This window comes from Heterocephalus glaber, unplaced genomic scaffold (genome assembly GCF_053883595.1).
Source record: "Heterocephalus glaber isolate CG9 unplaced genomic scaffold, H.glaber_assembly_v1.0 deba00000676, whole genome shotgun sequence".
Taxonomy (NCBI): domain Eukaryota; kingdom Metazoa; phylum Chordata; class Mammalia; order Rodentia; family Bathyergidae; genus Heterocephalus; species Heterocephalus glaber.
Genome location: NW_028258156.1, coordinates 22,818,673 through 22,962,851, shown reverse-complemented (window position 1 = coordinate 22,962,851; position 144,179 = coordinate 22,818,673). Strand labels below are relative to the sequence as shown.

The 144,179-nt window shown below is 41.9% G+C and overlaps 1 protein-coding gene and 4 long non-coding RNA genes across 8 annotated transcripts; 2 read left to right on the top strand and 3 right to left on the bottom strand.

Moving 5' to 3' along the window:
• Positions 1-36,503: 36,503 nt before the first annotated feature.
• LOC110348028 (uncharacterized) lies at positions 36,504-61,276 on the bottom strand. 3 transcript variants are annotated; one of them, XR_015449390.1, is made up of 5 exons: positions 60,951-61,276; positions 59,213-59,393; positions 57,911-58,158; positions 53,102-55,596; positions 36,504-37,154 (listed from the first exon to the last, which is right to left on the bottom strand). It is a non-coding gene; the product is annotated as an uncharacterized LOC110348028 (long non-coding RNA). The 3 variants fall into 3 exon arrangements; XR_015449389.1 differs by lacking the exon at positions 60,951-61,276 and having other exon boundaries at positions 36,505-37,154; positions 59,213-59,779; XR_002392983.2 differs by lacking the exons at positions 59,213-59,393; positions 60,951-61,276 and having other exon boundaries at positions 36,506-37,154; positions 57,911-59,183.
• Positions 61,277-65,250: 3,974 nt separating this feature from the next.
• On the top strand, positions 65,251-106,674 carry LOC147829292 (uncharacterized). 2 transcript variants are annotated; one of them, XR_015449392.1, is made up of 4 exons: positions 65,251-68,040; positions 75,632-75,769; positions 76,956-77,061; positions 104,702-106,674. It is a non-coding gene; the product is annotated as an uncharacterized LOC147829292 (long non-coding RNA). The 2 variants fall into 2 exon arrangements; XR_015449391.1 differs by lacking the exon at positions 65,251-68,040 and adding an exon at positions 73,438-73,571.
• Positions 68,586-73,592, bottom strand: LOC101709086 (uncharacterized). Its single transcript, XR_205005.3, has 2 exons — positions 73,481-73,592; positions 68,586-69,595 (listed from the first exon to the last, which is right to left on the bottom strand). It is a non-coding gene; the product is annotated as an uncharacterized LOC101709086 (long non-coding RNA).
• Nampt (nicotinamide phosphoribosyltransferase) lies at positions 90,449-123,532 on the bottom strand. Its single transcript, XM_004839676.4, has 11 exons — positions 123,259-123,532; positions 114,523-114,679; positions 112,808-112,911; positions 111,176-111,304; positions 107,357-107,515; positions 106,668-106,804; positions 102,360-102,585; positions 100,522-100,641; positions 96,257-96,397; positions 95,510-95,644; positions 90,449-93,341 (listed from the first exon to the last, which is right to left on the bottom strand). Exons 1-11 carry the CDS (start codon positions 123,313-123,315, stop codon positions 93,231-93,233), a joined length of 1,476 nt encoding a protein of 491 aa, XP_004839733.1. The 5' UTR covers positions 123,316-123,532; the 3' UTR covers positions 90,449-93,230.
• Positions 123,533-123,556: 24 nt separating this feature from the next.
• LOC147829291 (uncharacterized) lies at positions 123,557-127,795 on the top strand. The gene is made up of 2 exons (XR_015449393.1): positions 123,557-124,926; positions 126,617-127,795. It is a non-coding gene; the product is annotated as an uncharacterized LOC147829291 (long non-coding RNA).
• Positions 127,796-144,179: the final 16,384 nt, after the last annotated feature.

Sequence of the window (144,179 nt, the reverse complement as noted above, 5' to 3'; positions counted from 1 at the left end):
CAGCACACTTAGCAAACATTATAGCAATACCATATAAGAACAGTTGTGGAATACACACCTTTTTTGGTATTTATAGAATATTAATAAAATTGCTCACAAGCTAGATCACAAATGTAACTCCTAAAAATTTAAATATTTGATGCCAAACAAACCACATTCTTTGACAACAATTCAATTGTAAGATATAAATAGGTAAAACTAAAGAAAAAATTCCTGGATCATGCAGCATTCAGAAACAAAACTCTGGCTATTTTAAGCAGACAGGGACTGAGCCCTTGGAATTGGGTGATTATGAAACTATTGGAAGAGACAGAGATTTAATTTTAGTTGGGGCCTCTAGAGGTGATGCTCAGAACAAAATCCCTGAGGGCAGACATGCTGACATCTTCTCTGCCCAGGCAGCAGGATGGGGACCAGGAGGGCTATGGGGGGTGGGGGTATGGTGGCATTGGGAGCTTCGAAGTTGAAGAACAGACCACCAGGCTGTGATCCAGATGTCTCAGTCCATCCAGGCTGCTGTAATGACAACAAAAAACAACAAAACCACCTTAGAATGGATAATTTGTAAATAACAAAAATTTATTTCTTACAGTCCTGGAGGCAGGGCTTTCCATGATCTAGGAGCCAGCAGATGCACTGTCTGTTGATGGCCTCATCCTCATAGTCTGTACCTCATATCAGGGTCCTCGTGGGATAGAGGGGGTGAACAGACTCCTGAAGGCCTCTTTCCTTTGGGTTCTGTCTTCACTCCCTAATCACCTTGCCAAAGTCCCAAGTTTCAACATATGAATTCTGGGAGTAGGGCATGGACACAGCATGGTACCAGGGGTAGGAAACAGTGACCCAAATATAAGAAGTCTGAATTTGTGCTACCATCATCAATACTAACTCTCACTGGGGATGAGAGGTGGGTAGAGAAGAAAGGAGACACATGAATGCTGCTGAAAAGGTAAACAAACACACCATAACCTCACTTTCTTGCTTGGTAGCAGAAAGATGCTGTTTACTTCTGTCCTACCTTTTCCGTCATGTGAAGGCATGTCTGATGGAAGAATACAAGTGACCTTCAGAATTGTGGCTGCAACAGAGCTTGACAAAGGAGGTATTTAGTATCCCAGGCTCTGAAGTATTTCTTCAGTAGAGAGAGAGGTTTGCCATGGATGATACATGCTAAGTTACCAAATCTATCCCCACTCGTAGGTCAAAGAAAAATTCCTAAGGTAAAAATTTAGCTGGGTGTAGTGGCACACACTTACAATCTCAGCACTCAGGCCGAGGCAGGAGGATCACTGTGAATTTAAAGCCAGCCTGGGCTACATAGTGAGTTCAAGGCCAGCCTGAACTACATAATGAGATCCTGTCTCAAAAAAAAACAAAAAGGAAAAAAAAATTAAAAATTGATTAATAAAGCACTACATGTCAAAACTTGTGAGGCGCAGCTCAAATAACACTCAGAAATTGATAATTTATTTATTTTTTGGTACTGGGGATCGAACTCAGGACCTTGTGCTTGTGAGGCAGGCGGAGGCACCACTGAGCTAAATCCCTGGCCCAGAAATTGATAATTTAAATATTTATTTCAAAAAGAAAGGATCAACATCAGTGAGCTAAGAGTCCAACTTCAAAAATTGAGGAATAAATTTTTGTATCATACCCAAAGAAAAATAGGAGTTTAGAAATAATAAGAGCAGCATTACTGATACGGGAAATAAAGATAAATAGAAAAATAAAAGTGAGAATTGGTTCATAGAAAAAAAGCAACAAAATAGACTTCAGAAAAAAATATCCCATAAAAGAGAAGAAAATATATAAATAATAAGGATGAAAAGGGAACTAGAACTATAGGCTCTGAGCTGGGCCTAGGGGCCCATGCTTGTAATCTCAGGACTCTGGGAGGCTGAAGCAGGAAGGGCTGAGGCAGGAGGATAAAAAGTTTGAGCTCAGCCTGGGCAACTTCTCCAAAAAAAAAAAAAAAAGACTGGACAGTGTATCTATCTCAGTGCAGAGGCCCTGAGTTCAACCCCCAGTACCAAAAACAACAAAGCAAAGCAAAAACAACAAAAATCTGCTCAAAACGGAAGAAAACTACAGGCTCTGAAGACATTGTGATAAAAGGGAGTTACAGCTAACTTTTTACCAATACATTTGAAGGCATAGACTAAATAATTGCATCTTTAGAAAATATAACTTACTTAAATTGACTCAAAAATAAATAGAAAAATGAATGATCTTACAACCCTAAGCAAGTAAGGTCAGTTATTAGTACCATCCTTAAAGGAAACAGCAAATTCAGAGGTTTTATAGGTGGCTTCAACCTTTGCAGAACAGATAATTCTGACTCTAAGCAAACCCTTTCAGGGAACTTATTTCAAGAGCTGAATTTTTAATAGAACTCTCTCTATTTTTAAATGCTGGCAACTTTTAAAACATTTTTGTCAGTGCAGGCAAAACACAATATGTCTGCAGGCTGGGCCTGGCCCACAGTCTGCCAGTTTGTAACCCCTGATCTAAGCTTCACTGAGAAGCACAGGTCTTAGTCACAGTGCAGTTAAACCTGGCATCTTAGGCCAATATTAGCCAAGCTTGCTGACAGGATCCTGAGAGGCTGCCGGCTTTGCCACTCTGAACTCTGCACACCATGGCTGGCTGTGATGTTCTTCAGTAGGCTGGCATGCATGGAGCTTGCAGAGGGGTAGACCAGATGACATTTCTGGGTTGTCCCCTGGACTCTCTGTCTTTCTAATAAGTGCTATTGTCTTATTTTTTGAAAAAAATTTTTGTTTTCCAGCTGTACTGAAGTATAATTGACAAATATAATTGTGCATATTTAAGGTATACATCATGATTTGATAAATGTATGCACAGTAAAATGATGACCACAAGCTAATTAACACATTACCTTCTACGTATAACACCTAAAACTTGTGCATATTTATGGGGCACCATGTGACGTTCTGATACATATGTACATTGTGTAATGTTCGAATAAGGGTAGACATGGCTATCTCCTCAAGCAATTATTACTTCTTTATGGTGAAAACAGTCAAAATCAATTTTTCTGGATTTAAAAACATAAGCTACATCATCATCGTAGTCACCCTGCTGTGCCATAGCACCAGAACTTTTCTTTCCTCTCTGTGTCTCTTTGTATCTACAGATCAACCTATCCCCATCTCTCCCTACCCCTTCCCCTCCCCAGCCTCTTTTAGATTCTTTGTGTGAATGAGTTCACGCAGTACTTGTCTTTCTGTGTCTGGCTTATTTCACTAAACATGACCTCCAGTTCCATCCATGTTGTTGTAAATGATAGGGTTTCATTCTTTTTGAGAGTGATCACATTGCACTGTGCATGTATACTACATTTTCTTTATCTGTTCATCAGTTGATGGACACTTAGGCTGTTTCCCTTGCTTGGCTATTGAGAACAGTGCTGCAGTGAACCTGGGGGTGCAGATGCCCCTCCAATATTCTAATTTTGTTTTCTTTGGACATACACCCAGCAGTGGAATTTCTCGGTCACATGGTGTTATGGCTTATATCAGGATTTCCCCTCAAACCTTCATGTGCTCATAGGTGGGGCTTTTGGGAGGTGGGTGAATTATGGGCGTGTGGTAACTGGATTAGTCTTCTAATTGGATTAATGTAGTTCTGGCTATGATTGGATGGATTTACTGATGACCCACCCTGGATGTGAGTGGCACCAACCAATAGGCTGGTAGCCTGGATGGAATAAAAAGGGAATGAAAGAAGGAAGGCTACTGCTTGCTGCCTCCTGCCTGCCCTGGAGGCAGGAGGACTATTTCTCACCTGCCATGCCGCCATGCCACCTTGTCTTGGAGCCAGCGGACTATGGACTGAAACCTCTACAAACTGTGAGAAACCTTTCCTCCTTTAACTTGCGGGTGATGGGCATTTTGTCCCAGTAACAAGAAAAGTAACTAACACAAATGGTAATTGTATTTTTAACTTTTGAGGAGAATGTATTGTTTTCCACGATGGCTTTACTAGTTTATGTTCCTACCAGCAGTGTGCAGACATTCCCTTTTCTCCACATCTTCACCAGCGCTTGTTGTCATTTTTCTTTTCAACAGTAGCCATTCCAAGTGAAGGGAGGTGACATCTCATTGTGGTTTTGATTTGTGTTACCCTGATGCTAGTGATGGTAAGCATTTTTTAGGCATACTTGTTGCCATTTGCATGTCTTCCTTTGAAAAATGTCTATTTAGATCTGTTGTCCACTTTTAAATTGGATTACTTGAGGCTTTTGCTATTACAGTGGTACCTCTGTTCATGAACTTAATTCTTTTCACGATTCTGGTCACAGAATTCATTCCATGATTCCGGTTCTAATGTGACCAGAATTGTGAGAAGAATTAAGTTTGTGAATGGAGGTACCACTATAGTTGAATTCCTTATATGTTCTAGTTATTAACTGCTTGTCAAGCATACAGTTTGCAAACATCTTCTCTTATTTTCTAGGGTGTCTCTTCACTATGTTGTTTCTTTGGCTGTACAGCTTTTTGGTTTGATGAAATCTCATTTGCCTATTTTTACTTTTATTTTCTGTGCTTTTCTATGCAGTTTTCTGAATGCATCCCTTCTGTGTTACCATCTGATCCAATAATAAACACAGTGATTTTTTTTGCTCTTTCTAGATGTTCTCATTTTGGGAAAAAAGCATTATGATATTTAGGCCCCATTTAGGGCTCAGAATCTTCCACAGCTTCCAAATGACTTGTGCATCTTTGATTAGGAGAGGTAATAGAATGTAGTGATTCATAGACTGGGCTTTGGAGCCACGCTGCCCCAGTTCAGATCTTGCCTCTCCGGCTTTGTAGCTCGGCAACCTCTTCATACCTTCATTTTCTCAGTGGCACAATGGGAATAAGACACTCCCCATTCTACGGGGTTTCACATTCTACTTGTGGGAAACAGACAATTTTACAAAAAAGATGCAGCACACATCAGATAGCGGATTCTATTTCCCCACCCTTGAGTCTGGGCTGGGCCAGGAGGCTGTGTGATGACTCCAGTTCTGAGTCTGGGCCTCTCGGTTGTTTGTGTGTTTCCTCGTGCTTTCTTGCACATTGGCTATTGGTATTAAATTCAGCCTGAGGTTATTCACTCCCTTGCTGCCTGCAGATGGGTGAGTGAGCCCAGCCAAACCCAGCCCAAATCAGCCAACTCCTCAGCTGCCGGGCAGAGGGGTGAGAATTAACAAATGGCTATTATCTCAAGCCACTGAGTGCTGGGTGAGTGACACAGACAGCTGATATTTACTGAGATCACTAGGCGCACACCCATTTAATTCTTACAAGAGTCTTGAGGTAGGTATGAGGCTTGCTTATTTAGTGGAAATCTAACGAATGGAAATTGGATATAGTGGAATGAAAATACTAATAAGATCTTAGTGTGCAAAATTTGAAATAAAGCAAATTTCTACATATCCCTCCCCGCTAAAGCCTGTGAAGAATCATGGAGGGTCAAGGTTATAGGACTGGTTTTTTCCTCAGGTTGACCGGTGGAGTTCATCGCAAACTGTGTTTACTTGCCGACAGGAATGTTTGACCAAAGAATGGTCTGGATTATCCTAACTTACTGAGTTTTACAGAATGTGAAGTCTCTGTTGAATCCTTCGTATAAAAAGCAATGCCATTATGATCACTAATTAACAGATGAGGAAAATGAGAGGTAGCAGGTAAGGATCACACAGGTGGTGAGTGGGTCAGTCAGCAGCGCTGCCTTGTACGGTGGGGCAGAGTGAACGGACTCTCAAAGGCCCAAGGGTTTTTCCTTCAGCCCAGCACACAGCAAGCTCAGGAAGATACAGTCGCTGCACCTGATTCAAATCATTTCTTTTCGGGCTGAGAGGATCAGCCCAGGTTTAGGGAGCCTTGCCCCCTGCTCTCAGATTCTTGACTTGCTAGTGATTTAGGGGCTTGGTTTGGACATTTACCGCAGCCCTCGATATTTTCAACTCTACACACCCAGGAATGCTTATTCTCAGATCTCTATGTCTATGCTCGGTGTTTCTTACTTTATATCTGTTTTCTTTGCTGTTTCGGATATTTTTTTTGTTCATTGTATTACCTAGCTCTGGCTTCCTCAGGTTTTCCAGTGATGGCGAACCTTTAGAGCTTCCTGTGATACAGTCACCCCTCTGGCACACGCCAGCCCTGATCTCTGAGCTTTGTCTGCTACAAACTGGTAGGTCTTCCCAGCCCCTCCTTAGACTTTCTCGGCTCTTCAGTCAATTCCTGGCCTTTTGTCGCCCTCTAGTGGCCACCACATTTATTGCTTCCTCTAGAGACAGATTGCACCCAAGGTGAGCTGGAACCAGTTACCTGTCCAACATTTCAAAGCCTGACGTCAAATGACCCTGTTTAGTCCCTGAACGGTTATCAGCCTCCTTCACAATATTAAATGATGTGTTTGAAGCTTGCTTTGACTTTGAAGTAAACTACCTGAGCCAAGTTAATGACAATTATTACAGAGTTCCCTGGGGAAGGTCTACTTTAACATCTTGACCTCCAGCTGAGCCCTGTTCTAACAGAACTTTTCCTCTCAGCGTGAATGAGAAACCGGTGGGTGTTTCAGTCAACATTTACTGAGAGCCCACCAAGTACTGCACACTGTTCTAGATGCTGGGACCTACGGTAGGTGGGAGAACACACCCAAGCCCTCACAGCACATTTCAAAACCTGTTCTGCTACTTACCAGCCTTATGGGAAGAGGAAGAGCCCTGTTGCCCGCCCTTTCTTTTTGGTTTGGTTTTGTGAGACAGGGAGGGCGTTGCTAGGTACCCCAGGCTGGCCTCAAACTTGCAATGATCCTCCTGCCTCAGCCTCCCAAATGCTGGGATTACAGGTGTGCACCACCCTGCCTGGCTTCTGTTGTCCTTTCTAACCCCAGTGAGTCTACACCACTTTTCATAGCCCCGGCTTTGTTAATTGTAATATGACCAGAGAGGTCATAGACAATGCGTTCACTAATGTGAGGTTTATGGTAACTAAATTTTCTATAATGAATGAACAACGAGTAAATTCAAGTTTTGACAGCAAAATCTAAAACATGTGTCACAATCTTGAGGTTAAAAGTTATATAAATCATTGGAGTTCAACTAGAATTTTACTAGGCAGCTCATGGCAACCGAGTACCTGGCTCTATAATCTGGCTTGAGAGGTCTTTCGCTCCAACTTGGCTTGGATCTGTATATTTGGTGTTTTTCAGACTAACCTTGGCCTTGGTATCCTCCTCAAGGCATCTGTGGTAATAGTATTTTAAAAACTTTTGGAACATGCAGCTTCTAATTTCAACTAGAATCTCCACCAAGACTGAACCCAGGCTCCGAAGTTTGTAATCGTCCATTTTCACACAGGTCACACATGCGGCGGGCGCTGACAGGCCTGAGAACTCACATCCTCAGAGCATCTGGATGAATCAGCCCGGGGAGCTAGGCCCAGGTGAAAGTCACCATAACGCTGGGCTGAGCCTCGGTGCTCTCCTTCCACCCCAGGCCCCGGGCCTTCCAGCGAGAATGATGGAAACACTGGAGGGGCTAGTGGCCTTGCTGACACACAGGTCTGTCCTCCAGGCATCTGTTGACCCTGCTGGTCTCACCTGGCCCTGTGTCCTGCAGAACCAGAAGTGTCTCAGGCTGGTGCTGGTGGGAGGCCACTTCCTCCTGCTCAGCTCAGAGCGCAGAACTCGCAGTGAGGCTGCTCTGGGCTCTCCTCACCCTTCCTTCCACCCTCAAGTCCCCCCCTGGAGGCTGACAGGCCCTGGCAGCATCATCATCCCAGTGGGCCAGGCCCACAGTGAATGACTGAAATTCGACTCTTGCTAGCATTTTAACCCTTGTAAGTGTTCTAGTGGCTATGAGGTAATGCTGTAAACAGGAATCCCCGCTCTGTAAAGCAAAACTAAACATCCTTCCAACAGTGACTGGGAAGTCTGTAGTCCTCGAGGACTAGCAGCATTGGTGTTGTTCGGAGGGCTGTCAAGGCTGGGAAAGCAGGAGGCCAGTTGCAGAACTGGCAGTGGCAGGGAAAGGGGAGAGTCTGGAGCCACGGGACTGAGGGAGGGAGCTTTGGGGTGCTGGTTCCTATGGTGGCAGCAGCACCCCTGGAGTCCTGTTAGAAATGCGTGTTCTGGGCCCTCACCTCAGACCAGCTGAGGCAGAAACTCAGGATGGGGTGAAGGAGCTGCAGAGGATGCAAGTCTGATAGCTCCTGATCTAGAGGAAGATGTAAAATGCTGGTTTATGTGAGGATGTTTTGTTGAAAACATAATTACTGAGAACATTCTTTAAAAATAATGAAGGTGAGATAAAAAATATGGTGTGTTCATATTTTTAAAATTTATTGTAGTAAAAGACACATTGCCATGAATCCCCCTCAAAATATGCACCCTTGTTTGGAACACACTTATCCCATCGTTCTTGCCACTTTCTGAAGCAGCTCTGGAAGTCCTCTTTGGGACTGTCCTTAGTTGTACTTCATGCCTGTCTTGATGTCCTGAATTGATTACAGATGTTTCCCTTTCATGGTCATTTTGAATTTGGGAAGAGCCAGAAGTTGCCCAGTGCCAGATCCAGTGAGTAAGGTGGATGAGGATGCACTGCAGTGTTTTTATGAGCCTGCCTTTATGTTGGATGGCACTCAGCAGCAGCACTCACTGGATTTTGTATCACACCTTGTAAAGACACTCAGGAAAGAGGACTCCAGAACTGCTCCAGAAAGCGACAAGAAGGATGGGATAGTGTGTTCAAAGAGAGGGGAGATTTTAGAGGGGTATCAGTGGCCATGTGTCTTTCACTGTAATAAATTTTAAAAATTTAAACATTCACCATATTTTTCAATCACCCTGGTATGTTTTTGACAGCAAATACATAGATGAACTATTTATAAAGTGTACAACACATCTGGCTTTTCCTGGGCTGAGTATCTGGGAGAACAGCTGTGATTGCATACTGAAGGGAACACATTTTCAGGATGGGTGAAGAAGGGAAAAATTCTTGCCCAGTATCATCCACAGTATAGTTTATTAGTCATGGTATGTGTCTTTCTGGTATTATGTATGGGATTATCAAAAATCCACATATAGATATTATTCTCATTTAATTGGCATTGCAAACAAAGAAATCAAGTTTTGGGTAGAAATTTATCTTATTGTTTGCCACGAACTGAGCTAAATTTATTTTTCTTTTAACTTCCCATTTTCCTTCTGTGTTCATGGTGGGGTGTTAATGGCATGTCTAAGCTAATTGCACTCCTGATGGTCTAATTCTATTCACTGTCATTTTTGGCAGTAAAGCTCTGAGTTTGGCATCCTTTCACACTGACACAGCCATGCTAAATTAGCTGAGAAGAATCTCAGAATGCTGGGTTTTTGTAACCAGGCAGAATAATTCCAAAAATATCATTAAGGGTCATACAGGATATTGAGCATTCAGCTTGGTTTATGTGTCCATTCCTGGACAAGCGTGTTCTGAGGACCTCTCCCCCACCACTCTGGTTTGCCTTCAGTGTGTGTATTAATGTGCCAGGGAAGGGCTCTGGGGGCTGCAGACGCCATGACAGGAACCCAACTCGAACTGATTTTATGGGAGACATAATGTATTACCTCTCACAAGCGAAAAGACCAAGAGGAATCTGACTTCAGGCACAGCTGGTTCTAGGGGCTCAAATTGTGTCACAGGAGGCAGTGGAACTTGGTGACCTTTGCCTCCTGCTACTCACAGCTGTGTGATTTTCTTCTCTAGAGCACAGTTGAACCTAGAGATTTGTTCCTGACAGAATACCAAAGAAATGAAGGAGTATCACTTCCAGGATTAGGCTGCAGGACTGTGACTCCTGCTCTGCCTGCCTGTGCTCACTCTGTCCCACCGAACCGCCATCTCCGGTATCAAGCTGCCTGTGGTGAGTGACCCTGTGGCGAGGCCCAGGTGGCCAGAGCCTGCAGGATTCCGCCGGCCTGACAGTGGACCTGTGAGTGAGTGCTGAGGCTCTGGGAGTGCGGCCCGGAGATGACTTCGGCCTCCACCTGGCCGACAGCCCCGTGAGAGACCCTGTGTCCCTGATCCACCGCAAAGGCGCCATAATAAGCACGCATTGTTTTAAGCTTGTTTGGGGGTAGGTGATTCTTTATACAGCACCAGATATCAAGGACTGATGTCCCCCTCGGAAGACTTTCCTCACCCTGAGGTGCCCTCCTCTCCTGCCCTTGTTCCCTTGTTGCCGGGCAGTCTCCCCTCAGGAGAGCAGAAAGGCAGCAGGTAACTCCAGGCCCGAGGCCCAGCTCCCTCAGAGTCATGGCGCTTTCCTTTGGAAGAGATAAAGAAAAATTTCTGGCATTGAGTCTTGTGAAGCAGCCTTGGGTCTCCTCCTGCTGGAACAGTTGGCTTTAATACTTCTTGTGCGGCTCCCTCTGGTGGTTTGGAAATCTGTGAGAAACTATAACAGGAGAATTCAAGGGCAACCTCCACGGGCTCCCCACTTACAGCCTCGCTGAGTTCCAGCTTGAGCCAAAAGCCAGTCTGGCCTTCCAGTTGCTTTTTTTTCACCAGAGATAAATGTGTCAGTCAGTTTTCTGTCAGTATAACAGGTCTCTGGGACAGTCAGCTTAGAAAGGCTCATCTCGGCTCGAAGTCTTAGAGGTCTCAGTTGCTCTGAGTCTGTGGCAGTGCATCATGGCGGAGCACAAAGCAGAGCCACCCCCTCACCTCACAGCCAAGCGGTGGAAGAAAGAGGAAGAGGCTGGGTCCTCACTGTCCCCTTCATGGTGCAACCCCGATGACCTGAAGACTTCCCACCAGGCCCCGGCTCTGCGAGGTTCAGCCACCTCCCAGGAGTGCCACTCTGGGACCAAGCCTTTAACCTACAGGACCGCGGGGTGTTCAGGTCGAAACTACAGCAGTGGAGCTTGGCTGGGATCCGGACTGGGGAGGGGCGGGGATGCGCAGCTGCCTTAGGTGAGGCAGTGGAGGGGCCAAAGGTCCTGAGAGCGTACCATTGTCCATTTATTAACTATTATTATTATTAATTATTATTATTATTATTGGTACCAGGGATCGAACTTGGGTCCTTGCACTTGCGCAGCAGGCGGAGAAACCACTGAGCTAAATCCCCAGCCCTATTAACTATTATTATTGAATGACTATGAGTAGTTACTAGATGGCTACCAAAGCTTTCATAGCTTTAACTTTTATTTTCTTTCGTCACGATTAAGTTTTATTTTTATCAGCCTCCTGGGCCCCGTGACTGGGACCATACTGGCACGCACCAAGGGTTGGCAGGAGGGTCTGCGGCAGAACTGCTTGTGATGGTCCCCCCGGCTGGAACATTCCCCCCAGCCTGGCCTTTCTCTGGCCATGCTCCTGCCGGGAGTGGCGGAATGTCACAGGCAAAGGCCAGAGGTGGAGCCCTGGCTTGGGTCTTTATGAGCTGTGCCGCCTCAGCCTCTCTGGGCCATGGTTTCTTATTATCTAAAATGGGAATTTTGACATCTGCATCATAAAGCTGTTCTGATTATTAAATGCCACAGAACTTATGCTATTATATAAGCAATTGTATGTATGCATATATATTTTTCTCTGGGTCGTCAACAGAATGTTTCAGTGTCCCTCTGCAAATTTAAAAATCGAATCCCAATGCAGCACTGCAGATAGTGATGGGATTGATTAGCTCACCCTCTCTGGACTCTTCCAATAATGCAGCTCAGTCTGCACTCGATCAGCTTTGGGGGTGCTGAGGAGAGAGGGGTGGGCATAGCCACGCCACCCTGTTGACTACATCGATCTTACAATGAGTCAAACCTTTCCCGTTCTTTTCCCAGGAACCGGTGGGTGTCAGAGCTCCTCTCTCCTGCCGCACACTCGTCCCAGTGAATGTTGGTATCTAAATGCTTGGCTTCTCACTCATGCCTGTGACTCTGTTTTGTTGTTTGTAGACACATTCATTTTCTCTGCCCGGTCTCTTTGAATCTTTTCCTTTTTCTAACAAATCAGCTGGATGCGCACTGGGTTGAGGAATTTGCCCACAGCTGAGCAGGCCCTCAGGATGTAGAAGGAGCCCAGCCAGGGACCGACCTAGGGCCCAGCTTGATCTGTACTCCTCATTTATTTAGCAAGTTCAGGATGATTTTAATTGTTCCAGTATTCAACCTGCACAGCTGCATATTCTCCACTGGCGTGCTCTGGAAGCCTTTTGAGTGCTTTGTTGAAATTCATAGCTTAAATCTGATCTACATTACTATAAGTCTAAAAATGAGAGTTCGTGGCATTTCTATGTCGTTTGCTGTCTCTTGGTTGGGCAGAAGTGCAAAATGCCAGCACTTTTATTTCTTGTGAATGATATTGTTGCTGGTGGTACTGGTTTGTTACACAGCATGGTTACAACAATTCTGACGAATAAAAACCCTCAACTGCAGTAAGTCTCCAACTTTCCAGTGAGTTCTGTTCTGGAAGAATGTTTTTAAATTGGATTTGTTTGTAATCTGGCAAAGTGAATCCTATGTAGTACACCTGTGAAAGTTCACAACTTAAATGTTCATAAGTTAGAGATGTACTGACTTTTAAATACTGTGTATAAAACATATTACTTTACAGAAGTGGAGAGTGTATCTATAATTATTAGTCTTTTATTTTATTGTAATACAAGTAGATATTAATAAAGACAATATTTTTTCAAAGCAACCTTCTTCTATGAAAAAATAAAGCAAAATTTCATAACAAATTAATTAAAGAATAACATTGGTTAATACACTGTGTATCATAATCTTAACAGAATGGCCAAAATGTTAGAGTACAAGTCATAGGCAAAAAACAATCTTACAAAAAAGAAACAAATAGATAAGAGTACAAAACTTTCTTTTCAATGAACTAAGAGGACCTAGCAGTATAAATGAAATGAATTAGTATATATATATTGAAATATTTTTGAAACCATGGAATATACAAGTTGGGGAATTATTAGAACTTCTCCCTACTTCCTGTTTCTCATCTTCTTTTTTTTATGTTTTCTTTACATTTAATAGAAACTATGTACAATAAAGTTTTACTGTACTTTACGTAAGATAGGCACTGCAGAAATTTACATATATTAGAAGGAAGAGTCCTGTGGGGTATTTTCTCAGAGCATGAAAGTCAGAGTTCAGTTGGGGAAAAGGGTTCAGACTGCCATACTAAGTGGATGTTAAAAAAGCTAAAATGTAGGCCTTTGGGTAGATAACCAGACACTGGGACCACTAGTATTTCAAAGGCGCCATACTTTAACACAGGCCCCGTCTAGTCATCTATGTGGATTCTTGCCAGAGACTTGGGAAATACCTTTCCAAAGATGCCTTTCCCATTAGGCAAAGTCTCAAGCATTCATTCAACCCCAGACATAGGGATGACCTCTCCTTCTTGCCCAGACCACGAAGAAACCAATAGCTTTTCGACACTACTGACCCAATCTCCCCAATTTTAGTCCTTATTTCCACTTTCGGTTTCTCACACCAGAGAAACAACAAGGCAATCAAACCTGCGTGTCCTATTTATTTCACTTACTGACTTTTAAATGCTGCGTATATGAAAACATATATGACTTTACAGAAGTGGAGAACATATCTATAATTATACAGTTTTATGTGGCCTTTGATTTTCTTTCCCTTATTGGATTGATTACATCCTCTTTTCTCAACCCTCCTATTCAAAGAACCTCCCTTTCCTTCTCATGTTTTCCATGAGAATGACCTACTATGTACCTGTCTCTATTTTTCTCCATTTTTCTATATATCACATACAGTACATGCACACACTTGCAGAAGTGGCATTCAAAATACATACATAGCAGCTGGGATACACAGTGATAACCAATTATGATGAACACTACTGAAACATCCAGTATGACCTTATCATTGTAGACAGGATGAAGGTCAACCCTGTACACGCACACACACACACACACACACACACACAATTTTTTCAAAATGTAACAATATGAAATTCCATTTGACCTAGCTATTTCCCTCCTAGGTATCTTCCTGAAAGAGTTAAAGACATACTACAGAGATACATGCACACCTATGTTTATAGCAGCATAATTCACCATGGCAGGCTATATGCCCATTGACAGATGAATAGATGAAGAAAATATGGTATTTGCATACAGTGGAGTACTACTCTGCCATAAAGAAAAACTTCAGCCATTTGTAAGAAAAGGGATGCACCTTGAGACCGTAATGTTAAGTGAAATAAGTCAGACTCACAAGTTTAAATAGCACCTGGTTTCTTTTACACGAGAAACCCAAAAATATAAAAAAGGAGCAAAATAAAAGACATATAATAGGACATAGGGAGATAGATCATTCTCATATGGGAAGGAGATCAAGACATGGAGGAAGGGGGAGGTCGGGGAGGGGCAGGGAATGAAAAAGGAGTTAAGATGTGTTAGGTAGATGCCCCAACTCCACACAATGAATGCAAACATGTACTGCCAACACGGGCTAAGGAGCAACAATATTATGATCATTGTTGCGTTATTATTGTATTTTTGCACTGATGAATTATTCTTCTTGTATTTTACCCAGAAATACTTCATCCCTTAAATTCCAACTGTGATATGGCTCTTACGAATTTTTTGCAATTGCTGTATCAAGCCATGTGGATGGGCTACGTGCGTTGACATTTATTTAACAGCACCCTGTCGCTGGCTTTTCCCTCCGTACCAGTGCCTCTGTCACTGTGAACAATACCGTAACTATCTGCACATGTATCCGTGCGCGCTGCTGCTTATCTCTCCAGGGCACTGAGTCCCAGGAATGGAACGGGAAGACTGGCTGGTGAATGGCAAGTTTTGTTAGATGGGGATAGCTTTTCAAACGTCCATGGCAGTTCACGCTTCCATCAACAAGATTCAAAGGAACCTTCGCCCTGCAGCCCACCCAGCAGTGAGTGGCTTGCTGACTTCAGCCAGCAACTTAATAGGAATAAAGTAAGACTCTCACTTCCCAAGCTGCCGGTGAACTTGGGCACCCATTCCTGAGTTAGCTGCTTGGATCTTCTCCTCACATCTTTGCTCATTCTCTATTGTGTTGTTTGCCTCCTTGTCAATATTGAAGACTTTTGCAGTTGTTCATCGTTGTCCACTGGTTTGGTTCAGGTCCCCCCGCCCTGCAGGGTGCTGTCCGGACTGTGAGCGTGTGCCCTGCTCTCATTTTCTCCGTCTCGCTCCGTCCACTCTTCTTTGCTTTGCTGTCTTTCTCTTCTTCTGTCTGTACTTGCGCCTGTGCCTGTCTGCCTGTCCCTCTCCCTGTCTACCCCAGGATCTTTTCTGTTTCTGCTCTGCCCCGCCCCGCCCCCGATTTCTCCAGCTCCACGCGCACGGTGAGCACAGCGCCCACTGCTTTTTCTCCGAGCTAACTTAGAGCCAAGCCAGACCCAACAGGTGACGGGGCGGCCCAGCAAGGGGCTGGAGTGATGTGTCCAGAACAGGGGCTGAGAGTAAGACTGCCCGGGGCCTGAGGCTTCCTTCACCCGGGACCTCAGCGCCCAGGAAGCGCGCCTGCAGTGCGATAAATGGCCACAGGGCGGCAGTGTGACCCCGCGGGGGTCGGTCGCCCCAGACTGCAAGAGGCGGGGTCCAGGCCGCGGGGCTCTCCCAGGGCAATCCAAGACAGGTCTGCAATTCCACCTTACCAAAGAGGAAGCCTCAGCTCAGGGGATTTCCCCGCCATGGGAGAACCGGGATTTAGACCCAAACCTGTCTGACCCCAAGCAAAGTGTTCTCTACAGTCAACAACTGCTACTTTATGCAGTGTTAGGGTTTGGATCAAAAACCTCCCCCGAGGCTTGAGCCAGAGGGAGGCTTTTGGAAGGGGATTATATCGCAGGGAGGAGGGGCCTGGCTGGTGGCAGTGGGTGACCTCGAGGGGGTATTCTTGTCCCTGGACCCTCCCCCTGCATCTCTGTGCTTCCTGGCCACTATGAGGTGAGAAGCTTGCCTCTGTGATAGCGGCCCGCCCACAGGCGCAGGAACAACACAGCTGAGCACCCAGGGACTGTACCTGTGAAGCCGTGAGCCGTGAGCCACCGAGAGCCTTCCCTCCTCTGAGTCGTTCCTCTCAGGATGTTGCCGCAGCCACGGAAAGCTGACACGGACGGGTGTAGGAGTTGGTCATGAACACAGGGATTAGTGCTAACTTGCCTGTTAATTTATTCCTACATGCTGAGTCTCTCTCCCTCCTTTCTCCTTTCCTTAAAAGGCTCGGTAAGACCGAATTAGCTAAGAATGCTCAAAGCCCTTGGTCCTTTGCAGTCACAGGGCACTGAGGAAAGAACGATTGGCTGGTGGTGACACTACCTGTGGCACAAACCAGGCCACCCGGTCACCCCAGTGTGTGGACCAAACACAGGATTTTATTTGGGTAACGTTATTTTAAAATATGCAGGGCCGGGGATTTAGCTCAGTGGTTCTGCCGCCTGCCTTTGATCCCCGGTACCTAAATAAATAAATAAATAAATAAATAAATAAATAAATAAAAAAAATCAATCTACATTTCAACAGCACGTATGGTGGCACACCCCTGTAATCCCAGCCCTCGGGGGGGCTGAGCCAGGAGGATTGCCGTGAGTTTAAGGCCAGCCTGAACTACAGAATGAGACCCTGTCTCAAAAAACAGAAAAAAAAAAAAAATTAAAAACCCACAAAACATAAAATCTGCTTTTCAGTGCTTTCCGGTGGGACATTAGCGCTGCAGTGAGGCGCAGGCCCTGCTGGGCCCGGGCTTTACATCTGCCTGCTCTGCCCCTCCGTGCTGCTGCCTAGTGTTCGATGAGGACGGCTTTGGGCCCCACGGCGCCCTCTCCCTGGCGTTGCTTCCCTCCCAGGTGTCGCCTCTTCCCTGGAGGTAGCCTGTGGCCCTGACACCTGCGGGGCTGCACCGGCCCCTCCCTCTGCTGTGGTGTCCTGCTTTGCAGGGCTAAATTTAACCTGCAGCTGCTTCGGCAGATGCTCGGGTATTTCCAGGCCGGGAGCGAGGGTGGGGGGCTGGGAGTCACCGAGGGCGGCTGGCCAGATGCACACGAGGTGCTGGGGTGAAATCAGCATCCAGGTTGCTCCAAGGTCTTGGTCCTTCTCCCGTCCCTTTTTCTTAGTTGGAGCTGAGGGGAAGCAGGGAGGCGCGAATCGGCCCAGAGCGAGACACCAGGAGCTGGCCCTGGGGCACCGCGCTTGCCCTGCCACTCTGCTCTCCCCGTAGGGCGAGGCTGAGGGTGAGGGCCGGGACCCCTCTGTGCCCTGGCACAGTCGCGGCTGCCACCCGGCCAGCCCCTCTCTGCTGGCCGAGGCCCTGCGCAGCGGAGCCGCCAGCCTCGCCCTGACTCCGGGGAGCTCCGTGTGTGTGTCCCGGACACACGGACAGGCAGTGTTCCCCAGGCATTGGCCCCTGGGGCCCGGGGCTGAGGTGGGCGCAGGGCTGCCCGCCGCGGGAGCCATCCCAGCTGTTGTCCTCGATGTCCTCACCTGTGACTGCGGCTGAGGCAGGACCTGTGGCCCGTACATCCTAGGGGTCCAGGGTAGGAGGAACCCCCAGCACTGCTGATGTCCGGCCCGTCCCTCCTGCCCAGGTGCCTTGGGGTTAGTTCTCTGTCTGGGTCTCCGGCCACCCCTGTGGTCCTCAGGTCCTCCACCTCTGTCACTCATCGTCGATGATAACAATCAGGACGCTGACCACTTTTCACACCTTAACTGGCGTAGACCTTGCACCGACCCTGCAAGAGGTAGGCACTGCTCCCCCCTTTACAGACGAGGACACCGAGCCTCGGAAAGCTTCCCTTTGGCTGAGAGGCGCAGCACGGGGCCCTGGGTCCTGGCCCAGCTGTTCTCTGGGCCCTGCGGGCTCTCCCGGGGCTGCCCTGTTCCCCTCCGGCTCCTGCACCAGACCTTGAAGGACTGCATAGAAAGGGCTCTGTTTTAGTCTGCTTTGGATCTCAGAGTTTACCCCAGAGCCCAGTGCAGTAGATCAAGCAAGTGTTCGTGGGTGAATTGTGAGAAAAGCGCCCGCTGAGCCGAGCGCCTGACCCTGCTGCTTCTTGGTAGTGAAGCCTCCGGGCCGTGCATCGTCCCCGTCACCGCGGAGGTCCCTGCCCGTCTGTGCGCAGGGCTTGAATGGAGCCGTGAGCTGGAGGCTTATGGGCGTCTACACTGGGGGGCCCCGGCCCGAGGACAGCGGCCCAGCTCCCAGGCCCGGCTGGGTGTTTCCAGCCTTCCGAGCTGGCGGTCAGGGCTGGGCCTGCAGCTCCCAGCCAGAGGCGATTCCCGGGGAGACCCGCGGAGGGTCGGCCCGCAGCTGGGGAAGGAGAGGTGGGGAAGGCACCATGGCGCCCACTGCTGGGCACATGCAGCCCGAAGAGGGCCGAAAGGTGAAGGAAGGAGACTCGAGGAGGACAGAAGGAACGGCCGGCCGGCGAAGTGCGACCGGGTCGCTGCTCCCAGCAGCCGCTCCTGGGAACTGGTCAGGACTCACGTTCTCAGCCACCCAGACCTGCGAGCCCTCTGCAGACTGCAAGCTGCGTTTGAGAGCCGCGTTCTCATCATCCCGGTTGCAGGACTAGTTAAAGACTTGGTTGAGGGGCCCTCATGACAGCCACAGGTCAGACTGTCCTGGCTCCCTCTTCGCAGCTCTGACCAGAACTCTGGGCCACGTAAGAGAGCACCCGGCACCAACAACACACCGAGCCCACGATAATAACCAGAAGGGTCCAGCGTCCTGCTTCCTCTAGAGAAGGGAATCACAAGGTATGCTTCTTGTCCAAGGTTTGTCCTATCTGTTGGTCACCAGTGATCAGCAAAATAACGACAGTAAACGAGTACCCTTCCATCTTTTTCCAGATAAGAATATGCTAATATAACCAATGGCATATATTACAAATCACGGTTTACCCCAAAGTCAGTAATTTACACAGTAATTTAGAGGCAACAATTAGCCTCGGGAATTATAGATGAAAATCACCAGGATGCACTGTTGAACTGTGCCCTCCATGCAAGCAGTGGTCTGAAGAACCACCAACAATTTAATTGACTAACAATTTAAAAGTCAGCGTAGGCCCCTCATGGACCATCGTTTTTTATAAAGTCATGTTACTAAGTACCCCAAGTGTTAGCTCCTATCCACGGCAAATGATTCATTTATTAAATTTTAATTTTCTGGGCCAGGAAAGTTTATACATGGTGGATTTCCTTTTCTGTTCCAATTAGCATGCCCTTCTACTGTCCCTTTATTTGCGTTTGCCTGGCATCTCTGCTTACTCCTTTATTTTCAATTTTATCATTTGTTTTACCTCTGTTTTTTTTAAATACTAGTACATATTACCTAACTGGATTTGTTTTAAGCCAACTTGATGTTCTCTATCTTTTAATGGATCAATTCAGTTTATTTATATTTAATGGTAATTGATAATTTTCACTGCTATGTGTGTTTATTGTTTATTTTAATTTTATCCCTTTTCTTACTTTTAGTGGTTTGACCAAGAAGTAATTTGTTCCTTTTCTCTTGTTAATTTTTAACAGTTTCATTGGGGTATAAATGATATACAATACGAGACATATTTTAAAGTGCACTGGTTCATAAGTTCTGACTTATGCATTTGGCCTGGAATTATGACCCAAATCTAGATAATGAACATATCCAGCCATAAAAATTTCCTAATGCACTTTGTAATTTCTTCCACCCCATGCTTCAATTCCCAAGCTACTGGTCAACTTTGTTAATATAGTTTGCACCTTAAAGCATCTTTATAATATAGTTTGTACGTGTGTGTTTGTTTGGCTGCTTTCAGTCAGCATTAGTTGTTTTCTTTTTCAGATTCACCAGCAGCATCATGTGTGACAGCACCCCCTTCCTTTGTATTGCTGTGTAATATTCCATTGCTTGGATATAACCCTGTTGATTTATCCATTCACCAGCTGATGACTGTGTGGGTTGCTGCTTCTTTGTGATGTCATGAGTAAAGCTGCCTGAACACTCATGTGCAGTCCTGTGTGTGGACCTGCACTTTTGTCTCTCTTGACTACGTGCTTAGAGTTGAAATTGCTGGGTCAATGGTAGGAGTACATTTAACATTTTGAGAAATGTTCGTAGTGTTTTCTAATGTAGCATTCCATTTTACATTGGTCTATCAGTGTAGGTGAATTCCAGTTTCTTTATACTCCATCAGTCTCAGTATGTGTAGTCTTTTTAATTTTAGCCATCTAATAGGTGTATAATTATATCTTATTGTGGTTTGAATTTGCATTTCCCTAATGACTGATTCTGTTGAACATGTTTTTGAGCAAGTGTTTACTTGCTGTCTGTGGATCTTGGGTGATATGTGTGTTCAGATCTTCGGCCTGTTTTTACTGTAGTGATTTGTGTGTTTTCTCCTGCAGTGCTGAGATTTGAATCCAGGACCTTGTGTGTACTGGGCAAGTGCTCTACCTCTGAGACATATCTCTTGCTGGTGGTTTGCATTCCTATTATTGAATTTTGAGTGCGCATTATATATTTTGGGATAGAAGTCTTTTATTGGGTATATAATTTCTAAATATTCTCTCTCAATTTGTGGCTTATCTTTTCATTTTTGAGTATCTTTCAAAGCTGGGTGTGGTGGCGGCTGCCTGTAATCCAAGCACTTGGAAGGCTGAGCCTTAAAGGATCACGAATTCAAAGCCAGCCTGGGTTACATAGTGGGGACTTGTCTCAAAAAAAAAAAAAAATCTTTCAAAAAGCAGAAGTTTTTATTTTTAATGAAGTCAAATTTACTAATATTCTCATTATAAATTGTACATTGAGTATTACAGTTAAGAAATCCTCACCTGCCAGGCATGGTGGCGCAGGGCTATAATCCCAACACTCAGGAGGCTGAGGCAGGAGAACTGCTATGAGTTTGAGGACGGCCTGGGCTACATAGTGAGTTCGAGGCCAGCCTGAACTGCCTATCAAGATTCTGTCTCCAAAAAAAAAAAAAAAAAGAAAGAAAAAAAAAAGAAATCTTCACCTAACACAAGGCTACAAAGATTTTCTCCTAGTTTATTTCTAGAAAATACTTTTAGGTTTTACATTTAGAGCCGCGATCAGCTTTGTGTTTTGTCGTTGCCATTCCCATTGGACATCCTTTTCCTTCCTTGCTTTACCTTCCTGAGGAGTTTTCTTGATTTCTTTCTTGCAGTGTGGCCCTCCTGAGGACAAATTATTTCAACTTTATTTCTCAAAGCCCAACTCCTCACTTTTATTTTTGACAGATATTTTCACAGAGTATGGACAATTTCTTTTCTTCGGTACTGCAAAGATGTTTCTTCATTGTTGTCTTATTGTTTCCAACAAAAATCTGTCAAACTGTCTGTCTTTCTTCTGAATGTGAAACGTCCTTTTCCCTCTGGGTTTAGGATTTTTCTCTTTCATACTGATTTTCAGAAATTTACTTATTGTATGCCTCAGTACAGTTTTGTCATGTTTCAGGGTTTATTGAACTTTTTGGTTCTGTTTATAATTTTTATCAAATTTTGATACTTTCTCACTTTGAATATGTATTTTTTCTGTTCTTCTCTCTTCCCTATCTCTTTTGAGATTCTGATTACATGCATATTGGGTTGCCTGATGTTTTCCCACAGTTCAATGATGTTAATTTATTATTATTATTATTTTGGTACCAGAGATTGAACTCAGGACCTTGAGCTTGCAATGCAGGTGCCGGAATCACTGAGCTAAATCCCCGGCCCCAGTGTTAACTTATTTTTGAGTGTATCTTCTCCCTGTGTTTTACTTTGGCTGCTGTGTCTTTGAGTTCACTAATCTTTTTTTAAATGTAGCATCTAATCTAATTTGTAATTTCATCCAGTGTATTTTTAATTCCAAATATTGTCTCATTTCAGGAAATTCAATTTAGGCCTTTTAAACATATCTCCCACATTTCTATTTAACATGTTCAGTACTTCCTCTATCTGTCTGAACATGTAGAATATCATAACTATTTTAATATTCTTTTCTTCTAATTCTAACATCTGGATCTACTCTGGGTTGACTTTAATTGATGCTTTTTCCCCTTTTAATGGATTCTGGTTTTCTGTTCTTTGTATGTCCAGTAATTTTTGGTAGGATACCAGATATTATAAATTTTACTCTGATGAGCTCTGGATATTTTTATTCCTGAGCTTTGTTCTGGGATGCAGTTAATTCCTTGGTACAGTTTGATCCTTTCAGGGCTTGTTTTTAAGATTTGTTAGATGGAGCCAGAACTGTCTTTAATTTAGGGTTAATTATTTATCATTATTGATGTAAGCAAGACACTTTTGTGCCTTTACCCCAAATCCCGTGGACTGTAATGCTTTCTCATCTGGCAGGCAGGAAAAGGTACTCTTCCGATGCCTGTGACGTTTTAGGCATGCTTTCCTTTCACCCTTACAGCGAATTCTTCCACACACCCTCTGATCATGGCTCCAAGAATGCTCAAGAAAAACCCTTTGCAGATCTCTGGCAGCTCTGTATCTTTTTCTGTCTTCCTGGTGTTTTAGCTTCCTGTCTTTAACTCCGAGAATCCTTTAAGTGTCCCTAGCTTCATTAAAAAAAGTTGTCTCTAAGGGATCATTTTTCCTTCTCATTTCTTTTCCTCCCTCCCTCCCCTCCTCCCCTCCTCCCTTCCTCCCTTCCTCCCTTCCTTCTTTTCCTCTTCCTCCTTCTCTTTTGCACTACTGAGGATTGAGCCCAGCACTTTTGCACTGGGCTACACCCCCAGCCTTTTTAGTATTTTTTATTTGAAGACAGGGTCCCGGTAAGTTGCTAAGTTGCCCAGGCTGGGCTCCAACTTGCAGTCCTCCTGCCTCAGCCACCCAGGGTGCTGGGATTATAGGGTGCACCACAGCACCAGGCTATGGATCATTTTCTTTGTTGCCAGATGTCCACTGCCTTAAAAATTATAGTTTCACATATTTCCTGTCTTCATTTTTTCAATTCTGTTTTATGAACGAGGGTAAGTACTTTAAGTCCTTGTTCTCCATCCTGGTTGAAAGCAGACATTCTCAGATTCTGCCTTTAGTGAGGTCTTCGACGAAACGGGTCCTGGCAGATTGAGTACTCCTCACATGTAATCTTAGTTGGAGGGGCTCCCCGACATCTTTCCTTCTGCCGAGTCTCACAGCAGGGCTCTGGCAGCTTCGCAAGGCTGGGGGTATGGACAGCCTGGTCCTTCCTGTGGGAGGAAGAAGGGAGAGCAATGGCCTCAGCTTGGGGTCACGAAGAGCAGATACAGATCTGGTCCTTAGAACGCGTTTCTCAATTCTCTTCGGCAGCCGAAGATTCCTCTCGGCCCTGGCTGTTCTCTTCAGTTCTTGCCAGCGAGATCCTCTCAGGTAGGAAGGAGGTCCAGGGCGGAGGAAAACGCACGGACTGAGGCCTGGGTGATGTGTGCTCCTCAAAGGCGCCAGCCAGAGGAATTGTGGAAAACCAGAAATACGCATCAGCGTGACATCCTGCTCTCTACTAGAAATCATAACACATCTTTGTGAGACCGTGTGGGAGGGGCAGGCTTTGCAACTGGAGCGGCTGAAGGCTCACATGGGAATGCAGTGGGCTGGAAGCCACAGGTTGGATGCAGGGGACTTTGGAACATCGGTTTTCCCTTTGGTAAGAATGTTAAAACACTGTAAAAGTAAACATATATTAATGTATGAAGTAAAACTTTTGCTAATCTTTAAAAACTTTAAAAAATTTTATTAGTGCATGCTTCCAGTACGTAATGATTGCATTCCTTGTGAGGAGCTGGTAATGCACATAGCGGATCTTAAATTCTTTTTTCATCTCCTTTCCCTCTCCTCCCTCCTTCCATTGCTTGATTCCCAAAATATAAGGAGCAAAATAAAAGACATAATAGGAAATAGGGAGATGGATCTTTTGCAAAAGAAAATTTTGCTCCTCATCTTTAAGATGAAATGTTTGACTTAGGGGAAATGCTGAGCCGTGGGGGACCTTATGGTCATGGCTCTGGGTCCTGGGAGAGGTTCTGTCCCTTCTCAGGTGTGGACACAGATGCTTGAGTGGAAAGAGTGAGAAAGCTTGCTCTGGCCATGGTGGCCCTGGAAGGGAAGGAGAGAGGGAGAGTTATGGAAGGCTGTAACTGTGCAACGGACTCAGGGAGAGATGTTGCTAGGCCAAGCCCATGAAGACACCCTCAGGAGCTTCCAAATGGGGACAGGACTGTGTACCCATCCACCCACCCATCCAGCTGTCACTGGGTAGAGGGGGCAGTTGCCTTGTGTGAGATGGAAGCCATACACAAGACTAGCTCTAAAACGGAAGTAAAATGAAACTTTATTATAGGAAAGAAACACGTAGCCAGGCTTGGTGGTGCACGCCAGTAGTCCCAGCATTCTGGGAGACTGAGGCAGGAGGATCCCAAGTTCAAACTCAGCCCAGGCAACTTATCAATTTAGCAACTTAGCAATACCCTGTCTCAAGATAAAAATATAAAAATAGGCCAGGGTTGTAACTCAGTGTGAGGGCTCTGAGTTTAATCCTCAGTACATGAAAGAAAGGAAAGAAGGAAGGACAGAAGGAAGGAAAAAAAGTGAGTGGATGAATGACCGAGCTGGCTGCTCCACAGACAGAGCAGTCTGATGGGGTCCGATCAATGGCCACACATCCTGCTTCCTTATCTCAGGGAGCACAGGGGCTTGCTCCTTGGGTTAACCATTTGCTTTCTTTCCCCTTTTTATCTCCAAAATTTCAGCTGCCCATTTGTGTTTTACCAGGGTGCTTCGAAGTCCCACTGGTGTCCCGTCTCCCGTCCATCCATCCGTCCATCCATCTTATAAATGCCTCCTATCAGAAGTAGTAATAGATGAAGATGATAATGGTGGAAACACCCTGTTCTCAAGGACTCTCGTGTTTTAGTGTAGGAGTCCCTGAAGTTCTTCCTGCCCCAAAATATATAAATGAAAAGCGTTTGCTCTGTCTCGGCAGTGCCAGACGCTGTCCCAAGTGTGTGCATAAAGTGACTCATTCGATCCTCATGGTAGCTCTGTGGATGCAGACACCACTGTTGTCTGCGCTGCCTGGCTGGGGAGCAGGGGAGCATCCCCAGCTGAGTCGTCGTCTGGTGAGACGATGTGTTTATAAAAACCCTGACACAAGGGCGTGTGGGACACAAGCGCCATGGGGCTGATTCTTTCCAAGGAAGTGGAGACCCTGATTCCAGATGCAAGACTGACAGGGGATGGGACCCCAGCGTGGACACTGCTTCCCTTTCCTACTTATTGTCACAGTCACAGAATCTGACCAGTTGTGGACAAGTTCGAGAGGAAGCACTGGCACCGTGAGAGGCAGGGAACTTTTATGTGCCTGAAATGACCTGATAATTTCTGAAAACCAGCCCTGCCTCCGTCTCTCCCACAGTACCCACCCCACCCCAGCTTTATTGACATGTAACTGACAGATAAAAATGATGGGGTGGTGGTTGTAAACCAGTGCAACCACTGGTACAGAGCACAGCGTGTGATTCTGCCTAGCTCTGCTCCTAGGACCTGTGCAGGGGGTGTTACAGGCATTATAGGGGGAAGTTACAGGGGATCCTGGTTCAATGAGTTTGGTCAATGAACTTTAACAAAAGGTTCCTTAGAGGGTTTTCTCAGAATCTTTTTTATGCTCATGTGTTTTGTAAATCTCAGAGGGGAACTGCCTTTCAGTGGTTTCCAAATTTATTTACCCACTCCACCCCTCTACCACCACCCCCATAGCAATCCTCCTGCCTCAGCCTCCCTAGTGCTGGGATTACAGGCATGAGCCGGCCTCCACTAAAGTCTTGCTAGCTGCATTTTAACCCTCCAATGGAAACCTCTGGGAAGGGAGGCCCCAGTGTACAGTTAGAAGAGCCCACTCCTCCTGCTGGGGTGTCTTTTCAAATGCTGTGTCTACCTAGGGATGGGCGTCCCCACCCATACTTTCCTGTCTCTTTTCTTCTTCCCACCTTCCTCTCTGGGGCCCTTCCCTGGGCAGCTCCAGGTTCCCCAGGTCCTCCTACCTTGTGGGCTTCAGAACCAAGAACAGCACCTGCCTCTTTTTTAATTTTGAGACCTGGTCTCGCTATGTTGCCCAGCCTGGCTTTAAATTTGCAGCCCTCCTGCCTCAGCTTCCTGAGTAGCTGGAATTGCAGACACAAACCACCATGCCTGGGAATAAGCACACATTTGAGAGCCTATTATGTGCAAGGTGCGGCAGAGGGCAGGAGAGATGAGCATTTGGGACTTTCACTCAAAGAGCTGATCACTGACTGAGGAAGAGCTCACAGGTACAAGGCAGCATCCAGATCCCGCGCAGTGCGGTGCAGTGCAGTGCACACTCGGAGGACTGACAGGCTTCAGCAGCTTGGCAAGGAACCAAAGGTTGATTGCAGGATGCTTTTCCCAGTGCTGTTTAATGAACTTAGGGACGTGTTTTCTGGAAGAAGGCAGTGTTTGTTCCAAGTCAGAAGTTGCAGCCTGACCTGGAGCCTCGATCTGCAAAAGTCATGTGCTTTGCTGCCAGAAGGGGAGAGAGAATACCGTGGTACATGGTATCACCCAGACTAGGCTAAGAAATACAAATGCTTTGTCCTCAAGCAGCACCCACAATGGAAGTGGGGCAGTGGGGCCGCTGAGGGCACAGTGTGGAGGGACAGCACCTCCTTCCATCCCTGTCCCCCTTGGTGAACTAGAGCCACTGCTGAGCACTTAACTTCTGCGTGCCTTGGTTTTCTCTCTTTCTAATGTGGGGATATGAAGTAGTGCTTGTGTCATAGCTTGGCATGAGTGTTTCGCATGTGAAACACTTAGAATATTTCGAGTTTCTCTTTTGGTTATTTCTTTTTTTATTGCTGTGCAACAAATTACTCCAACAGGGCCTGGGATTTACCTCAGTGGTTTCGCCACCTGCCTCGAAAGTGCAAGGACCCAAGTTCGATCCCCGGTACTGAAAAAAAAACCCCGAACAAACAAAAAACCAAATTACTCCAACACTTAGTGGTCTACAATGAGAATTATTATTTATTGCTGGGCATGGTGGCACACACCTGAAATTCCAGGCCTTGGAAGGCTGAGGCAGGAGGACCACAGGGAGTGTGAAGCCAGCCTAGGCAACATAGTCAGTTCAAGGCCAGCTTTGACTGCAAAATAAGACCCCATGTCAACAAAAAATCATTTATTATCTCTGCTTTCAGAGGGTCTGGAATTTGGAAGCAGCTTAGCTGGGTGACTGGGGCTCAGGATTTCTCATGAAGTTGTGGTCAGATATGTGCTGGTGTGGAGGCTCCTGAGGTGTCACTGTCCCTTGTTTGTCCCACTCTTTGCGGTGTGGGCGGGGACTCCACCAGGGCACGGTCTGAGGAGGTGGCTCCCTGAGGAGGGGATCACACAGGGCTGGCTACATCCAGGCCAGGAAGCGCTATGCCCTGTTTATGACCAGTGTGAGGTGAAGGACACTTAGCTAAGAGCAGTGTGAGCGCCTGCATCCACTCAGACCTCAGCAGGGTTTCCGGAGAGAGTTTGATGATGTGAGTCTTTCTCCGAGTCACACACCAGCCCTCGTGGCCTGGGCTTTCCAGAGGAAAGGGCTGAAAGCAGGACGAGGCCCAGGGAAACAGGAGGAAGGAGGGCACGGGAAGCAGGTTGGAGAAGCCAGCAGGAGGGCACGTGGTGCAGGCTGCTGCTCTGGCCTTGTAGGAAGGGACAGAATGGTCCCAGCTTTGTCTTCCTCCCGAAGGCCGCTCATCTGCCCACTGGCTGAGGTCCCCTGGGGCTGCCACCCTTGGCTCCCCCTGACTCACACAGCTGGGTGGGGCCAGAGGAGGGCTGGGGGCCTGGGGGACACAGTGGCTTGGCGCCTGGGTTTGTAGGAGCTGGGGCTGCTGGCCGTGGAGTCCCTTCCTGCAGAAGCCATGCGGGGTCAGGTGCTGAGGGATGCGTTGGGGAGGGGCTTTGAGGCAGAGGGGTGGGAGCTGCAGGAGGCTGGGAGAGGAGAGGGGGAGAGGATGAGGGGTGAAAGAATCCTAGACTGGGGGTGCAGGTCTAGGCCAGGCTCATGGGGAGACTCAGGCCAAGCCACTCATCACTTGAGTGCTGGGATCCACAGCCTGGGCTCTGTCCAGCCTGAGGGAAGCCTGGCCAAAGTACCCATGTGGCGGGGAGCCTCTGCACCTCAGCCCAGCTACAGGCGGGCGGGAGAGGCTCCTTGCAGTGGGCAGCATGAGGGCGGCCTCAGATGTGTATTTGGGGGAACCAGAGGTCATTCCCCGCGAGGTCCTAAGAAATGTCCTTCCATCTGCCCCATTGTCTGAAATTCCCCCGGGAAAGACTGATCATTTTGTTGAAGCGCTGCTTTAGGAGAAGTTGAGTTACTAACACTTTAATGTGAGCCAGCGATCCAAATTCTTTTATTCTGTAACAGTTAGAAGGATCCCAGCAACAGGAAGGCATGAGGAATCCGGGCAATTAGCACTTAAGGAAAGGGCCCTAAGCTCCAGGACGGGGGCTGGGCAGGATCTCCAGCTCACCTTGCTGGAGATGAACAAAACCCGTGTCCAGCCTCAGCTGTGACACACCTTCCAGGAAGGGTCTTGCTCAGTGCCACTTTTCCCTCCCACCTGGAATTGTGAGGGAGAGTGTATTTTTGCGGGTGATTGGAGAAACGAAGTGAACGTTGTCTAGGCGGCTGGACTATTTGAGTGGAAAATAGATGTGAGAGATACCAAGACTGATCAGAGGGTGACCTATGAGCCACCAGCATCAGGGTCCCAGGAGCTCAAAGATATAAATTTCCTGTCCTCCCTGCCCAATCTAAGTTCCACCTGACTCAGCACTGCCCATCTTTAAAAGCATTTCTGGTGATTTTTGTGTAAACTAAAATTTAAAGACCACAGATCCCAGTTGTCCAAGGACAAGGCATAAAAATCATTGCTGGGAGAGTTTAGCTTCTAACATATAATCAAGGTGTTCCTTAAAGTAGGTTCAATCTGAGTCATTTGTAGGAAAGTGGCTGCACCTTGAGACCATAATGTATGGCTTCTCTTATATGAGAAACCCAAAGAATAAATAAAGAACAAGATAAAAGACAGATGACAGGAAACAGGGAGACAAAGTTTTTGCAAATGGAAAAAGGGAACAAGAGATGCCAGGAGGGGGGAAGGAGGGAAAGGGGACATAAAAAGAATCAATGTGTTATGTACATGTATCAAGTTCCCTTGAGGAATGTCATTATGTAATGCAGAGATGGACTAATAAAAAATGTAAAAATTATTTTAGAAAAGATTCTAGAGGAAAAAGCTGAGCTGAATTAAGATTCAGGGTAGAACTTTTGGACTATGTAATTGAAATGGATTAAATGTGAAAATGACTGGTATTGGAAATAAATTATTTGGGACACACATGCGTGTGCACACATCACACACACACACACGTTCCCACCACTTCTCTCCAGAATTCCAGATGCTGGCTGCCTCCCACTTTCAGTGGTGTCCTTGGTATCTCAGGCTCATCCTGGCCACTGCCAAATAGCCTCGCACTCAGTGGGCTCCTGTGAAGGGGCGGCTCCAACCTTAGCTTGCTTATCCGGGATCTTCACACTGGCTGCTCTTCCTGCCTCAGGTCCGTGAGTAGCTGTCTCCTTCACTCCTCTGCTTGAATATCTCTTTCTGGCTGAGTCCAGCCATGACCACCCTGTGTCAAATTGTAGCCCTACACATCCCTTTCCTTGTGTTGATTTCCCTTTCACAGCACTCAGCACACTCTAATATGCTCCATAATTTATTTATTCATATATTATGTTTCTCTCTTCTCTCTTCCCAGCAGAAGGGGAGCTCTCCCAGGCAGGGATTTCTGTGTGTTTTATTCACGGCCTGATCCCAGGATTGGAATGATGCCCGGCACGTGGGAGATCCTCTGTAATGCCTGCTAGATGAGTGACAATGACATGCCACGTGTCTTTACAAACTGCTTCCTCTTGGAGAGGTTGCCGTGTCCAGATCAGCAGGGCTACTGATGGAGACCACTGACAGAAAAACATGCAAATCATTTAGAAAGGCGAGATAAGAAACTCCTTCAGTGTTACTATGGTGCCAGCAGCTACGCTAAGCATTTTTGCCAGCATCATCTCTTGAAATTATTCCTAGCACCAGCCCTGTGATGAGGGCCTGTTACCATCTTTACTTTACAAATAGGGAAGTTGAGGCCCAGACAAATTAAGAGACATGCTCAGGGACCCAGCTGTGAAGGAGAGGCAGACCCGAAGCCTTTGTGTGTAGCCAGTCCATTGGTGCTTAGCCTCTTTCAAAGGTGGAGGTTAGAGCCTGAAGCTGTGTTCGGCCTCCTGCAAAGGGTTCATTCTGATAGCGCTAACGTTACACACTTACGGGAACTCAGGATCTTGTGTGAGAGTTTAGAACTTGGAGACCTGTCTGAGGCTGGCCCCGGGGTCCGACACTTCAGTGACTCTGCTCTCCTTCCTGGAGGCTGAGAAGGCGTCACTGTCCCTCCTGAGACCTCAGCACAGGCGGCTGCACAGTAATTATTCTGTTTCCTTCAAGGCACAGGTGTTGAGCATCCCGGGAAACTAGGCTGCCAGGCTCTGAGGACAGGGGATGACAGACACATCAGAAGAGTCGGAGTCGGAAACGGCAGGGAACACTGTAAGCCACCAAGAGCGAAATTGCTGTAGGTGGCAGTGTGCTGAGGGGCATGATGGAAATGACTAGAGGAATCTGTAACCTTGGGAGGTGTTTTTTTTGTTTTTCTTTTTTTGAGATGGGAATCTCATTCTGTAGCCCAGGCTGGCCTTGAACTCACAGTGATCCTCCTGCCTCAGCTTCCAAGTACTGGGATTATAGGAGTGGGATTCCACCCCTGACTCCTTGGGAGGATTTTAAGAGGGGAGACCTGGTCTGTCTAATGCTTCCGCCATTATGTGGGAGAGGCAGGAATCATGGCCCACAGGGAGGCCGAACCCCCTTCCTAGAGCAAACCTCTCCGGGAAGACCATTTCCTCCGGCAACTCTCACGGAATTCGCATGGAATAAGTGCACATTTGCCTCTCCCAAACTACATTTCTTGTCGATTTTTCTTTTAACATGGAAGTTTTCTTTTGAGTGGGCAGCTCACCCTGGCTGCATGTGGCTCGTAGTCACGGGCCTCAGACTTTGGTTTCTTGGCACATTCATTGCTTTTCTCACTGTAAGATGAAAAATGCCTTCTCTTCCACTTCAATGGATTTTATCAAAATCTTTGACCGCTTCTAGCTCTCATTGCCCACAGAGGCAAAGGGATGCTGGGGGACAGATAGATCCCATCCGGTATCTCATAATTTGTTCAGCCATCAATCAGTTTGTTGGGAGCAATGCTACATAATTTTAGGGAAAAATCATTTGGTTAGCTTAGTTCTCCTGCCTACAGCCCAGCTATGGAATTCCGAGACATAATTCCATTTTGGCCTCGGGTCACAACTGAGACCTCAATGATCGGGTGATGGTGTTTGTGATTCTCCAGGACAAGAAACATCCTGGGAGCTGAAAACATCCTGGGAGGAACAAACATCTACTCAGTTCCTTGTTGTTCTTGGATTGTTACATCTTGTTTATGCAGGATGTACTGAACTCTCTGCAAGTCATCTGTTACATTTGTTTCTCCCGATGTACTGTCGTCTTTGCTGCCCAGAGCAGCAACCGATCAGACCCAAAGCTCAGCTGCTTCTCAGTCTCATTTTTCTACCTTTCCTGTAATTCGCCGTGTGCTGCCGTGGCTCACAGGAGACTGGGACTCACTGCAGAGGTTCTGGTAACATCCCCTTTCCCTGTTCCCTACATCAGTTCATAAGTGCAAATGGAAAAGATGGATACTCTTTAAAGAACAATGGAAAAAATAAGAAAACAAATCCACCGTTAACAATTTTGAAAAATGGAATTAATTAGGAATTTTTTTGTTGGGTTTAAGTTTTCCTTATCATTGTTACTTTAATTGTACACATTTATAGGGTACAGTGTGATGACACAATATACAATGCCCAAATCAGGGTAGTTAGCATTTCAATGCCTGGCCTAATTACAACTCATTTTTAGTAGAAATTTGAACACTCGCGTACTACATTCTGTTCATATATTTAAGGACTTCTTTCAGGAGAGAAAGTAAAAGTGAAAGCAACAGGGAGGAGAGAGAGACACAAATAGAAATACTCTCAAAAGTTTAGCTCTTTGCATTAGAGTTTATTGAGACATAGAATTAAAATCAGCAAGAAGCAAATGGTGTCCACCAAGTATCAAAGCATACATACTCCTTGGCCCCAAACACTTGGCCTGGCACCTAGGTTAGTCCATTTCCCCTTATGCCGAATGCTAGTCTTTCTCCCTGTTCCCAAACACATTAATTGATCATTATGGATGGAATTCTGTCCTATGTATCCAAGAGTCTCTTAACTAGCTTAAACTTTTCCAGAAATAAAAGTCCACTCAACTCCGTAGGTCTATGTTGTACTCTATTTGTGTTTATTCTGGGAGTCCTATTTTTCTTGGGAAAATGATGAAGTCTTACATTTTTGCACTGTTTTATAATTTATAAAGCACCTTTCATCCATTAATCCACAGCAATCTTACTACCCTGTGAGGGCAGATATTTTTATCCCACTTCATGGCTAAGAAACCTGAGCTTCTGATGTTTTTCTGCAGTTTCTTGCCTAACACTTGGCTGAGTCACATCCAATAGCTCTGCACACTGATGCTTAGACCAGGCTTTGTTCCTGAAAATGCCCTGATTACAAAGCTGCAGCAAACCTGCATAGTAGGGAAATCAATTATGTTCTAATTTCTGACCATTTGATTCAAGCATAAATTAAAATGAATAGTACAACATTTTTAAAAAGCAGTAACATTTATTGAACATGTACCATGTTTTAGGAATTAAAAGTACATGCATGATCTCATTTAATCTTCTTGACAGTCCTAAAGGGAGCCCTATGGTTGCTCCCATTTTTATAGATGACCAAAGAGCTTGTGGGAGTTAAGAAAAGCATCACAGACTACACAGGTAGTGAATAGTAGAACTGTATTTGCACCCAAGTCAGTTAGATGTCAGAGCTAGTGGGCTTACCAACCCCTTTGAGTCTCCAGGAAAGCCCAGCAATGATGGATTTTACACAACACAGGACAACAGTGATGGATGTATATCAAATGCTTCCTCTATGCACACAGAGCGCTACATGTTTTACATGCAATTTCTTACTTTCTCCTTACAATAAACCTATGAAATCTGCTTTTATAGATAATGTAACTTAAATATTTTCCCCAAGTTCATGTAGCTAGGAAGTGACAAAGCTGGGATCTGAGCCCAAATAATAGTTCTCCCAGAATCTGGGTGCTTCCCATCTGGCTAATGCTTCAGTGGGAAGCATTCTGTTCTGTCCCAACAGAACAGCCTTGGGAGTGTGGGGTGGCTCAGAGTGTTCAGGGCTCCTTGGGCCAGTCAAGGGAGTACTGCCAAGTCTTCCTGGACAATTTGTTTATAAGCAAAATTTTCCTACAATGAAAAGATGAATTTTGCTTTTTTTGAGATGAAGTCTCAACCGTGTACTCCCTAGCTGGCCTCCAGCTAGCTCTGCAGCCCAGCCTGGTTTTGAATTCACCATTCTTCTGCCTCAGCCTCCCGAGTGCTGGGACTGCAGGTGTGTGCCACCATGTCTGGCTTGGAAAGGAGAGTTTAATAGGGCCTTTCTGTGAGGGAAGGGTTATGGGAAGGGTCTGTCTGGAAATACCATGTTAAGCAATAAAGATGTGTCAAGAGTTTTCACTCTAAGGGAGGAGTTTGGAGAAGTTATTTGGCTCCCATGAGTCTGAAGAAAGAACAAAACAGCTTGAGTAGCTATTAATAACCGTTGATGATAAGGAAGAATAAAGACAGCTCTGGGACTGTGGCGTCTTTATCTCTTAAACAGATTATCGGGCTAGAACTCACTACTTGTTTGGTTTATGTTCTTACTATTACTTCTGGTGCACAGAATAGGATCTGTCCCATCCTTGGCATGGGACCTACTGTCCACATTGTCCTTGCAACTTGTTTATCCTGATTGTTGTTCTAACTAATCCTATGGCAAGGTGAAATGGGAAGACACCCTAATACACACTCCTGGAGCTCCAGCTGGGGTGCATGTGTCATCTGGGGAGTCTCTGCCCACATTCTGGACAGGTAGCTCAGCAGGAATGGCTGGGGAGTCAGCCCCGCACCCTGAGCAAAGGGGCTCTGGGTGACTCTGGCTTTGCGTGGCTGGAAGCATCTCTGCTTCCCACTGGGGGTTAGGGCCTCAGGGCAGAGTCAGTCACAGGCTTGGCGAGAACATCATTTTCATGACCACCTCTCCAAATTCCAAGGAGGTAAAACAAACAAGTGACATCTTCCAGGAAACCTGAGGCCATGTTTCCAGGGCCCAAATCTCCTTGTCATCCTGCCTCTGCTGGCTGCGGACATCGCTCACACTCAACCCCTTCAGTGGGGCCACTGCAGAGATGCCCAGGGGGCGCTCTGGGGACCTGGCCCTTGGCCCTGTGGTCTTTGGAGGAATCCTGCCCACAGGCCAGGGCCTCACTTGCGGGAGGAGCTGAGGTTGCCACAGAGAGGAAGCTCTTCCCACACCAAATCTGCCAGAGGCGTTCATGTTCATCACCACTTCCTTCTGCTTCTGTGGAAAACAGTTGTTCCAACTTCCCTATGCCTTGTCAAAGTGTGTTTAATCTTGTAACCAAAGTGAGACTGAGAATGTCATGTCACTAATGGTTAAGGTCATTGTAGAAGCTATTCCTCTCTCAAGGGCAGTTGGATTCATGTTGTTTTCTTTTTCCCTAATTTGGTAAAAGTGTAAGCTGTGTAGATTCCAGCTCCAACATTGACTAGCACGTGTTCTTAAAACCTTGGGCACCACATGTAACTTTGCTAAATTTTCATCTTCGTCTATGAGCTAATGGTAAGTACCTCATACAGGTATGAGGATTGAGTCAGACGTCCTTCGAAAGGCCTGCACCACAGCACTTGGTATATTTAGTTCTCCTGTGTGGATGGGATGCCCAGAAGTAGGCCTTGTGGGCCTAGGAGTGTGTGTTACGAACTTTAACAATGTGCCAGTTTATTTCAATAGTTCAAAGTCCAGCTATTAGTGAACAGTGTAGGTGTATCTCTCAACCTTACCAATAGTAGCAATTAAGAATTGCATCAGCTCTAGCCAATGTGATGGAAGGAATGGTTTCTCCTCACTTCTGTGTGCTTGTTCCTTGGTATCTAAGGAGACTGAGCTCGAACACAGAGGCTATTGGCCATTACCAGATTCTCTTGTGTTTCTGATCAAGCCGTGTTTGTGCATAGCCTTTATCTACAGGATTTTGTAAAGATTGATCATCTAAAGATATTTTTAGTAAATACTGTATGGCCAATTTATCAGAGCTCACTGTGAGTTCGGGATATTGTCTATGTTATTTCAATTTCCTACTTGTCTTCCCTGTCTGTTGTGGTCTTTGGCTCTATCTCCATTTGCGTTTTCCTATGTAACCATTCTTGCTTAATGTCCTTTGAGTGTCCTGTTATTTATCAGACACTTTTGGCTGCCAGGTGTGTGCTGGAACCTGTGCCAGAGACGAGGTGACCGGGTCACGTCCTGGCTCTTGCTCCATCACACCCTTAGCCCTCCTTTTCCTGCAGGACCATAATCCCTTGTGAAACTGAGAAAAAGTGATGTTTTCTTGGGCCTGACCACAGAATTTCTAGAAGTGGGGCTTAGACCTGTATACTCGGAAAAGGAGAGTCTTAGTCTGAGAAAAGAGCTAACGGAGCTTACCTGGGCAGCACACTGCCAGCTGTCCAACAGAGTGATGCCACTTGCGGTCTATGTTGTCCACACTGTGCTCTGGCCTTTTGAATACATTTGACAATTGCCACAGGCAGCTAGAGAAAGCTCTGATCGCAGGCAAAGCAAGTCAAGGGTGCTGCTCAGAAGCACAGTTGGCTGAGAAGCAAAGGTGTTGCGTGTTAAGTGGATGAGAGGTCGGCTAGTAAGGGAGGAGCCTCACGCTGGTGGCACTGAGCACTAAAGGGCCACCCACTACAGTTAGCATGGACTCTGGACACAGCCTTCACCAGTCATCCTCAGCTCTTTCAAAATGCTGCTCACACCATTACTCAGGGAAGCCAGGGCAAAGGGCTCCTGCCTCTGTCAGCCTCAAAGCACAAAGATAAGCAGGCAGCTAAGGAAAATCACCTACGCAACGAGGAGTGGAACCATGAACAAGCAGATTGCTATGTGGATAAGTAATGTACCTTACTTAAAATAAGTAACTCCATCTTGAAATGAGCAAGTGTGAGGCCCAGCCAGTCTGGGAGTACAGTATCCAAACCCGGTAACTCCAGGCAGTCCCAGCTCCCTTATGACTGAGACCCCTGAAGTCAGGTTGCAGTATCCTGCCCAGTATACGATGCAGGCCTGAGAAGAAAAATACACTAAGGGACAGAACTAAGAGAGAGAAAGTGGGGTGCAGGACGACCAATGCCAGTGCAACTGACAAAGGCTCTGGCCCATCCCAGGCACTGACTTTTATTGGCAAGCCATTGGGGTAAAGGCAAGCTACGTGCAAGGGCAGAACTACATGTGGTTTCTATGGAAATTAATGTAAACAAGGCTCATAAAGGACAAGACAAAGCATTCTCAAATTAGGAACAGAATAGACAAAATATATGGTTGTAATTAGAACATTGTCCTTCAAGTAGGAAGGTTTTAATTGTGGGAATGGAATTTGAGTATGAGTTACTCTGACCTTGGCATGTAGGCTTTGGCTGGACTCACTTCTCAAAATAAGTCAGTTGTGGGGTTAACTCTTCACAGCCTGCTTTGAGCACAATCAATATTACAGTCCTCTGCATGTCCCCACTTCTCTGGAAATAGCAGCTGCATCAGGCTGAGCTGCGATTGTCTTTGAGCCCTGTTTGCTCCTGGGTCTCATCGGCAAGCAGTGATTCAGGTCCAGTGATCTTTGCAGGTCCAAGGGCCATCACAGGTGAGGAGAGTAGCTCAGATGCAGCCTTTTCATGGCTCTCAGCAGGGGTGTCACATCGTGCTGCTTGCAGTGAATCCATCATCTGAGTCCATGGTTGTTCATTCTGCAACGATGGTCACAGCATCTTTTTATTTTCTGTTGAAAAATAAGCATATCCTGGCCCCATGTTATTAATTGTATTGAGCCTTTTAGTTAGGACACCCTTTGACAATATGAGTGTCTAGGACATGTCTATAGATCTATCTTTGTATCAGTGGAGTTTTGATGGAGCATATTTACCTTCCATAAGTGGACTTAAAAAAATTTAAAGTAACAAGAGAAAGTAACAAAATCTGAGCTTGTGGAGGTAGCTGTACTCCTCCTCTTTTGTTCATTTAATTGTGCTTTTTTTTGGCACTGGGGATCGAACTTGGAATCTTGTGCTTGTGAGGCAGGCAGCAAAACCACTGAGCTAAATCCCTGGCCCTATGGTCAGTGTTTTTATTTTAATTCTGAAAGTGATTTTCCATCTTTATAGTATGTTTTTCTTTAAAGATTAGCGTTTCCCTTATAATCTTTGAATAACTATTCAAATAACAAATATTGGTGTAAAGTTTTGTTTTCATTTTTATTCTCTTTCTCTCTCAAAGAAGAAAAAAAGGAAAACCACTTTTTGTTGTTTTTTAACATTGTGACTTTTGATTTTGATTAAATAGTCATGTAAGGCCCAGTATATGGAAGCTTGAACTTTCATTTTCTGTGGATTGGTTTTTGTTTTGAGACAAGGTTTCACTATGTAGTTCTGCCTGGCCTTGAACTCACTGTGTAGCCCAAACTGGTCTTGAACTTGTGGCGATCCTCCTGCCTCAGTCTCCCAAATGCTGGGGTTGCAGGTGTGAGCTACCATGCCTGGCTGGAAGCCTCAACTTTCATACAACGTGAAGCATAAACTAAAGTGTATTCATTACCTTCAGCCTCAAAGCTTCATATTTTTGTAGCTTGAAGAGTACCAATAGTTCTCACTTTGAAGAAATATATTTTAAAACTTCAGTAATTCTTTCAGTATTATTTCACTTTTTTCCCTGTCAAACATTGACAGAATTTATCTATGGGTGGTAGAATTGGGATGACTTGAATATACTCATGTGTATCATATATATGTATTATATAACCTCATTTTCTCCCAATAATATGTGCTGCTTTTATAATTGTAAAAATCCATGTAATTTAAGAAGAAAAAAATATTTTACTAAATTACCTTTCCAGGAAGTCCTTCGTAATGCTCCCACCTTCCATTAATTTTGTTCCCCTAATGCTTGCAAACTCATGTTTTAAAGAAACCCACCCTTTCTCTGACAGCTGGCATGGCTTTGCCTTGTAGGCCACTCCTACCTACGAGGTGTTTCATTTCTCTAAGATAAGGCTGCTATCTCCTCAGTTTCACTCTCCTGGCCCAGCTCAGCTTGGCCTCCAGCTGCCCCTGCAGCACAGGTGAGGGTGGGGTGTCCAGAGCAGTTGCAGGGCCCTCTGCTCTCCAAGATGAAGGTGAAATCCTCTCACAGTTGCCCTGTGTGGGAGAGGGGCAAGGGAGAGGGGCAAGGGAGAGGAGCAGGTAAGAACTTGGGTGAGCAGAACCCACGCTGGAGGATCTTTTCTGTTTCTGTACTGAGAATTGGACCTTGGGCTTTCTAAGCTACACACTCAGCCATTCATTCATTCGTTTATATATTAACTTAATTTAATTTAATTTTGAGATAGCTTCTCACTAAGTTGTCCAGACTGGGTTTGAACTTTCTATCCTCCTGCCTCAGCCTCTCAGAGTGCTGGGATTACAGGTGATCAACATCACACCTGGTTTTGGAACTGGAAGTTGTCTACACCAACTATTAGATTTTTGAAGTGGCATCAAGTGGAAATGAAAGGCCTGAGTACATTATTGAATCAGTACACTCTACACACTACTCAAACAGCAGGAATAGACTAAACTCAGAGTCTCTTCCCAAGAGTAGTGCTTGCGGGGAACAAAGCAGGTTCTGGAGAAGTGGACCTAATAATTTCTTTGTAGAGGTTTGGGGCTTTGTCACAGGGTCTGAAAGGGTAATGAATACTAGGATCTCTCAGAGGTTGACATTGTCTGGAAAAAGCCCTTCATTGAAAGGAGAGCTGCTCCTAGTTTGTTTCCTCTTGCATGAAATACAGACCCTTCTTTCTGCCAAGCTCTTCAGCAGAGAAGGAGAAGCTCTAGGTGAGGGAGTGAGGCAGCGCAGTAGTTTGAATGTTGAATGCTCAGAGGCCTGTGTGCTAAAGGCTTGGCCCCTGGGGTGGAACTGTCATGGAAGGTGTGCCCTTAAGGGAGTGGCAGGAGCACCTTCCTCCTTCCCTTCTTCTTCCTGGGGGAAGAGGTTGCGTGCAGCCTTGCCATGGGCCCAAAGCAGTGGGGCCTTGAATCATGGACTGGAACCTCCAAAACCGTGAGCCGAAATAAACCTTTCCTCCTCCCAGTTGATCATCTCAGGGATTTTGTCATAGTGACACGACGCGGGCTGACAGAAGTAGAAAGGGGGGAAGTAGAAAATGGAGGAAGGGCCCAGTTGTTTTTAATGAAGATGAAATCCAGAGAGGCAGGAAATGCTTCAGATTGTCCTGTGAGTCTTGCAGAGGGATCAGGTCTGTACTCTGTCTCCTTTCTTTGGCCCCGAATCTTGACATTATCTTTTTGTCTCCAGATTTTGCTTATAGCATCTTTATTCCAAAGAGGCAAAGCTGTTTTCAAATCTTTATAACTCTTAGCACATTTACTGCAAGAAGGTAAATACATTAGAATGCACCTATATCCCAAATTAAACAGAAGTTTTTGGTAAATATATGTATATTCTTTCTGGTACCAGGGATTGAACTTAGGACCTTGCACTTGCCAGGCAGGCGAGGTGCCACTGAGCTACATCCCTGGCCTTTGGTAAATACTTTAAAAATTTTTTTTTAAATTTTCATTATATCTTTTTTATTTTATTTTTTTTTGTTAAATTATTTTATTGGTACATTGTAGGTATACAACACAATTACATTTCTCATTGGGAATTGTACCTTTACATAAAGCATCTTGGTTCTTATTTTTTCCCCATTCCTAGCCCTCCCTTCACCCCCTGGTAAATATTTTTGATGAGATGTCATGTTAATCTTGAAATTGCCATTTAAAACAGTCAAATATGGTCAGGTAATATTTAGCAGTTTCTTCCTATTCAGTCTAATGGCTTTGCTTTTGAAAATGGCTGTAAGTACTGCATTTAATTGACAACTTACTATGATTTCTATGCAATCACTCCAGTGCTTACTTGACAGGAGCAATTCTAATCTACCCTTGTGATTAGAGGTGATGACACTGTGGATGTTCATAGATACTGACTGAACAATGGCATCGATGTGACACAGCATCTGTAAACAGCCCATGAAACGTTTATCTGCCAGAACTTCTGAGCTGTTTTCACTTTGGGACTGGTGCACTTGGTTCCTCATGGAGTGGTCTCTGAGAGACAGATTTGTGTGCAGGAGAGTCTTAAGGGAGTGTGCTGGGTTGGCACCTGTGGGGTGGGAATGAACCTTGCTGGATGAGGAGGGGCTGGGCCACCTGATCCCTGGGCTGCAGGACGTCACAGAGAGCTCAGAGTAGTAAGGGGGGCTTTGTAGGCACTGGGTGTGGGATGCCCTGGGAAGCGTTGGGGGTCACCTTGCCAAGGTGGTGTCCACAGGTGAGGGCGATGCCAGACAGGGCTGGCAGCCCACAGCACTGTACCTACACTGTCCCAGGGATCAGGTGGCTCTGCAGGGAGCAGGGGGCTTTTAAATCGGCTGGGGAGGGGACAGGAGGGGTTGGGTGGGGTGAGACTCATCAATAGATCCCAAGGGAGAGCTACACAGGAGCCAGGAATCCTGCCTGTTCTCTCCTCCTACCTAGAGACCAGGTTTGTGCTCCTCGGGCCTCAGATGAGGAGGAGGCAGGACCTGCAGATGCCTTCTCTTCCCAGCCCTAGAGCTCCCTAAAACCTCAGTGATTCCAGAATGGAGCAAATCACAGTTGCCAACTCGCCATGGACAAAGCTAAGCTACTTCAAAATGAATCTAATTCCAAGTAGGCAGGCTGAGAACTTTCTCCTGAATCTTTGCTCCGACTTCTGGGTATTGATGGAGGCAGAGAGCTGAGATAAGATCCAAGCCAGGCTGTTTAATAAAGACTCAGGCCTACTTCTCCTTCCGATTGTCACAGCCCTGGGCAGGCCTGGCTATGACAAAGACGCCCCATTTCATTCCTGAGCTGCAGGCAACCAGTCAGTAACAGAAGGAGAGAAAGCCAGTGTCTTAACACTGCTGGCTTTGCATGCGCTGGCTTTGCAGCATGTATACTAAAATTGGAACTTTGTAAGGCTAGATGGCCCCTGAGGAAAAGATGACATGGAAATTTGAGAGGACTTTTTTATTATTAAAAAAAAAAAAGCAATAAGCCAGGCATGGTGGTGCACACCTGTACCCCTAGCTACTCAGGAGGATCACAAGTTTGAGGCCAGCCTGGGCAACTTAGGAACTTAGCAAGACACCATGTCAAAATAAAAAATAAAAAAGGGCTGGGAATGTAGCTTAGTAGTAGGGAGCCCCTGTGTTCAATCTGCAGTACCACAAAACAAACAAACAAACAAAAAAAGGCCTGAGGGATGGCAGGTCAGATAAAGAGCAGTGAGCTATGAAGTAAAAGTCACACAATTACATTAAGAAATCTCCAACTCTGTCACTTGCTAACTGTGTGACCATGGGGAAGACACTTAGCCTTTCTGAACCCACTTCCTTTTGGTTAAAATGAAAACAAGGACAGCAGAGCCACAGATGTATTGGAGGAACTAAACAAAATATTATAGCCTAGGCACAGGCTCCTGGGAGGAGTTCACCTTGTGTGTTTCTCTTTCTGCCAGTGAAAGGTCAAAAATACAGCACTGTGTGGGACACAGAAACTGACTTGAAAAGCAAAAAGAATAAAATAAAAACCCAAAATGTATGAAGGCAGTTTTGGCATAGTAGTTTCAGGAGAAGTACATTGGGTAGAATAAAAATACTCTGTTGAAAAAGACAAAAAATGTAGTGATCAAAGCGTTCTGGGCTATTGGTTGTAATTAAGAAATCCTCAAATATCATGACTCAAACAAGGTGGAAATCAATTGTTCTGACCATAACAGTTCAGAAGTAAACTGCCCAGAGCCAGCCAGGCAGATCTACTGCCCTCAATACATGATTTCCTTCTCTGAGTCCAAAGGTTTCTATCTGGATGTTCTCCGGGCAAGGGAGAAGGGGGACAAGGCCTGGGGAGGTTATGTACACTTTTGTCAAGGGCTTGACTCAGACACAGTGCGCCCGGTCCCTCTATGTTCCATTGGCCAGATCCATGCCACAAAGCAAGCCAGGAAAGCCAAACTCCAGTTGAGTGGGCACATACTCAGGAGTTCCATTATCACAGATGGGAGAAAGGATGTTGTTGGAACCCTAGCCGTCTCAGATGCAACTCACCTTTGTGCATTTTCTCTAGTCTACAATCATAGGCTTTCAGCAAGAGCACAGCAGACATAATTCCCCAAAGGAATCTCAAGTTCTTGTTAATTAAAGCATTCAATGAATATACTCAGATACTATGTGCTATGTGCCAGGCACCATTTAAAACACTGCAGATAGAGCAGGCTGTAAAGCCAAGAGGTTCTTGACAGCAAGAAGCTGATTCAATAAAGGGAGAAAACACAGACCAGGAAAGGCATTTGATAGCGATACATGCAAAGATGATGACTGAGGTGATGAAGGAACAGGTGGCTAGGAGGTTCCTCTGATCAATGTCCGGGCCCCCCTCTCTGAGGAGAGGGTTGAGACCTGAATGAGCAACCAACTGGCCACTGGAGATCAGGAAGCAGGAAATGCCCAACAAGGGGCACTGCGTGGTCCAAGCCCTTAAGGGAAAGATCCTGCAGGCTTTTTGCTATGAAGTGACCAGTGGGATTCAGCAGGACCCAGCAGGAGATGGGATGAGGAGGTCAGGATCAGAAGGGCAGCCAGGAGCAGGTCCACAGAGGGCAGTTTGGATAATGGGCAGTTTGTTCCATAGCTTTTCCCGTCTCTGAGAACACTGTGTACAAGGTAGGTACCCAGTGAGCATCTGATGAATGAATAAAGGAAAAGATAGAGACCTGAGGCTACTGACAGTCACAGACCTCTGCTTTCTGGCCAAAGATTGGGATTACCCTGCTCATCCTGTACACAGGTGCACTCCTGTTCTCAGAAGCTCTTGCCCCTGGGGGTTGCTCTCAGTGTCCTTGGTAGGCCAAGGTCCTCTCACTAAAAACAATTTTAGGGAAGGAACTTGGGAAGGGGGCAGATATCGGGGTAAAATGATCACATCTCCTCTCTGGATTTCTCTGCTCTGCTAAGCAGCTCCAGCCCTCTTGATTTCTCTCCCTGTGCTTCCCCGGATCCGGGACCAGCCTGCTACCCTTTCTTAGCATCAAGTTTGAAGAGGCACCATAACCACGAGTGACAGGATGGTGTGGTAGTTAAGGCTGTAGCCTTTACAGCTAGACTGCTTGTGTGTGAGAAAGGATTTAAAATGTCACAAAAATGAGGTCATAAAAGTGTTTAGCCTGGGAGGAACAAGAGAGCACTCTGACCTAGCAAGGCAAGTTTCTGCACACTCCTCAACACCAAAGAGAGTAAATAACCCTGGTTCATAGAAGCCTTTTCCTGCTTGTGGCATTTCTTAACTGGACTCTATAGCATAAGTGACCAGTGACCAATCAATGTCCTGTGCCATTCTAGTTGACAGATGCAATTACAACAACAGTTTTCCTGTAACCTCCTCCCCATTCTTTTCTTGATCCATACAAACTCAGTGGTGAAGATACTAAATCGGGAGCACTGATCCCGGGCAGCTAGAACTTGTGTCTTTTCCTGAGTGCCCATCCTAATTTTGGCTCAAGTAAACTCTTTGTCCCTGTCAGGTTTGAGTCCCAGGGTGGCCAGTGATCATCTGGGTCACCCTGAGGGAGGCACCTACCTGCTTTACGAAGCCACCAGTTTTCGTGTCTGTGAAGTAGAGGGCACTCAGGGTCCATGGCCACAGGACTGAAAGCTCTGAAAGGAGGATTCTTAGTGATTCACTGAGGGCAAAGCCTGGTCTGAGCTGATCTGAAGTTATTTGATTGGCAGGAAAACTTGGCGTGAAACTATATTTTTATTTATCCTAGTTTTTGTTATTACTGCATTTTGCTGCAGAAATATTAATATATTTGATTAGGGGACAGACCTAGACCCTGCTGGGGGAGTTATGCAATTTATAATGTATGGATCATAATTTTTTTGTTGGTTTTTTGGTACCGGGGATCGAACTCAGGTCCTTGCGCTTACACAGCAGGCGGTGAAACCACTGAGCTAAATCCCCGGCCCTATCGTAATTTTGATTTTGTTAGTGCATGTTTATGGTACCCAATGATCACACTCCTTGTGGGGAGTTAGTACACACACGTAAAACATCTTAATTCTTTTTTTTAATCTTCTGTATCCCCTCCTCTCTTCCTTCCCTCCATCTCTCTTCCTGTCCATGGTCCCCTTCCCAATTCCAAAAGATTTATCTCCATGTTTCCCATCATCTATCCTTTATTTTGTTCTTAATTTATATTTTGGGTTTGTCATATAAGAGACGCCACACATTATTTAAGTTTATGTGCTTTGAGATTGTACTCTTATGTGCAGTAATCAGGCAAACACCTTAAATATTGCATGGTGATAACAGACATCCTTGACTTGTTGATTTTAGAGGGGAAGCTTCCAGCTTCTCCACATTTAATATGATATTGGTTATTGGTTGGTCCTAAATGGATTTTATCAGGTTGAGATAAAATCCTTCATACCTATTTTCTTCAAGGTTTTTTCATGAACTGGATTTTGTCAAAGGTTTTTCTGCATCTATTGAGATGATCGTGTGATTTTTGTCCTTGCTTCTGTTTATGTGACGTATTGCATTTATTGATTTGTGCGTGTTGAATTATCCTTACATCCCTGGGATGAATACTACTTGGTCATGATGTATGAGCTTTTGGATGATTTGTTGCATTCTGTTTGCCAGTATCCTATTGAGGACTTTTGTGTCTATGTTCATTAAAGAGATTGGCCTGTAGTTCTCTTTTTTGGATAAGTCCTTTTCTGATTTTGGAATCAGGGTAATGCTAGCTTCCAAGAATGACTTTGAGAGTACTCCTTCCCTGTGGATTTCATTAAAGAGCTCGAGGAATATTTGTGTTAGATCTTCCCTAAAGTTCTTGTAGAATTGGGAATGAATCCATTGGGATCTGGACTTTTCTTAGTTGGTACATTGTTGTTGTTTTTTTTAAATTACTTTTTCAGTCTCATTGCCTGATATTGGGTTATTCAGACTTTTATGTCTTCTTGGTTCAGCTTTGGTAGTTTATATGTATGTAGGAATCTATTTCTTCTAAATTCTCTGTATTATTACAGTACAGATTCTCAAAGCAGTTATTAATAATCTTCTCGATTTTGGCCGAGTCCATTGTAATTTTGCCTTTTTCATTTCTAATTGCATTGATTTGGGTCTTTTCTTTCCTTTTTTGGTAAGATTGGCTAGGGTTTGTGTATTTCCTTCATTCTTTCAAAGAACCAGCTCTTCATTGATTCTTTGTATTATTTGCTTAGTTTCAATTTCATTGATTTCCATTCTGACCTTTATAATTTCTAATTATAAAATTCTTTATAATTTCATTATAATTTCTTGTACTAGATTTGGATTTAGATTTCTCTTGCTTTTCTAGGGCCTTGAGTTGCATCATTAGGTTATTTATTTGGACTCACTCTTTTTATTTCTGATGTGGGCATTCACGGCTATAAACTTTACACTTAAAACTGCTTACATTGTGTCTCATAGGTTTTGGTATATTGTACTGGCATTGTTTAATTCTAGAAACTCTAATTTCTTCCTTGATTTCTTCTGTGATCCATTGATTATTTGAGAAGATGTGTTTGCATAATTTCTGTGGTTTTTTTGCCCTTGATTTCTAGTTTCAACGTATGGTGTGATAATATGTATGGGGTAATTTTAATTTTTTTTACTGAAGCATGCTTTATTGGCTAGCATATGGTCTCTTTTTGGAGAAAGTCCCATGTACTGCTGAGAAGAATGTGTATTCTGCTGTTGTTGGGTGGAACATTCTGTAGATATCTATTGAATCCATTTGTTCAAATGTTTGGCTCAATTTGATATTTCTTTGTTAATTTTTCTGTCTAGTCTAGTTGATCTGTCTATTTGTGATAATGAGGTATTGAGCTCCCTCATTATACTTGTGTCGATGTCTATGTGATTTTTATGCCCAGTATGTTTGTTTTATGAAGTTGGGTGTGCACGTATTTGGTGTATATGGTATATGTTTATAATTTTTATCTCTTCCTGTTGAATTGTTCCCTTAACAAATATGTAATGACTTTCTTGGCCTCTTCTGATCAGTTTTGGGTTGAAATCCACTTTGTGTGAAAATAGGATAGCTGCTCCTTTTTTCCAAGTTCCCATTGCATGGAATATTATTTTCCAATCTTTGATTCTCTTTAACCTGTATATGTCTTTGTGGACTAAATGTGTTTTTTATATACTGGATATCATTGGGTTTTGTTTCTTGATCCATTTTGCAAATTTGGGTCTTTTAATTGGGGAATTGAGATCGTTCATGCTGAGAGTTATTACTGAGAGGTACTGACTTATTCCTGTCATTGCACTATTTTCCTTTTAGTGATTTCATTTTTTTCCCCTCCTTTCTGCTTAACTACTCAACCTGCCTGGTGTATTTATTCTATTAGATTTTTTTGGCATTGTTGGCTTCATTGTCCCTTTCTAGGATAGCCTTCAAAATTTTTCATAGTACTGGTTTGGTGATTGTGTTGGTTGCTTTTCTCTCAGAATACCCGACACCCAAAGTTAAAGGGAGGAAAGGTTTATTTAGCTCACAATTTGTAGAAGTTTCAGTTCATAATTGGTTGGCTCCAAAGCAGGGTAGCATATGGCAGAGGGGCAACAGTTCACAGTGGCAGAAAGCATCAAAAGCAACAAGGGAATTTAACAGTGTCTTTCTGCCCCTTCAGACTACTTGGGGTGGGTAGCACTCACACCCTTAATCCTAGTGCCCTCGGCCTGGTATTGCACTCAATCAATTCCAGTGTCACATGTTTTCTGAGCCCCCAAGTGGCTTGTGTTGCTCTCTCTCTGTCTGTCTCTCTATCTCTCTGTCTTTGTCTCTGTCTCTCTCGACTGGGAATTGAACTTGGGGGCTTTTCACTGAGCTACATCCCCAGTGCTTTTTGTTTTTTTGTGACAGTTTTGCTAATTTGCTAAGTTGCCCAGGCTGAGCTTGAACTAATGCTCCTCCTGCCTCATCCTCCCAGAGTGCTGGGATTACAGGTGTGTGCCGCCATGCTTGATACTAAGGTCTCTTACACAACTGTTTACTGCATCTTTGGGCATTTCTGCATGACTCTCCCTCCACTTCTGAGGTACGTATTGATGACTGTAAGTGTCAGGTGGATCTATTAGGTGCAGTCCTTTCCCTACTCTGTCGCTCTGAGCTCAGGAAACAAGACAGAGAAGAGCCATTCCATGTTCCATGGGGCAGCCCTGGAAGCAACTCCAGCAACTCAGGCCTGGACCCCTACTAATGCTCCAGACATAGATGCCTCTGGTTCTGTATGCTAGTTAGCCAGTCAACCTCAGGGTCTTTAACTACCTAGTTGGGATAACCTGGGAAGGTGATATAACCTTCCTGAATGTCAGAGTACACATCTTGGAATTGAGTTATAGCCAAAGGACTGGACTTCCAAGTGCCTGCCCCCTCCATTACTAGCTGAGCTTTACTGAATTTTCGGCTGTTGGTATGCAGAATGAGGATCACAGCATGCATGCTTCATTCTTCACAGGGTTTCTGTGAGGGTGAATGTGATGATGTTTGTAACAGTGGCTTGCCACCTGTTACTGCTGTAATGTTATTAAGGGACCCAGTAGGAGGTTCTCTATAGACCAGATGAAGATAAATGCATATGAAAATTTTGCTACAAATCACCCGTGCATCTAGGAAGCTGTTGGGAATTGAATGTATGGGAAAACCAGGGATAGTTATTCAAATAATTATTTTCCTAATTTATGACTCAAGTTCAGATTTTTCGCCAGATTCTAGTAGCCAAGTTCAGCTCATAGGAGGTCAAATCAGGGAGAAGCACGTGTAGTGTTCTGGAGTAAATTAAGCAAAACATGGGATGATAGCCAACCTTTGGATCCCCCCATTTACCCAGAGCAAGAACAGGCTTCTCTTTGATTGCAGAGATTTAAAGAAAAAATGGACAGAGAATCATTTTCTTGTAAAGAATCCTGAGCAAATCAGGTGCCAGGGCTTGCCCCTTCCTGGCCATCTCCTGCCAACTCTCTCTCTCCCTCAGAACCTGTGCGGTGATCATGAGTGGAATCACTGGCAGACAGGGTCCTGTCCAGGTGGCTGGAGCAGGGCTCCTTCTCAGTGGCACCAACGTCCGGTTGACTCCCCACAGCTATTTGTGCAGTCCCTGGAGGGTACAAGTTGAGTTTCTGGTCCTCCTGGGTCTCTCACTATCCTCTTCTGGACTAAGGGAGAATTTGGTGGCCTTTCAGCCATCCTAATGCAGGAGATGAGGCTGCTGTCAGAGCCTGAGGGTCTGGCATCTGTGGCGCTTATACACGAGTGGCTTTGTTGTCCAAAGAATCACATCAGGAGCTAATTAAAGCCAATACTAAATTATTTATCTGGGTCAGGTTTCTGATCATTCTCTTATTCAAGATAAAGATACTGTTTCTCTGTTATTATCATAAATCACCTTAATGAACCAGAAATGTTTGCTTCTGGGCCTTTCTGGTATACTAGTCATTGTTAATTTTTGTTTGGGATCTGACCTTAGGATAAAAGAGCTACACTGTTTCTCCAAGTTCTTGATACTACTAGGTGTAATCAGTTGAAAAAAATATTTTTTATAGCATTGGTCAAACCTTCTGGTGATGGCATGAATGTATATATTTAGAAACAATAGAATAAGGACACCGAAGCTTTATCACTGAAAAATACCCCAAGGTAAGCAAGATGTGAAATACACGTAATTTTTGAAAGGTTAAAGTATGCATTTTAGAGTAGTGGTTCTCAAGCTTTTATATTTATCAGGGTTGTCCTGTGCAGACCCTTGGGGCCATATTTTGAAAAAAAGAAATTCCATCAATGATTCTGGCAGACTCCACTCCATGCCCACGGTGACCTACACTTTTCTCAAACTCTACCAGCCCTAGCCCATAAAAATGTAATGCTATTTATTCTCACCAACCCAATCACTTCCTTTCCTTTTACTTACAAACCACGTTAAACTTATTTCGTGCATTGCTTTTTTTTTTAAAGACTAATTAAAAATGTTTTAGCTAAAATTTTCTCTTGCTCAGAGGCAAAGTAATTTCTCTTACATTTCCTACTGTGTTTTTTCTTTTTTAGTCTTTATCCTCTTAAAGATGAAAAAAAGCCCTACTAGGGAGTCATTTGAGAAATGGCTAGGTACATGCATTTTCATGTTTACAATCATGTGTTACTCTGATTTTTGGGATTGCAATGTCAGAATCCACCTCAAACGAGCTCAAGTGAAAATTGAATTCATTGCCTCATGCGGGGCCAAGTCCAAGGATGCAGCTGCTTCAGCCAGATGCTGAGGTTTCATTCATCATCCTGGCTTCTTTTTAACCCAAGCCCCCTTTCGCCCATTGCAAATAGACTTTGTCCAGTGCCTAGGAGAATGGCAATCCATGCCTACGCAACCCCAATAGAAAGACTATTTCAACTGCAGGAAAAGCTCCAGTTATTATATCACCCCTTAGTATATCATCAGGTGACATTGAAGGCACCGTCCAGACCCCATGGAAGTGGGCGGGCTTTTCGGGGAGGGTGGCAGTGTTTCTCGAACAGGGCTGGCTTTGGCTTTATGAGCTGCACAGTACCTCGTCTACACGTGCTTCTCCTACTAAGCCTTATGGCTGCACTGAGGAAAAAGTGCTGGGAGTCAAACTGAGCAGAAAGGGACCAAGGGACAAAGGAAGAGGAAATGAGGGCACATAGGAATATGTTTCAGAAATCACGAAGGACCTATTTTTTCTTATCACAAAACAACAAAACAGAGGGAACTCTAAAAGGTGAAGCCCGAAAAAGCTATCCTTGGTCATCTATTCTTTGGAAAAATACAAGGAAAGTTTATTTTATTTAAACATGAGCAACAGAAAAAAGCCCATGGTCAAGGTTCTTACAATATTCTTAACAGAAAAAAAAAATATAAGGAGTAGAGTAACATTTTCTCAGATGGTGAAAGTACAGGAGAAGGACATGCTGGAAAAGATGAAAATTGCAGCCTAATATTTTAAAACAAGCCAAAATAATGCCAGGAAGTAATAAAAGCTATGAAAAACACATAAAGAGGGAAGAAAGAAAGGAAGTGGTTGAAAAATAGGAATATTTGAAATATTGGTAATAGGGTTACCTCAGAAAAGAATTAGACATTTAAAAAAATCATTTCGTGGAAAAAATGGAAATAAAGTCTTTGTAAATAGGGAAGGGTGGAGGGGGTGAAGGGAGGGCTAGGAATGGGGAAAAAATAAGAACCAAGATGCATCATGTAAAGGTACAATTCCCAATGAGAAATGTAATTGTGTTGTATACCTCCAATGTACCAATAAAAGAATTTAATTGAAAAAATCATTTCAGAAACTAAGATTAAAGTGTATGGAATACAAGCCGGGGATTTAGCTCAGTGGCTCTGTCGCCTGCCTCGCAAGCACAAGGTCCCGAGTTTGATCTCTGGTAACAACTCTCCCCACCCAAAACCAAAAAAACAAAAAAACAAAAAAACCTATATGGAATACAAGAGCAAACAAAGGCATTTTTTTATTGTGCAGGGGATCAAACCCAGGACCTTGTATGAGCTAAGCATGCGATTTACCACTGGGCTACACCTCCAGGCCCATGTATTCATTTAAAAAAGGAAATTAAAAGGAGGAAAATTTAAAAATAAAAAAGAAATAAAGAGATAAGATATGAGAGAAAATTATAGTTTTAGAAGGTATGCAATGAAGTTCAAATATATGTATAATAGAAGTTCCTGAAAGAGAAAACCAATCAATGGAAAAGAGCAAATGCTAAAAGCTAAATTCAAGAAAACTTATCTTAAAAAGGAAACTTCAAAATTTCATCTTGAAGTCAAACATTGTCTACCTGAGGGAAACTTAGAACAGGCTTCACTGAGACATATTTTTATAAAATTTTTGAAATTTAAAGAAAATCCTTGGATATTTAGACAAAATTTCTTAGAGAAAAAATTAAATTACTTTTAAAACATGGCAGTGGTTAAAAAGAATTAAGATGTGATATGCATATGTATCAATTCCCCATGATAAATATATTTATTACGTATTGCAAACATATACTACTAATAAAATGGCAATGGTTTATGCCAAGAGAGAAAATAAATTGTGAATCAAAGGCTTTATGTCTAAACAAACTGACCTTCAATTATAAAGGCTTCAGGAAAATTATTTTGGAGATATTCAGGAACTGTTTCAAAGAAAGACCTTTATTATGGAGCCTACTAATGAACATCTTTTGCCAACAAAATGACCAGAGAGACATTGAAATAAAGACAAGTGGTGAATGTTAGATACCTGTTTGTCCGTAGAACTAACACACAGAAGATTACAAAGGCAGGACTGTAAGTGTGGAGTGTGAGGCCTGCTTGTTAGGGCAATAGAGAGCAACCATCAAAAACCGGGGAAGAACGGACAGGGCCAGTAGAGGAAAACATTAATCTCATCCATTGGCCTTTCAATATAAACTGGAAATAGAATGCTGTTCAAATGAAATACTGAAAGGAAAGAAAGGAGGCAAGGAATAGGTTCCTGGTTAACTTCAGTTTCACTCTTGGTAAAACCAACACATAATGCTAGTAAAAAAAAAAAAAAAAAGAGAGAGAAAGCTGTAAAGGTATTAAGTAAACAATATAAAGGTAATGATTAAAATATAAATACAAACCTTGAATGCCAAAAAGTATAAACATTTGCTTATATTAATGATTCAATGTAACAGTGTGGGAATAAGCAAAATATTTGAAAAATGGCTCTGCTGGGAGGAGGAGGAGAAAGAGGAGGAGAGGAGAGGAGGAGAAAAAAGAGCAGAGGGAATAGGCAGAGTAGTTGTAGTGCTTGGAATATACTTGGTTTTGTAAATTAGACTTTGAGATTGTGTAAATATTTACTTAATTCTAAAGCAAAATTAAATTTAAGGGTCAATTCCTAAAAACAAAAGTAACATTAAACGAATAAACCTCCTTGTCTGGTCACATGCAAGCAAACCCACCTAGAAAGAGAAACGTCTTTTTTAAAGCCTTGTGCATGCTAGGCAAATGTTTCACCTCTGACTACCTCCCTAGCCCAAGGAGAAACCTTCTGAATCGACTCTAATCCACATCAGTTTGACTCTATACTCCCAGTGCAATCGACTGTACGATAAAACAAATTGCAAAATATTATAAACTATTTCTAGTAACATATGGTCAGTAGTAAAACTGGTATTGTCACTCTCAATCTGTTGTGGCTGTAAGGAGAGATAAAGCAAAATAATTATTTTGATGGTATCATTGCAGACAGGATTTTTGACAAGGAAGAAATGAGATTAAGCAAAATGAATGAGGATGGTATCAGCATGGTTAGACAAAAATTGTGTACTTTAGGTGCCAGCACCTTCCTCGCAAGCACAAGGTCCTGAGTTCTATCCCCAGTACCAAAAAAAAAAAAAAAAATTGGGTATTTTATGTATTAACATGAATTCATGATATATTTTATGATTAAAAAATTTTCAAGATCCCAATTTTTGGAATGGTGGAGAACAATAGCAAACACTATCAAAGTACATGTTCTCAAAATTTTGGAAATTAAAGGTGTAAGACTGAGGGCCTTACCAAATGGTCCGAGGAGCTGACTGCAACGAAGAACACCCAGGAAGGAACACACTGGACAAGTTGGAAAGTAAAACAGACCTTTATTAGTCTGGCCAGACGGCACTCCCAAAGCAAAGTAGCTTAGAGAGGCAACTGGGTCAGAGTCCGAGGCTGTTTTTATAGGGGGTCTCAGGGGAAGTTGGCAAGCAGAAATACAAAAGCGAAGGAGAGAGATAAAACAGACCTTTTACAGATTGTCCTTAAAATAACATATTCAGATATGGAGTTGGGCAAGCATGACAGAATACTACTCACACAACAGACCTTCCTGGCACAACAACAATCACATCCCTGGAACTTGATGTCTACCTGGTGATCCGTAACAGAAGCAGAAAGTTGGGGCCCTATTACAGAGCTGGAGTAACTGTTGTTCAGTCTTACATTCCCCACTGATTTTTCCTGTAGCTGTGTAATCTTATACAGCATTATCTTGGTATTCTTGCCTCCATCTTTGTTCTTTTTCATCTAGCTCACTTAAAGGATGATATTTGGCCTGTTGATTCAAAATCATTAGGTGAACAGATCCTATCTAGGCCCTTACATAGGCCATAAGCTTATTAATAATGCAAGGGGTTAAAGTAAAAGCTAGTAACAAGATTAACAGGGGTCCAGCAAGGGCAGAAACAAGGGTAGTCAACCAGGGAGACCAGTTGAACATTGACTGGAACCATCCTTCCTGTTTTATCAATCTATTATAATTTTCTTGTAGCTGTTTATTTACAATGGCCAGAGTTTCTCTTATTATTCCAGATTTGTTAGCATAATAGCAACATTGCTCTCCTAGGGCTGCACATAGTCCTCCCTCTTTCATAAACTTGAGGTCGAGTCCTCAGCAGTTTTGAAGGACCATTTCAGCCAGAGAATCAACCTATTTTTCCAAATGAGACACTGACTCAGTAAGTAGGCCTAAGTCTATTTTTACCTGTTGGGCAAGGGTCTTGAAATTAGAGTCTTGCAGTCCTATTGCAGTCACACCCAGAGCTGCTGATCCCGCAATGCCTGCTGCAGTTAACACAGGAATCAGTGCTGGGTGGCACTTCTCTCGGGTGTGTGCTTTCTTAGCTAGGTATTCCCAACCCTGGTCTTCTCCATATATAGTGACTTGGGGTAAAATGTGGACCATTACACATACCTCAAGTTCCTGATTGAGGACTGTCATGGATAAACAGGGAGTTATACCATTTGTACATGCACACCATGCATTGTTTCCAGCTTTTAAATATTTTTCATTACTGATGGTGGGTGTCTGATAAGAACATATACTGTCCAGATAAGATGATGTAACACTTGGATTTTTAACACATAACCCTTTTCCTTTTATATCCCCAATTGACAACCTCGGTTGTTTCCAATCACACTCATTCTGGTCAGCTTCTGAGAAGGTGCCGTTTACTGGCAATCATACATAATATGGGGGAAGTGGACTCAAACACAGCCAACATCCTTGAGTAAGATTGGAGCTAGACTCATTTAACAGGGTGTACATGGCATCCAGGGTTTTTAGGTATGGTTGGATTGGAGATTCAGGAGCAACTAATGACACATTATAGGTTCCTTTTGCCTTTTCTTTTTCTTGGGGGCCCGAGACCCTATAAATATTGCCTACTGGTTTAGGCGGTACTATTACTGGGCTACGCTGGATGAGGAGGTCAGTCATAGGGTCCTTTCCACCCACATAGAGTGCCACCATCCAGGATTTTCCTTTTTCCCAATCTTTATATGGATTTTGCCATTGTTTTAAGGTTAGCTTGATGAGATTACATTTTCCTTTGGAACATGAACCACTTGGTGTTTGTCGTTCCAAGGCCAAATACACATCATCATTTTCCCACAGGGCAATAGATTCGAAAGCCCAATGATGACAGTGGTTTCCTGGTCCCCCATCGCACCTTTTATTTTTCCCTATGGGGCAGGCATAAATATCTATATCTTGGAGGGTTTTTTCCAACTTATCATCTATTCCACACCTCCCTCCGCGGCCCCCTTTACCCATCTTTCCGGATGAAACTTTACCCATTTGATCCAGCCCCTCCACCACTAATGATTGGAAGCCCCAGAGAACACAGGTCTATAATAAAATGGGGCTGTCTATCAGTAGTAATGGTGGCAATGTGAGCTCCCATTAAGTTATTTTTCAAGGACCAAGTCCAGTTCTGGGGAGTGTGGCTGGGCAACACCAGCTGGCATCCAGATCCCCCTTCCATTGGGGCTGGTAAGAACAGTAGCCCCAAGAACCCCCATATTGTCCAAACTAGTCTTTGATCAATCTTATCTTGAGGGGGTCCTTTGTGTTCTGATCAATCCACCATGTTGACATCGTTTCCTCTGGGGGTGCTGCCTTTAAATGGCTGTGGTGGATCCAGGCAGAGTGTCCAGCTACCTTCACTGCTGAGGGAGTCACCAAGATGACGGGAAATGGTCCCTTCCAGCGGGGTTCAAGGGTCTTGGAGTCAAACCTGTGAATGAAAACCAAATCCCCTGGCTTATAGGGTAAGGGTTGCAAAGGTTTTTCACTGGGACCAGGCATAGTTTTTCTCAGCTTATCATGTAGCTCTGATTGAAGCTGATGGACTGCTTTTAGGGACTTAAGGAGTTGGAGGTGGGAAAGTCTTTCCTTTAACTCCAAATCAACCAGAGGGATGATTGGGGATTGCCCATAAATGATCTGGAAGGGTGACAGATTTAGGGGTGGCTTAGGGGTACACCGGGTATGAAGGAGGGCAAAGGGGAGAAGTTCTACCCAACCTTGTTCAGTCTCCATTCATAATTTAGTTAGAACCTCTTTTAAGGTTTGATTTGCTCTTTCTACTTGTCCTGAACTCTGAGGCCTATAAGCACAATGCAAATTCCATTTTATCCCTAAAGCTTTACTGATGAATCGAGATAATTTAGCCGTAAAGGCTGGGCCATTGTTGGACTCCAGAGCTAAGGGCAAGCCAAAATGAGGAATTATTTCTGTCAAGAGCCTTTTGATGATTACCTCGGCTGTCTCTCTCTTAGTGGGAAAGGCTTTTATCTATCCTGAAAAAGTATCTACAAAGACTGATAAGTACTTGTACCCATACATGTCAGGTTTTATTTCAGTAAAATCCAATTCCCAATGTTCTCCTGGAGTTAATCCTCTATATCGGACCCCTGGGGGTCCGGTCATCCAGTTTGTGTTTACCTTGATACAGGTGGGGCATCGTCTCACTAGGTCTTTGGCCTTTTGTGCCATTCCCTTGCTGATGAAATGGGGTCGCAGAGTGGCCATCATTCTTTTCTCACCAAGGTGGGTGGACCCATGCAGTTCTTGTAGCAGTGTGTCTGCTACACCGGCTGGGAGCACTTTTTCATCCTCAGTCATCCACCATCCATGTTTACCTTGGGTCTACCACTTTTTGGTCATTTCCACCATTTCTTCATCTGTGTATTCTGGTTTCTCTGGCAGCACTGGTGTGGGGAGCAGAACCATCTGTTTCCCCACTGATTTTTGGGCAGCCTGTTTTGCTGCCAGATCAGCTATATTATTACAATCACTTTGGGGCTAGCTCCCTTTTGATGCCCATGGACATGGATGATAGCAACCTCTTGTGGTAGCCAAATAGCTTGTAACAATGTCAATATCTCAGTTTTATTTTTAATTGTTTTTCCTTTAGAGGTCAGTAGCCCTCAGTTTTGATAAATCTCCCTGTGCACATGGGCAATGGCAAAGGCATAACAGTTGTCAGTGAAAATATTTATTTTTTTACCTTTACCTAGTTCTAGAGCCTTGGTCAGAGCAATCAACTCAGCCTTTTGTGCTGACGTCCCTTGGGGTAGCCCTTGCTCCCATTCCACCTGTTGGTCCTGGTTGACCACCTCTGCCCCGGCATATTGCACTCCATTACGCACGAAGCTGCACACATCAGTATAGAATGTGACCTCCACCTGGGGGAGGGCCTGGTCCGTTAAATCTGGATGCCCTCCCCATAAATTTTCAAGAGTCTCAAGGCAATCATGGATGGGCATCTGTTCGTTGGACTCTGGGAGTAAGGTAGCTGGGTTGAGGCTAGCGGTGGTGGCAAACTTGATGTATGGCTGCTCCAATAGGAGTCCTTGGTATTGCAACAATCTGGCATTAGATAGCCACTTGCTAGGGGAGCTGTTTAATAAGGGCTCAATGGCATGGGGAGTGACTAAAGTCAAATCCTGTCTGAATGTCAGTTTGTCAGCCTCTCGGGTTAGAGCAGCTGCTGCTGCTGCAATCCTCAGACAGGTGGGCCACCCTCGAGCCACTGGGTCTAGCCTTTTCCTAGATTCACAGTCCATCTAGTGGTCCAAGGGTAGGAGGCCACTTTCCCAGTGGCTCCAGTAATGGAGGTTTTTGAGGAAGTGAGGGGTCCAAGGGGGGGGATCTTCAAGACAGAGTGGGCCACACCAGTGTCCACAAGGAACTGAACATCTGTTTCCCCTATCTCCAAAGTCACTATAGGCTCACTAGGGTTGAGCAGCCATGAGCCTTGGCCCCGTCAATCTTCTTCATCTACTAAGAGGATTCCACCTTTTTCCTTTTGGGCTTCCTTTTTTCTTTTTCTTTTTCAACTTTTTTCTATTCTCTCCCTCAAATCCTTCTAGTCTTTGCAGCTTCTTTCTAATGTCTGGGGCCGACTGGGTAACAAATGCCAAATTTATTGCCTGCCAATTTGCAGGGGCATCTGGATTGATTGGAGTATATGTATGGTATGCTTCCAACAGATGCTCCAGAAAGGCAGAAGGGGATTTCTCTGGTCCTTGAAGGACCTTGCTTACCTTGTTCAAATTGGTAGGCTTCTGAGCGGCTCTCCTCAGGCTGGCCAGGAGATGCTGACGATAGTTCTGGAGAGCTTCTCTCCTGCCCAAGGTATTAGTTTGCCAGTGAGGTTGGGTGGATGGGAGCTGTGCTTCCAGATGGGCTCACTGTTGGTCATCTAGGGGCCTTCCAGTCCACCTAGTACCAACCTCACAGCTTGTCCCCGGATCCTTTTCCTCTCCTCTGAGGTAAAAAGGGCCTGGAGGAGCTGTTGGCAATCATCCCAAGTAAGACCATGGGTATGGAAGATAGACTCTAGGAGAGATATTAGGGCTTGGGGCTTCTCTGAGAAGGGAGGATTTTGATGTTTCCAATTACATAAGTCACTGGTAGTGAAAGGGATATAAACATAGTGACCTTGTTCTGTCTCCTGAAGGGCAAGAGGGGGGCCGAACTAATTTCCCCAGTGGGGACCTTGCAAGGCCCATACTCAGCCCCAGCTCGTGTGTGGGGGGGGAGAAGTCACAGAGTCCAGGGACTGAGGCCCCTCAGAGAGAGAAGGATAGAGAGGAGTAAGAGCCAAAGGTTGAGCAGATGGAGGAAGGGAAGGATTGCGGGGTCTAGAGCAGGAGTCATCTGAGGGGGTGGAGGATTCCACATAGGGCGGAGACCCTCCTAAAGGATCCAGGGGGTCAGGTTCCTGTGAGAGAACCAGCTTAGGAGCCCAGGGCTTAAGTTCCTGGGGCCCTTTTGGGGCAGCGACTAAGATGCAAGTGTCTGTTCGGAGGGAACAGCACTGCAGCCAAGCCAGAGGTTCCTCACAAGCCTGAACCCAGATGTCTATGTAGGGAAATTGGTCTGGGTGGCCAGGGCAACCAATGTCTTTGCCCCAAACTGCCTGGCAAACACTGGGGTCAAAAGTCCCTTCGGCTGGCCATCCCACCCCGAAGGCTGGCCATTCCAGTTGGCACAGGGAGTGGAGTCTTCTGCTAGAAACTTTTACCCCATATTCATCTTCTTGTTCTGGAGAAAAAGCCAATTTAAAATTAGTGAGAAAGCAGTCAAGCAGAGTGGACCCGGTAGAACAGGTTCCTCCCATTACTCTGCTCCTGATGAAGATTGGAAAGAAAAAAATGTAAAATCAAACACACAACAGACACAACATTAACATACAAAAGACAAGATGAATGGGCACCATGACAAACTGAAACTAAATCTTCCCTTGTTCCTCGTCAGGAACCTTGGGGTCAGGGGAGGCTTCCCAGCTCGTCAGCCACCTCACTCCTGACTTAACAAGTGGTTGCAACTGGCCAAAAGCTTACCTCCAGAGGTTTTCTGAGGTCTGTGCCTGAGAGTCTCCTGCTGGATCCCGCCATGGAGTCTCGGCTGAACTGGGGGGTTCCTACCCAGGGATCTCGCTGGGGCCTCCAGAATGTAAGACCGAGGGCCTTACCAAATGCTCGAGGAGCTGACTGCAGCGAAGAACACCCAGGAAGGAACACACTGGACAAGTTGGAAAGTAAAACAGACCTTTATTAGTCTGGCCAGACAGCACTCCCAAAGCAAAGTAGCTTAGAGAGGCAACTGGGTCAGAGTCCGAGGCTGTTTTTATAGGGGGTCTCAGGGGAAGTTGGCAAGCAGAAATACAAAAGCGGAGGAGAGAGATAAAACAGACCTTTTACAGATTGTCCTTAAAATAACATATTCAGATATGGAGTTGGGCAAGCATGACAGAATACTACACACACAACAGACCTTCCTGGCACAACAACAAGCGCATCCCTGGAACTTGATGTCTACCTGGTGATCCGTAACAGAAGCAGAAAGTTGGGGCCCTATTACAGAGCTGGAGTAACTGTTGTTCAGTCTTACAAAGGCTTGAACAATTTGAAGAGTGTTTATTTTATTTTTAAAAAATGACTTAGTAAGAACAACAAGATATCCTGGCATGGTAATTCCATACCCTAGGAAGATGAGACAGGAGGATTACAAGTTTAAATCCAGCCTGAGCAATTTAGCAATCTATTGAGACCCTGTCTCAAAAAAGGTGAGGCTGGGCCGGGGATTTAGCTCAGTGTTTCGCCGCCTACTGTGCAAGCGCGAGGACCCAAGTTTGATCCCCAGTACCAAAAAAAAAAAAAAAAAAAAAAAGCTGAGGCTGAGGATGTAGCTAAATGTCCTAGGTTCAGTCCCCATGTAGCAACCAAAAACAAAACCCAGCAAGCTCTGTGGTGGGTTACCTTGTGTTAATTCTACCCACCCTTCCCCTCTTTCCATGTGGGAGCCTGCAGCAGACTCACAACTGCACTGGCTGTGAACGCTGGCAGCTTGGCAGGTGCTGGAGGAGTCAGGGTGTTTGGAGTTGTCTGGAGACTCATTCTTAGAGTGAAGTCATTCTGTGCCTTATCTGGGAAACTGCTGAGCAGCTCAGTTCTCAGAGCTGAGATCTCCCTCTGTGTGCACAGCCCTGCCTGCAGGAAGCTTGTCGAAGAGGATCAGTAGCAGTGCAGCTACAAGGTGGCATTACCCAAGGCAGAGAAGGAGCTACTGACACATAGGAGGAAGAACTGCGCCATGAGATTAACACTAGGAGCTTTGCAAAAAAGGTCACTGAACAGTCATATAGCAGCAATAATGACAATAAACAGTAAGGATGGGGTGGCACCCTCTGTAATCCCAGTATTTAGGAGGCTGAGGCTGGAAGATCTTGACTTTGAGGCCAGCCTACACTACTAGGAAACCCTGTCTCAAAAAGCCAGCATAACAAAACCAGCAACAAAACCCTTGGGTGAGGAGGATCTTATTTCTAGATATGCCAAATTATATTATTTAAGATGTCTATCAGAAAAATTATAAGATAAACAAACAAGAAAGCTTCTGAATGTATGTGCTTCACAGGCCTAGAAATAATGATCAATTCAGCAGCATTAAGCATCCCTACAGCCAAGACTGTGGTCTCTAAATAATACTTCCTATCAAGAGAAAAACAAAAATGAAGAATGCTTTTTAGAAATGCTTTATCCTACGTTTGGGGAAGAAAATATACAAGTCAAGACTTACCAAGGCCCTGGCCAAGAGTTTCAATTTCCTGCAAGGCAATGTGATGCAAGGTGAAAGAAAGACAAAACAAGACTTAAACAGAGTGGGGATCTGGGCTGGGCCACACCAAACATGAGGCAGTGAGGCTGGGCATGTGGTGAGGACCACAAGCATCCAGTCCGTTGGTATTTATTGATTACACAGGCCCAGTAAGCATAGGGTAGAGGGACTCGAGTGGCATCCAATGATATCAGCTGACACAGGCAGGGCTTGTAGAAAGGAGGATTTATCACACTCGCAGAAGGAGTGGAACTGACCAAAGGTCGGTTATAGTTAACTAGTAATTTACTGGAAACAGTTAAGGGATGGCAGCTCTGGGGATGGAATGTGGACTGGAGCCATGGTCCCCGGCTGCAGTGTCATCTCACTGGGAGACCTGCAGCTTTGCAGATCAGGACTTAGATCTCTACAGCAGCCATTGGGTTGGAATCTGTACTATCCCACAGTGCCATCTCTGTGAGTCATGTAGGTTTTGGTCCAGCTCCGAGTACATTATAGCCAACTATGGGGAGAGATGCCTGCTCCATATTACAGCCTGCTCTGATTTTGGTCAGGGTGGTCTACCACAAAGACTGAAACATCTTGTGGGAAAGAAAGGAAAATAATCAAAACTGAGCAGCATCATGGTGAAAGAAATCAGAAGCCACTCGAATGGACTCCAACTGACCAGAGATGGGGTGATTTGAATGTATAGAAGGGGAATAATTGCAACACACCAAAAGTCATCAAGCATACTCAGATCTTCCTTAATCTGGTTGCTTCCTAAAAGCAGACTGTGAAACAAGAATTGAATATAGAGTTGTTTATTTGAGAAGGAATCTCAGGAAACACAAGAGAGAGGCAGGAAAGACAAAGAAGGAGAAACAGTAGCTGAAATGTTCATTGACGAGCTGAAGACTCCACTAAATTATGTAGAATGTTTCTGAGAACCATCCCTTCATGAAAAAGAGGAGCTGATTGATTAGAAGTTCTTTTGTAGCATTTAGTCTCTCCTTTCTAGACTGCTCCATGGTAGGTGGAGCAAGCTCTTATCAGAGAAAAGCAGTCAAAGGAGCCAAAGCAGGGTGACGTGAGAAACAGTCTGCACGGGTTGCTGTGGCCCAACACATGCAGGTGACATCTGAGGTGAGCTCAGGGGACAGAGGGTTGGGCATCAACTAAAAATCTTTTTTGAGTTCATGGTGACAGTGATAGTAAATGAAGCACATCTCATGGGTTGCCTTTGAGAGGTTTAGGGAACCAGCTCACTGTGAAAATGAGAGATTCAGGCATTTCTCATGTTTTCCCTAAATGACATGTATCTCAGAGAAATGATATAGTTTGTGAAAGGATGTCTTTGTAGATGCCTCCCAGATAAAGAATGATATAGGAATAATAAAATATCACCATTTTTTAACCACAGTGGAACTAATGACCTAGCAAAGATTTTAAACATCTGCTACTATCACAAGAATAGATAACCAGACCTTCTATACCTCTTTCTGGAAGTATGCACGTCCTCTAGCAAAGGTGTATTACAAATATGTTAACCCTGAATTTCATCCAGCCTCTAGATTTAACCATTTATGTGAAATATAGAAGATCAAGGAATGTATGAAACAACCATGGTGAAACAATCAAACTCTAGATTATAAGAATGTTTCCAGGACAAAGGAAAAGGTTCATTCAACAGAATAAATGCAATGAAAGAGGAAAAAGGAGATCGGTGTGAAGAACATCATAAATTCAATAGACTTAAAAGACATATAAAACCACTGTAACTTATGGCCTTACTTGGATGCTGATTCCAGTAGACTTCCAAAATTATAAGAAGATTTGCACAATAATTGGATACTTGATGATGTTAAAATTATTGTTTTTGGTGTGAAGATATATAAATAATGAAATTGGAGTTTCAGTTAGAAGTGTAAAAATGGGCCCCTTCCACCTTCTGATATTTTATTGTAGGAATCAATTAATACAAAAAAAATTGCTTGGAGTAGATGCTGCTATCCCTTATGAAGATACTAGACAGATGGGTGATTTAAATCTCAAACACTTTTGAAAAGAAACTGGGCATGGTAGCTCATACCTATAATCCTAGCACTTGGGAGGCTGAGGCAGGAGGATTTCCATGAGTTCAAGTCTAACTTGGGCTACCGAGTGAGTTCAAGGTGAGGTTGAACTATAGAGCAAGACCCTGTGTGATAGATAGTTAACAACTGATTGTGTCAATATGAGTAAGAAACACCCAACTAAACTGGATCAGTGTAGTTCTGGGTGTGGCAGAGGGGATTTACTGAAGATTTGCTGGGATTTACTGGGAGTAACAGCAACCAATAGGCTTGCTGCCTGAATGGACTAAAAGGGAAATGAAGAGAGGCTCGCTTCTGTTTGTTCAGAGGAGCTCCAGTCTTCACCTTCAGCTTGGACGTCATCTCCTGGCTTTCAGTGCAGTTTTCAGCCCCCTATTGCAGATGCTTCTGCCTCCTGATTCATGTTCCTCACATGGAGCATCCTTCAGATCTCCAGTGTGCAGACAGACCTTTTGCACCTTCCACACCTGACTGTGTGGGCTACCATTGTGAGCCAATCATACAAATTCTTATATATTTGTATAGCTTGCATTAAATCTGTTTCTCTAATAAGCACTTACTGACATACCCTGTCTCAGAAAAAAAAAAACTTTAGAAAAAGAGCTAGCTCTGAACACAAACAAACCCATCTTCACATCAGTGAAAAGCCAAGAAAACAAAAAGGGAACCAGGAACTATACTTGGGAGATCCTGAAAACCTTTGATATTTTTCCTCATATTACTTTGAAAGACAGAGAAAAGCAGAGAAACTAGTTCTTCTAAGTCTCCTTAAGATGAGACAAAGTTCAGGTGATTTTCAAAGTCATGGTTTATTCTTTTGGCTAGTCTTTCTTTGAGCAAGTGTGTGAATTTATATAAGAAGTGAAAGGCCATTTTTCTCCGAAGTTCTAATTATTAACCCCAATGTGAGCCTCTTAGAATGAAACGGACAAGTCTAACCTCTCCATACATCTGTCTAGATAGTCTTTCGAGCCACACATGTATTCCATTCAGCTCTACTTACTTACATAATTTTTCTACATATCCTTAAACCTATCCATATAGAAAACTCTTTAAATTTTCTATTCACATAGAAAACTCTTTAAAAGTGAGATTGGATCAGGATGTATGCTGACTGAGAGCTGAGCAGTTACATGGCTTGGAGCATCATGGTTTCAACTAAAGAGATTTTCTGGTGTGGGGTGGGTGGAGTGTGGGATACTTCTCCTCAAGTGATGGCCTAAGCCAGCCCTTTCCCATTTCCTGTGGTTCATGTGTATCTGAAAGCCTTTGGCCAAGGCCTAGGAGGTGGGGCAGGGAGAAGAGGCAGTTTCTGGTTCTTCATGACCTTCAGGGTAGCTGCATACTGGCTGGGGTCCCCTGCCTCCTCCATTAGGGTCTTTGGCCTCTTCTCTCCCAGTCTGGAGGCCATCCCTCTCTTTCCCCCACCTGGAAAGTTCTGCCCACAGGATTTCTCATTCTCAGCCCTTGCCCCAAAGCTTCAGGCCACCAGCTGCCCTAGCAGTGGTGTGGCTGAGGCTGATATAGCCCTTCCCAGCTCCTACTGAAACAGGACAGGTGCACTCAGAGAAGAGGAGACATGAGTCTCAGGCCATGATCCATGAAACACTAATGACAGAGACCATTTTTCTCTCTATTGTCCCTTACTAACAACGTGTGGAAATCACCTTGCCTTACTCCCCACTCTTAATGCTTCTCATCATAAAGCAGGGAGACACCAGGATGTCTCCATCAGTGAAAATGGCACTGACAAATACCTGGCACTGGGAGGAAAACATGAGACCATACTTACAACGCTGGGAGGTGCCAGCCCCTCACCTATCCCAGAGAAGTCATAAAAATGAGTTCTGTTCTTTTGTTTAGGGGTCAGTCTGATCCTTGGAGCTGTGCCTCCTTCAGCTCTTCAAGCTAAATCCCTGTCCCTGTTTTTTCTTTTTTTCCTACCTTTTTAATTACTGTACATTGGTTATGCAGATTAATGGACCCCACTTTGGCAGAGTTGTATATATACATAAAATAATTTAAGCATTTCCCTTCCTATTACCCCTTTGCCCCAGTCTCCTCTGTTTCATCTTTTTTGGATATATATATATATATATATACCATATAGTATATATATATATACTATATGGTATATATATACACTATATAGATATATAGATATATAGATATAGTATATTTTGATCATATTCATCCCTCATTAGTTAATTGTATGCCCCATTTCCCCTTATTCCCCTCCTCTTGTCTAATAAAAGTCTCAACTTAAGATCTTTTTTAGATCCTGCGTATTAGTGAGCACAAGTGATATTTGTCTTTCTGAGTCTGGTTTATTACCCGATGATCTCGAGATCCATCCATTTTTAAGCAAATGACAACACTTTGTTCTTTTCAAAGGCAGAAAAATACTCCTTTGTGTGTGTATACCACATTTTCTTCCTCCATTCATCTGCTGATGGGCACCTAGGCTTAGTCCATGTTTTTTTTTTTTTTTGAAGTTTTATGGTTAGTTTATTAACTTCAATGGTGAAAGTTATCAGAAGAATATTCTCTTGAGAGTTATTTTTTCTCAGAAAAAAAAGAAAGGAAAATTAAAAGCCTCTCAGCACAGCCACTGATGCCGTGGCTGTGGAGCTCTCTGGAGATGGTGCCTCAGTCCTCTGAGTCACTCCCTGGGCCCCCAGGGTTATAGCCTGGGTCGTCATCAACATCCTCCAGCTCCAAGTCATCCAGTTCCTGGAACAAAGACTCATCTACTTCCACATTATTTCCAGCATCCTCCAAGAACTTGATATCAGACGTGTCAAGATTATGTTCAGTTTCAAACAGCTGTTTGCCACTTAATTTATTTTTTCCTGCTTGCTCTTCTTCTTTTATCCTTTTCTTTTTAATTTCCAGGAATTCTGCATAAACTTGGCTTTCCAACATAAGAAATTCTCAATTGTAACAGGAGTGCCGTGGAATAATTGCTTCTCTGCTTCTTTTCCTTTTAGTTTCTTTTCTTCCTCTCTTCTCATTTTTATCTGATCTACTATTTCATTTAATTTTTCTTGCATTGCTGTCACTAAAGAAAAGATCATGACCACACCAAGATTTCCCTCAGCCTGTAGTGCTAATAATTTTAAAATGTCTATGACATCATTATCTTCTAGGTTTTCCTGGGAAAATATTTCATAAAGAGGAGCTTCATCTGGGTATTTTTCACTGTATGTAAACTTGAGGGTAGTCTGGACAGTTTCATCATTTTCTCCAGCCTCAGATGTCACAGTGATGGTGAAGCTGGGTGGATTTTCTGATAATACTGTGAAGAAGTCAGGGTAGATAGACTCCAGAGCCTCCAGTTCGTTTTGCTGCTCCTCACTGTAGTCTGTCATCGCGGCCCTGGCTGCTGCCCATGGAGCACGCTGACGCTTAGGCAGTGCGCCACAGCTGAGTCCCGAGGCCTCCGGCCAGGCCTGGCCTGCTGAGCCACAGCCCTGCACTGCTCTCACCTTAGTCCATGTTTTGAGTATTGTGAATTGTGCTGCAATTAACAAGGGGATGCATTCATCTCTATGATGTGCTATTTAACTTTGTCTAATAAATCTGGTTGCTATGTCTCTCCTTGATGTGTCCTGAAATCCTTTTTTGTGATAAAGTGGAAAAACCTGCTCCATGGGGGTGGCCTGAGCAAGATGGGGTCTCCACTTCCTCTTTGGGAGCCCTCCTCAGACCCAGTCAAGTGGAATGCCAATTTCGTGATTTTCATCTGAATCGAGCAAAAGAACTCTTGGCTGATTTGTAACACCTCTCTGCCTCCTCTGAACAGTCCAATACCTTGCCTGAAGGAACTAAAAATAGCTGGAAATGCTCTAGCTAAGCAGTCTCCAGGGGCTGGGTCAGCTGAGTCTCCAGAGAAGGCAATCATGGAGCCTGATGGACGCTCCAAGCTCTGCAAGCTCCAATGTCTGCAGGCTGGTGAGCAGCAGATGCACATCCACTCACACATTCAGCCCCCCTTAGTTGTGCACACACTGCATGCCCATGTGGAAACTCGAAGTGTTAACTGCATGTTGAGGGTAACAAGCACATTTCTTGGAGATGCCTTGCTGGCACTGTAAGACCGTGGGCCTCACCAACCACTCTGAGGAGCTGACTACAGTGAGGATCACCCGGGAGGGAACACACCAGACAAATTGAGAAAGTAAAACAGACCTTTATTAGTCTGGCCAGACGGCACCCTCCAAGCACCAAGCTTAGAGAGGCGGCTGGCTCAGAGTCTGAGGTCCTTTTATAGGGGTTGCAAGAGGGAACTTGGCAAGCAGCAGTACAGAAGTGAGACATTGGCGGTTAGGGGAGTGTTGCAATTAATCTTTACATAGCAGGCATAAAGACTATCTTGTGGTTTTTCTTGGAACAACAACAAGTTCATTCCGGGAACTCAACATCCCCATGGTGACCCGTAACAGAAACAGACAAGATGGGGCCTTATTACAAAATGGAGTAACTTCTCTTCAGTCTCACATTCCCCACTGATTTTAGCACAGTAAGTAATCCTATGCATGGCTTTTTTTTTAATGGCACTGGGTTGTATCTAGCCTCTTAGTTTAAAACCATTAGGCGAACAGATCCCACCTGGGCCCTTACATAGGCCATAATCTTATTAATAATGTATGAGCTGAAAGTCAAAGCTAGTAGCAAGATTAACAGGGGTCCAGCAAGGGCAGAAACAAGAGTAGTCAACCAGGGAGACCAGTTAAACATTGATTGGAACCATCCCTCCTGTTTTTCTAATCTATCATTTTTCTTGTAGGTGTTTATTTACAGTGGCCAGGGTTTTTTTTATTAGTCCAGATTTATTAGCATAATAGCAATATTGTTTTCCTAGGGCTGTACATAGCTCTCCCTCTTTCATAAACCCAAGGTCGAGTCCTCGGTGGTTTTGAAGGACCATCTCAGCCAGAGAATCAACCTGTTTTTCCAAATGAGACACTGACTCGGTAAGCAGGCCTAAGTCTATTTTTACTTGTTGGGCAAGGTTCTTGAAGTTGGAGTCTTTCAGTCCTATTGCTGTTGTGCCCAGAGCCGTCGATCCCACAATATCTGCTGTAGTTAATACGGGAATCAAAGCTGGGTGGTGCTTTTCTCGGGTGTGTGCCTTCTTAGCTAGGTATTTCCAACCCTGGTCCTTTCCATATATAGTTACTTGCGGTAAAATGTGGACCATTACACTTACCTCAAATTCCTGATTAAGGACTGTCATGGACAAACAAGGAGTTATACCATTTATGCGTGTCCACCATGTATTGTTTTCAGTTTTTAGATATTTTTTATTACTGGCAGTGGGTGCCTGATAAGAGCATATACTGTCTAGAAAAGAAGATGTAACACTTGGATTTTTAACACATAACCCTTTTTCTGTTATATCCCCTATCAACAATCTCTGTTGTTTTCAATCACACTCATCTTGGTTAGCTTCTGAGTAGGTGCCATTTACTGTCACCCCTACATAATATGGGAGACATGGACTTAAACACATCCAACATCCTTGGCTAACACTGTAGTCAGATTTATTTAACAAGGTATACATGGCATTAAGGGTTTTTAGGTATGGCTGGATTGGAGATTCAGGAGCAGCTAATGTCACATTATGAGTTCTTTTGGCCTTCTTTTCTTGAGGGCTGGAGACCCTATAGATGTTGCCCACTGGTTTAGGCAGTACTATCACTGGGCTACGCTGGATGATGAGGTCAGTCATAGGGTCTTCCCACCTGCATTGAGTGCCACCGTCCAGGATTTTTCTTTTTTCCAATCTTTACACAGATTCTGTCATTGTTTTAAGGTTAACTTGATGGGATTACATTTTCCTTTAGAACATGAGCCACTTGGTGTTTGTCATTCTAAGGTCAAATACACATCATCATTTTTCCATGGGACAATAAATTCACAACCCCAATAATAACAGTGGTTTTCTGGTCCCCCATCACACCTTTTATCTTTTTGTATGGGGCAGGCATAAATATCTATGTCTTGGAGGTTCCTTTTCAAATTATCATCTGTTCCACACCTCCCTCCGCAACCCCCCGTACCCATTTTCCCAGATGAAACCCTATCATTGGAACCAGCCCCCCCCCACTAATGATTGAAAACCCCAGAGCACACAGGTCTACAACAAAATGGGGCTGTGTATCAGTAGTAATGGTGGCAATGTGAGCTCCCGTTAAGGCATTTTTTAGGGACCAAGTCCAGTTCTCGGGGAGTGTGGCTGGATAGCACCAGCTGGCATCCAGATCCCCCTTCTATCGGGGCTGGTAAGAACAGTAACCCCATGAGCCCCCATATTGTCTGAACTAGTTTTTGATCAATCTTATCTTGAGGGGGTCCTTTTTGTTCTGGTCGATCTGCCATGTTGACGTCGCTTCCTCAGGAGGTTCCACCTTCAAATGGCTGCAGTGGATCTAGGCAGAGTGCCCAGCTACCTTTACTGCCAAAGGGGTAGTCAGGATGACGGGAAATGGTCCTTTCCAGCGGAGATCCAAATTTTTGGAATCAAACCTGTGAATGAAAACCAAATCTTCCGGCTTATAAGGTAGGGGTGATAAGGGTTTTTCTGAAGGGTGAGCTCTAGATTTTTTAATTTCTTCTTGTAAATCGGACTGAAGCTGGTGAACGGCTTTCAGTGATTTAAGGAGTTGGAGGTGAGAGAGTTTTTCTGTCAATTTTAAATCAATTCTAGGGAAGAGAGGGGGCAGTCACCCATAGATTATCTGGAAGGGGGATACATTCAAAGGCAAACTTGGAGTACACCGGGTATGGTAGAGGGCAAAGGGGAGAAGCTCGACCCATCCCTGTTCAGTCTCCATGCATAATTTGGTCAATGTCTCCTTTAAGGTTCTATTTGCCCTTTCCACTTGCCCTGAGCTCTGAGGCCTATATGTACAATGTAAATTCCATTTTACTCCTAAGGCTCTGCTAATCAACTTGGATATCTTGGCCGTGAAGGCCGGGCCATTTTCATACCCCAGGGCTAATGGGAATCCAAATCGGGGAATTATTTCTGTCAAAAGTTTTTTACAGTTACTTCAGCCATTTCCTTTTTGGTGGGGAAGGCCTCTATCCAACCCGAAAAGGTATCCACAAAGACTAACAGGTACTTAAGTCCATATAGGCCAGGTTTCATTTTAGTGAAGTCTATTTCCCAGTGTTCTCCTGGCATTACTCCCCGATATTGAATCCCCGGGGGTCCCATGATTTGGCTGGCATTTACCTGAAGACAGGTGGAACATCATCTTACCAGGTCTTCAGCTTTTTGGGTCAGTCTTCGGCTGACAAAGTGGGGCCGCAGGGCCACCAGCATCCATCTTTCTCCAAGGTGAGTGGACTCATGTAGTTCTTGGAGCAGGATGTCTGCCAGGGCTCCCGGCAAAACTACTTTTTCCCCTTTGGTGGTCCACCACCCATGATCCCCCTTTTTCTATTGTTTTTTTTCATGTATTCTACTTTTTCCTTGGTATACTCTGGTTTATCTGGCAATACCAGGGTGGGGTGCAGGACCAACTGCTTCCCCACTGATTTTTGAGAGGCCTGTTTTGCTGCTTGGTCGGTGGCATTGTTTCCAATTATCTCGGGGCTGGACCCTTTTTGATGGCCCCTACAGTGTATGATAGTCACGTTTCAGGGCAGCCAAATGGCTTGCAATAATGTCAAGATCTCAGTCTTATTTTTAATAGTCTTTTTCTCAGAGGTTAAGAGACCTCAATTTTGGTAAATTTCCCCATGTACATGGGCCGTGGCAAAAGCATATTGGCTGTCAGTATAAATATTGATCCTTTTCTCTTTACCCAATTCCAAAGCCTTTGTTAAAGCAATCAATTCAGCCTTTTGGGCAGAGGTCCCTGGGGGTAGCCCTGTCTCCCATTCTAATTGGCAACTTTGGTTGACCACCGCTGCTCCAGCATATTGAACCCCATCTTGCACAAAGCTGCACCCATCAGTATAGAACGTGACCTCAGCCTGGGGGAGGGCTTGGTCCATTAGATCGGGATGCCCTCCCTGCAAGTTCTCAAGAATCTCGAGGCAGTCGTGTATGGGCACCTCCTCCTTGGACTCCAGGAGCAGAGTAGCAGGGTTGAGATGGGCAGTGGAGGAAAACCTGATATGCAGCTGTTCCAATAGGAGTCCTTGGTATTGCAACAGTCTGGCATTAGACAGCCACTTGTTAGGTGAGCTATTTAACAAGGGCTCAATGGCATGGGGAGTGATCAAAGTCAAATCCTGTCCGAATGTCAGTTTGTCAACCTCTCAGGTTAGAGCAGCTGCTGCTGCTACTGTCCTCAGACAGGTAGGCCACCCTTGGGCCACTGGGTCTAGCTTCTTTGAGAGGTATGTCACTGGCTGCTTCCATGATCCCAAAGGCTGAGTAATCACTCCCTTGGCTACTCCATTTTTCTCCACTACATACAGAGTGAAGGGCTTGTTTAAGTCTGGCAATGCCAGGGCTGGTGCTGATGCAAGGGCAGTCTTAAGCAATTGAAATGCCTGCTGGCAAGCCTCAGTCCATTCGAGGGGTGTATCTCCCACTGCGGTGGCTTCATGGAGGGGTTTGGCAATTTCAGCAAAGCCAGGGATCCAAATTCTGTAATACCCAACTGCCCCTAGGACTTCATGCACCTGTTTCTTTGAGCTTGGTTCCAGAATCTGGAGAATTGCTGATACCCTTGATTCTGCCAGCCTCCTCTTCTCTTCCTCAAGAATATAGCCCAAGTAGGTTAACTTGGTCTGGCAGAGCTGAGCTTTCTTCCAGGATACCCAATATCCCAGGTCTTGGAGGACTTCCAGGAGTCCCTTGGTGGCCACAAGACACTCTTCATCAGTCTAAGTTGTCACTAGGAGGTCGTCTACATACTGAAAAATAGTTGCTTGGGGAAAAGCTCTCCTTATCTCTCATAAATCTTTGCTGAGAGCTTCCCCAAACAGAGTAGGGGAGTTCTTGAATCCCTGTGGCAGCTGGGTCCATGTCAGCTGTCCGGTAGTCCTGGTGTCTGGGTCAGTCCATTCGAAGGCAAAGAGGGGCTGGCTCACTGGTGCTAGGGGTTGGCTGAAAAATGCATCTTTGAGGTCTAATACTGAGTACCACACATGAGCAGGAGGGATGAGACTCAACAGAGTATAGGGGTTTGGTACCATTGGGTGGACGGTCTCCTCCCAGCTGTTTACCTCCTGCAAATGCTGTACCAGTCTGAAGTCTGAGGTGTCAGGCTTCCTCACAGAAAGCAGGGGTGTATTCCAGGCTGACTGGCAAGGGACCAAGATGCCGGCTTTCTGGAGTCGGTGGATGTGCTTAGAGATCCCCACCTTGGCTTCCAGCTGGAGGGGGTATTGTCACACATGGACGGGGGTAGCAGAGGCCAACAATTGGACCACCACCAGGGCATGGTAGTTGGCCAGCCCAGGTGGATTGGTTTCAGCCCATACCCTGGGAAACTTTTTCTGAAGGTAGTCCCATTTTTGTTTTGGGGGGCTCTGCGTCCTCTTTTAGCAATCTAAATTCATCTTTTAGGGGAACCGTTACCATAATGGCAGAGGGTGGCTTGAGTTCAAAAGTCCCTCCTTCAGGCTCAAAGGAAATAATAGCCCCCAACTTTCATAGCAAGTCTCTTCCCAGCAATGGGTATGAGCACTCAGGGATAACTAAGAAGGAATGGGTGACAGTGCCTTTTCCTAGATTCACAGTTTGTCTAGTGGTCCAAGGGTAGGAGGCTGACTTCTCTGTGGCTCCAGTAATGGTTTAAGGAAGTGAGGGGTCCAAGGGGGTCTTCAGGACAGAGTGGGCCACACCAATGTCCACAAGGAACTGAACATCTGTTTCCCCTATCTCCAAAGTCACCATAGGCTCACTAGGGTTAAGCAGACATGAGCCTTGGCCCCGTCAATCTTTTTCATCTACTAAGAGGATTTCACGTTTTTCCTTTTGGGCCTCCTTTTCTCTTTTTCTTTTTAGCTTTTTACAATCCTTTTTAAAATGGCCCTTTTCCTTGTAATAGGCACACTGATCTTTCTCTAATAAGGGTCAGATTTTTCCCTTGTTCCCTCCTTTGTTTTTAGGTCTTTTTTTTTTTTTTGGACAAATCCTCCATCGGCCAAGGCAGCTATGGTCATTTTTCCCAGTCTCTTGGCCATTTTCTCTTCCGGGGGATCCCTGTTGTTAAATGCCTTTATGGCTACACTCATCAACTTTTCTCTATTTTCTCCCTCAAATCCTTCTAGCCTTTGCAGCTTCTTTCTAATGTCTGGGGCCAACTGGGTAACAAATGTCAAATTTATTGCCTGCCGATTTGCAGGGGCGTCTGGATTGATTGGAGTATATGTATGGTATGCTTCCAACAGATGCTCCAAAAAGGCAGAAGGGGATTCCTCTGATCCTTGAAGGACCTCGCTTACCTTGCTCAAATTGGTAGGCTTCCGAGCGGCTCCCCTCAGGCCGGCCAGGAGATGCTGACGATAGTTCTGGAGAGCCTCTCTCCCGCCCGAGGTATTAGCTTGCCAGAAGGGTCTGGTGGACGGGAGTTGTGCTTCAATATGGGCCTACTGTTGCTCATCTAGGGGGCCCTCTGTTCTCCCTAGTACCGACCTTACAGCTTGTCCCCGGATTCTTTCCCTCTCCTTTGAGGTAAAAAGGGCCTGGAGGAGTTGTTAGCAATCATCCCAAGTAGGATCATGGGTATGAAAGATAGACTCCAGGAGAGAGATTAGAGCCTGGGGTTTCTCTGAAAAAGGAGGATTCTGATGTTTCCAATTATATAAGTCATTAGTAGTAAAAGGGATATAAACATAGTGACCTTGTTCTGTCTCCCGAAGGGGCCAGAGAGGGGCCAAACTAGTTCCCCCAGCGGGGACCTCGCTAGGTCCATATGCAGCCCCAGCTTGCATGTGTGGGGGAGAAGTCACAGAGTCTGGGGACTGGGGGCCCTCAGGGAGAGGAGGATAGAGAGAGGTAGGAGCAGAAGGTTGAACAGATGGAGGAAGGAAAGGATTTCGGGGTCTAGAGCAGGATCCATCTGAGGAGGTGGAGGATTCCACATAGGGCGGAGGCCCTCCCAAGGGGTCTAGGGGGTCAGGTTCCTGTGAGAGTACCAGCTTGGGAGCCCAGGTTTTAAGTCCCTGGGGTCCTTTCGGGGCAGCAACTAAAATGCGAGTGTCTGTTTGAATGGAACAGTGCTGCAGCCAAGCTGGAGGTTCCTCACAAGCCTGAAGCTAGATGTCTATGTAGGGAAATTGGTCTGGGTGGCCAGGGTGACCGGTGACCTTGCCCCAAACCGCCTGTCAAATACTGGGGTCAAATGTCCCTTTGGCTGGCCATCCCACCCCGAAGGCTGGCCATTCCAGTTGGCACAGGGAGCAGAGTCTTCCACGAGAAAATTTTGCCCCATATTCATCTTCTTGTTCTGGAGAAAAAGCCAATTTAAAATTACTGAGAAAATAGTCAAGCAGAGTGGACCCAGTAGAACAGGTTCCTCTCATTACTCTGCTCCCGGTGAGGATTGAAAAAATGTAAAATCAGACACACAATAGACACAACACTAACATACAAAAGACAAGATGAATGGGCACCATGACAAACTGAAACTAAATCTTCCCTTGTTCCTCGTCAGGAACCTTGGGGTCAGGGGAGGCTTCCCAGCTCGTCAGCCACCTCACTCCTGACTTAACAAATGGTTGCAACCAGCCAAAAGCTTACCTCCAGAGGCTTTCTGAGGTCTGTGTCCAAGGGTCTCCTGCTGGATCCTGCCACTGAGTCTCAGCTGAATCGGAGGTTCCTACCTGGGGATCTCGCTGGGGCCTCCAAATGTAAGACCGTGGGCCTCACCATCTGCTCCAAGGAGCTGACTACAGTGAGGATCACCGGGGAGGGAACACAGCGGACAAACTGAGAAAGTAAAACAGACCTTTATTAGTCTGGCCAGACGGCACCCTCCAAGCACCAAGCTTAGAGAGGCAGCCGGCTCAGAGTCTGAGGTCCTTTTATAGGGGTCGCAAGAGGGAACTTGGCAAGCAGCAGTACAGAATTGAGACATTGGCGGTTAGGGGAGTGTTGCAACTAATCTTTACATAGCAGGCATAAGACTATCTTGTGGTTTTTCTTGGAACAACAACAAGTACATTCCAGGAACTCAACATCCCCATGGTGACCCATAACAGAAACAGACAAGATGGGGCCTTATTACAAAATGGAGTAACTTCTGTTCAGTCTCACAGGCAGGAGTAGAAAACCAGGTCTAGAATGACAGCTGCATGCGTCCAGGCCAGGGCAGAGGGGAAGAGGCAGGGCTCATGCTGACCTGGCCAGGAGTGGGAGACAGTGCGGAGTCACAGCCCCAGATGTACAGCTCCCTTTGTTCCTTAGTAACTGTATGGCCATAGGCTGTTGTTTTGTGTCTGTGCTCATCCTACCTATAGAGTGGGAATGGTGTCTGCCAGAGTTGTTGAAGGAAGATTTAAGGGAGGTGTTGAAGGGATTATCTCTGTGCTGGCACAGAGTTGACAAGCAAAATGGTAATTCCTTTCCTCTCCTGTCTGTCTTTCTTTACCTAGGAAATGGCACAGAGAGCAGTCAGTGTGTTCACCACATTCCTGATGCTGGCGGTGTTAGAGTCAGAGCCCCTGTTTGGCCTAGGAACCCTCTTGAGTTTGGGCTTCCTGGAGAGCTATGACCTGGTGATTGAGACAGAGGTGCGTGATGCTGTACTGGGTCAGTTTAGGTCAGGGTTTTTCAACTGCCAGTCACAACCAGTAATGATTCAAGAGACCTATTTTGTGGGCTAAAATCAGCACTAAAACAACAACATCAACAACAACAACAACAACAACAGTAGAATAAATTAGAACAGAGCCTCACAGAACAGATGCAGTGATATCAGAGTGCATTTCAAAAAAATAAAAGTCTCAGTAATGCATGTGTGTACTACCTGGAAGTGTGAAATATTTTTCTTACTGAGGATGTGGGCAAAAATCAAGGAAACAACAACGACAACAACAATAACACACACATGAAGGTCTGGAAGACCTGAGACCTTGTCCGGAAAGTTTTGGCTGCACTGAAGTTCAGGCCTTCTGAACAATGAGATTCCCACAGAGCTGCCTACTGCTTGTAGTGACTTTGGAAGTCTTAGGGCAATGATTTAATATGACATTTTTTCTGGGTAAAATGGATGGAAATGCTAGTCTGAAATTCCCCACGGGATGTAGATCACTGAGGGCTACTTTGTTGACCAGTTGTCACTGGTCATTTTTTTTTTTGCCTTAAAAATAAGCACCAGCTTTGGGCTTGGTCACTGAGGCCCTGGGGTGGGTGGAGAAGTGAATGAAGAATGAATCATGGTTGGACATGGGTCAGAGGCGGGTGTGAGGTGGAAGGGAGAGCTTTGGATTGTGAGACTTCCTTCATTCAACCTGGGATAGGCATGTCTACTATAAGCCAGGTGTTTTTCTTTCCCTTATAGATCATGTTATATAGTGGCAAAACCAGATAAGGGCTTGCCAAAGAAAGATTTTTACACAACGAGTTAGAATTCTTGCCTATCAAGATTTAATTTGTCTGGGCTGGGAGTGTGGCTCAATGGCCAGGTACATCCTCAATGCACATGAGGCCATGCGTTCAGTCTCCCACCGAGGAGGTATTGGAGGGTGAGTATTTAAAGTTTCCCTGGGCCTAATATGGGTCCAGAATGTGTTTTTCAAAAAACGACTTGAGGTACATGCATAGATTGTTTTGTTCTCTGTTCTTAGTTTCAAAACTAGTTGAGAGGGAGAACAATGAGTTATCTCTTTCTGTGTGTGTGCACATGCACACACATACACACACACGCACAATGCTAAATTCAGTTGCCTTCTAGCTCCATGGTCTTTGTTTTCTCAGTGTGCCAGTGGGCCTCAATAGCAGAAAGCTCTCCTCATCCACCTCCAGCAACTGGAAAAACTCATTCCCCAGGGAGTCCTGGACACCCAGCCATGTGACTTACAAGGTCAGTCCTTATGAGTTTATTTAACAAAACTGCTTGCAGTCATTTCTTGATAATAAAAGCAGTACTTGCACATTGTACAGAATATAGAGAACACAGAAAAGTATATTCCTGGAACATTTTGTGCATGGAAATTGTTGATAGAAATCTCTTCAGAGGCTTACTCTGAGTTATGTATGAAGAAGGGAAGGGATGTGTTTGGATGGGTTAAGAGCTTTGCAGTCTGGAAACAATAGGAAATGTCTTCTTCCTGGAGCTAAGTCATTCTCTTCTCGCTCCCAGTAGGACAAATACAGGACTTGTCTTTCCTTGGCAGGTTACAGTGATGGCAGTTTTATGAACCTCACAGAACCATTCTCGGCTCTCTGTCTTTCCTTGTGCCTTGCCCTGGAAGCCGGAGAGGGAACACTACTAACACAGCCTCAGACTGGAGGTTACAGGGCTTATAAAGCACTTGGGGCAAAACCCTGCAGCTGTATCTGGGTCGTGGTTTATACAGAGCATGTATCTTAGCCAGAGATGGAGGTGTTTTGAAAAGTCTCTGGTGGTTTATCTAAACTACACAGGCTCCTTTCACTGTCCTATCCCAGTGTGTGTCAGCTTTTCAGGGGTAAATGAATGTGGTTCAGAAAAGCCCACAGGAAATCTAGCCCCCCCCCCGCTTCCCGCCTCAACCTATTGATACAAAAGATAATGTACCTGAACCCTGATGAAAAATACAGAGAATGGATGTGAAAATTATAAAATCGGAGGTAAGAGGGTCTGGGAAAATAATCATCAGCAGGCACTATTTCTCAGAAATAGGCATCTGCCTGCACTCAACTGTCCTCCTGACATTTCTAATGTGACTTCGGGCACATCATCATAAGCTGAGGGGAGGGAGAGGGAGAGAGCTCTTTGCCCGAGGCAATGATTATCCTCAAAGCTTGGCAAATAGAGCTCCAGCCTGGTGCTGGAATGCTCTGTTCCCTCAGAGTGCCAGGCTTTGTTGACAAGCTGTTCTAGAGACCAAATGATGTCAGAAGCTGGGCAAACAAGTCCTCTGACCGAAAGGAACATCACGGTAACCACTGTCAGTAAAATGCTGCTTTACAAACATTTTCAACCTTTCTGCAGCTTATGTTTTAGATGAGACTCTTGTAAGTAGCAAATAAATTAAAAATTTTTCTTTTAATTTCATATGTGTACAGGATAAGCCATTCACATTATATATGCAGAATTTGTGATTAATCTTTTTTGGCTATTTGTCCCACCTGTTTCTCTCCCATTTGTTTCTTTTTAAAGAATTTGAACACCTCACCTTTTCCTGTTAGTTTGAAAGTAACATACTTCATTTCTATGCCTAGTAGTTCAAAAAAGTTTAAACTTAATCAATAACTTTCTTAGTTCAAGTGCCTTAGCACTTTTAACTCTACTTATCCTGCTCCTGAATTATATGGTACTATTCTGGTGTAAATATTGTTTAATTTAAATCCTTAAGACTTTATTACTATTGTTTCTCACGGCCAACATTTGTTTAGTCATGTATGTCTACTTTTGTTCTCATTCCTCCAACCCTTAGAATTTCCTTTAGTGACATCATGCTAGTGGTACATTTGCAGTTTAGGGGTCTGGATACCTTTTTATTCTCATTCTTGAAAGACAATTTTAGTGGGAATAGGGTTGTTTGGCAGTTATTTCCTTTATTGTCCCTTCCTGCATTGTCTTCTGGCTTCTGTTGTTGCTGTTGAGAGAGTTCCCAAAATCCTCAGAATGAAATCTATTTTTCTCTGGCTGTCTTAAAATTACTTTGCTATTCCTGATTTGCAGTGTCACTGTAATGTGTCTAGGTGTGGATTTAATTCATCTTGTTTAGGTTTCAGTGAACGTGACCTTCAGATGGTTGCTTCTTATCAGTTCAGGTAAACCCTGAGCCTGTATCTCTTGAAATACCCTCTATCGTACTTTCTCTTTCATCTTCTTCTGAAAGTTATCATGAGATCAGTGTTAAGACTTTCCGCCCTTTCATGTTGCTTAACTTTCATTTGTTTTTCTCTTTTTTATCTTGGTACCAGGGATCAAACTCAGGACCTCGCACTTTCCAGCTCCACTGATCCCCTTTTATTTTGCTTTTGCCTTGTGCCACATTTGGAATAACTTTTTCTAATCTGTTCTGGTTACTATGTTCATTTCCATTACGCTCTATTAATTTTAACTTTTTATTAGTTTTTTCAAATCTGTTGTCATTTAAAATCTTTTCTATTCTCTGTAGGTATTTTCAAATTTTTTTAAAAAATTAAAGTACATTAAAATAGTATTTTATAATCTATAATTTCAGAATATGAATATGTGAACCTTTGTAACCTTTTTTTTTTTTTTTTTTTTTGGTACCGGGGATCGAACGCGGGTCCTTATGCTTGCAAGGCAGGCAGCGGAACCACGAAGCTAAATCTCCAGCCCTTTTTGTAACTTTTTTTTGCTACCTGCTCTCATTCATGGTGTCTTGTTTCCTTGTGATTACTTTGGGAGATGTTCATATTCCTCAGAAAATTTGGGGACTTCTTTGAGGCTTATGAAGAGGGTACCCCTTTAGGGAAGGTCTGCTTTTTTTTCTGTCAGGTATTTAGGGAACTCTCCTCTCTAGTTTAATCTAACTTAATAGTTCGATGCTTTTGTAATGTATAGGAATGTGCATTTGGACAGCATGACCCAGCCTGTAGTAATGGTTTCTTAGATTTTTCTTAACTTGATCTGCCCAGATCTAAAGTAACTTTTCTTACAGCCCTGGGGGCCAAAAGGTAGTGTTGCTACTGGTTCCTCCCCATCCTACACCAGTAGCCCTTTTTTGGGGGTTCCTGGAGGGTCTTTCTGTTCATCCTGTCCAATTAGATCTTTAACAAATGGAAGCTCACAGTCCTCTGGTTTGGTAAAAACCCCAGGGCACCTTCATGGCATAACTCTCAGGATTCCATTTTCAGTTGGATTTTGACCTGCTAATTCCTTACGGGCCTGTTAGTTCAGTACTATTAAGTTTAAGAAAGAAAGAGAAAGAAAGCAAGCAAGACATCAAGTTTTTGTTTTCAGTAGGAGTTTGGACAGAATTACCCAGCCTGACTGCATTTCTAGAAACAGAATTTCTGGTTATGAATACAAGGAGAAAATTTCTGTCAAGAGCTTCATGTTGCTGTAGAATTTTCTTATTAATCTTATTAATTTCTTATTAGTCTTCCCATAACATGTGGTCAGGTTTCTTAATTTCATATCCTACTTGATTCTCCATCCATAAGAACAAGCATTCAAAATAGCCACTAATTTTGGTATCTACATCAGTGAGCACTGCAGAACCTTTGAGAGTTGAATTATGTTTATTTATTTTGCCTTGTTCTAGAAAGCAAGGTTGAGGTGATTAAAATCTTAACTGCACCACTAGAAGTTCATGGAAGGGGAAGAAGTTTTGCTAGGTAGAACTCTTGAAGACACTGGTGTAGGAAAAGATTTTATGAACAAAACTTCAGTTGCCTGTGAACTAGCACAATCAACAAGTGGGATCTCTTATTAAAAAGCTTCTGCACAGCAAGAGAAACCACCAGCAGTGTGATAAGACAACCCACAATGTGGGAAAAATTCTTCACCTGCTGTTCCTTAGACAAAGGTCTACTATCTAGAATCTATAAAGAACTTAAAAAAATCAGATCTCCCAAATTTAAAGACCCAATCCAAAAATAGGCATCTGAAATGAACAGACATTTCTCAGACAAAGAAGTAGAAATAGCAAATAAACATATGAAAAAATGTTCAACATCACTCGTCATTTGAGAGATGCAAATGAAAACAATGCTGAGATTCCACCTTACTCTAGAAAGAATGGCTGCTATCATGAAATCAACCAATAACAAATGCTGTTGGGGCTGTGTGGAAAGAGGAACCCTGCTCCACTGCTGGTGGGAGCAAAGACTGATGCAACCTCAAAGAACTAGGACTGGAAGTCCCATTTGACCCAGCTATTCCCCTGCTGGGTATCTTCCCCAAAGAATTAAAAGAATCATACCACAGTGATATATGTGCACCCATGTTCATAGCAGCACAGTTTGTAATAGCTAAAACTTGGAAGTAGCCCAGTTCCCCATCAAATGGAGACTGGATAAAGAAAATGTGGGGTTTAAAAAAAAAATAAAATGGAGTACTACTCAGCCATAAAAAATGAGAAATTAAACACATTTATAGCTAAATGCATGCACATTGAGGCCATACTCTTAAATAAAATAAATAGGACACACATGTGTAAATACCAAATAGTTTCTCTAGTGTGAGAAACTGAAAGCGTAAATAAGGACTAAAAGGTATAATAGATAATGTGAAATAGGAAGAAAAGGGGCAAAGGGGAGGGGGAAGTGGGAGGGGTAGGGGAAAGGAAAGAAGGGAATGGAATTAATATGAGAAAATGAAAAATGGAAACAAAGTCTTTGTAAATAGGGAGGAATGGAGGGGTTGAAGGGATGGCAGGGGAAGGGGGAAAATAAGAACCAAGAGAGATTATGTAAAGGTGCAAATTCCCAATGATGAATGTTATTATATTGTATACCTAAAATGTACCAATAAAATAAAAAGAAAAGAAAAGAAAGAGCCCTAGATTCTCATGTCTGCTCTGCAGTTAAGTAGGAAGCTTTCTCAATTGTGAAGCCGTTGGCTTAACCTCCTCAGATTACAGTATAAGTGAACTGTGTTTACTCAAGTGAGGACTTGTATGGGCAGAGGGTGTGTAGTACTCAGCTTCTCAGGGGTTCAAGACTTCAGTTGTAAGTTACCACTACATACAAGGTAACTTCAGGCAAATATACTTATTTATACCTTAGCTAAAGTCCATATCGGACACAGACCTATGAATTTAAGTGCTATTGTAAAAATACACTCAATAACAACAGAGGCCACAGGAATGGCTTGTGAAGTGGGGATGGCCTCTTGGAGGTATTATCACCCAGAAACGGTTCACAGGCATTCTGTTAATCAGTTTAACAATCATCCACAACCTTCGGACCAACTTCTTTAGGCATGGCTGAAGGATCAGAACATACCGAAGAGGAGGGATGGAGGGAAAGTAGTTGTGTGCGCATGCGTGTGTGCAAGCTTGGTGTTGCAGGCACAGAAAGCCAAAGGCGAAGCATGGGGCCACATGTGCACTGGGCCAGATCACTGTGGGTCCTGTGGGGCAGACTGGGCTCTGGGCATTTTGTAGGCTAAAGGGAACAGATGCTGCATGAAGGGCCCGGACGCTATTAGATTGTTAGACTGTTTCGGTAGCAGAGGGAAGGGTGGCCGAATTGAAGACTGGAAAACTAGACAGATGAGTTTTGTATTATTTCATGAAGAGATGTTGAGAGGCTGAAACAGCAATGGGAGAGAAGACACAGATTGTAACATTTTTAGTAGTTAAATCAATAGGAATATGTAGCTGATTAAATGTGTGGAGCTGTTCAATTTGGGTGGCTGGGTGAAAATTTACCAGACAGGTAGGGTGCTCTAGAGGTCTGAGGTAGAGATGCAGACCCAGAGGCGTCAGCAGACAGCTTGCTGCTGAACGTGAAGGGCTGGCATCAGCCAGGATAAGGCAGGGTAAGGGGGGAGTGCCAACACCCGAGAGGCAGGCATGTGGCGAGCCAAGGGAGAGAAGCAGTGATTAGACAACCCAAGAATATTACAGCAGACAAGGATTCCCAGGGAATAAATTATTAGCAGTGGCAAATGCAGGGGAGGCCTCAGGTAAGAGAACAAGGTTCACTCATTCAGCAGTCAGGCCGGTGTTTTGGTTTCCTGGGGATGAGTGACTGGGAGGTGAGGCCTAACAGGACTGGGACAGGTAGGTGTCATCAAGAGAATCATTACTTTCTTTTGAGAATGGAAGAAACAGGAATATGTTTTTTGGCTGAGGAGGAAGGACTAGAAAAGGATGGGTTGAAGATAAGTGTTTTCTTCGGGGCTCAGAGGTCTAGTGGAATTCTTCTGGCTATTTAGGAACTTAATAAGAATGAAAATTGTAGCCAATTCATTGGGACAGCTGGTAAGCACAATAGTTAATCCACGACACAACATATTCCCTAATTTATGTCAGAAGAAAAGGCAGCTCAGTAGCACACTACAGAATTATAAAATAAATACAGCAGGTGAGGAAAACTGTTTTTAGGTGAATTTTCTTGTCCTCAATAATGTGGCTTCTTTTCTCTGGGATGAATATAAATCAGGGTAAACCACCTTTGAGTAGGATCTGGTCTCTGCATTCAAAGAAATCCACAGCTAGTGTCTGCAGCCTGACTGTGACCTTCTGTGTAGGACAAAGGCACCATTTCAGGCCAGCCCCCAGCAGCACTTTGGATCCTCACTCTCTCCATTTTCTTGGCACCCCTCAGGATCCCCTTATGCTGCTATTTTCAGTTCTGCCCTCTTTCCTGGACCCCTCTCAGTGATAAAGCAGCAGAGGTGGACAGGAACATATGCCATCCTTCGCATCAGACTCAACTGGGTAAGGGAGTTCCTTTCTGATACACCTGCTGCCTCTGCTGCCAGCAGTGTCTCATAGGCACCAGTTCTTTCCAGGCCACGAAACCCAGTCGCTGTTTTAAGTTCTTTCCTCTGTATGATCTCTCAGTAGCATTCAATGCCCGAGCTGAGAAACTCTTCCTGGAGCTTTTAATACTTTACTCCTCTTGGTTTTCTGCTCACCTATTTAGCTATTGTTCATCAGTATCCTTTGCCTGCTCATGTTTTTTTTTTCTTTTATAAAAAAATGAAACCCATTTTCATAACCAAATAATGAGAATAACAATAGTTATTACACTGTGTATTGTTATCTTCAAAGCAGTTACTCAGTACAAGACATAAACCAAAGATTCTGACAAAAAATAAACAGGTAATACCAGACTTTTTCAACCAACTAATTATTAGTACAAACAAAATAGATTAGCATATATATTGAAATGTTTTTAAAATAGTGGAATATGTAATTTGGGGAGGTATGCAAACATCTCCCTACTTCCCATTTATCTATTTTGCTCTCTTTATATATAGTTTCTCACGTAAGAGAAACCATGCGATACTTGAATTTGTGTGTCAGGTCTACCTCACTGTTATGGCTGTGTCTAGATGTCCCCCCAAAGCCTCATGTGGTCATAGGTGGGGTTTTTGTGAGGTTGCTGGATCTAGGGTATGTGATACTGGGATTAAGGATGTGTGGCTTGGCACAGTTCTGGATGTGGATAATGAGAAGGCCCAAAGGGTGGGTAGCCTGGATAGATATAAAAGGACACAAAGAAAGCAGGATGGCTGCTGCTGCTTCACTTCACTGCTTTGCTGATTCACTGCCTTCTGCCCACCAAGAACTGTTTCTCCTCTGCAGTGCCACCCTACCTTGGAGCGAGCCACCCATGGACTGAAACCTCTACAGACTGTGAGCCAGAATAAACCTTTTCTCCTTTAACTCTGGGTGTCTGGCATTTCGTCTCAGCAACAAGACAATTAATACGCCCACATAAAAATATGTTCTCAGGTTGTATCCATTTACCCACAAATACCTATAGTTTTATCATTCATTATGGCAGTGTAGTACTCCACTGTGTGTAAATAACACATATTCCTTATCCATTCATCTCTTGATAGACATACGTACAGTTTCCAAGGTCTAGCTGCTCTAAATTGTGCTGCTATATAGATGGGTATGCATGTACCCCTATAATCTGATTTTAACTCTTTTGGAAAGGTATCTTGGAGAGGGATAGGTGGGTCAAATGGAGTATCTAGTTTTAGTTTTTGACGAATCTCCACAATGGCTGTACTGGTTTACATTCCCCACCAACCATGTAGTAGGGTTTCTCTTCACATCCTTGCTAGCATTAGATTTTTTTTTTTTGATGATAACCATTCTTTCTGGCGTGATGGTATCTCAGTGAAGTTTTAGTTTGCACTTCTCTGATGGCCAATGATGATGAGCATCTTTTCATGTATTTATTGACCATATGTACTTCCTCTTCTGAGAAGTGTCTATTTATTTCAGTTGCCCTTTTTTTGATTGGTTCTTTTGAGTGTATTTTTATTTTTGAGTTCTTCATATATTCTTAATGTTAGTCTCTGTCCATGGAATAGCCCATTTTTTTCCTATTTTGTAGATTGTCTCTTCATTCTGTTGGTTTGCTGTGCAGAAGTTTTTAAATTTGGTATGATCTCATTTGTTCTCAGTATTATTTCTTGTGCCACTGGGGTTCTGTTCAGAAAGTCTTGCCTATGCCTATGTATTTAAGAGTTGTACCTATTTTACCTTCCAACTGATTGTTTCTATTTTAACATTTAAATCTTTGAGCCATTTTGATTTTAGTTTAGTACATGGTGAGATATATGGGTCAACCCAATCCTTCCCAGCAACGATAAAGAGGCTTTCTTCCTCTACTGTGTATTTTTGGCCCCTTTGTCAAAGACTGAATAGCTGAATGTGCCTGGGGTTGTTTCTGCTTCTTCTGTTTTGTTCCACTGATCCACATGCCTGTTTTTGTGCCAGTACCATGTTGTTTTAATCACTGTAGCTTTATGGTATAACTTCAAGTCTGGGATTGGGATGCCACCAGCTTTGCTTTTGTTACTTAGGATTGTTTTTGCTATTCTGGGTCTCTTCTAATTTCTTATATATTTTAGGATTGTTTTCTCTAGCTCTATGAAATATGATGTTGGTATTTTGAGTGGAACTGCTACACAGAAGTTTTGGTACTATAGCTATTTTGATTAGTCCTGCCTATCCAGGAACAGGGCACATTTTTCCATTTTTTTGATATCCTCTTTGACTTCCCTTTTCAGTTGGATGTAATTCATTGTAGAGTTCCTTTACTTCAGCTAGGCTAATACCTAAGTATTTAATTTTTTGATGTTACCGTGAATGGTATTGTTTTCCTAACTGCTTTTTTGGTGAGTTATTAGTGTATAGAATGCTATTAATTTTTGTGTTTTTTATCTTGCTACACTGCTGAATTTGGTTGTCAATTTTAGGAGTCTTTTGGTGGAGTTTTTGCATCTTGTAAGTAAGTGATCATGTCATTTGCAAATATTTTAACTTCGTCCTTTCCTATACACATCCCTTTTCTTTCTTTCTCTTGCCTGTTTGCTCTGTTTCGGGAACTGTATTAAAAAGGAATGGTGATAATGGGTCTCTTTGTCTTGTTCCTGATTTTAGAGTAAAGGCTTGCAGCTTTTCCTCATTTAATGATGTTGGCAGTAGATTGGTCATAAATGGCATTTATCATGTTGTGATAAAGACCTTCTAAATCTATTTTCTTCAGCTTTTTTTTTTTTATCATGAATGGATGTTAAATTTTGCCAAAGGCTTTTTCTGCATCTATTCAGAAGATCATGTGATTTTGTCCTTGCTTCTGTTTATATGATGAATTACATTTATTGATCTGCATGTGCTGAACCATTCTTGCCTCTCTGGGATGAAGCCTAGTTGGTCATGATGTATGATCTTTTTGATTATCTGTCACATTCTGCTTGCCAGTATCTTATTAAGGATTTTTTGAATCTATGTTCACTATAGAAATTGGCCTATTCTTTTTTGGTTGGATCCTTGACTGATTTTGGGATCAAGATAATGTTAGCTCTGAGAATGATTTTGGAAGTACTCCTTTCCAATTTTATTAAATGTTTGAGAAGCATTGGTGTTAGATCTTTCCTGAAGTTCTTGTAGACTTCAGGAGTAAATCCATTGGAACTGATTTGGTGCCTATGTAATTGTTATCTATTCCTGTTAACCAATATATAATGCCCTTGTCTCTTTGATCAGCTTTGGCTTGAATTCTACTGTCTTAGTTACTTTTCTCTTGTTGCTGAGACAAAATGCCCAACACCCAAAATTAAAGGGGGAAAGCTTTATTTGGCTTACAGTTGGTAGAGGTTTCAGTCCATTATTGGCTGGCTCCAAGGCAGGGTGGCAGAGGGGCAACAATCCACGGTGGTGAAAGACAGCAAAAGCAACAAGGGAGAAATTAACAGCATCTTTCTGCCCAATTTAACAGCATCTTTCTGCTCCTTTTATCTTATTCAGACTACTTAGGGCGGGTAGCACTCACACCTTTAATCCTAGTCCTTTTGGGCCTAGCATTGCACCATGAATCAATTTCAGCCTCACACACTCTAGATCCAGCCACGTCTGAAAAAGCCCTGCCTAAAACCACATGAGGCTTTGGGGGGACATCTAGACAAAAGCCATGACATCTACTTTGTCTGAAAATAGGATAGGTATTCCTACTTTTCTTCGGGTTTCAGTTGTATGGAATATTGTTTTCTGTCTTTTGCTTTCTAGTCTATGAATTTTTTTGTGTTAAATGTTTCTTGTATACAGCATAACATGGGACTGTTTCTTGATCCATTCTGTTAATCTGTCTTTTCACTGGTGAACTGAATCCATTTACATTGATAATTTGATAGATACTGACTTATTCCTGTCATTGTACTACTTTCCTGTCACTGTTTCGCTTTCTTTCTCTTCCACTTAATTCCTAGCCCTACGCAATGTATTCATTCTTTTTGACCTTTTGGCATTGTTAGCTTCATTATCTCCTTCTAGGATATCCCCAAGTATTTTTTGTTTTAATTTATTTTTTGAAGCAGGGTCTCACTATGTAGTCCAGGCTGGCCTTGAACTTGTGGTGATCCTTCAGCCTGAGCTTCCCAAGTGCTGGGATTACAGGCATGTGTCATTGCACTTGGATCCAGAGCATTTTTTGGAGTGTTGGTTTGCTGGTCGTGAATCTTTTTAGGTTTTCTTTATCTTAGAAGAATCTTATTTCTCCATCAATTTTGAAAGCTAATTTTACAGAATACAAGTCTGGGCCAGAGGTTTTTCTCAAGAGCTGATCACTTCATTCCATGCTCCCCTTGCCTTTAAGGTTTGTGTTGTGAAATCTGTTGTAATTCTAACAAGTTTTCCTTTATAGGTGATTCATTGCTTTTCTCTAACAGCCTTTAAGATTCTGTTCTTAGGTTGTATTTCTGGTATTTTAATTATGTGGTATGAGTAGTTTTTTGCTGATCTTAGCTACTTGGGGTTCTATATGCGTCACTTGTCTGTATGTTAAATTCTTTTTCCACATCTAGGTTTTCTGCTAGTACTTGTGTAAACAGGTTTTTTATGCACTTTGTGCTGTCTTCTGAATTTTGGATAATTCCAATTACTCTTACATTAGTCTTCTTTTGAGTCATCAGGGCGCTAATGGATCCGTTTTTCATGTTTCCTTGGTTTTTTTTTTTTGGTGCCAGGGATTGAACTCAGGTCTTTGCACTTGTGAGGCAGGCACGGTGCCACTGAGCTAAATCCCTGGCCTGACGTTTCCTTGTCTTTAAGGTATCTCTAACTGATATTGACCACAGTCTGTCCTCTAAGTCTGACACTGTCTTCACACTGGTCACTTATTTTTTTTTTAAATTTGGTGAGACAGGATCTTGTTATGCAGTTTAGCCTGGCCTTGGACTCACTGTGCAGCTCAGCTGGCCTTGAACTCACAGTGATCCTCCTGTTTCAGCCTCCTGAGTGCTGGGATTACAGGAGTGTGCCATCATGCTTGGCTGACAATGGTCACTTCTGCTACCCATACTTTCAATTGCTTTTAATCTCCTGGATTACTGTTTTTAACTTTTCTGTGGACTCTCATTCTTTTCTATGCTGGGCATTCATGTTCTGCATCTTTCCTTAGCTCCATTAGTTATTACTGTCTTCTCTAGACTCAGATAATTTGTTTCATTGTGGTCATTATGTGATTAGTTGTATCTTCTTTAAATCCATCAAGCACCTTACATGACTATTTTCCCTCCAATGGTACTCTTTCAGACCTATTTCCTGTGTAGTTTATGATTTCCTCTCCCTCAATCCCCCCTGTATTGATTTGGGAAAGTTAGAAGATTTTGGAGGCATTTTGTTGCCTTTTCATGTTTTTGGTTTTTTATGTGCTGTAGTTTGTAAATTCTTTGGCCCAGTGCCCCATTCTTTGGGAGTGAGCCACAGTATTGTTTATGACCTCCTAGACAATCCAGTTACTGGCCTAGAGAGAAAACCACGTGCTAGTCACTTCTCTATTACTTTGTCTATGGCAGTAAATTCAGCGACAATAATGGCATAAAATGTCAACTGGATATTGAGAAACCCTATGAATCACTCATGTAACAGCCCTTTACTAAAACAGAGGACTCTGAATTTTAATGGATAAATAAGCAACCACCCCACATTGAACTACAATAATTCAGACCACTGATTTCTACTGGATATTGGCAGCAGTGCCAGAGTTCAAAAATAAGACTTAAAGCCTTCTTCAGAACCACCCTCTCTGTGGATTACTCCAACTAAACCTGGCCTCCCACAACACAATACAGGCCCTGTGATCTTCCTGGTCTGATCCTGGGCCTCCCAATTTAGCTCTCACCCTCTTCAACCCTATCTCCCAAGGATATCTCTCACCCGATCCCTATGGAAGGGTAAGAATTCAGTCCTGAAGCAAAATTTCCTGAGTGCTGGTCCCTTCTTTGATCACGCTGGTTGTTATTAACTCTGTTGTCCTGTACTGTGGAGAATCCAGGGACTGGAGGCAGTGCATGCAGTTCCCAGGTCCTCCTGGCACTGGCACAGGGCAGGTGTCAGCATAGGCTAGAGGTAGGGCATACACTTCCCAGGACCTCTGCCTGCTCACGTTGTCACTTAACTCTCAAGAGTTACTAATGATTTGTGGTTTTATTTTTTATTTTTTTGCAATACTGGGGACTGAACCCAGTGAGTGTGGAGCTATATCCTCAGCCCTTATTTTGAGAAAAGACTGCCCAGACTGACCTCAATTTGACCCTTCCTGCTTCAGCCACCTGAGTTTTTAGGATTACAGCTGTGCACCACCATGCTTTTCTGTGAAAGGCAACAATGTAAGTTTTTTTAGGCTTTGCAGATTCTGTTCCAACTACTCAACTCTGCCACTGCATGAAAGCAGCCAAAGCCCCTAACTAAAAGAATGGGTGCGGCTGTGTTCCAATAAAATCATTTATAAAAACACATGGTGGGCTGGATTAGGCCTGCTCCTGGGCACTGGTCTGTTCTACTCTCCCTAGAAAAGTCCTCTATTGTGCCTCCAATGAATTCCTACAAAAAGACAGCTAGATGTTTCTATCCCTAAGCCTGTATCTCCAATTACTATCGACATTTAAATGTCTCTCAGACTGCAAATCTTAACAAAGGAATTGTGCTCTTGTCCCCTAAATCTGGTGTCCCCTTAGTGTTCTTAGTAAGAGGCACTGTTATCTACACAGCTGCATAAGGCAGAAAACAGGAATCATTCTTGACACTCTCCTCTCTCATCATTTGGAAAAGGAGGTCTGGAAATGGCACTATTTGAAGCACACAATCAAATTTAACATTTCACTAACAGAGCTAAACTTTATTTCCATGTTTATTACATGTTTGTCTTTGATGTTGAGTACATATTAGGACTGATTTAACATACAGCTTGGGAGAAGATTTGACATTCTCCACTGAATGGGTTAAAAAGGAATGTAAAACTACAAAATACTAGTTTAAATGTGAGTTCTAAATTATGGTAAACAGAACAATAAATACCTTGCTATTTTTCTCTAATTAACCAAGATGAATTTCATTATAAAAATTTTTCATAACAATTTATTTCAAGAAAGGAAATGAGGGATAATCATAAAACCATTTAAGTACAGGGTACAAATAAATTAAGAATTTTAACACACAACTTCTATCTTCTATTTAAAATTAAGATTTGAGAGGGATTAATTAGTGTCAACTACAGATCTAATGACTTAAACCCACCTGCTTTTGTCAGAAAGAGTTAGGCTGACTTAAAGGTGACAAAAACCAGTTCTACTTGGCATTCATGTTTTACCATTTGGTGCTCAGAATAGGGATGGACAAATACTATGTGTTCAGAAATTCAGAATTAATCAATATCAAGTGGCTCAGACAAGAGAATTAATCATTGTACCTCCTGATCTGTAGTTACATACAAATGTATAGGTTTTACCATTCACTGAAAGTTTCAATACAAAATTCCTCTAGATATTCTGAGCTGCTAAAATTCACAGAACACTAAGAATATTAAGAATTATACTGTAGTATAATTCCAATGTTTGAACATGGACAAAATAATGATGGATATCAAAGATGGTATAGTTTCTTTCGATTCTTTATACGCCCCTTAGCACGTTTTAGAAAGAAAGGTGTGTCTTTTCACTACTAATCTTTATTTATGTACATTAAAAAGGAACTTAAAATTCCTTTTTATCATGGATTATTGAATGAAGACTTATAGTTTCTAAGTGTTTAGAATAATCTGCAAAAACCTACATTCTTTCTAATGCCACTTTGAGATAGATGATTAACTCATCTATCTTTACATTATCCCAGTGATAAAACATTTCCTTATGTAACTGTTCAAGAGAGATGATTTATGGCTTTTCAATTTTTATTTATTTTTATTTTTTATTTTTTGGCTTTTCAACTTTTAAAATTTCATATTCAGTGTCATATTAAGCTTTTCTAAACCAGTGTTCTAGTATTAGCTCCTTAAGAAAGGACAAAAGATAATGCCACATCACATTTCAGCTTCCTCCCTTCCCTGAAAACCAACATGTCTCTTAATGGCACACTCCTTTTCTTAGAGCATAGGGCCAGTTCTCTTGTGTAAATTTGTGTAAAGGGACATATTGCAAACATTTCAGGCTTCCTGTGTCACGTGGTCTCTGTTGCAGCTTCTGTTGTTGTAGGAGAAAGCAGCCACAGTCACTATGCAGGTACAAAAAAAACAGCCCACCAGCTCTGGCCTGTGGGGCAGCATGCGTAGCCAGTCCCTACCACAGATGAACAGGCTAAATATATGACAGCAGTCTGGAAGAAACTGGTCTCTAGTCAGAACCTAGCAGTTAATCACTCTAACACCCTGAGGTTGAACATTTTTGATTTCAGTTATCTTTTAGTTAAGATTCTTCTACTAAAACTCACTACATCATCGTGCTTTTTATCAGGAATAATTTATCCTCATTTAAGAACTTGCTTGAGTACTGTTATCGAGAAATTCAACTTTAAAATTAATAAAGGATATCCATACAATTTAATATCCAATTTAATTTTTAAAAAACTTAATGAAAAATATAACAGAATCAAAATATTTAAAATAAGTACACTCACTACCCACTCCAGTTAATTCATTTAAGTCATACCAACTATAGAATATGAAAAATAAATTCAGAAGTATAATTATTTTAAAATACACTACTTCCACTTTTGTCAGTATTTTACATTTATGTATATATTCTGTAGTGGAAGCAGAATTTCTCTCTACAAACATTGTCTCCTTAAAATCTTGAGGTGCATATTAGAGCCACAGGCAATATCTGACATATAAAACTGTAGTACAGGCCTTTCAAATTTGGCATTTCACTGGTACAATACAATGACCAAAGTATGTAACTGTACAGTGTCTAGACATTCTAGTAAGAACCATTATTTTCTTAGATGTAGAATGATCAATACATATTCTACAAGGGGCAGTGAGGTTAGTAATTCTATAGGGTATGTCCTGACACAATTTCAACTGTACAATAACACAAACAACTTTGTTAAGGCCATGTTTTATTTGCTGATTAATGGACAAAAGGCAATGTAATTTATTTTCAAGTATTTTCTTGAAAGTCTGTGCTCATAAAAATCATGAAAAGTTGGAAAGACTGTTAAATCACTGAAACTTTAAATATATCTTACACAATCTTGTTTGTACAAAAATACAAGTTAAATATAAACATAAAGCAATCATGATAATTTTATGCAAATCTGTTTTATGTGATCTTTAGTTATATATAAAAGTTTCTTGGTTCTGTTATTTGTGAAAAGATCAATACCAGACTGAGTTACTATCTATTGGCAAAGGGCCCTAAAAAGCTTACTTTAGCATTAATCTTTCACAATGGTTATGTGTTGTCTAATTTGAGACCACCTAAACACTGGAAACCAACAAAAAAAAGGGCAGTTATGTCCATAAACCAACAAATAATTTGGCTGTAATGTATCATAAAACACAAAGAAAGCCCACATAGCTGTACAATAAACATTATGTACTACATACGCTCACTCGGGTGCACATGCGTGCATGCACCCACTCATAGGGTAAACCCTAATGAGGCGCTGCTTCCAGTTCTATATTCAGCTGTGCATTCTTTCTTACTTCATCAAACGAATAGCTTTTGGTCACCTTTCCATTCTTGAAGACAGTATGGAGAAGATCCTGCAGAAATGTAAATTTTATGATTATATTAAAGAAATCATCAAACTAAGTATGTGAATCATGCTTTGATGAATTTACCTAACTAGTCAAACACAGAGATGCTGATGGTGTTCAACTGAACAATTCTAAGATTATTTAAGTATTACATTCTTAAGCCAACTTCCTTAAGAAATGAACCTAGTTGAGCAATCAATTTTTTTCTGACCTAGAAGCTTGGTTGCCTAGGAGAATTGAGATTGTCACTGATAAACACTGACATTGCAACGAGGCAAACTCTGCCAATGCCAACCTTCCCTTGTTCCTGCCCTAAAGACTCAAAACTGATTAAATTTGTCAATTCACAAGTTTAATAAATTTGCTAGTCACTGAATTTTAACCTAAAAACAACAAAAACCAAACCCCAAACAGAAACACAGGTACTGATTTCCATCTCATGCAGTTAAGGACTCTATCCTTTAAAGTCACTGGTAAATGTAATCCACTGCATCCAGATAAGGGTAACCAGACAGAATAGGGACTAAATTTACTTTGGTTCTGGTAAAGCCATTCTGTCTCACTAAGGAGTTAGCCACCTCTAGTTTCTATAATTTCAATGTTTCATCTACTCTGAAGGTACATACAACATTATCTGGTATCTCTGTCACTGCGGTACTTTAAATTATATTGCTCTAGCTGTAGCATTTTTTTCCATAAATTTAAATGTAACTATCAGGGAATGCTGGTTCTTATTCTTCAATCAAAATGCCTACAAAGATTGCTACCTCAGCTGCTCCAGTGTATCATTCACATACTCATGTTTTTACTTTTACTGAGTCTCAAGTGACTTCAGCACATCTGAGAATCTAATTCAGCAAAATTTTGGTAGTTGGGCTGGGGATTTAGCTTAGTGGGTCTGCCGCCTGCCTCGCAAGTGCAAGGTGTCAAGTTCGATCCCTGGTACCCCCCCCCCAAAAAAAAAAAATTTTGGTAGCTGCAATAGTTAAGTACAATCTACTCCAAAGAACTGCTCAACGGCTATATAAAGGGATCTAATTCTAAGTTTGATTTACAAATTTATTTTCATTAAAGAGAAAAAGTTACTTTATTAATTTTGGCCCCCAAAAATCTTAAAAATATACTAAAAACAACCTGTTGTAAGCAGTAAATTTGGCATAATGCAAAGAATCATAATAGTAAGATATTCATGTATCTGTCTAATATAAACTTTTCTGACAGGCTGAGAATTTAACTCAGTGGTTCCAGCGCCTGCCTCGCAAGTGCAAGGTTCCGAGTTTGATCCCCAGTACCAAAAAACAAAAAACAAAAAAAACAAACAATAAACTTTTCCGAGAATATGAATAAGTAGTTTCCCTGTAAAAATGAATTTTCCAATCACGTGGCTTACAAACCAGAAAGACTGTAACTTTTGAATACATGAAGTATACGAACCACCTTAGCATTCTATAGATTTTTTTCCAATTTGGTTCATTTGAATGAGAAAACTTGGTTAAGGTGTCACTATTAGTCATGTAATCTAAAACTCACCCTGTCTTTTCATCTTTACACTACCAAGATAATGTAATTTGCCTTTTTCAGCTCATGGGGATGTTATAAGACCCTAATGAGACTAGGCCAGTTATGGTGGCGCATGCCTGTAATCCTAGCACTTGGGAGGCTGAGGCAGGAGGACTGCTATGAGTTCAAGGTGAGCTTGGATACATAGTGAGACTCTGTCTCAAAAAAACAAAAAACCCTCCAAAATCCTCCCCCAAAACCCCTCATCAATGAGACTAAAGAAAACCATCTGAACTCAATACTATTAAATTTTTAAAAAGACAATTACCCTCAAAAACATTTTTAGAAATTGCACAGCCCCTCTGTTGTCTATTAAAATTACCAATGTCTTACTATAATACAAATAGCCATGAGAATTCTAAGAACCATATCTCTCAATTAATCTTACCTATGCCTTGTCAGAAGTGATTCATTGCTAAGTACAGTAAGATTAAAACCAAATACATGCAAGCTTTTGTATCACTACTACACTGGTCACTATGTGAAAAAATGGAATTACTTCAATGTCATAAAACTGTTCTGAAAACAATTTAAAAAATATAATATAAAAACCTCATTATTAATTTGGAGAGACAATCAACTATCACAAAAAACCAGTCAGTACAGATATATACCTGACCATATTCCTCAAGGTCTCCTTTTCCTTCCTCAAGTGTAACAAAATTCCCTGCTGGTGTCCTATGTAATGATAACCGGCCCTTTTTGGACCTTTTGTTGGGATCAGCAACTGGGTCTTTGAAGACATTAATCTGAAATCCAGATTAAGAAAGACAGAGAAAAAGAATATTAATCAAGAAATATTCACCACTCACTTGCAAAAAAAAGCACATACGTATTTATGTACACTTGCTTATACATACACACATACATTTACATCTAAAAAAACTTGTACGTAACTTTTAAGGTACTTTATGGGTACAAGGAAACAAACTTATGCCTGGCTTTCAGAAACATAACTCTTTAGTCTGTTTTGAAGAACATTCACCTATTATGGAAAAAGATACGCAAAGAGCCCAAACACCTAGTATCTTACCACAAAAAAGAATACCTAATAGTCCACTTGTAAGACATCAATGAAAGTTTTAACAGGTGACCTTTATTGTACAAAATGTCTTTAAACGGATGCTAAGTATAGTACACATGCTACAGCGAAATAACAACAGATGAAAGGAGGGTATTACTAAGGTAGAGGCTTTCCCATTTCATAACCTTTCCATGCTTCCAAGTCAAGGTCATGAGTACCTGAAAACATACTAACAGTCTAGGACCATATTATCTTTTGACTACTGCCCTTAGTAAGGGTACTCTACCTAGATATACAAAGAAGGTGCTAAAATAGGAACAAAAGTTGAAGGATGTACCCCAAGGCCATTGGTGACAACATAGCTACACTTGAAGGAACAATTCAGGAGATCTCTGGTTAACTTCTGCAGCAAAGCTCCACCAGAACCAAAGGCAACATTTTCAATGCTCCACTTTTTTTGTTTCATGCCTTCTACAATCTAGAAGATTAAACAAACAAATAAATAAAACCTAAGTAATTTGGAAGAGGACGGAGGTTAATTTCAAAGGAAAACATTAACAAATGAAGCATCCTAGAGCTGTTTTGTTAACACTAATAATGAGATGTGGAAGGCTTATTATTTCACATATTCTTTTTAAAGACTGAACTGCCCCCAAAAAAGGCATCCTGAGATGGATATGCATGGAAGGAGGGGATTTCATTCATAGTTCTGAATTTGTGTTGTTGTCATTATAGTTGGGTATGGGGAATGAGGAACTTGCCTATAAATATCTAATGTAATGAGTTAACTTCTCTCATCCACCCCTTAAGTTATTGCTCAGATTCCAGCAGCAAATGCATTGGGACCAATCGCTAGACTCTAGGAATGACTCTACTCATGAATACATCACAATACAGCACATATCACATTACAGGTCATACTGCAAACTATTGGGAATGGACATGTGGGTCAATGATTATTAGCGACAAAAGAAAATACAATTCTCTTTTCTACATAAATAGCTGTGATATTGGCAGAGTCATTTTACTCTGGCTGGTGCTCTAGGGCCATAAACAAGATTATGGGCAGATGCTCTAGGAGATTAATCACTGGATATTTTTGGAAGAATGATTATCTAACCAGCTATAGAGATCTGTATGACAAATGGTTCTGGTGTTTAATGTAATTCTTTCAAGGGTCATACCCACATTGAGCAATTCAACTTCATTTTAAAATTCCAATTATCTAATTCTGCTTTTTTATACTAGAATTTATCTTTTTTAAAGTAGAAGAATCAATATGGAAACACATGTAATTTATTTTAAAGTAATTCCTAAAGTGTGGGTTGTATAAAAATCATCTCAAATCTTACTATTGTGACTGACTGAACCCAAGGGCCCTGAATAGAGATTTTTTACTGAGATGACTGAACAAAATGAATTTCAATATGAAAAAAATGCAGAGGAGAGTAGAAAAAGGGAGGAAAAGAAAGGGAAACAGAATAAAATGGTTTGAGTAAACTCTAGAGAAAATATCTTCAGACCAGTCACCTGGTTTTAGATATGCTTGAGAAGCACTGCAATGAGGGAATCTCAATAATATCACCTAATAGGTCACTGTATTTCTGGCCAAGTTTCTTCACCAAAAGTTGTAGAAGTTAGACAGTTTAGAGCTAAAGTGAGTCTTTCTGTTAATGGGAAATTCTAACTGGGGAAAAATTATCATTCAACAACACACTCACAAATCAGAAGGGAATCTGATTAGATATGAACTGACAAAATAGCACTCTTGGGTACTATTCTTGTGAATACTGCCATATTTTATATCCAATATATCAAACCGAGGAGTCATATTATGCCATTAGGATTTAATTTTTCTTGTAAGAACCATCTGAATTGTGTTACAATGTGCAAGTGCTTTTGCAGTATACTTTATGGATATATGTCCAAAAAGTAAAAAATATTTCAATGTACACAATTTGTTTCATTTATACCACTAGTCCTCTTAGTTCACTGAAAAGAAAGTTTTGTGCAATTATCTATTTGTTTCTTTTTGGTAAGTCTTTTTGTCTATGACTAACATTTTGGCCATTCTTTTAAGATGATGGTACACAGTATATTAACTACTGCTATTAACTTATATTAACTGCTATTTGTTATGAAGTTTTGCTTTATTTTTTCATAAAAGAATTCTAAAAATATTTTCATTAATATCTACTTATATTACATTAAAATATCATTAAGTACAAATAAAATTTGCTTTTTGAAAATAAAAGTAATCTGCTCTTATTAAGATACACATAAAACCAATGTCTTCTACTAAGTCTCTGAACTTAGTAGATACTTAGGGGAAATTTCCAAGAAATGTAGAAAAAAAGGTTCCAGGAAAATGTAGGGTAGCTAGAAGAAAATAATGTTGACCTTTGCATAAAATAGTAAGATATAATTAAGCCTGGGAAGAAAAACATTTAAAATACGTTGGAACTCAAAGAAATCTTCTTGCTAACTCAGAATTAAATACTATTTTAATATCATTAATGAACCATTCCAACAGAGATGTTCCAGTGACACCCACAGAAGACTGAACCCCATCAGAAACATAAACAGAAAGAGAAGACAGACACTTCGCATTTTGTCTAATATAAGGATTTTTGCCTCCTTTCCTAAACGAATAGATTCATTTTGGTACACACTGGAACACAGAAACTGAGAATGGGGTTCCACTGTATACCTCAAGGGAGGTCACCAGGGAGAGCTGAATAGCAAAGTCTAAGAGTGAGGCTGACAAAGAGAGAGGGGAGTTGTTTCAAATACAACACAGTTTTCATTTTGTCAAAAATTTATCATATGTACAAAGAAAACTTGCTAGATTAATTCTTCTGCTTCTAAAAATATATATTGACTCACTGCCAGTATGAAGAAATCAAGTACTGGGCTCTAAGTGAAATCAATGGACCCAGTTTCTTTGAACCATTCTTCAGATATCTCAAGAGTGCATTTTCATTAACACAAAACTATTCAATTCTGACTGTTTTAGTTAAGGATTCATCAATGCCAAAGAACGTGAGTCTCAGTATTCATTCACTTGATTACGTGGTTAAAAAATAAGTCAAAGTTTTAAGCTGATTCTCAACTTTAAAAATGTGCATACATTCTCAAAATTTACTTGAAAAGCGGGGGGGGGGGGGAAAGAAAGAGAAGAGAAAGCCAAAGATCTTTGGTTTTTAGAGGTTCAATTCTGATTGCCCAGCTCAAGAAAGGTGGGCACAGCAGTGGGAATGGGGCTGGAGATGGGTACAGAACTCTGCCTGTGCCCTCCAGGGAGGGGGAAGCATGTTTGAGTCCCTGTTAGTGTGTCTCAAATACAGGTATGGGTAATGGTTCTCGAATGGTATCAAGGAAAGTAACTGTCAGTTCAGCTGAGTGAAGAGGACAACAGCAGTTAAATGTGCTGGCTGACATTTCTTTACCCAAGATTCTTCATCTTTAGAGGATGGTGGTGCACAACTATAATCCAGCAGTTTGGGAGGCGGAGGCAGGAGGATTACAAGTTCAGGGCCAAGCTAGACAACTGAGTGCGACCCCCATCTCAAAATAAAAAGTAAAAAAAGGGCCAGAGATGCAGCTCAGTGCAAAGGGCCTGGGTTCAATCTCCAGTACTGACAAAAAAAAGAAAATGAAAAGAAAAAAAGGGTCTCCATCTCTTCACTATAGACTTTCATTTCTTCTTTCCTTTTCATATGAAAGCTCCTAATGTCCCAATACCTAATGCCTTAGAGAAGCCACAGCAGCCTGGGAGAGTTTTTTGAAGAAATCTCACTTCTGTTATTGCGAGAGATCCATTCCAGAACCTCTCTTTGGAACTCTAAAAATACACATCACCACAGAAATAGTTTGTTATACATCATAGCTCTCATTTTCAACAGACCTCTAGAAAATTTATAAATTGGGTACTGATTTTAATCGCACTAATCTCTTTCAAGCAGAAAATCCTCTAATAAACTGTGCCATGTAGCTTTTTATCATATGGTCTGGTATATCAAAATGACAGTGCAGCATCCACATTATGTGATATTCTTAATTTTTATGGGGTGGTTAAAGTATTAGTTAAAATGAAATTATAGCTCTTGAAAAGCTTATTTGCAAAACAAAACAGGCAAAAATTAAAAGATACTATAATACACTATTTGGCTAAATCTAACAATTAGTGATGACATTAAGGTGGGTTCTAAGCTTAGTTTAGAAGAGGTGAAAAACCATTTTATAATTTCTGAAAAAGCACCCATTTACAGCCACAAAATTTTAATTCAGACCTATGTTAGCTGTCAGAACTTTTTGTTTTATATTGTATTACAGGAATATTCCTTGACTGATATTATGTTTCTTAATGAGACCTCTTTAGAATCATTATCCAAGGTATTCAGTGAGGAGCAAGTACACTTTGGCTAACGCTACTATTATTTCTAAATGCTAAGTGGTACACAGAAAAGAAATGTATCACCATAGATACTTAAAGCAAGTACTACAACTGTATTTAGATTATTGATGTATTGTGTATCAAATTAATAAAAAACAGCTTAGTTATAAGGATTTCCTTTCTGAAACTTTTAATAAAGCACATACCTCTTGTAGGGTATTAATATCTACTCCATCCCCTTGAATAACTCTAAGATAAGGTGGCAGCAACTTGTAGCCTTTTGAGTTCTCAGTAACAGGAAATTTCTTACCTAAAATATCTAAAACCTGTATGAAAAAAACACACAAGCAACACAAATAACTGAAACTGAAAAAAAAGTAAAAGCTTTTCAAAAATTAAAAAAAGTTTTGCTCTGTTAGAAGACAATCATGTAAATATAAAAATTAATTTAACTGTTCAATTACTTAAAAATTACATATTATGTATAAAGCTATGCAAAAGTTAGTCTTAATTCCTTTTAATCACATTAGAGACAGACATGCTATTTATACTAAGTCAATTTATAACATAAAATGACTTAAAACAAGTTTTTTCTTTGCATATCTGAAATTACATAAATTGAAAAAATCCCTAATGTTAGATTAGAATATTTTAAAGAAGTATGTAAAGTATGATTTAAAGTCATGATTATACTTTTACTTAGATTTATTCTGCTTATGCCCAACTCAAAAATACAAACTCAAATATAAATCCACTTAAATCAAAAACTTCAGGGAATCTGACAAAGCTAGAAACAAAATTATATTTTATATATATATATATATATATATGTATCTCACATAGTTGCTCAAATTCTCTTTTCCTCTGTTAAAGTCAAAATGTATAATATGCAAACCAGTCTGCTCATTCATTTACTAAATAAAAATTTTGTAGCAACTGAAATACTTAAACACAAATTTAAAATTTTATGGAAAATAGTCAGATACAAAAGGCCTATAAAAACATGTCCCTTCCCCAAGAACCATTTCTTTTTCCTAAACTGATTAAAAGGTCCCAACAATGAGAAAATTCCCTAAGTGATTTAGTCTGTTCTTATAACTAGTCGCACACATTTTTGTGGATAATAAAAATGTCAAACTTGTTTAGTTTGTTAAAACCAAATATTTCAGGGTATGACAAGACCTTCAAATAAATGAGCCTACTGTCTGATATCAGAAAGGCTTTGTAGCTCTGTCCCTCCCCTTCTTGAAGGGTAATTTTAGCTGAGAAACAGTGGTAAAGTACGATGGCTGCAGTCAAAAGACCTACACTGGATACTTGGGCCCTTTATTTCACTTGTGTGAACTTGAGCAAGTCACTTTAATCTCTCCGAGCCTCTGTTTCCTTTTTTTTTTTTTACAACAATTTTATATTTGTCACAGGTTTTTTTTTTTTTTTTGACGAGATCAGATGATACATCTTAAAGGAAAGCAATTCAGTTATTTTTGTAGCAAACAACAATTAATCCTCTGATCAGTGCTTTTTGAAGAAGGCAAATCAAGTCCAGAACACAAAAAAATACACCAATTGCTATATTAAGAATCAACAGTACCTCTAAAGAACCACTGCTTGAAAAGTATTTTTGAATTACTTATTTCATACAATCCTGAATGTATTTTTTTCTGTACTAACAACTTCCAGGGTATAACAATGACTTGTGATTAAAGAGATAAACCACAATAAAGCTGGTGACTCAATCACAGGATTGATTAAAATGGTAATGCTATTAATTGATTTTGAAGGTATGGAGGAAAGAAAGTATCCATTCAGTAGTACCTAGTTATATGTTTGACAAGTTTATAAATAGCCTGTAACTCTTTGTATCCTTTCTCTGTTATTATGTGTGACCACGGGTAAATCTATTATTATCTCTGGATGTAACTCTAAAAAAATAAAGAGATTAGTCTAGAAAGCTCTGACATAGTGTACATACAAATGAAATTAATAGTGTTAATATAGTTGGTCTACAGGCATTTTAATAATCAAGTTACACAGTAAAATTTACCTTTAATACAGTATCAAGAGGATTTCCAGAATCAGGTCTGATTATTAGTGGTGCCTCAGTACTTCTTGACAATATTAAATGTCTTAGATCTTCACCCCATATTTTCTCACACGCATTATAAATGTCATAGCTATCACTGACCACAGATACAGGCACTGATGAAAACTGTGTTACTATATGTTCAAAAGCATCTTTTTCATGGTCTTTCCCCCAAGCTGTTATCGTACTAGAAAACAAAATAAAAATACACATTTACTTAGGCAGACATATAATCTATTCCTAAAGCACTGTTAACCACATATTACATTCACTGTGCTACAGCAACATTACAGGGAAGGTGAGTGATTTAGTTTAATGGATACACATCAAAGGGAATAGATTATTTAGGCCAAACCAGCACTTGACTGATTTTTTTAAAAAATCTTTTTTTTTTGGTACTGGGGATCGAACCCGGGTCCTTGCACTTGTGCAGCAGGCGGCAAAACCACTGAGCTAAATCCCCGGCCCCTGATTTCTTTAACACTACCTTATTCTGCTTCAGTTGTTCTAAATGCCTTCCATACTTTATGCCAGGATGTTACAAAGAATACATACTCTCATTACTTTGTTAGGCATTGCAAGCATTTGACTCTTTTCTGTGAATGTTTGAAACTACATACCAGCAATTCTACGGACATATGTTTTGTCTTTTTTATCTTACAAAATCCTACATTTAAAGGCAATTACTTAAGCAATTGTTTATATTATACCACTCATGTATAGTCAACTAAGTGTTTGCCTGTTACACCAAATGGTAGGCAATAGGCAGTTATTTATTTTATTTATAAAATACTATTCATATATGCCCAAGGATCAGGAATTTTAAAGTTTAGTTTGAGAAAACATAATTAAGATGGGGAACAGAACATGACAGCTTATAGATTTAGAGGCAAGAATATTAGGCAAGAATTGCTATTGTGATTTTTCCAAAGTCCTCAATAATGGTTTTTCTTATTGAATAGTTTAGTACCTAATGTGTAATTTTAAGTATTTGTTGGTTAATATGCAGCATAATTAAAGTCTTACAAAATTTAATAATGAATTTGAAAATTATTATAATTTCTTTATGCCAATCCACTTTTCTTCCCTGCTAATTTTACAGTTTTAGCCTTTACCCTGTCCTCAGTGAAATAACGAATGACAGTCCATTCATTACAAAGCACATGTAACTGTTAAGTTTATACCAAAACTGTCTGAAAAGCTATATTAATTTAAGTTGGAATTTGCCATTTCATACAATTCTCTTTTTTTTGTCCTGAAGGACTGGAGTAAACTCATTTTCTCATATGGTGGCAGATAGTAGGTGAGCAGGTACACTTCTGGACTCTAAACACCTAGTGACCCTGACAATGCCACTGTCTGAAACCCAGAAAGGGTCTATTCATATCAAACTCATTTGACAGTGAATACTCGTGGTAGAAACTCAATAGGCTGCCAATGGCTATGACACCAGTTTTTGATTCATGTAAGCACCTTCAGGCCAAAGGGAAATGTGCGATATATAGAGAGAAGCCCCCTTCTTCAAATTTACAGTTGCTACTGTCCTCTTCAGAAGGAAGAGAATTAAGCTCAATGACTATCAACACTGGAGAGCTTTACAATGTTAGGAACAAACTCCTACATTCAAGTCACTGTTTATGCAGCTACTGTTTTACTCAAGTTTTAACAGTACAGCTGTCAATGTTTAGCTCTCCTCTTCCTTGCTTTCTCCATGCTATGTGAACTTTCCAGAAGCTTTCTTTCTTTATTATCAGTGATATCTTCTACATTTCAGTCCCGTTCCTACTTGTAGGTTCCTCTTCCATCTTCCCCAGACGCTGTGTTCTGCATCCATCTAACCTGTCAAATGTTAGTATTGCTCTCTCTCAGGCACTTGTCTCCTTCTGTAATCCCTTCCTGTGTAAAAGACCTGAAGTGTGCAAAATTACCTCAGTAGTGAGGGTTTCCAGTATTTTTATGGTGGTTCATGTTTCTCTTCTGGGCTCCATAGCGATTTGTTAGGGAGGAGGCCACATAGGAAGGAGACATGTTCCATGGTCTCCCACTGCACAATCCTGCAACACTTACTCTTAAAAATATTTCTATATGGACATCATAAATCTTTGTTCGGGGGCCTGGGATTTAGCTCAGTGGTTCTGCCACCTGCCTTGCAAGCACAAGGACCTGAGTTTGATCCCCAGTACCAAAAAAAAGAAAATAAATGTTTGTTCTGTTTAATAAATTCAACCCATGCTATTCCCCTAATTTCAAGCATCAAATTAAACAACTGCTTTAAATTTTACCTCTTCTTTTTGTTTGGTTAGATGGAGTAAATGAAGAACAGAGATAAAGGACTTGCCCAAGGCCATCCATGATGTCAGCTGTAAGGTCACTCACATTTCTCAACTTTCAGTCCAATGCCCTTTTTTACTATACTGTTGTTTAAAAGATGTTTCTATATAAGAGTATCTAGAGCAATCTTCTATATTAATAATTCAAATATAATAAATAGGATAAAACTATAAAAAGAAAATGAATTTTCACCCTGTGCTACATAGTGTCCTTTTCATTTTAACACCAAAGTCCTGAAAATGATATTATCATTATTCTCAGGTTTAAAGTATACTGATATTATGGCTTGGAAACAAAATAAGTGAAGAGCCTAGTATATGATTAACATATTAATTCTTAAAAGATGGATATACCTAAGTCAAAAATAAAAATAACCCTAAAGCTTATGTATTAACAATGCCCTTAATTTTTTCTGTTCATTAGTCTTAAACCTTATATGTAACAGTGTTCAACAAGGCCCTATCTACAGCAATGCTTATAAATGTTGGCGCAATTTACTAACAACTCCAACTGCAATCAAATTTTTAGCAATTTTATCTCCTAAGCCATTACTCATATTTATATACTTATTTCCATTCATTTAGACACATGGTTCTGGATCTTCTCACCTCAAAATTGCTGTAAGTTTCCTAGAAGGCCTAGCTTCTGTTTTTCCTTTTTTTAGTTATGGCTATCCCTGCTGTCAAAATATTCTCTTAAAATATATCTCTGGAAACATAACTTCTTAGCTCAAAAACTTCAGGGCTTACACTCATTTGAAAATGCCTAATTAAGAATAAGTTAGTATGATGTACACACAGTTAACACTCAATGTTAAAACAAGTATGACGGCTCTCACTAAAAATATTCTATGTTCCCTACAAAATCCTTTTCTGCTATTATTCCTCGAACACATTCCCACACTCCCCTTTATCTGACACATGGAAACATGTAAACAATATTATTCAGGGAATCAATGACCACCCAATGTTTGCCTTAAATTGTATCATTCCTTCAAGAAGTCAAGATTTCACATGCTATCTCTAATAAACCTTTCTTCATCCTGCCAGTGAAGTAGGATCCTTTTCTTCTAGCCTTGGACCACAGTACCTTAATTGCACCTCTTTAATAATTTAACCAATAAAGCAGACTTTTACTAGTGTTCTATTTTTATTTTAAGGAGAGGGTCAGTATTTAACATCTTTCTATAAAGCACCCAGCAGACTGCCTTGCACATGAAGGCTGGCCAATTAATATGAATCAATAGTTAACAACAAACCTCAGCTTTATTCTCATCTCACTGCTAGTTTTAGCACCCTGCAATTTTCAATGAGTAGAACTTAATTAACATTCCTGAATGATTATGGTAAATATCAATGCTTAAGAACCAGAAATGATTTGACAAATATTTTAAAATTTCTATTTACTTTCAATAAAGTGAACTCTAGGACTGGAGCAGCTGCAGCCTAGGTTATAACTTCCTTCTACTTTAGTAAAAGCAACTAAGGAAACATAGTCTGAACACTCTTCATCAAAAGGGCTTACCCGTCATTTACAACTAAAGGTACTGAGGTCCAGATGACAATTTCCAAGCAGACAAGTGAAAGCAAATAAAATGCAAGGCAAGGGAAAAAAAGTGACCAATACTTATGGTGTTTCCAGATTTAATTTAATGAAGCAAATTTATCTGTTTATAGCAATACAGTAAATAAAACACCTTAAAATAAAGACCTGAAATTGCCCTATCAGGGGAGTTAAAAGATCTAAACCTGCTGAGACTATTTTTTATACAAAGTACAAATACAGTACTGAATTTATATTGTTTAAGTTCATGAACATTTATCACAGCACCTGGCTCTGCAGCTCAGCAAACATCACTGAGTTAAAATACCACAGTGAAAAGAATTAGTTTTAGAAAATAAATGTTTAACAAGATGATGAAAACAAATACAATTTTACCTATGTTCTGCTGCTGGAACAGAATAGCCTGGAACAGGATCTTTTGTGCCATAGTATTTTTTAATTAGAGCAATTCCCGCTACTGTATCTGTTCCTTTGAAGTTAACCAAATGAGCAGATGCCCCTATGCCAGCAGTCTGGAAAATCAACATAAACCAAAATTCAAAAATGAAAATGAAAATCCATATTTAAGCTATTTAGCATAGCCCCAAAGGACTTACTGTCTTTAGCCAGTGATGGCGAACCTTTAGAGCTTTAATAACCTGCTGCAGTGCACATGTCATAGGTTCACCACCCACTGTCTTTAGCTTTTCAGAGATATTCAAGACCTATTTAACAATACAGTGTCCCTCCCCCAGTTTCCACTCTCTCTTCTTACCTTGCCTTCCCTTTCTGTAGCATTATTTGACATCTGATGTTTATTATGTCCATTTTACTGTCTCTCTATCCATCCCTCCATCTAGTATCTAAAGTACTGGGACATATGTTCAAGGATATATCCCATGAACCTTGAACAGAGGAACATATATAGTCGGTACTTAGTATGTGTCTACTGACTGAACCTCTGGAATTTCAAAAGGTGGCCTACATAGAACCAAGATCAATCCCAATAATATACTGAAAAATTGAGAGCACTACTCTAGCAATCCACATTTTATTAATAAACAAGGTTCATTTCAGTGTCTTACCTCTTGGGAAGAGACCCCTCTGTAGCCAAAATCGTGTAACTTGTATTCCAGACCATCTAAGTTACCAGAAGTTTCTAACAAATATTTGGCCAAAATTTTCTTCTGCTCTCTAGAATTTGTAGCCACTGTGATTGGATACCAGGATTGAACAAGAATAGTCTGTAGTAACAAAATCAACCACAAAAATTAACACATAAAATACGAGGCTCTTTCTGAGGAAAATCCTAGCTTTTCCTGGAAGGATGTCCTGCACTTTCACACTATCAAAAATATCAATCAGATGTTTCAATTGAACAACAGGATGTATAACTTTTGCATTTTAGATACAGTGCACAGCTTAGCTCTGAAATCAGCAATAAAAGTGACACGCCAAACCACTGTTAGTGAAGAACTTCAAATTATCACATTTCTATCTAAACCTTCCAAAAGGAAAATATATTTTGAAAGAATTAGTGAAGGACCAATTTTTAAAAGAATTTTCAATCTGCCATGGACTGATAACTTTATAAAGTTCAATCACATGTGGATGTGGAGGCAATGTCAAATTGCCAAAAGCTTCTAACTACTTATTCTTGATTTCTTCCCTGAATATGGACCTGAACCAAACAGGTCACAAAGCAGCACTGGTTTATGGGCCACATCTTGAACAGTACTGGTTTACAGAAGTTACTCATTTCCTTCTCTAGGTAGTCTTGGATCTAGTATAACTACTAGTAAATCACATACTTGAGATACTTCATTCTTAGTATGACAAAATTCTATTCGACGAGTTGTGCTTTATCCTTGTTTTTAACTGAAGTTTTATTACGAGAAAGCCACATGAAACATTTCTGCATATGTCACACAACTACAGGGTCACTCTCATTTTGTAATGCCAGTGGCTATATGTTCTCAAATGAGGAAGTGGAAGAAATGCTAGGCTCATATCTTCCCCACTTCTACTTCATCTACTTGATTTTTCTTTTTTTTTTTGGCTGCCAGAAACTCCAATGAAAAGTCTAATGCTCAATCGCAGCAATCACATTAATTACTCTGGCTTGGGAATTCACCTCTCCACTCTAGGATCATTATTTTATAAACCTTATGTTATTAGAAGCAGCTTAAAAGCTATTTTAGAAAGAGCTGTTAAATGACAACAATGTCTGAGCTAAAACAAAAAGATAATTTCTTAGTTAAATTTTATAAAACAAGCTTTTACTAAATACCAGACAAGTGACCAATAAATAAAACAAGTAAAAACAAGTAAAGAGATTATTTAACTTTAGGCTTGCCTAAGGTTAAATCTGGTCATCTAAAAAGAAAAATATTGTAACATCAGACTCCTGTGACTGGTTAAATACAGCCCCTGTGGCGCCTGTCAAGAGCTGATAGCCCCTGATTTAGGACTATCTTTATGATTCGTTTTTAAGCAAAACAAATATGGCTTAAGTCATGCTGTGTGACTTCAAAGCCCCAGTTTCTAGGGGTTTTGAACTAACATGCTGGGAAGCAGCCTTGGCTAACAAGCAGCCAGGGGTGCCTGCTGCCTGAGCTGAAGGCGTCTTCATGGGAGTGAATCTTTTAGGCTGCCCAGCCCTAGCTGACCCCTCAGCCAAACGGAAATGGAAGTCCACGCAAGACTAGTAGGCAATAGACTCATGGGAAATAACAGTTGTGTTAAACTACTAAATCTGGGGGTAGCTTGTTACACGAAGCTGATGCAACTCATAACTCATGCTTTACAACCAGTCACCTCCACTCTGACCATTCTGCTCCTGAAATTCCTCTGCCAATGACCATGATTCTCCTACTCCTAATGTTCAGCTTCTGGGACTTACTCTTTGTATTTCCACCTGTTACCATTCTAAAGCAAATGTTATTCAGGCTGCATCATGCCTTAAAAGCCCTGACTGGCCACCTACTGTTCATAAGGAGGAAAAGCTAATTCAAACAGAACTGAGGCTTTCTGTAAGCTTGCTCAGTCTACCACCTAAATTTTGTCTCCTATAATAATTAACACCACAGCCCTCACTGAATCATGTGTCATTCTAAAAACACTGAGCTGTTCCCTCAGCTCTATATCCCTCTTATTAAAAGTTAATTTTTTCCCATTTCTTAATTCCTTAGACAGAATTATCTATTTTTCTGGTACCAACACAGCATAAATTCAGTGTAGTATAAAATATAAGTTAAGAATGAATTACCACCTGACCCTCAGGTTTCTTAGTAAGACAAATATTATTCTACTTTCTGGGCCCAGCATTTTTTGGGTATACAGCTTATACTCAATCAATGTTTATGTGTTGAATTTAATTCAATCAATTCTCACATTTTCATTCAACTCAGACATTAGTATTATGTAGGAGTATCAGAAAGATATAAAACATGTGAAAAACTCTAGTTGAGTTATAAAGGTAGAAGATTGACCTTACCCCTCGAAAAATGCCAGGGAAGGAGAGAAATAACTATCAGACACAGTGATCCTTCACATCACATTTCCTTCCATAGTCCAACAAAATCAGCTTAAATTATACTCTTAACAAAATCACTCCCCTTTTAAAAAGATCACTGTAGGTGTAAGCAAGGGAAAAAAAGGCACGTTAGTCTGGGTTAATCCAAGGTCTGATGAAGTAGGCCTTGTTGGAAACTTTTCCAAAACAGCAATTTGCCACACAAGATAAAAGTTTAGCTGAAAACTAAGACTAAAGTAAATGAACCTGTAATTTCTTTTCAGATCTGTCCATTATAATATCACTGCAGGACAGGACTTTATAGAATGAGAAATGGTGTGGTATAGAAGAAAGGCCACAACTACATTGTTTACTTGTCTGCTCACCTCTCGGGACTCAGTTTCCTCATCTATGAAATAACATTTCATTGGAGGAATCGTTTTTAAGTTATCTTTTTTCCTTTTATTTTGGCAGAGCTGCTAGGCTCTCTTGTTTTGAAATCTGATGGGAGAACTAAGGTTTCTTCTAACACTAATACTGAAATTAATAAAGCAACTCAGTAATTTTATTGTGTTTTAAAGTTCAGTAAGTTCCTCTTAATGCCAGTGTTTCTTCACTTTCAGAAGAGGATAAAGCAAACCGTACATGAAGCAAGGTGGAACGGTAACACTTTTATAAGTATTTGCTTTAGGTTAGGGTACTTAGGGTACCTCAATGAGATGAAAGGGAATTCCTCTTACAGAAAGAATCTATACTAAAGAGCTGAGAAGCTGAGGAGACTGTTAGTTACTACAAAGTGACTCACTGTGAAAAGCCCATGGTTACTTAAGGTGTACTTGTAAGGAAAACCAAAACCACCCTGCAATGCAAACCAACAGCTCAGAATATGCCCTCCTTTTACGTTTAGAAAATCTTTTTTGTATTAAGATGAGAAGCTGAAAAATATCAGATGGTAGAACTCAACATCTAAACTGATCAGAGAAGAATGTAGTTATTAAAAGTTGGAACAATGTTCTTCTAATCTAACTGGAACAGAATTTCCATAAAATGTCTTTTAAGTTACTAAAAATATACCTGTGCTATTTTCCTAATTTTGCTCTAAGATAATATATATTTAGAATTAAAACAAATAAGGAACCTAACTGAGCTTTAAAATAATTTGATTCAGATAAAATCACCCAACATTAGATTTCACTGGAAAAAACCTTAATGATTCAACTGTCCAATTGTCATTTTATAGACGAGGAAACTGAGTTTTGGAAAAGATAAGTAAATTGTAGGAGATTATATAGTTTTATTAGTAGCAAATTCTCAGCTCTAGAACCCTAATTTAATCAGTCTTTATCATCAATTCCTATTAAGAAAAACAGCAACAACAACAGTTACTCACCTCAATCCAATTTGTAAGCCAGTAGCACTCTGGATCAGTGTTTTCTACTGTGAAGAGAACATTTCCTCTGGGAATGACAGAGCCCTCAGGAACGGCCTTTACTTCTATAGGGAGATGCCCATCGTATTTCTGGTAGGAAACACAACGAATTCATTCATTCAACACAGGATACTCACCTGCTAAGATTCCTTATATCTCATGGAAGCCAAATTTACTGTTATAGAAGTTACAGTTGCAGATGTTATATTGTTAGCAATAATCTATTAGAAAATCCCTAGCTTCCTAAAATTAATTACTTATTAATAATTTAGGCGCTGATACTAATTTTTAAATTTAATGCTGTCAAGTGTTTCTCCTAAGGATATTTATCAGAGAAGAGACTAATCAGAAATAGTTTTTTCCTGGCCTTTCAGAAAACAAGGGAGGTTTATATTTTCATTCTACTGTATTCTAAAAATATTCCAAGAACACTGCCTTTCTTCAACACAGGTCAAAGACATAAAATGAGGGATTGCTATAACAGAACAAAAGAAATCAAAAGAAAGAGGGAAATCCTTGCAGAAGAATCTTAAATGAGTTGTCTTTATTCTTTTTTTTTTTTTTTGGTACCGGGGAGTGAACTTGGGACCTTGCACTTTTGAGGCAGGCAGCGAAGCCACTGAGCTAAGTCCCCGGCCCTTGTCTTTATTCTCATAGCAGACTGAAACAATGAGAGGCCAAACACAGAACACTGGCAACACCCAAATCTGACTTAATTAACTTCTTATTAATGTAACAGGTTCCCTTCATAATCAGGCTGAGGCTTATTTTGCTACCAGGGTAGGTTAATAGGCATTTTACTGAACCTTCCCCACCTTTCCTTCAGCTGAAAGCAGTGGCTAACTACACAGCATGGTGCACATACTTGACTTTTTCAAAGATCCATGATTAGCAAAGAGTAAAACTCAGTATTTTAATACAGGCATGTATTATATGATGTAAAAGATTTGCATTTGTGAGATATGAATTAACACAATATTATGAAATGTCAACAGATTTCATTTGTAATACAGAAACCAGGAAAGGACATTCAACATTATAATTCAGTGTTTATATTTTTGAATCCTCAGAAGTTTAAGCAATAGATTCAAACATAATAGATATGAATATTATAATAAACTAAAGAATAAAGTTCATAGATCTATACCAAACCATTCTAACCAGTGAGAGAAATTTCCCACAATTATTTTATAGTTACAGACTCACAGCACCTATTTTCAGTCAAGGAAATAGAACTACATTTTGAAACTGTCAAATAGCCACACTCTTTTAAAATTATTAGTGTTCTTTCACTAATAATTACATGTTCTTAGGTGGATTTTCATGAATGGATTAGACTACTTTCCTGAAAAATGTTATTCAAGTTATAATTCATTTACCTAACAAATTACTTAGATGTTCTATACAGTCTATATGGTCATGATTTACACTTGGGGGAAAAAAACCAAATGCTAACTCTATACCTTTTTACAAGAATGTCTAAAAAAAGCCATTACATTCAGGTCAGAGTCCAATCTTCCATTCAACTGTCTTTGTAAGAAATTGAACTAAACACAACAACACAATAGATCAAAACAGGAAACTACTTTTTACCTCAAGAATGTAGTTCCATCCCTTTTCATTAAAGACATCATCCTGGAAATGTTCTTTGTACACCTCTTTGGCTTCCTGGATTTTCTCTTTGGTCACAACCTTACCTAAAAGGATACACATGTCCCATTTACAGTTCTAGAGACATTTTCCAAATTGCTGAACTGTTGTGGATTTAATGTCTTTAGGTATTTTATCCATTTTATAGATTAAATAACAAGAAGTTAAATGACTTGGTTAACAGGAGAGTCAGAAAAGAGATTTATACTTCCAATCATTCACTTTAACCATAAATGTTTACTTGTTTTAAAAGCAGGTAACAGAAAAAAAGTATTACTTGCATTGTTTTGTTTTTTATTGTAATAAATGCAGTATAAATTGAGACGTTCTTTGAGATGATTCAAAAACTTCGTACATTTTCCAGGTGAAACTTTTCATTTTATTCATAAACAATGTGATATCTTTAGGGCTAGTAAGCCTGCAATTTTCACAATTATTAAATTTTTTTCCCTAATACAATTTTATTTAATTTTTTTTATCTATAAAATAAAAATAGGAAAGAATCTACTTATAGGATGGCTGCAAGAAATAAACAAATTTAGGCACAGGACTGTCTACAATAACTCTGACCTGAGTGGGCAATCCACATATTTTAGTTATATTAAACACATATATTTTACAAGGTTTTTAAACTGCAGAACTACCATTAAGGGGTGGGAATGTAGCTGAGTGATAGAGAACTTGCCTACCATGTGTGAGGCTCTAGATTTGATCCCCAATAAAAAATAAAGTGTACCACCAGTCTTTGCAAACTATATAAGGTTAACTAGTAAATTTATTTAAAATATCTTGGGCAGTCTTGCCACAAAGTAGAACTTCTGATAATCTAGTCAAGGTTTTCAATAGTAAAGTGTAACTATCCAATTTTAAAACAGATGATGAAAAAGTTACCGTTTGCATGAATTTAAACTTGGTTCACACTCATTTCTGAAATTAACTTTATTTCAAAATTTCCAAGATGTATAAGATCTTTGGGAACTCTTCTCCTCTAAAAACATCATTATGAAATGGACTAAAAATGGCCTTTCAAATTAAACACAGAAATTATTGGGTTTTCTGGTAAAACTGACCAGTATAGAACTATTCTAGTTATAATTTCTACTGTAATTCAAAATGAGTTTCCGGGTAGGTAACAAATTCTTAACTGAAATAGTGTCTATTTTTCTTTTCTTTTGGTACCAGGGATTGAACTCGGGTCCTTCCACTTGCAAGGCAGGCGGCAGCACCACTGAGCTAAATCCCCGGCCCTTTCTCTTAACTGAATTAATCACTAAAATATATTAGCAAATCAGATTAGCCTCTGAATACTGACTCTTCTAATTTTATTCCAAAACTTAACAGTTTCAGAAAACTTTTCTCATACTTAGAATACCAAGCACACACACAAAACTCTTAAGGTTTAATGCATTCAAATTAACAGATCAAAAAATTTTTCCAACAGACCAAAAATCCCATACACATAGTTAAAGTCATGGCAGTGGACCTATGGTACACATGCTGCAGTGGGCTGTTTTGTTTCTAAAAGGTTTGCCATCACTGAGTTAAAGTAATGAGACATCAAAATTAGACTATTCAAAAAGTCACTTCAAGTGACAGACTATAACAATATAGGAGAAAAAGTATGAAGTTACACAAAAGCAGAGTTTTAAATGTAATACCTTTTAAGTACTTATTAAGAATGTACTGCAACCCATAAAATACTGTTTCCTCGTATTTCACCTTCCTTACTTTGGAGTTTTCAGTCTTCTTTTCACGGCATTCAAAGTAGGAATAAACTTTGCTTGTGTTGGGTGGATATTGTTTATAGTGAGTAACCTAGGTAAAGAAAAATATGTTAGTTAGAAAACGCCAGAAGGGTAGAACATAAATCACAACAGAAAAGTCTTGAAGTTATTTAAAAACCAGAGAAACTATACTTTATACTTGCTACTGATGTGCTTCTTTTCTTGGACACAGATGAGTAAAAAGTACCTATTTTATTGAGATTTTACTAGTTCAGTATCTTAAGAGACTGAGTTGAACTTGGAAATAAGGCCTCTAGATTGGTCTTGGGGAATAGCCTTTGACTCAGTGGGGAGAAGCAGCTGCATGGGGCTCATAACTCATATAAAATAATAAAATGAAAGGCAGCAGGTTCAGACAGGTCATGTGTTTGGATCCTTTATCCGAAATGCTTGGGACCAGAGGTACTCTGGAGATTTGAGGACAATTACATACACTTATGAGGTATCTTGGGGCTAGGATCCATGTATAAATACAAAATCCATTTACTTTTCATAAATGAAACACATTTTATTCACAGCCTGAAAGTAGCCTTATGTAGTATTTTTAATGCGTGAGGACAGGAGTGGAATTTTCCTCTCACAATGTCATGCCCATGGCCCAAAAGTTTCAACTTCTGGAACATTTTAGATTTTTGGACTAGAGGGCTCAACCTAGCGTTACTATGTAAACGTGGTATATTTAGTACTAGTCAATGAGTTCTCTTGACTACTTCATTTTTATATAATGAAGCAGGTAGCCTTTATAGTGACACTACAAAAACCTGGATGAAAGCAACAGCAGCAGCAAAAATAATGAAAAATAAACAAAACCCTGTTTTGTAATTTTTCTTATGCTCAAATTACCTCCTAATTGGAAAATAAATTCCTATACAGTCTTACATCAAATCTTTGAGTTTAAAAATATGAAGAGGTTGAGTAAGAGTCACTGTTGAAAATTCATCTGCTTTTGTTTAAAGAAATAAAAGTAGAAAAGTGTTCATTGTAATTCAAATTTTATTTCAGTATTTTTACCATAGTCAACCATTTTACTAATTAAAATAACAAAGACTAATGTCCAGTTGAAAGAATGGGAATAAAAAGCCTTAAGGCATCAGTAGAACAAACTTTTGCAGACCAAGTTTCATGCTGAACCACTATCCACATAAACCACTTTTTCCTGTTTGGCTGCAAAATCTCAATAAAATTTGGCACTACTTTGAAGAGTCTTCACAGCTGAGCACAAGAACTCTACAATGAATATACTTCTGCTGACTTTCTGAATGCACAGCCCCGCCTCCTTCTCCAAGTCAGCATCCTCACAGCTTGGCTGGTGCTGCACACAGGTCAATATGGGGGTCAATTTCTACAGGTATAGGTCATCTGAGAGCCCAGGTCCAGCAGGAGACTTGGAGCTCCCTGTCTGCTCGGGTACAACACACATCTATGTACTGAACACAACTAGACACATGTCAGGCCTTTTTAAGATTAGATACTATGCACTAATATCACTGTAGGATTCAGAAGATTTAAGAATTAAGAAGTAGCTAAATGAGCTGGGCGTGGTGGCACATGCCTGTAATCCCAGTACACTGTGGCTGAGGCAGGAGGTCCATGAGTTCTACCCCAGCCTAGGCAACTTAGCAAGACCCTGTCTCAAAAAAAAGGGAGGGGCTGGGGATGCAGCTTACGTGTAAAAGTCCTGGCTTCAATGCTCCCCCAAAGCTAATGAGACAGTTAATACACAGCAATTAAATCTACTGTTCAATTTACTAAAATGCAAAAACAAATGTATTTATGAATGAAATTTTAGGTTACTCAAATATTATAAATTACTTAAACTGATTAGAAAAGGAACCTCCATGTAAAATTATGCATGTAAAAATGAAAATGTCTAACTTACACTAATAAATAATCAATTCCTTTCATCAGACTAAGTAGTGAGATAAAATAAAAGTCACGGATTATAAAGTAAAATTTGTAAGAAATATGGACCATAACAAGTTTATAAAACTCAAATTCATAATTGTGTTTCTCAATACTGTAACTCCCATCTTCACAGGATCTTATATCACATTTAAAAGTATTACATGGCAAATTATTTTCCTTTTCTGAGAATACCAAGCAGTAAAAAGCTGAATGGAAACATCTGCAACTAATTAGTACCATCAGGGTCTAAAAGTATACTAAAAATTTCCCATCATACAAATATAGTTCTAGTTCTAGATGATCATTACAAATGTTTATAATTTTAAAGACTCAGACTATGTTTTTTATAATACTTTAAAACCCACCTTTGCCTAAGTAGTCAGAATGCCTCTTTGGGAACAAATATCATTTAAAATACAGAAGTGTCTAGGTTGCTTAATTAGAAATGATGTTCTAAAATCTTAGAGAAACTTAAGAGAACCGTTTTACAGAAATAAGAATTTAAATTGCCTACAATTACCAACTACTAATATCCAATAGTTTATAAAAGAATAGAGAACATCTTTAGGTCTATTTATATGGGCATATACACAAAGGAGAAAATTTTTTAAAAGCTGAGGTTCATACTATTTTAGTAGTCAATAGACGATTCTATTTTATCTTCTGTTAAACTGGTCGCTCTGAACCTTCACCCGTTAAACTGGCAATTCTGAATCTTCATGGGAAAATGGGATGATAGGACATAAATTCTAATTAGTTTTCTTATAAATAATTTATTCACAAATACATACCTTGTACCCACTATGTCTCAGGTTATCAGTATGTTTCAGATGCTGAGGAGAGGCAACTAAAACAGGCTAAAATGGTCCCAATTCTCATATGGTAACGAGGGCTTTGAGAAGGGGATAACACATAAAATAATTTCAGACTAGGATGGGTACTATGAAAAATTAAGACTGTGATTAGATAGAGGGGGCCTGGGAAACTATTCTAAATGGGGGCCAAGGAGACTTCTCTGAGATGACATGTGAGCAAGATCTAAAACAAGACAGGAAATGCTTTACTATAAGGGACAGAAAAGGAAAGCTAGTGTAGCTGGTGCTTAGAATATAGTGAAAAGAGGCAAGGGTAAGATCCTAAGCATTGCAGAACTTTGGTTCTTTTGGACTAGGATTAAACCCAGGATCCAGAACACGCTAGGCAAGTGCTGTACAACTGAGCTATATCTCTAGCACTTAAAAAAAAAAAGTTTTATTTTGAGACGAGAGTATTGGCATGTTTATTAATCTGGCTTCAAATTTGAATCCTCTAGCCTCAGTCTTCCAAGGAGCTGGAACTACAAGTGTATTGCTACCATGCCTTGTCTAGGACCTTTAAATTTTTATATGTGTAACGCAAAATTATTATGCTTTCAGTTGGGGGTAATATGTCACTTTTTTTTCTGATGCTGGGAACCGAACACAGGCCTTGCATGCTAAGTATGTGCTCTAACTCTGAGCTAAGTAAACCTCTAGCCCTGACTCATATTTCAAAAGGACCAGCCTGGCAGTCAGTAGAGAATGGGTGAGAGCCTTGTCCTTTTACCCTCTTCCACATGGGGGATGGGACCAAGGGCCTCACACACGCTAGGCATTCTACTGCTTAGCTAGGTTCCCAGCCCAAAGGGGTTATGGGACAATTGGAGTAGAAGTAAGAGTTAAGAGGCCACTTCCCAACACTGAGCTGGATGACAGAACTGACCGAGTATTTCTGGAAGGAGAACTACGTAAGCTGACAGACTGGATATGGGAAATAATGATGGGGAAGAATTAAGGATATGTCCCACATTTTCAGCTTGAGCAACTGGGTTAATAAATGGTGTTATTTATTAAGATGGGAAAGATTATCAAATGAATGGGTGGGGAAATCAAGAGTACCATTTTAAGTGTTAAGTAATAGAGTACTAAGGAGGATTCATAGTACTCAGAAAAGTGAATACAAAAAGGAAGCTCTTAAATGGTTAAGTTTTTAGTGCTGCTTGACTTCTTTCACTAGAGAAAATGGTTCTATAATAAATGTAAGATTTTTTACTACACGTAGACAAAATACCTGATAATATCCCCAGCCAACTTTATTACTAAAAATGATTTCCTAAACTAGGATGGCCCTCCTGCAGCGAACAGAGCACTGCTTACACATTAATGTGTGTGGTAAGGAACACAGGCACACAGGAAAATAGAGCTTTCAACAATTTAACCTGTTACGCATTGATTTACCTAATGAAGAGATCTATAAATTATTACATACTAGATAATAACTGGTCTTGTCAAAATGCATACAAGAAAAAGTTTTTAGTACGAAGTTTACAACGGGGGGTGGGGGGCTTTTTCCACTGTGGAGTGTTAGACAAGCAATTGCATCAAAAAACTGTATTCCCAAGGTTTAGTATCCTTGTTCCAAATATGACAGTTGGGGAGTATGAAGCATATTTAAGTTGAATAAAATCTTTATGGGAAAGTAAGATCCAATTTTCTCTTGATGTCTTAAAAGGCTGATCTGATCTTTCCACAAAGAGATCACATGACCAAAGGCAACTACTACTAATCTACCTTTTCAGTTACAGTCTTATTTTTAACTGCTAAGAAATAACAGGCAACATTTTAAAATATGCTGTGTATGTGAGAGCACATGGGTAACATATCCAAGGTCACAGAGGAAATTATGCTATCTATATATTGGCAGGGCATCCAGAGGATCCATGCTGGCCCTACAGTGGCTAAGATTTTGTGCCTCTTCAAAGGCCTAGACCTCTGTCTGCTGTCCCAGAAAATAACTCATTGCTATTTGGCTTTGAGGCACTAATCACTTCATAAATGTGGCTTAAAGATATTCTGACTGTATTACTTGGGGAAAGAGAAAAATCCCAAACCCACTTACACATAATCATTATACCACCTCTTCCCTTAAACTTCCTGGTACAAAGTTTCTAATAACCTTACCTCCTTTGCCACACTTTCAAACTGAAGTTAGAGGATACAGCTTCTGGTATTTTTTTCAAGGTATGTACAAGTATTACCAACTTAAATTAATCTCCCTATATTATAGTTCGTACCCTCCTCTCCTGCCCTCATCTTCATGAGGCTCAGCCTGCCACAGGAGTCACTATGCCAGTATTTTTGTGTCCACTCAGAACAGTGAGAGAGAGAAGGATGCACAACTGTGGAAAAAGGGGACAGCTCAGAGAGAAAGACACTGGGAAGCCAAAGTTGCAGGCAGGCCTAACTTGCCCATATGATGAGTCTCATCTCCAAATCTTAATCCTCAAAATATCTCAGCTTTCTAAGATTCGTTATTCGGTCATTAAAGGAAGCAAAATCTCTTGAACACTTTATAACCATAAATAAGTTTCAGTTCTTGGAAGCTTCTCTAAAATCAACATTTCTCCATCCTGGATTGTAAAATACTGTCTTCTCTGACAATATCCAAAGCCTCCACTATTAATGAATGGTTAAAAATGCGCTGAGTTCCAGGATAACCAGTTTATAAATGACCCTCTGAGAAGCAAGTTACACTGGACAGCATATTTTGTAACTAATGTGTAATGTGATTTAAACTGCATATTGCTTCAGAATATTTAACCATAGTACACATACTTTGGGGTAGAATGTCTTTCCCAGCTACAGCACAACTGACAACATCTATTAATCTTGTTACAGATAAAATGTTCAGAAGTGTTAAAACTACTCTCTGTTGCAGTTTGTTAGAAACAAAATGTCCACAGAGGGGGAAAAAAATCCCTGCATCTTTTAACAATTCAGAGTTTAACAGTGAAACTGACTATCCCAGAGGAAGGTGAAAAAAAGGCCTTGTCTCCTTAATTAAAAAAAAGTCCCAAATATAATTTTAAGCACTGTACTGAGGACTAATCCAGATCATCTTTCCCTAGCTGCGTTAGTTCAAAGTAAATGCAAGCAAGGAGATGATTCTGGCTTAACCTATTCTGAAAACAAATGATTAACAAAAGATTAAGGATTTAAGATTAGGTCCTTTTTATTTGTAAAAAGAATCCAGGATGAAAACTGAAGAACCACACTTGCGTGGTTTCTTAGTTCCTTATTATGTATAATGAAGTATAAGAAAAAACACAATTCCCACATATGGCCATGTGCCTGGCCACCACCCCATCCACTTGCAGAAAACTTTTTGTGGTGCGTAGGCCATCAATTATTTTTTCTTCAGTTTATGAAGAAATCAACATATTCTGCTTTCTTCATTAAAACAGCTAGCTACTAATTCCCTACTTTAACTGGCCAAGAGTTTGTAAGAACTGATAATGGACATGTAACATTCTTATGTAATTTTCAAATAAAAGTTTCATTACTTGTAACCTTATGATTATCATTTTTGTCTCTTCTTCACCTAAGGCGGCAAAAACAGAAAATAGGCTAAAAGGCCCACCGACAATACAAGGAAAATTAAAGACTACATGTGACTGTGGTATATAGAGCCTATTTTAGGGCACTGCTGTAATCCATTGGTAGAAAATATATTAACTGATGGTATTCTCTTGAGATTTTTAGGGGAACAAAATAAAAACTATTACTAAGACAAAAACCTTCTGAAAAGATTTAATATATGATAAGGGATAACCAGCCTGACTTCCAAATTGACAAGAATAAAATGTACAAAACAGCTGGCCGTGGTGGTGCATGCCTACAATCACAGCTACCTGGGAGGCTGAGGTAGGAGGATTGCAAGCTTCAGGTCAACCTGGGCAGAAGACTGTTTCAAACACAGCAAGTACAAAGGCCTGGGGGATGCAGCTGAGGGTCAGAGCATTAAACTAGCACACTCGAGGCCCTTGGTCCAACCCTGAGCACCATTAATAAATAAATGGTACAAATTATAATAGTGCAGATAAATATAATTTTTTAGATTAGAAAACTAGGTTAAAAAACCCTGAAAATGCCCAGGATGGTGATGGACGCCTGTAATTCCAACACTTGGGTGGCTGTCACTGGCAATTCACTAGCAAGAGTTGAGACCAGCCTGAGCTTCAGAATGAGTTCAAGGCAAGCCTGAACTGCACAGCGAGACCCTGTGTCAAAGAACAAAAACAAGAATGAACAAACAAAAAAAAAACCAAACGCTGAAAAATAAGCATTTCGTTTTAAGAAAAGAAATTCTACAAAACTTTGAATGAGACCATTCTAAAAATCACTAATAAAGACACTGAAAACACTATATAGTAACTGAAATGAGAACACAAGCAAAGGTTTTAGTCAAGTGAACGACCTACCATACTTATAATAATCTTCTAATAGTGCAGATTTCCACTTTAAAATTCCATGTAAAAGACCACTTGTTGATGACTCAGGTCTACTTAAGAGAAACTCATAAAAGCATCACAATCATAAGCCCAGCGCAAAGAAATGCACTGAATAGAATTTAATTAAGCCGGGCTTAGTTGCGCATGCCTGTGATCCCAGCACTTGGGAAGCCGAGGCAGGAGGTTCATGGAGTTCGGGGCCCGGGAGACAATGCCTCAACCCCTACCCCTCCAATTTTTTTTTTAAGTAAAATGAGATTTGGGGTATGGTGGCACATCTTGTAAACCTAACACTCTGGGAAGCTGAGGCAGCAAGATTTCAATTTAATCCCCGCCTTGGCAATTTAGGGACTACTGTATCTCAACATAAAAAAGGGCTGGGAATATAAATGTAGCTCAGGGCAAAGGCCCTGGGTTCCATTTTTAGTGGGGGTCGGGAGAGTCTCTAAAATGCTTTCTCGGATTATTGGAGAACTAAAAACAAAGAAACAAAAACTAAAGAACAAAGACAGAAACCAGACACATTGGAGTACTATGCTTCATCATCATATTCCAAACCAGCACACTGCTCATATGGACAATAATATTTAAAACTAAAACTTCTTGCAAGGAGGGTTCTGGTCTGACATCCCACCTTTAAAACACACGAGCTAACAAAACTTCACAAAACTACAGTCCAGTTCATCTCATGTATTTTGGAAACGAGAGGGAAGAAAACTGGCTAGCTTTCCCCCCACTCTTCCCTTCTCTAATGTGTGTATGAATTTCAAGTAAATGGGGGCAGCTACACATGCAGGCGTCCAATGGGTAGACGAAAGCAGTGTTGTATCATTTCCCTCCGTGCAAGTTCTCCAGGATTAAAAACACAAGTTCTTCTACCCCCTCGTGTTTCACTTTCCTTTTCTCTGAAATCCTGTAGTGACCCTATGGGAGTTGGGAGCACTCCGGCCTCTGCGACTAGGGATCCGGAGCAGGAGGGATCCCTAGGTGGGAGGGAGTTTGAAACGCAGCCCGCAGGAGTGGGACCCGGGACTCCAGGGACAGACATGTGTCCTCCACGCCGAGGCCGTGGGGTGGGGCGCCCGCGCGGGCCCCCTCCCACCTCCTCGCCGGCCGCGACGTACCTGGCGGCCCGGGGCGCGCGGCCCACAGCTCCCCGCTGGCCCCGGCGCCGCGTCCCCCCCCCCCCCGCCCGCACGCAGGCCCCGCCCCGGCCCCCGGCCCCGTCCCTCCTCTCCTCCATCCCTCTCCTCTCCGCCCCGCTGCGGCGCGCTCCACCTGCCCGGCCGCCGCCGCCGCGCGCACGCCCGCCCGCGGGGCCGCAACCCCCGGCCCCGGCCGCCCTGCCCCGCGCCCGGCCCCGCTGCGCCCGCTCCCGTCCCCGCCGCGAGCTCTACCTTGTAGGAGTCGGTGGCCAGGAGGATGTTGAACTCGGCTTCTGCCGCAGCGTTCATCTCGGGCCGGAGTGGAGGGGCCGCGCGCCGCAAGATCCCCCGGCGCGCCTGCGAGGAAGGAGAAAAATGGGCTTCACCGCGCTCCGTTGCTTAAGTCACTGCTAGGTCTGAGGAGGAGGGAGAGGGGGAAACGGAGCGCGGGGAGGGGCCGGGGAGGGCGGACCCGGAGCCGTGACGCGACGGAGGCGGCGGCGGTGGCGACGGCTCGCGCGCTCGAGGTCTGGAGCTGCCGCCCCGCCCACACGGAGATAGGGGGCGGGGCGCGGTCGCGCGTGCGCAGCGCGAGGGGGCGGGGTGGCGGGAAGACGTGAGGCACGCGCTGTGGCTGGGGACGCCCTCCCGGAGGCCGGGGGCTGTGCGTGACTCGGTTCGCGCGGGGGGCGGGGCGGGGGGCGTTCCTGGCTCGCCCCCTCCGCGGAGATTGCTGCCTGCTCCCTGGGCCCTGCCTCCCGGCCCACCAGTCGGGGCCTCCCTCCTGGAGCTCCAGGGTCTCGCCGCATGGTGGAGCCGCCGCGCCTGGCTCACGGTCCCGCGCGCGCTCCTGGGCCCGCACGCCTGAGTCACCTTTGTCTCCCGCTGGGATCAAGGATGGAGTCTGTGGCCCCTATCCCACTGGGCACTCCTTAGTTTCCTCGCCCTCTCTTAAAAATCCGAGGAACTAAGGTGAGGAAGGAGGTGCGAGCGCCCCTTTATTTTTATTTTTCGTGCCACTGAGGATCGAACCCAGGGTCTTCCCACAGAGCCACGTCCTCAGCCCGCTAAAGAATTTTAAATTTTGAGACTGGGTCCGCCCCGTGGCCCACACTGAGCTCGAACTTTCGATCCTCCCGCCTCAGCTTCCGAGGGAGCTAGGATTGCAGGCGTGTGCCACCGCGCAGGGCTGAGCCCCCAGGCCCCCTCAGTCAGACTCTTGGAGTCCGCCGTCCTGGCCCCATCTAGGGCTCAGTTCTTTGATCCTTTGAAGGATGTCTTGACTTTCTTGGAAAAAACAGTCTGCATCGAAAGGCAGAGGCTCAATTCGGTGCTCATAGACAAAGAGGGTCAAGACGGAAACGAATCAAACAGTATTGGGAAAAGGCAACCGCCTCTGAAGTCTCGCAGGGTGAGAAACTGACTCGATCGTCGTTATCGTTAAATCCTAGGAAACAGTTGGCAGCTCTCAAGTCAGATGACGTCTGATGACCTTACCCATATCCCGTGAGGCCATGCACTTGGCCAGTTCTGAGATAGAGTCCTGCTAAGTTGCACTTGCTGAGCTGGAACTTGTTAGCCTCCTGCCTCAGCCTCCCAGAGTGCTAGGAATATGGGTATTCGCCAGCAGGCCTGGCCCCAGTTCTCATTACAAGCTTGCATATTTGCATAAACGAAGATTCCCTTTGCAAGTTCAGTGCCTTAAAATTAAAAAAAATTTTTTTTTTGAGGATTAGGTTCTAATCGGATACAAGAAACCTGGAAAAACCGTTTAGTGAAAATGGCACATAGCCTGTCCTTCAGTTACAAATCCCATTTTTTCTGGTGGCGGGGATGGTGGGCCGTGTGTGTTGAGAGAGGAGAGTGCAAGTTCGTGCAGCTGGGACTTCTCCCTTATATCCAGACCATGTCTTGAAATCGGTACGTATTCTGCCCTTTTTCTGAGTAGATCCATCCCAGGGCAAGTGTGTAAGTGTGAGATATCCTCAGGCATTCACCAAGGTAGTAAATACCACTAATACATTTAGAATTGTTTTCAACCAGCTTTGAAACAAGAGGTTTTGTTTTTCTTGTTGGTTTGGTTAACCCTGTGTTTATATTATAGGAAAAGTCACTCTAATGAAAATGTTTAAATCATTAAGATATTTTTAAAAACTTGATTTTGGAATAAGTTGTTATATTAGTTTAAGCAGCACAATTCAAAGAAGGAAAAATGATCCTTTTTGCCCCTCTTAATTGGGTGGGGTTTTTTCTTCATTTAAAATTTATATAACCTGCTTTACTTACAGGATAAATTCTTATTTGTTTAGTTTCCTGGAATCCGTGTGTCTACAAATGACCATTGTTCTATGAAGTTTTATACAGAAATAAAAGTAGGGTTCTGATTACAAAGTGGACTTTGTTTGCAGTAGCATTTTTTTAAAGGCAATTTTTAATCCTGCAATCTTTGAATTTGTGGTTTTGAAATGTAAAAGCTTATTATCAGTGCAAGTGAAAGATGTCAGCATTGCACGTGTACTGACATTGCTTGTTAAATAAGGCCCTGTTGACTTCAATCACCAATAGCAGTCTTCAGAGGAAAAGATGGCTTGCAGTTGTTATGGTTTGGATCTTAAATGACCCCTTAAAGTTCTGTATGCCAGCCTGAGGTGATGTTGGGAGATGGTAGAACCTTTAAGAGTTGCAGCCTAGCTGGAGGGAATTAGGTCACTGGGGGATATTGGGACCCCAGCCCTCCGCCCCCACTGGCCATGTGTTGAGACGCCTTATCTGCCATGTGCTTCTGCCATGATGCCCAAGGCAACAGGGCCAAGTGACCATGGACCAAATCCTCTGAAACAGCAAAAATAAACCTTCAAAGTGGTTGATCTCGGGTATTATGTCACAGCAATGGAAAGCTAATTAACACAAAAGTTCATGTTACAATGGAAAAATCACATTTGCTGAAGATAGAATTAGGCATGTTTTTAAGTAACTAAGTGCTTATGCCAGACCCTAGTTTTGAATTAACTGGAATTTAGAACTATGAGATTATCACCAAATACAATACCAAGATTTCACCTTGGAATGACCTCTCCTGAGACACAATGTAAGAGCCAGTAGTTAGTATCTTTATCTTGTAGCAGATAAAAGAGCTGAGAAAAACAACTAATACATAGATTCAAATGGGCCCCCTTCCTTCATTCAAAGCCCTGGAGTTTCTAGCATTCCTACCAAACAGCTAGTTAAGTACAGCAAAGTGGGCCTCAGTGCTGTGAAAAACTGAATCATGATCAAAAAGTAGATGTTACTGCCCCACTCCTGCCTTCTACACACCTCCAATTAGGCTCTGCTACACTTTGCTATTTCATAGTTGCCTCCTCTTCCAATCTGCTGTGATTTCGCCTTGGTAGAAAGAAACACTGGAGAAGCAGGTGTATTAGAACTCAACCACCCACAACCCCTGATCAGGTCCTGTCCAGCTCCCTTTGTAATGTCTAGATGTGCCACTTAGCAACAACTGTCACAACGATAAATGTAAAATAGAGCTTTTTAAAAATTAAACTTAGGTTTTTTTCTTATGCACATTTCCAAGTCCCTCTGGGAACCTCACAGTGTTCTAATTTCCTAGGAAAAGGCCACAGCTACAGAAATACATCGGCCTTCATGAGACCAGTGGTTTTTCAGTGCAGTCACTGTGACTCAGTCTGTTGAAGCCTCTGCAACCACACAGAGACAGAAAGCTGCAGGGTCTCAGTATAAAACTACAGACCGAGTGGAATCAGTAGTGCAGAAAGAATGAGTGTCCTCGAGTAGATTGTCTACAGACAGACACTGGAGTGCAAAATGTTCTTCTGCCCTTTCTATGGTGTCTCACTGGGCTACATTTTCCTGATATGCTGGCAACGCTGGGTTAGGTGATCATCTATCTGATGTGAAATTCTTCTGCAAATCCCACACCCTTCAAGACATCTTCCCATTCTATGTATACTGGACAATAAGTCTTGATTTCTGTCTCTATTAGTTGTGGGGTTTTTTCCCAGTATATCCAAACAAAGTTTTCTAATTCCAGCTAAATAAAATGGGAAATAAGGGCAGAAAACAAAAACAAAAAATTTTAATTCATCTCTAAGAGTAAGGTAAATGTGCATTATACTATGTGTGGGGATTCAGTTGTTATCAGTACAAATTTTGCCAATGACTCAGATCATTATCCAAGAGAATAAAACTGTTAGGAGTTATAAAAGAATGTCAAGATCTTTTAAGTTAATGTTTTTCCTGAATGAGATACGTTAATCACTAATCTGTATAAAATTTGAATGATTGCATATTTTAAATTTTAATTATTATGTATTTTTAGTGAGTGTTAGAAAGATGTAACTAGTGCACAGAACCTGATTTTTCCCCGGCAGTTTTAGTTAGGATGAAGCAAAAGTAGGTGGACGCTGAGACTGGTAACCTCTCTATTTTCCTTGCCTTTCCCTAGCCCGTAAGTCATGTTCATATACTTCATATATGACTGGTTTTCCTGAAGAAGCTCAGTGTGAAAGACTATATTCTGTATGATTTCATTTATCTAAAATTTGAGAAAAGGCAAAACTACTGTGTGAGGAAATCAGTGATCACCAGAGGCTGAGTTTAGGGGAAGCAGATTGACTGGAAATGGGTATGAGGAAATGTTTTGGGGTGATGGAAATGTAATTATACAAGCATAAACGTATGTCAACGTTCATTGAATTCTGTAGTCAAAATTAGGAATTACATATGAGTGATGTATAAATTGTATCTCAATAAAACTGAACTAAAAAGACCTTTCTTCTTGAAATGATTTTAAATTTTCCACCTCCTCCCACCTTGTTTTCTTATATTTCCATTTGCACTTTTTATTGTTTCCATTTTACTTCACATGATTTGGAGATGAACACTGTTTTAACCTGTTCAGAGAAAGGCTATTCTTGAGTATACTGAATGTTTACAAAACCCCAATGCCAAAAAGAGCCTGAAAATCCCTGCTATTTCGGAGAAATCAGGAAAGGCACTAATCCCGTCATGACTCAAGTCAAGGAGAATATATAAACCCCTGGCACATGCGCACTGCTCTGCAAAGACGCATTGAGGACTTCAAAAGAATTGTTCTGTTGTCCTCCATTTCTTTTCAAAGCAGCTAAGAAATGACTGGGATCTCAGCATTTGATTGTGAGATCAAAATAAAATTGCATGTGGTTGTAACCCTTGTCTCTAGGGATAAATTCTGAGACCCACTGAGGCTTGGGTAAAGACTAGCCAGCCTTCACCCAGTCTCTATGCCTGCCACACCTCTGGACCAAGCCCTGCTCTACCTGTGAAACCTTGACCCCAGCAGTTTCTTGGTCAACACCTCCTGCCTCTTCAATTCACTCACTCCCTTCTCAACACTCCTAACCTTTGTTCTCAAAACATTTGTCTCTGGTCCAGCATTTTCTCATATGACTTGATTCTTTCTTACCACTTAACTCAGGCCCTGGGCCTTCACATCGTCAGGCTCTCCTTTGTCTCCTAGCCATCCAGCTGCCAGATCCTCATTTCTTTTCTTGCTGTTACTGTGCAGTGCTAGGAAGTGGCACCTAGCCGTGCATTAGCCAACCATAGGAAGACATGTCATGCCATTTGCAGTCCTTTTATTTCCTTGATTCAGCCTCCTTTCCCATTTTGCTCAGTAGTTATTTGAAATATTTATGTCTGCCCTCAAACTCATTCCTCCATACAATTCCCTCTCTCTTCAGCAGATGACACAATCTCTTGTGCCAATAAGAAAAACCAAGGCTACCCGGTAGAAACTCCTACACTGTTGTACCTATGAGAGCAGAGGCCTGTCTTATAAGTCTGTTCTCAGAGGAAAGTCTAGTGCCAGGCACATAGTAGGGGCTTGGCAAGTGTTTATTGTTTTGTTGTTGTTACATATTTAATGAAGGAAGGAGCAACTTTTATCACCAAAATATGTGTTGTTCACCCATATGCAAAGCCCAGCCCTCTTCCACTTTCCTGTTCTGTTGAACTCAGACAGCCCTGAGAGTTGCTTTAGCCATGAAATGTGGACTGAGAGTGTATGACGAGCCTCACTGCCCAGGAGCAACGTTAAGAGCCCGTGTGTGGTTTGCCATTTTCTCTTCCTCCTGCAGTATTCCCAAGCGGGGCTGATCCAGTCGTCGCCGACATGGAACTGAGTCAGAGCCAACCAGCATCTGACATGCAGTGTGAGTGGGAGGAAGCCTTTCCCGTGAGCCCTGGAGACTGTGGAGGTTGTCACCACAGGCTAACTTAGTCAGTGCTGACGGACACAGGCCTCTGGATGTTTTTCCCCTTCCCTCAGGCTCAGAAAAAGTTTCCTTCCCTGTGCCGCAGGTTAATCTCTCCACCCTACCCAGTCTCCTTAGGTCTCCTCCATCTGTCATCACTTTCTCAGCTCTGAACTTTCAAACACTTCCTTTCTGTTGACTTCTCTAACATGGAAATATATTCGAATCTCTCCCATCTTAGAAAACAAAACCAAACAAATACTTCTTAGACCCCACTTCCTTTACCAGTCACTACAACTTCTCTCTCCTTTTCCAGATAAAAAGGCTTCTATCTCCCATCTCTAGTTTCTTTGTTCACCTTACTACTTTGACCTGTGTAATACTGACATGTTGGCCATATAAACCAGCAGATTTAACAGTTACACTTCATAGATGTTGGCTAGCAACACGGGTCCAGAAAAAAATAGTCTTTGCTTCTTTTAGACACTATCCTTCTTGTTTGCCTCTCTGAAACCAGAGCAAGAGATTATTTTCCAAAAAGGCTGAACTTATTATTTCACAATTCCTTCTGCTATGGATCTCTTTGCTCTGATGCCTGGTGACTTCTAGCCTGCCTGGCATCCTCTGAGGCCATATGTCCCTTAGTAGTTAAAGTAAGGACACTGATCTGAAAAGAATGGAATCTTGCAAATTGGGATGGAGATGTTTGGGAGGAAACAGATGAGGCTGGAGACTTGGAACTCCTGAATCCTGATGAGATTATTTTTGCCAGAGAGAAGAGATTTCTTCACTCTTAGTGGCAGAGGCATCTGTGGTGTTGGCCTCTCCATCTCTCTCTGAGGAAACTAAACCTGTGTTATATCTTTGTTTTCTTTCCTTGTATTCCTTCATTATGTAACATAGCATTGGATCGACTTAATCTCTGTATTTAAGTATTGTTAAATCTATGTTGTAGGTCATGTAATATCAAGGAAAAAGTAAGTATCACCCAAAGAAAATTTGCCTCCTATTCTGGGGCAGGAATTAATGCCTTTTCAGTTACGTGCAGGATAGTTCTATTATGTTAGATGGGATTACAAAGCTGCTATTGTTTTTATGTAGAGATTAAGTATGCTTTAAGGAGAAGTGTCTGGTTGTCAGGTGGACGGGGGGGCGGGGGTTGTGACCATTAATTGTGAGATGTCAGCCTGAGTGGATGAAGAAATGCCTAGCAGATTAGTTAAGCACACTTTTGGTTGTGTCTATAGGTGGTTGGGATAGAGACCAGAAAACTGAGTCGGGAAAACCCACCCTGATTGTGGGTGGGACCGTCCACTAGGCTTGTAGCCTGGATGGAATAAAAGGGAAAGAAGCAGGAAGTTGGCAGGAATTTAAAAGCTTCACTCTGCTTGAGCAGGGGCATCCATTCCCTGTGGACATCAGACGAGTTTCTTCAGCCTTCCAGTGCCGATTCACACCAGTGATTCTCCAGGGAATTTCCAGCCTTCAGTCTTGGACTGGGGTTGTGTTTTTTTTTGGTACCAGGGATGGAACTCTGGACCTTGAGCTTTTGAGGCAGGCAGCGGAACCACTGAGCTAAATCCCCGGCCCTGGTGTTTATCTATATCTATCTATCATTCTCTCTCTCTCTCTCTCTCTATTCCTTTAGATAATCTTAATCAATACAGGAATCATCAATACAGGAATACAGGAATACAATCAATAGAGGAATCATTTGAATGAAAAAGCCTCTTCTCACTTTTCTCAGCATACTATTGGTTTCGCGTAACACAAGGAATAGGGATTTAATTTCATCCACAACGGAAAGTCTTGGGGTAAACTTTTCTAGGTGTGTTCAATAACTCAAAAATATTGAGATTCTTGTCTTTTCTGCCCTCTCTTGCTCTTGGTTATCCTCAGTGTATTATGAAGATTCATACTTATTTGGCCACAAGATCATGACCTCTAGATAGCATGACAAAAGCACACAGAGGCAAAAAACAAAAAGGGGTTTGTTGTGTGTACATTGCTGTCTTTTTAGTAGCTGTGGAGACCTTTCCAAGAGTCTCCAGCAGACTGCCCTTGGCCCTTGCTCTCCAGAGTGGGATGCATGCTTGTGCCCTAGCTACAAAGGAGGCTAAAAAATGAAAATGCCAGCACGCTCCATCTCTATGATGGGAGGACAGCTCCTCCAGTGCAGGAGGAAGGGGGCTTGGAGTGGCTGCACATCACTGCCAACTAGAAGCCCAAATGTCCCAAAGGGAATTTTCTGTCTACATGAAGAACCCTGCCCCTGGATTTGGCCTACTCTGTCTCCTTCTTGTTATGGAGTAATAATCTTACCCCTTCAGATAACTGCATCATTTCCAAAGACCTGTTAATAGTATCTTCTAACAGCTCAGGCTGTCTTAATGAAGTAGAACTCCTAGTGGCCTCTCTAGTACTTCAGAGTCAACTAACTGAGCAAGAGTTGTAAATGAATGTCTCATTCCTTCCCTCCTTCCCACTGCCTTTTTCCCACCCAATTTTTGCTATTTTAGAGTAGCAGAAGGCTAAGTTTACTCTTAATGCAGCCCCAGAAAAATGTGTGGGCTAGCAAAAGTGTTAGTACTTTTTTCCTAGAGTGATTGATAATATCTCTGAAGAGTAAACACAGTGATTTATTCTCATATGCACTTACTGAATGAATTTCTTTGTAACCTTATTTCACTGTGTCCATCATAGCATCATACCAAAGTAACACAGTATTGGGTCTCATATTGTTAATGACAGGTAAGTACAATCTAGGTACTTCTTACAGCATTATGCTTAGACTTTAAAAACTTAATGTGAGCTAATGTGGAATAAATTGTTGTCACTACCTTCTGAAGCATTTATTAGTCACTTAATTTCACATGGTACTGCTCTAGCTGGTATATAAACAAATGAATGCAATATACTTTGCCTCAAGATTTAATATTAAATGTATGGATAGTAGTTGATTGGGTGAAATAGTCATAATTATAGAGGAAGAGAGGCCAAGCTCAGGCTGTGCTCAAAGGAATGGCTGCATCTCAGAAGGGTCTTTAGTCAATTCCACGAACAACCTACTGACAAGGTCTCCCTGTTAAATACCTGATCCCCAGTTTGTGGTGGCACTCTTAGGGGTTGGTGGAACCCTTAAGAAATGGGGCCTAATGGGAGGTCTTTAGAACACTGGGGGCATGCCCTGAAAGGACACTAGGACCCCAACCTCTTCCTCTTTCTCCTCTGGCCATGAGAACAGGCCTTCCTCCTCCATGTGTCCCCACCAGGGTGCACTGCCTCACCACAGTCCCAAAAGCCATAGGATAACTGATGATGGAAAGAAATCTCTAAAACTATGAGCCAAAATAAAGCATTTTTCTTTTTAAATTGATTATCACACGTATTTTAATATAATCATAGAAATCTGATTAATATACCTACTATGCTCAAGACACTTTTGGGCCTGTAGGGTTTGATGTGATAGAATCCCTGCCTTCTAGAAACAAATAATCTTGTGGGGAAAGTGTATACATATAACCTGAAAATCAGTTCCTCTCCTTTGAAGGACAGTTTGTGTCTCCTCAGAAATTGGGTATTTCAGCCTTATTCTGCTGAAATCCCACCTCGAATCTAGATTCCCCTTTGGTGAGAAGTGCCATGTCTGCAGGAGCTTCCAGAGAAGGCAGGGAAAGATGCAAACGGTATGCCTGTTGGCGGAGCACATTACCTCCAATAAAGTGTGTCTTGGATGCAGTTAGACTTACCAGCTGCCACAAAACCCTCTCAAACAGTGGCTTACATAAAATTTAAATTTGATTCTCTGGGAATAAGCAATGCAGAGACAATATAATGGTTTAGGAGTCCATGCTCTGTCTTCTTGATCTGCTTTAATGATCTTCTTGATCTGAAGCTTTAATGCTGTGATCTAAATTGCCTGCTCTAAATTTGCTCCTCAGATTGCATCGAGATGGCTGCTGTGTGCAAAATAGAATGGGGGGGTAAGAGAGCAAAAATTATAAAAGGCCATTGAAATCTGCATGAGAGATGGTGGTGGCTTGGACTATGATAGATGGAGCAAAAGAGAAAGAGGGGATCTGAGCTATTTGGAAGCAGAGTATTCAGGACTTTTTGAGAGATAAGATGTATGTGGTGGGTTGAAGACAGATTCATGGGATTGTTTTAAGGCAGAGCTTCAAAGAAAATCAGCTCTCCTAGCTGAAAGCAGTCTAGCAGCTCCCCATTCAGGATCTGTCCCTCCCCTTTCCTGTAACTACTGACCTCCCCCTGGTACTGATAAGGTAGACAGTCATAGTCCTATAAATAAAGTTTTGTAACCCCCGAGGAAGTATATGCTGTATAAACAAATATGTTCTATAAACAAAGTTTATGACACTCTTTCCATATGATTCATAAGACATTGTCTTCTTACAAGGGGAACTAAACTGTCTGCCCTTGTCCTGTTCTGGTAAACTCACTTACTGTGTCACTACAAAGACCACCTCCTTTCAACTAAATGCATAAAAACTGGAAGCTTCCTTTGTTTAAGGGCCCAGCACTTTGGACAGGAGTTCGGCTGGGTCAGATGTACACTAGTAAATCCTCCTGATTCCCATTTGGTCTCTCTTGTCCTTTTGGAATTCTGCAACAGTATAGGCAGAATAGTGGACTGATGATGATTCTTAGGCTCCGGCTTAACACTAGGTGGTTCCATTAAGTGAACTGTGGACACCTGAGGAAGATAAGATTTTGAGGCTAACTCAAAAGTTCAGTTTAGTCAGTTTAAACTTTAGGCTCCTATTAGATAATTATGAGATTACCTGTTGGATTTTTCCTTTCTCTGACCTGATGTCTAAATGGATACACAACCCCAAATGACTACCTAATTAAGAATAAATCACTCTTCAGTTTCATTTGTGAAATTTCCTGGCCATCTGTTTTCAGCAGCCTTTGTAGCTTTCAATTTCCCTGGCTCCATTTTGCCTGGTGCTGGTTTCCTGCCCCCTTCTCTCATGCCAAACCTGTTTCTGTGATCATTTGATGTCTTAAGACCAAATCTGTACAAATCAAGATATAGCAAATAGACCAATGATTTTTTTTTTCAAGTGAAGAAGATCTTAGAAATTTTTATATTGTGTAAATTTCTTCTTTTGGTGCTGACCATTTATTGGGTATATGAAAGAAATAAAATACATTTTAAGAAAAAGACTAAACAGTAAGTAAATATTAATGAGTTGTTATTTATTCCTTGCACGATTCCATATTGAGAATAAATATTTATTGCAAATGAAGACAAAAGCAAAAGAAAAGGTACTATATTCTTCATAAAAAATACCTTAACTGTATTATCATGGTCTCAGACCAAATCCTCTTTGGCAGGTCCAGAAATAATTCTGTCAGGTTGCTTGCTCAAAGCTCATCAAGCTATAGAGAACTGAAAAACACTAACTAAACTGACAATGAACTAGTTGGTCTTTCTGAGGGAAAAATGTAATAATTGCATTGTGAAATAAACCAGGCTTGACAATGAGATACTATTGACTGTACAGTAGGATTTCTCTGAAAGCCAGTTCTCATGTCATTAATTTGGTTGGCAGGTGTTTGACATAGGGTATTAGATGTCTTCCAGAGATGTCTCCCTTAAGCCGTCCAAGTCTGGGAAATTAGCTTGCTTTACTTCAGGGAACGTTCTGTCAAGGTCAGTGCTGTTGGCCTTCTAGAGTTAAAGCACCATCCTCCAGGACAGTAGCAGTACCATTTCAATGTGTCATGCAGAGTATGATGCAACTAGAGAGGGGGAATGGTTTCATTTTACATGACACTTGAGCCATGTCTTTTTGACACAAACACTGGCCATTTTCCAAGTTTATCAACGAATTTGTAAGCCATCTCTTCAGTTTTTTGTTTTATGCTTATGTTTCTTCCTGTTTTCACTTTCAGGTGATCTTTTTCTTATTCTGTCTTCACTTTCTAAATATTTTAGTGTAGTTCTTCATCTGCCAACAATATTAAATTTTAAGAATGACTTTAAAGCTGTGTGCCAAAAACATTACATTTACTAAGAATTCACAAGTTTCTTCACGATGAAATCAATCAACTTAATTAAGGAGGAAAGCTGGGGAGGGGCCAGTAAAGGTCTAGCATCCCTCCAGGTCCAACATCTTCATAGTTTCACCATCTGGACACTGCTACACTGAGGACCAAAACCCTAAAGCATGAGCCTTTGGGTTCATATCCATATCTGAACCACATCCAAACCACAGCACCAGCCCTATTCCCTGTCATGTGAACTGTGCTGACTTGCTGCTTGTTTCAGCAAGGGAGAGAGAATCTTTTAACAAAGTGGGGTGCTGTCTTGTGTCACATAACCATGTACATTGTCATTTTTGCCATGTTCGCTGGTTGCAAGCAAGCTCCAGTTCTACTCAGCCTGAAGAATGCTGATCATACAAGGACATTTTGGTTTTTTTCAATTCCTGGAATGTGCCATGTTCTTTTCTGCCTCAGGTTATTGGCATATATTGTTCCTCTTTCCAAAATGCCCATTTCTTCTCCCCAGGTTCTTCTAATTAACCCCTACTCTTCCTTCAGATTTCAACTTGAACATCACTTTCTTAGGGAAGCAGTCTCAGAACTACCAGCCTGAGAGTGGGCCACTTTGAAGCAGCCTCTTGCACCTATCTTTCACACCACTTACTGTGGCTTGTAATTCAATATTTGATCAATCTCCATTTCTCCCACTGACTGTTCACTCCACGAGGGCAGGAACAGTGTCAGTTACCTGATCATTATTGTAGCCCCAGCACCTAACACAGCACTGGTTACAAAGTGGGTAATGATATTTTACTGTTCACAGCAGCTAAAACAGGGAAAGGGAGTTGTTTCTATCCTAGCTGCTCTCTTGGGAAGGACTCGGGACATTTAAAATTATACTACCACTGTCATTGTCCTCCAGAGCATTGTTCTAGTAGCAGATTTTTGGATACCTTTTAAATGTCTGCTATGATTTTATCTGTTCAGGTTGCTTCTCTCTTTAGACATTTCATTAGGTATACTTTACAATAAGATCATTTCTTCATAAAGGATTTCTTTGGTAATCCTCAAAAATTTAAACAAATTTCTAGAATTTTCTCCCTCCCAATGTGGTTTATTTGTTTCTCTTGATCATAATCAATCTTGCCAAAGTTCTCTTTATTTCATTGCTCTTTCAAGGAAAGAGCTTGTAATACTAATGAACAAATAACATATTGTGTATAATAAATTTTGCTTTTAATATTTTATCTATTTTTACTTTTTTTGAGTGATTTTTGTCTTTCTAGTTTCTTGAGCTAATTTGTAAGTTTAATCTTTCTTGTTTTTAAATATATTAAGTTGATACACTATACCCTAAATACTACTTTGGCTATATTACTTATATTTTAGACAATTATTTCTCGTTTTAAAAATATTTCATGTTTTATTTTAAAAGTTTGTAATTTTAGGTTTCATATCAAATACAGTAATACCTCAGTTTGCAAACAGAGCATTTGGTAAAATTTTGCTTCTGTTAGCAAACTCTGCATCGGGTGATGAATATATCTGTAGCCATCTTCCTGGAATGAACATGAACATGGTGGCCATCTTCCCTTGAATTATGGAACAAATTAATTTCATGCACCTAGGTACCATGGTACAGTTGGTACCTTGGCTCATGGACACTTTTGTTGGCAAACAATTTGGTTCATAAACAGAAGGCTTTGGCAAAATTTTGTTTTTGTTAGCAAACTCTGCTTTGGGTGACAAACACGACTGCAGCCATCTTTCCCACACAAACACAAATGTGGCCATCTTTTTCAAAATAGTAGAATAAATTAAGTTTGTGAACCAAGGTACCACTGTATTATGAGTGTTCTTTAGAAACATGAAAAATTTGTTATTCTCATTAATTTCTAATTTTACTTAATTGAGATTGGAGAATCAAGCCTGTATGATTTCTGCTTTCAAGAATTTCTTGGAATTTGAGAATTTTTCTTTGGCTTGATTAATGTTCAATCTTTGTGGCTATTCCAATGGTATTGGAAAACAATGTGGATGCTCTTTTTTTTTTTAAAGGGGGTAATCTATATCAAATAAAATTTGGTAATTTTAGCATTCAAATTCTTTTTTTTTTTGGTACCAGGGATCGAACTCAGGTTCTTGTGCTTGCAGAGCAGGCAGTGGAACCACTGAGCTAAATCCCCGGCCCTCTAATTCTTTATATTCTTAAATTATGTTCATTTGATCCATCAGTTGCTGTTAGGTATATGTTAAAGTCTCCCTTTTATGTTTGTGCAATTGTCATTTTTTGGTATTAGTAATATTTTCAATTTTTTACTTTAGAATTTGTGCTAGGTTAAAGGTTTTGACTATTTACCTTTTTTCATAGATTATTTCTTTCATTGTTATAAAATATTCTTTTTTTCCACTTAATAATTTTTCATCTTGAATTCTTTTGAGTTTGAGATTAATACTACCACATGTGCTTTCTTTTAATGAAATATATCTTGGATATCTTTTTTCTAAAACTTTCTTTTTTTTGGTACCAGGGATTGAACCCTGGTCCTTGCGCTTACGGGGCAGGCGGCGGCACCACTGAACTACATCCCCGGCCATCCAAAACTTTATTTCAATTGCTCTGGATCATTTTGTTTTAGATATGTCTGTTATGAAAACATACTGGTAGACTTCTTAAAAATACAGGGTTTTTTTTCCTGTCCATTCATATTATTTAATCCACCCATACTATTGGGCCGCATCCTGACATTTTTCTTCTATATTTCCCACTGGTTATTATTTCTTATCGATTTTTTCCTTTCCTTTGAAGATGAGGAGAAAATTTTTAAAGTTTCCAAAGCAAAAAGGTGAGCTATTTACAAAAGAATAAGAAGCAGAATGTCAATGGTTTCAGCATGTGACAATACAGGACCCTGGAAGACAAAAGCCATATCTCTAGTACTGGGGGGAAATTATTTTTAAACTAGTATTCTATTACCTAGAATTCAGCAGCCAAACTTGCTGAGGGAAAGAGATCTTTCTGAACAGGACTTGGCTGCCTACTGCTTGGTCTGGAGAGGGAAACCATGCTTGAAGGGGAAAAGTCTCATGGGGTCCAGCTCTTTGTATTGCAGTTTTTCATATTCTTGCCCAATTGTGTTCCTTTGTATTTGTGGATCCTGAGTTGGGAGCATGGGTCAGCAAACTGGCTTTTGGGCCAAATCCACTGTGCTGGTGATTTTCTGTAAATAAAGTCTGATGGGAACACAGCTCTGCTTGTTCGTTGACTTGAGGAATTGTGGCTCAGAAAGCCTGAAATCAAGGATAGGACTAGGGGAGGAAAGAGAGGCCTCTGGAGTGCCATATACAGGAGGCACCACTTTGTAATGCTGACCGGTGACCTTGCTCTTGAATGACCCTGAACATGAGCACAGCCTTAAAATTTTACTCACCAGCCAATTCTCATCCTGGTCCCAACTCTATCTAAATATTTACTCTGTCTCCTTTGATAGGAATCTTTTCCTAGAAACTGGCTTAAAGTACCTCTGAAATTGTGTTTTTAGGATGGTTTCTCTTTTACATGATATAGACCATAGTTTTCTACATTTTACTCTCAATCTGATCACACATACTTTGTTTTGTGACTCATTGTTTTTTAAGTTCATTTTTTTTCTAGGTATTTTTGAAAGGAGAGAAGGTAGATCTGTTTTACAAAGAAATCTAATAATAACTTAGTATAAAATACATTTTTAACATTAATTTTTATTCTTTGGTTCCATCACTCCCCCTCCATTTTCATATAAAATCTATTATTAGGAGGTCTACCTTTTCAGAATAAACCAGACAGCACTACAGAGGACATGACATAGCTTCCTAACCACCATTTGGTCCAATTCCTAAAAGGTTCAAAAATATGTTGCTAGAAATTTTATTCATATTGATTTTTTCCTGCTCTAAGTCCTTTTATATTTATTATGTGAGGCACGAAATTTATATCTTTCTTTACCTCTTACTGACTGCCTTGCATAGTAAAACCTGTTATTTATTCAGTATGCATGTTGTGCCTTTGTACTAGGTGCTGGGGCCACAGTGGTGATCATAGGGAAACTGACACCATTCCTGTTGTCATGGAGCAAACACTCCAATGGGAGAAATGGACCCCAGTTAAGTACTGCGTAACAAGCCTTAATGAGTGGTATGACATGAAGGCAAAAGGGGCTGCCATTGGGTCTAAAAGGTGATATAGATCTGGGCTGGCAGCTCTAGGAATGCTCCCCAAGAATGTGATGTTTGAACTGAAGTACACAGGGAGAGTAGGGATTTACTGGGAGAGAAAAAAGTATTTGAAGGAAAAGGAGCAATTTATGCAAATACCTGGAGACAGGACAGAGCATGACACATTCTGAGAACTAAAAGAAGTGACCAGAGAGCTGATAGTCACTGTCTTGAGGGAAGAGTATGCAGAAAAAAACTGTAAAAGAGGACAGGGGGCCATGTCATTGATATCATGTGAATTCTGGTCCTAATTTTTAAGGCAAATGGAATCCATTGCCAAGCATTTAAGATCACCTTTAGATTAAACTTTTTAAAAATTAATTTGTCAATTAAGTAGATGATTAGATGGAGGATGTGAGGTAACCAGTGAAGATGCCATTATGTAATGGCCCCGTGAAAGTTGGGGTATATTGGATTGCAGTAGTCAGAGAGGAGAGAAAAGGAAATTGATTCATTTAAGAAGTATTCAGAAAATATGAACAACTCTGTGATGGTTTGGATATAGGGCTTGAGCAAGCAGTGGGTGGTAAGGATGACTCCCAAGCTCTTGACTTGCTCAGTTGAGTGGATTTTGGAGCCATTTACTGAAATAAAAAACACCATACATGAACAAATTGGGGGCTAGAGCATGTGCTCAGTGTGAGATATCTTTGCTGTACACACAAAGATTTCACAATACAGTCATGATCCAGAGAGCTCGAAGAGGCCCAGGATAGATGCATATAAGATGTATGATGTAAAAGCTGTGAGTGTGTTTGAGATTGCCAAAGGAGGTAGCAGAGATGGCCTACAAGTGCCTCAGGAGCACACGGGCTGCATAGGAGAGGGCCAGCCAAGCAGGAGGCACTAGGAAGTAGCTGCTGCAGAGGCAGGAGGAAGCCAAAGACCACAGTCTCATGGAAACTAAGGGAAAGAGGTACAAAGGGATTGGCCATCAGTGTGCTACTGAATTAAGATGAACAGCAAAGTGTTTATTGAGCTTGTTAGTGATCTTTATGAAAATAGTTTCATAGCTTGCTAGGGGCAGAATCCAGATGAGATTATGTTGAGAAATTGGTGCGGAAATGCTGTCAGCAAATGTAACCAATATCTTTTATAGGTCAGGTGGTGAAGAGGAATCTCTAGAAAGAGAAGTGAGTTTAAAATCCTTTTCCTTTTATATTTTTATTCTTTATTTCTCATAAGAATAATTATGTTAGAAGGATTGAGAAAAATCATTAAGATAGAGTGTGGCTAGAAAATAAATCATAAAAGCATGGGAACCAGAACATAGTGGGCCTTGGGAGAGGCAAGGAAACTCTGTAAATGCCAAGGGGGAACAGAGAGTCGGTGTGGGTAAAGTCTCATTGGAGCTGTGGTTCAGGACATAGAAAATGTTCCAGACTTTTATCTACTTGATGATGTATGTACCAATGTCATGTTCTGAAGGAGAGAAGACAGAAGACAAGAGAAGAATGAAGATTTGAAATAGTTGTGGGACATAGGGCAGGAAGGTGACATGAGGAGCATAATGAATTTTGGGCTGTGTCGAAGGCCTAGGTAAAGTCAGTTATAAATTGTAGCGGTGTTAATATCTTCACTCTATCATCTTCTAAAGCAGCCCCCTGATGGCTGAGTATAAGCATTTTGAAAAGGGAAAATTGGCCAGCTGTGATCAGGGAGCCCTTTTAATTGCCCCCCTGACTGACTCAATCTCCAATCCTACCCCACCTCCTTCCAGGGCACCTTACATTGACCCCATGGTCTGGGACACTCCCACCCCTTCTGTTGCCAAACATCACCCTCCCGTCCAGATCTCCCTCAAGGATGTCACTCATTTTCCAAATGTCTCGCAATACCCCTTAGTCTTAAGACATCTAAAAGGACTAAAATCCATAATCACTGGCCTAGTTCATAAGGAGCTTCTCAGACCTGCTAACTCCCCCTACAACACTCCAGTCCTTCCAGTCCCAAAACCAAATGGCTCCTACTGATTGGTGCAGGACCTGAGGGCCATCAATTCTGCTGTACTTCCTAAACACCCTGTCGTTCCCACCCCTACACTCTGCTGTCCCACATCCCCTCTTCCTCATGCCATTTCACTGTTCTAGACCTCGAAGATGCCTTTTTCACCATCCCCTTACGCCCCAACTCACAAGGCCTCTTTGCATTCACATGGACTGACCCTGACACCCTGACTCGGGACACTCTCAACAACTTACTTGGACAGTTCTCCCACAGGGTTTTCGGGATAGCTCACATCTCTTTGGACCAGCTTTGACTGTTGATCTCTTGAAATTAAACCTGTCTCCCTCTAAGTTACTTCAATATGTAGATGACTTGCTCTTGTGCAGTCCCACTCTTGAACTTTCCCAACAACAAACAGGTTCACTGCTCAACTTCTTGTGTAAAAAGGGGCACTGGGTCTTGAGGGACAAAGCCCAACTCTCCCAACCCACAGTACAATATCTTGGGGTTGAGATTGCATATCAACAATGAGAGATCACCTTAGACTGTAAAGAGCTTAATTCGGGACCTTCCAGTCCCTTCCTCCAAGGCTGAGATCCTGTCTTTCCTGGGACTTGTGGGCTTTCTTTGCTTGTGGATAGCCAATTTCAGTCTACTTGCTAAACCCTTGTATGAGGCTTCCAAGGGAGACCCAAATAAATCTATAGATGACACATCCATCAAGGAACCCTTTCTCAAACTTCAGGCTGCCATCCTCTCTGCCCCGGCACTAGCTCTTCCAGACTTCCAAAAACCATTCACTCTCTATGTCACCAAATGAGTGGGACTGGCGCTGGGGGTCCTGGGACAGAACATTGGTTCACATTTCTTCCCAGTCACTTACCTATTTTTTTTTTTTTTTTTTTTGGTACCGGGGATTGAACTCAGGACCTTGGGCTTGCAAGGCAGGCTTGGTGCCACTGAGCTAAATCCCCAGCCGTGCTTACCTATCTAAACAACTTGACCACACTGTCTGGGGCTGACCCACGTGTTCATGCACCCTGGCAGCCGCCTCACTCCTAGCCTAAGAGAGCTCTAAACTAACTTTTGGCCAACCAATGACAATAAAGTCACCCCATCACTTAAAAGACCTACTCACATACCATGGCCTCCCACATCTGTCACCCTCTTGGCTACAACTTTTCCAAGCTACTTTTATAGAAAATCCGACCTTTTCCCTTCAAGCCTGCCCTCCTCTTAACCCAGCATCACTACTCCCCGAGGCCACTCAGGTGCCCACCCACTCTTGTCCAGAGGCTATTGAAAATGTACTCCCTTCCCTTCCCAATGTTTCCTCAGAGGCCATCCTCAACCCGGACTTTACATGGTTCATTGATGGCAGCTCAATTCCCTCCCATGTACCAGGCAAAAGGGGGTAGGATATGCCATAGTGTCTCTCATGCAGACCATTGAGGACAATGCACTGCCACTAAACACCACTTCCCCACAGGCTGAACTGATTGCCCTCACCCTAGCCCTCACTCTGGCTCAGAACAAGCGGGACAACATCTACACTGACTCCAAATATGCCTACCATATCCTACATTCTCACAACTCTACCTGGAATGAGAGAAGCTTTATGACCACAAAGGGAACCCCCATTGTCAATGGGTACCTGATACACTCTCTCCTCCAGGCAGCAACTCTCCTGACACAAATAGGTGTCATTCATTGCAAGGGACATCAATCCTCATCTTCTCCCATAGTCCAGGGAAATAACAAAGTCAATTAAACCATCCAAAAAATGGCACAGCCCTCCATTCCTCAGAACCAAATGTTAATTATTCCACCCCTGGAGCCCAGGTACACCCCCCAAGAAAAGGCCACTTACATAGAAAAGGGAGCTACACTGAAAGATAACTGGCTCCTCTATAAGGGGCACCACATCATTCCAGATGATCAGATAATACCTCTCCTCACTAATCTCCACAACTCTCTCCATATAGGGACTCAACCCCTCCTACAACTTCTCAGGCCTGTTCCATCTGCTCCACCACCAGCCCCCAAGGGCGTCTCCAGACATGTCCAGAAACTCACCAGTCCCTGGACAGCTACTGGGGGATGATTGGCAAACTGACTTTACCCACATGCCACCAGTCAGAAGAGTAAAATACCTCTTAATCCTGGTAGACACATGAACAGGGTGGATAGAAGCATTTCCATGTACTTCGGAAGGAGTGGCCATTGTAGTTCATATACTCCTAACTGAGATCATTCCTTAATTTGGCCTCCCATGCTCCATCCAGTCCAATAATGGACCTGCCTTTGTCTCCCAGATCACCCAACAGGTAATGGAGGCACTCAACATACAATGGAAACTCCACATGCCCTATCAGCCCCGGTCATCAGGCAAGGTTGAGCCAGCTAATCGGCTAATTAAAACTAAGTTAACCAAACTTTCCATGGAATTAAAACAAAGCTGGGTCACCCTCCTCCCTTTGGCTCTCATGTGGCTTCGCTCAACTCCTCAAAACCCATTAAATTTAACCCCCTTTGAGTTAATGTATGGGTGACCTCACCTATTTTCTAACTTACCTGATCCTTCACCACATCTCACTGACTATATCCCAACACTCAACTATGCTCATCATCTCCTTCAGACTCTAGTGACCAAACTCTTCCCTCTCCCAACTCATCAGGCACTCTGCATCCTTCTCTTTCCCC

Coding starts and splice junctions, on each gene's coding strand:
- Nampt (XM_004839676.4), bottom strand. CDS start 123,315: ATGAACGCTGCGGCAGAAGCCGAGTTCAACATCCTCCTGGCCACCGAC. Junction 111,305..112,807: donor GATGGAACTACATTCTTGAG/GTAAAAAGTAGT, acceptor GTTTCCTACCAG/AAATACGATGGGCATCTCCC. Junction 96,398..100,521: donor ATATTAATACCCTACAAGAG/GTATGTGCTTTA, acceptor TTAATCTTCTAG/ATTGTAGAAGGCATGAAACA.